Consider the following 144,179-nt stretch of genomic DNA (forward strand, 5'->3'; position numbering starts at 1 on the left):
CAGAAAAGTCAAAATGCGAAAAAATCAAAAGTCAACATTCAGTCAACTCACCTCGTCCAGTGGCTTGTCGTCGATCACGACCTGGCTCAGGATCTCAATCCTCGTGGGATGCTCCGGTCATCATGAAGGCATGATGATGGCTATGTGGGCTCCGCTGCACTAAATAGTATTCTGAAATCAACAAAGTGACAAATGTAAGTGTCACTTTCAAAGTATATACTTTCATTTGTTTATCTTCACTTTTGAAACCCTAATTTTCCTCTATCATTCATTTTATCATAACTTGGGTTTGAGAGATGCGATTTTTGAGCCGTTTGTTGCGTTGGAATTGTATTTTCCTTCTCTTACTCTCGGGATGTTCCAAAAAGTGCTCTGATGAAGCCTATTTAGTGAACACCCCCTCATCAATACTCTCTTACACAATTTGTCATAAGTAAACATGCTACCCTGTTTCACCTCCCTAATAAGCAAGTCGAAACAGGGGGGGGCATATAGCTTCTCACAGATTTCATCACTTTCCTTAGTAAGCATTAGGTGATTTTGTGATCTAACGTGTGTTTTGTAGGGTGTGGTTCCTAACTATGTACTGTAGATACTGCTGGGGGCTTCGTCCGACAACATATGGATATATCCTTTTTCAAATAATGTTTACTTTACTGTACTTTAGCTTGCATATGCACGTAGTACTCATATGACTGCTAAAGTGGGGGCTAAATGTAGCGTCGTAAATTGTACGCACTTGCTAGGGTGGTACAATTTCACACCTAGTTTAGCACCCGCCTTAGTGCATTTTACATTTTGCATTGCATTTCTCCTTTAGCACTTAATTAATCAAATTAATTAGGTCTAAGGTCCTATTTCATCATCCTTTGCATCATAAAGTTGGGCCCTTTTGCTAAAGCGTGCCCTTTGCATTTTATTCCTCCAATACATCACTCAATCAAAAACCCTAATTAAGTCCTATTTCGAACTTGGGGGCTTGGTTTCAGGGTCAAAACATCTCAAAACCACCTGTAACTTTAGGATTCTCTCTAAAATCATCATATCTGACAGCCCTAAAAATTTGGTAAAAAGTTGTCGAGACCGTGGCGCCCGGAGTGCACATGGTCCTGGACATTTTTCCCAAAATTTTGGGAGCACGATCCAATCATAAAATAAAGCTTAACCCCAAGAAATTGGCGGGATATTCAATCTCTAGGTCGGCCAAAAGATGAATTTACGATCTAGGGTTTCCTACATAAGAGCTCTCTTTCTTCATTTGAAGGGATCTGATTTTTGTTTTCAGGAACCTCATATGCAGCAAAAGAGTAGATCTTTGAAGACTTCAACAACATTCAACATCCTTCTATCAAGCATCTATCAATTTCATTCCTTCACTTAGGGCTTGGAAGACATTGAAGAACAATAGGAGATTACCGACTGAAGATTGGCTTGTACTCCTCCCTTGAGGGTTGGGTATGATTTCATGTTGTTTTCATGTCTTTGTATAAGCTTCAATATATCATTTATTCATGCTTTAGATCACTTTGTATCTTGATTTAGAGCATTTACATTGTCATTTACAAGCAATTAGGGTTTACTTTCTAGGTTGCTCTAGTTTGCTTTCTTGCATTTTAGGACCTTGCACACACACTAGGTCTGCACACACAATACATTTTACAAAACAACTTGGCTATTTGTGGAGGTGGAAATCACCGAAGCGGGGTTTTGACTAAGGCAAAACCCTATATAGCCGCCCATCCCATTTTTCAGATATAAGTGCAGGTTCAGGACTCGGACGACGTCGCAGGATACAGATCTGGAGAGAACAGGTCAAGACAGCACTCTGTATCAAATTGCAGAGCAGAAGACTGGGACAGGGGTGCTGGGCACCCTGGTCCCTGGGACAGAGGTGCTAGGTGCCCTGGTCCTCCGGACAGACAGCTTTCAGACAGCTTTTCGACAGTGTTTTAGAGTGCAGAACGACAGTTTCCGGTGCAGTTTTTAGGACAGTGGCGCCCGTGCTCCTGTCCCGAACATTTTCAGTCTGATTTTGACTCCGGGTACACATCTGCATTCTTATTTCATCCTTGTATTTACAACTGTTCATTGTTTAATCTCAATTCTGCAATCTTGTTAGTTCATACTTGCATTTTGGGATTAGGGTTTGAACTTGCATTACTTGATCTTACAATTTCAACAAGGGAATAGAAATCCTAATAGATATCCCGTGGCTCTTTCTTTCACAAAAAGAAGTAGCCAATTGTGCGATATCTCTAGGCTCTTTTGTATTCCGTAATGTGTGTCAAAAGGTAGGATTAGGGCATGTTAACCTAGTCTCGCTTTTTTCCCCTACACAATTTGATTGATTTTAAAATTCATAAGTTTCTAAAATTTTACACACTAAAATTATAGCACATTTGCCAATAATCTAAGAATAAAGAGTTTCCAACTCATAGGATGTAAAATAAGAACCCTTAGATAGAGTTCACAATAAAAAAAATTCAACCCATAGCTAGGATTTCTAGCACAATAACTAGGTGTTTTATTATTTAAGTTGAAATAAAATTGGAATGAAAATTCTTTATAACTACTTAATTTTAATCTATGCCACACCTTGTGCAAGACATAGGTGCATCATTTTCTAACTAAAAAAATCAATATGTGTCCCAAAACTTTCCACCAATAATATAGTTCTACATGGTGGAATTATTGTGAAGCTTCCAATGAAAATTTTTCCTCCATGTGGCCCTATTTTTGTGCAATGACGTTTTTATTTGATGTGGAGTTGGGATGTGAAAACCAAAGGATAGAACCTTGAGCTCACCTCCAAATCAATTCCTTTTGTCAAAACATGTGATTGTGATGCTATGTGCAATGAAATGCTTAGGAAATATTGAAAATCCTTTTCAAAATTCATTAACTTCACCACAATACTAGACTTCCATAGAAATTGAATCACAAATTTACACTGCTTCTAGAAACACCTTTTTTAAAGCATTAACAATTGCATTCATCTCTTCCAAAGTGGGGGTCTTACTGTATTTGACCTCAATAGCTTGAGACTCTCCCAACATTTCCAATTTATTTTTCCTTTCTTTGAGATGAGGGAGTTCTATTTGCATATTCATCAACTTGGCCTTTGTCAACATCATCTAATCAATGATTTCCTTTGTAAATTGCTAATGCAAATATGTCCTTGAATTCTTTAATAATGGCATTAGCTTCACGCATTTTGACCTTAATTTTCTAAAATGTACATGAGAGTGCTCCCACAAACTCTTCTATTCTTTATACAATTGTATTTGCAACTTCATAATTTTGTAATATCTTATCTTTTCAATTCTTAAACCCAACCACAATCACTATGATGACCTTTAGCCATTCATTTGGCATGTGTTTATTTGATCCATATAATACAACAGCTTGGAGTAACAAGCCTATATTAGTGGCCTTTATTAAACCTACGATAGGGATATAATATTTCCACATGAGAATACTCTCTTCTATACCTATCTCACCATCATATCTTGAACATATTTGATGCAAAATTTTTAGTCAGCTAGTGATTGAATGACATTCTAATTTTCTTACTTATTATTTCTTCTCCCAAAACTTCAATCCCATATATATATTGTAAGGAAACTATTAAAAAGTCATCTGAATCATGTAGTCATTTTTCCATAGTCAATGTAACTTGTAGGTTTGAGGTAGGAGTAGCAAAACCCAAGGGTCCCAAAAGGTGATTGAGATCCTCTCCTGAGCATTGAGCTCCTCTTTTGTTGTCTCATCCTTTTGCATTCTCCTAAATATAGCATCTATAACTTGTTGCAAAGAATTATTCTCACTTACTCTTGTTTCCACCCCAAGGTTAATTTATTGAGGCAAATCTAATTCTAATCTCTTCTCTTCCTCTTTAACATACATATGCTCCTTCGTATATTCTTATTCATCTTCTCTTTACTCTTCACCTTTGCCATCCACATACTTTTTGTGTTGTTCAATAGTCTCTACTTCCACATTCCCCTCATTATGCATTTACCCTACCTCGAGCTCATGTTGACTATCAATAGTCTTCTTTTACTCTACCTAGGTAGATGAAGGGGGTGCAACATCCTCAGGTGGAGATGGTGCCTTAGGAGGAGGTGGTGTTGGAACTCTAGGAGGTGAAGAAGGTATTTTGGGAGGAGGTGAAGGTTGTTTTCCTTGTTGATATGATGGTTATTTTTCAATAGAAGGGGAAGGAGAGAGAATAGTAGTTTCATATTCATATGGGACCATAGAACTTGTCCTATTTATCCATTATATTGGTACTTCTTGTTTTTCCTCCTCTAAATATTACTCAACTATTAACTTCTTATCAACTCTTACCCTCTTGTATATTCAAGGCTTTGTCTCCTATGACTTCTTACCTTTATACATTTCTTTAGAAGGCCTTTCTTCCACTACTAGTGTAGATGTAGTTGTTGGCTTAGGGTGGAAAATTTTGTAGCTTCTCGAGCTTTGAATTCCCTTTGTATTTTACTAGGGATCCTTGCTATAACTAGCCTTGCATAAGCAACTGACCTGGATCTTTTATAAGTTATTTTAGAAGAAGATAGTTTCTCCTTCTTAAAGCTTCTTTCTCCTTAAGAATCTGGATCTTTCTCTAGAAATTTCAGCATTGCATATGGTTGAGCTACCCATTCTTTGGTTCTTTGAACTAATTATTTTTCTCTTGTATCCATATCCTTAGGCTAATTTATGGTGGGATCAAAATTGAATTATAGACAAGTTGTAAGCCTTCATAGTATTCTAGGAAGGGCGAAGTCTTTTTTCTTCTTTTTTAGACATTTAGGGGTTCAAGCTCATGTAGCCAAGTTTGTTAAAATTAGGCCCATCCTACAATAATCTCTTATTTTGTTGTCATAATCCTACAATAATCTCTTATTCTGTTGTCATAGTCATCAACAAAATTTTCCCATTGATTTTCTATCTTTGTCTCATGTATGAATCTAGAATTTTACCTAAAGCAATTTTTTGGGTGAAGCAGTATTTTGGGTCTGAAAGCTATTTCCAAAATGTTTGTGTTTTTATCCAAAAGTGTTTTATGTTTTGATTACATCATCATATTTTTTCTGAAGGTTTTTCCATGTATGGGCCATCGATCTAGCTATTTACTTTTGGTCCAAATCTTTCTGAAATTGTATCAAGTGCAATGCGTTTCATAGTTTTGGCTCTGGTTGTATATTTTGGGTTAGAAGCATGAATACACATTATAATATTCTTATAGCCAACTTTGTGAAGATAATTGTTTCGGATTGGTATATATATGATGATTTTTTGAAAAGAATATAGATATGTATGTGAGATAGAGATATGATGAAAATGAGAATATGAATATCAGTATGACTTGATGAAAGGAAGTTTGTATAAAGGTATTTCAGAGAAAAAGTAAGAGTGAATATAGTTGCAGTGATCTAGAAATTTTGTGTCAGACAAATCTAATATCGGGAGTAAACTGAGAGAGGGGGGAGGGGTGAATCAGTTTACCATCATAAATCCAAGCTTAATGCATATCAAAACCATTAAACCAGAAGGAAGAAACACAATGAAGAATAGAACATGAAAGCTCGATACACACAACACCAATATTTTGATGTGGAAAACCTGATAAAGGAAAAAACCATGGTGGGAAATGTTGGCCATTTGGTGGAATTGATTATGTGTTACATTGATGTTTTGTCATTGATGCCAACACTAGTTGTTTGGATTATTTACTAGCACCCTTCTGGTCATGGTAGGTTGAGTGGTTTCTGGTTAACTTGGATTTGGCATGATCCGGTAGGCTCTGATATAGTTTGGTGATGGAATTACCTTGCTCATGATACTCATGCTCACATTTGGATAGTTGGTTTTGGTCTGGTGATCAGATGTTATCCTGCTTGCTTAGAAGCTTAGTTTCTAGTTCCGATGAGGATTTCATCGGAAGAGAATTTGGTCGAGGTCTTTGATTAATTGCATAAGTGGTGTTGGTGTAGCTTCTGGTGGAGTTTTAGGATTTTTTTGATGATCATGTTCGAGACTTGGCAGATGGAGATCATTGTTGTAGAGTGTGGACTTATACTGGGTTCTGGTTGATCTAGGTTATGGACCGAATTTAATGTAACGTGTGGATAGGACCTATTGATGTATTTCTGGGATGTCATGTGTTGATATTATTTGTTTGGTCTTAGGCCGACATGGTTTGTAATTATGTTATTGGTTTATTGTCTAGTGGCCGACCTGATTGTTTATGATCGAGGGTTTGTATATATAGATGTAAGATCTCATCGTAGATCATCCTGGTTAATGTTAGAGGTTATTGTCATAGAATCTAATGTTTGAATAATGTAATATCATTAGGAAGAGAAATTGGTCGATCATTGGAGATCAAATTGGGTATATTTAAGATAATTTAGTCCTCTGGTATTGAGCTTAACTGAAACTATACTCAAGCATAGGAGATGCTATCTTTTGCAGTTCAACACTTCTCCGAATTGTAGTCTAGATTTATATGTAGTTAGTGAGGTTCCTTTTGTGATGAGTAGTGCACTCTAGGCTATTGGCCTTCCTACAAGTGCAGGACCCTCAATTGTAATCCACATACTTACTACAAAAGTATTATCTAACTATGGGTAGGCTTCCCACTGGTGTTTTTCCCTTTACCGGGTTTTCCACGTACAAATATTGGTGTTATATGGATGGTATTTATTCTATGATTATTGTTTATGCTTAATTGGTTTAACTACTATTCCGGTATTAAAGTTTAAATTGCTAATGGTTCTGGTAATCTATGACAACTAATTCACCCCCCCTCTTAGTTGTCTTCTGGTTATTTGAACTGTCTAACAATTGGTATCAAAGCTTTGGTCCTCTTTGCAGAAAGATTAACTACTTAAGGAAGATCCTATGGCGACTAATAGTTCAAGTTCATCCAGTTCTTTTGGAGCTATCTTTCGAAGAGATATTCCAAGGCTTGATGGAACTAATTACATTGTATGGAAAATTTGGATGGAGACTCATCTGAGATGTCTTGGCAAGGAGAATTGTGAGATCACACAGAATGGTGTCACACCCTATAATCCAAGATTTGGCAATCATCCTTCGAAAAACCTAGACAAGGAGCTTGAGAATAGTTGTAGAGCAAGAGAAGCCCTCTTGTGTGCACTTTTTGATCACCAAATAATGGGATTAATTGAAAAATCATCTAGAAAAGATATATGGGATAATTTGGAGACTCTTAATGAAGGTGACCCTATAGTGAAGATTGCTAAACTTGATGGTTACCATGTGAGAAATGAAAACTAAAAATGGAAAAAGATGAAAGGATTACTGCATTCAAGGAAAGGGTAAATGAGATTGTTATGGGAATTCAATGGTGTGGTGGAACTCTGAGCGAAATGAAATTATTTCTAAAGTCCTGAGAGCCCTACCACCAGCTTGCAAAATGAAAGCTACTACTATTAATCAGTTGAGAACAATGGCTAATACAACTGTCAACAAAGATACTTTGGTTGGGAAGCTATCTGCTTTTGAGCTTGAAGAATTTGGACCTTCTGGAGGTGTGAAAACTGAACCTTCTTTTCATCCATCTACATCTACAACTGATAAGAAAGATTGGAAAGATTTGTATGCAAATAAATTGGAAGACATGAAGAAAGAAGATGATGAGTTTGAGAAACTTGAAGCACTATTTTCTAGAAGAGTACCTAAAGGACTGGTAGGAAGTAACTATGAAGGAAAAACACCTTTTAAATGTTTTGCATGTAATAAGATTGTCATTTTGCATCTAGATGTCCTGAAAGAAATTTAATATTTGAAGAAAGAGTTAGAAGATCATTTAAGCCTAACCCTGGATATCAGAACAAGTATAAATACAAGAAAAACAAAGACAAATCATGCTACATAGCGGATGATGAAGGCATTACTGATTTTGATGATGAATCGGCAAAAGACTCTACTAGTGGATCCAACAATGGGAAGGAATGGGTGCTCTTGTCTGTTCAAGGAAGATGATCTGGCACTGGAAGAGAATATACCTGAAGAGAAGCCAATTGCTGCTAAAATTGAAGACAAGGATGAATGGGTAATTGATAGTGGTTGTTCACATCATATGACTGGAGATAAAGGGAAGTTTTTGTCTTTGCAAGAATTTGATGGTGGTCTAGTTAGATCTGGAGATGACAAGGCATGTATGATCAAAGGAAAAGGAACTATATCACTGGATGGTAAGAACAATACTGACAATGTTTATTATGTTGAAGGTTTGAGGTATAATATTTTGAGTGTAGGAAAATTGGTAGATAAGGGATTTCAATTACAGTTCAAGGATGGAAAATGCAAAATCATTAATAGATCTGGATTAGAGATTGTAACTAGTACATAGACAAAAGGTAATATATTTCATTTGAACTCTGGTGAGAAGACATGTTTGATTACAAAGATTGATGGGAGTTGTCTATGGCATAAAAGGCCGTGTCATGTGAATTTTGATTGCATTGTAAAAATCAGTTCAACTAAGGCAGTTAGGGATATAGCTAAGATTATGAAGCCCTATAATCCGGTATGGAAAGAATGTCAAATGGGTAAATAGGTCAGAACCTCTTTTAGGAGTATACAAGATAAATCAAATGATGTTCTTGATCTTATTCATACTGATTTGTGTGGCCCTACTAGAGTTAAAAAAATTCAAGGTGATAGATATTTCATGCTAACCATTGATGATTATTCTACAATGATGTGGGTTACTTTTCTAAAAGAAAAATATGAAGCATTTGAAAAGTTTGAAATCTTTAAGGCTAAAGTAGAAACTGGGATAGGATTGAAGATTAAATGTTTGAGATCAGATCATGGTGGAGAATTCACATCCAGTGAGTTTGATAACTTTTGTGACAAGCATGTTATAAGAAGACAATTTTTTATTCCCTGAACACCTCAGCAAAATGGAGTTGTGGAAAGGAAGAATAGAACTATCTTGTATGTTTCTAGAACAATGATGATGGAAGCTAGTCTACCTCATATCTACTGGAGAGAAGCAGTAAGTACAACGGTTTATACATTCAACAAAGTACATATCAAAGGAGAAATCGGTAAGACACCTTAAGAATTATGGTTTGGCAATACACCTACAGTTAAGTAATTCAGAAATTTTAGTAGTAAATGTTATATTAGGAAAGATGATATCACTGGTAAATTTGATCCTAGATGTGATGAAGGCATATTTCTTGGTTATTCTAATGAAAGCAAAGCATATAGATGTTATAACAAGAGATTTCAGAGAATTGTGGAGAGTGCTAATGTCAAAGTAGATGAGCTAAACATAAGTCAAATAAGAGTTTATGAGAAGGAACCGACAATGGAAATGATTATATCTAAACCAGTAGCACCTTTACTGGAACACAGAGTTGAACCAATTACTCTGGCACTATCAAAGAATTCTACAGTAACTGAAGAATAGGGAAGAGGAATAGGAAGTCAAAAGACTCCTTGGTATGTGATTGAATCATTCAGAATATCAAATCATTGGGGATAAGAGAAATGGAGTAATGACAAGAAGAAGACTAGAAACTAATGAGGTATATTTAATTTTACAAGGTGAACCAGTATTAGTAATTGAGACATGTAAAGATGAATATTGGTTGAAAGATATGGAAGAAGAGTTAGATCAGATTGAGAAAAATAATGCATGGACTTTGGTTCGTAGACCTAAAAATAAAAATATTATTGGAACTAAATGGGTTTGGAATAAATTGAATGAGGATGTTCAATTTATAAGGAATAAGGCTAGATTGGTTTGTAAAGGATATTCTCAGAAGGAAGGAATTGATTATGGATACTTTTGCACATGTAGCTAGGATTGAAGCTGTAAGATTATTTCTTGCCTATGTTGCTTATAAAAACTACAAGGTTTATCAAATGGATGTTAAATGTACATTCTTGAATGGGGATCTTGATGAGGAAGTTTACATTGAGCAACCTAATGTTTTTTCACTATCAGATGATACAGATATGGTTTGCAGGTTAAGGAAAGCTTTATATGGATTGAAACAAGCATTGGTATGCAAGGTTGGATAAATATCTTTTGAAGCTTGATTTTACTAAGGGAAGTGTTGAGTGTAATTTATATTATAAGATCATTGTTGATGATATACTAATTATTGAAGTATTTATTGATGACATTATTTTTGGAGGTGAAGATAAGTTGTGCATAGAATTTTCTAAGAATATGGAGAAAGAATTTGAGATGTCTATGATTGGTGAGATGAAATTTATCTTAGGTTTGTAGATAACTCAGACTGACAAAAGTATTTTAATCTATCAAACTAAATATGCTAAGAAATTGTTGAAGAATTTTGGTATGGGATATTCTAAACCAGTAAGTACTCCTATGGTTGCAAGTGAGAAATTGACAAGAAAATATCTTTCTACACTGGTAAATCCTACAAGATACAAATCTATGATAGGAGGTCTTCTTTATTTGACTCAAACTAGGCCTAACATTATGAATGTTATTTGTATTGTTTCAACATTTCAGAGTGATCCTAGAGAAAATCATGAGATGGCAGTGAAAAGGATTTTTAGATACTTGCAAGGTACATCACAATATAGCTTGAAGTACCCTAAGGATGATAACTTTACTTTATCTGTATATATAGATGTTGATGACCAAAACATCACTTTTGGTGAAGCTTTCTTTCTTGGAAAGAAGTTGGTTTCGTGGATCAACAAGAAGCAGTCATGTACTTCTTTATCTACTGTTGAAGCTGAGTATGTTGTTGTTTCTACTAAATGTACACAAGTTTTATGGATGAAGAAAATGTTGAAGGATATAAAGGTGGATTGTGATGCACCAGTAGTTATTTAGTGTGATAACTGGTGTAGAAGCACCTAAGCACACGAGCATACCAAGAGGTCAAAAGTCATAATATGAGCAATTTTATTGTATTTGAGTCTATTGAATCATAATATGTAAGGATAAATAAATTTTTTTTTCCAAAGATATCATATTTGGTCCATCTTGAAGTATTAAAAAGTGTCCATGTAAGGGTTAGAGTCATTTATGCAAAAATGCAAAATTGTAAAAATTGCAAAGTTGCAACATTGTCAAAAAGTGCAACAAAAGTGTAAGAATGAAATCCATTGGTCATGCGATGGTTGGAGTATTTAGGAAGGAGTTTTAAATGGTTTATAAAACCATGTTTGTTCGAAATCAAGAGGGTAGATCATTTTGGAGGGGATTTGACAAAGATTATCCATCAAACCCTCAAACTGTCATAAGGTTTTAAGGAATCTATGACTGTCATAGATCCATGGAGGATCACATTTGTTGTATTTTTATATATAGATATTTTTTAATGATATATTAATGAAATATATTTTAGATTAATCCTTTCTTATGCATTTTTGTGGAGTATTTGATAAGATATGTTTGTTTTTGGAAAAATTGTCAAAACCTTGCCAAGGGTTACCCGTTTTGGAAAAAACCTCATATATTTTGATTTAACCATTGGATATGGCTATAAATTTGAGATAATTTTTGTAACTCAGTAATCTAAAGTCTGACTAGAGAGAGTTTATTTATGATTAATATTTAAAAAGTTATTAATGACTGTTTGTTACAGTTCATGGTGAAAAGCAGATTGGTGAAGGCAAAAACAACCTGGTTGCAACATTTGGTATGATCACATGAGGAATAATAATTAAGAAAGGATATATGTGTTGGAAAGTTATCTAAATTATCTTTCCAATTATTTTTGTCTTACTTAATTTGGTTAATAATTGAATAATTTGTGATTATTTTTGTGAAAACAGTTTTTAAATGATCAAACCTTGAACTAGGGTATTTCATGGCAATAAAGAATTTGTTCTCTCATGTTGTGGTGAATATTATGATCTAAAATATTTTGTGAAGGTATTTAGGGATGTAACTTAACCTTTGAAAATGTTTTGTAGTTTATAAGAGTGGTTGATCTTTTTATATGCCTCTTGATTCAATTTTAAAGTCTTGTATTAGTTTTGGGTCAGTAATACCCTTGAATGAAGGTTTTATGGTTTGTGATAGATTCTTTGCATCAAATTGGTATTGGAGCTATTAGAGCCCAAGAGTGTGAGGAGTGAAAACTCACACTAGGACCTAGCCAAGAAGGATTTGTTATTTGGTTTTTGCTGATGATTTTTTGGTTGCAAGGTGCTCATCCATCTAGCTGCAAGAAGGCAGACAAGGAAGGTTTGTCAAGGGCCATGGGATGGTCCATTGATTTCTAAAAGAATAGGGAGAGAGGCAAAGAGGAGAACTCCTAGGTGAGACATAGAGGTTTTTGGTGAGGTGATGTAGCATGGAGACATGGACTTATGGTTGGTAAAAGCACTTGGATGACAACCACTACAAACTCCATTGGTAGTGATAGTTCTGATACTTAATGTAAGTACATATCCAATAGCCAACAAGATGAGAGGGGGGGTGAATCATACAAACTTAATCTTCAATAAAAACATCAGATTCAACCTTAGTAACATATACTTTAGTAATATATCAAAAACTGTTAAACATGCAAACTCAAAAGCATATAAACATCATAAACCTCTAACACTAGATTTAACAAGGAAACCCAAATAGGGAAAAACCACTGTGGGATTTTGGACCCACTAGGAAATATACCCTTCTAGAGTATGCTCGGTTAAAAGAAAATCCTGTTAAAGATTACAAACACATTGCTAGATGTGACCCAGTTAAGGGATTTCCCTCAGATCTATTAGGATCTTCACCTTGTTAGAAGTGACCTTGTTAAAAGATTTCAAACACTCAATCAGAATGTCACCTTGCTAGAGGGTTTTACAAATAAGACTATTAAGTCCACTTAGTTAAGAGATTTTCTGTCACTTTCACAAAATAACAGTAATAAAAATCTATCTACAACTTCACATCTAAAATGCTAAAGCAGATTCTTATTTGTTCAATATAATCTACACATAGAACTAATCTTGTCCATCGATTGGGCTTCTATACTCTATTATTCAAACAAGTCTTCAAGCTTCTAAGCTCGATAATCACTATGTAGCATCCCTGTGCATACACTTTCCCACATACATTGTTTATCAACAGTTTCCTATTTATAAACAATTAGCTAACCACTTAATCTCCTTGATCACATTTCCCATGATCAATCATAGCCATCAAATCTTCAAACTTGTCTAGGTTCAATGCATCTTTCGATCTGAAAATGTTTTACCCCACCTAGGAACTTGCATATATTTCTTGGAACTTGTGCCAAGGTATTGCGGTTCAATCTGAACTATAGATCTTCATGCCGACTTTCCTTTGCCATAGATTCATTAACAAACTTCATGCATGACATACCAATCATTTAACCAGTTCCATCTCATTAGCTTCCTTCATTAAATAATGCATGTAACCATTTAATGCATTCTGTTATAGCTCGGTTACAACTCGGTTACAACTCAGTAAATACTAAACTTTACTCGGTAGACATTCTACCTTCATTAATTGATAGCGATAACCTTAGGGTTTACCAACTAGGTTCTTTGCTTGGTAACATAGTATAGTATTAACCTTACAATTTACAACATATGTATGATGTTAAAATAATCTAAACATCATGATCTCATCATTGTCTGACTCAGTAATAGTTGCCCACTAAATACCTTATTCATCATATTCTTTCTATGTCTTTTACCGAATTCTTTATATTCTTCAAATCAAACTTCTCAAGATATGGCAACATCATACTGAGTTAGAAAATCAATTTCTTGACATCAATGACAAAATAATAACATCAAGACACTAAACATCCTTAATCAGTTATATCCATAATCATCAACAATCTTTCATTGTCTGTTATAATGCTATATTGCCAACAATCTCCCCCTTTGGAATTGATGGCAAAACCAATTGATTTGACCTTAAAAGATTTGGATTGATGTGATTCTAAAATGCTGAAATGCTCTCCCCCATACATTAGACTTCTCCTCTTTTCTCAATTTTCTCAATCTGTCTTCTCAGTTTTCTCTCCCTTATATTAATCTTCTCCCCCTTTGACAACAATGCCAAAAAGTAAAGAACTAAAATATAATTTGTTCCTGTATGAAGTGATTTCCTATTGTAATGTGTTAATGTAGTCTCGGTCAGAGCATTTTGTCTTCAATTCCTATTCCCTGTATTGTTTCCTATAATATTTCCTATACACCTTTAGAAAACATCCTAAAGTGTGTAAATCAACATGAACTCCTAAAAGATATTCGATAGAGTCATCGGATTGATGCTTTCACCGAACTTGGTCAGTGAGTAGAAGATAGGGGTAGGACCCCTAACTTACTTCTGAGGTATTCAAAAGTGTCCCTTGGTAGTGGCTTGGTGAAGATATTTGCTATTTGTTCCTTTGTGCTAACATACTCCAAGACCACTTTCTTCTCTTGAGCTTCTTCTCTAAGATAATGATATTTGATAGAGATGTGCTTTGTCTTAGAGTGCATAACAGGATTCTTTGAAATGTTAATGGCACTAGTATTGTCACAAAATATAGTTACTAGCTTGGTAACTTTCTCATTTATACCTTCCAACAGTTGTTTGATCCATGCAATGTTGGTACAATTCAATGTTGCAGCAATGTATTCAGCTCCTGCTGTTGATTGTGAAACACATCCTTGTTTCTTGTTAAGCCAACTCACTAGTCTTTCTCCTAAAAAAAAAGCTCCTCCACTTGTTCTTTTTCTGTCATCAATGTTGCCTGCCCAATCAGCATCAGTATAAACTTTTAAATCAAAATCATTTCCTTTCTGATATACTAAGCCATAATCCTTAGTGCCTTTCAAGTATCTAAAAATTCTTTTGATTGCTGCCATGTGTGTTTCCTTAGGATCTGTAGAGAATCTTGCAACTATACCTACTGCGTGTGCTATGTCTAGTCTATTGTGAACAACATATTGTAGCTTTCCAATCATTGATCGGTAAAGTGTCTCATCAACAAATGCAGATTCATCATTCTTTGATAATTTACAGTTGGTAGTCATAGGAGTACTTACTGGTTTTGAATCCTCCATTCCAAATTTCTTCAAGATTTCCTTTATGTACTTGGATTGAGTAATGAAAATCTCATTTTTCATTTGTAGTATCTGTAAACCTATAAAATACTTTATGTCTCCGATTAATGACATCTCAAATTCTTTTCTCATTTCATTTCCAAAGTTTTTGCATAAAGAGTCATTTCCACAAAATATAATATCATCAACAAATATGGCTGAGATCAGTATTCCATTTTCATCATTCTTCATGTACATAGTGTTGTTCTCACTTGTCCTTATAAAACCAATCTTAATCAAATAAGAGTGCAATCTTTCATACCATGCTCTAAGTGCTTGTTTCAAACCATATAAAGCTTTGTTCAATTTACATACCTGATCTTTATTCTTGTCTTCAACAAATCCTTCAGGTTGTTCAATAAAAACTTCTTCTTCTAATATTCCATTCAGAAATGAAGATTTGACATCCATTTGATATACCTTGAAATTTTTGAAAGCAGCATAGGCCAACAATGTTCTTACTCCTTCAAGTCTAGCAACAGGTGCAAAAGTTTCACCATAATCAATTCCTTCTTCTTGAGCACAACCTTTGCAAACTAGTCTTGCTTTGTTTCAAATGACCTCTCCTTTTTCATTTAGCTTGTTTCTGAAAATCTACTTTGTACTGATTACATTTTTGTCCTTTGGTCTTGGGATTAGTGTCCATGTGTCATTCTTCTTGATTTGATCAATCTCTTCTGTAATAGCATTTATCCAATCTTCACTGTTAAATGCCTCTTTCACTATTCTCAGTTCAAATTCAGATATCAAACATGTGTTCATCCTTATCTCCTATAATCTAACTTGGTGCATGATGTCTACTAACATACTTGGCTAGTATAGGCTCAGTAGGCTCTATATGATCTTCTTCATCACTCAATAACTATATATTCTCTTCATTTTCCTCAACAATCTTCTCGGTAAGACTTCTCAGTTGAACATATACAAATTCATCATAGTCTTTTGTTTCCTTGGAATTTCCTTCATCATTTTTTTCTGCAAATTCATCAATTTTCACATTTACACTTTCTACTATTTTCTTAGATGATTTGATCAGACATTTAAATGCTTTTCTTCTAGAAGAATAACCTAGAAATGTTCCTACTTCACTTTTTTGATCAAACTTGTCATTTCTATCATCTTTGTGAACATAGCATCTACTTCCAAAGATTTTAAAATAACTTACATTAGGTTTCTTATCATACCAGATTTCATATGGTGTCTTCAAAGTACCTTTCTTCAATTGTACTTGGTTCAGGGTGTAAACTGTTGTGCTTATTGCTTCTCTCCAAAATGTTTGTGGCACCTTCTTTTCAATCATCAGTGTTCTAGCACAATCCACAATAGATCTATTTCTTCTCTCAGCTATTCCATTCTGTTGTGGAGTTCTTGGTGCAAAGACTTGTCTTTTAATACCATGATCATTGCAAAATAAGTTGAATTCATCAGATGTGAACTCTCTTCCTCTATCTAATCTAAGACATTTCAGTTGTCTTCCTATTTCATTTTCAACTCTTGCCTTGTACCATTTAAACATTTGAAAAGCTTTTGATTTATCTTTTCAAAACATTACTGATATCATCCTTGAATAGTCATCCACAAATAATATGAAATATTTATCACCATAATAACTTTGAACTTTCATAGGACCACAAAGATCAGTGTGCACTAGATCTAGAACTCCCTTAGAAGTGTAAGACTTACTTGTAAATATTGATCTTGTCATCTTACCCATCTGGCATCCTTGGCACATAGCATTATTAGGTTTTTCAAGACTCGTTAAACCTCTTACTCGATGCTTCTTGCTTATTTTGATCAAATTATCAAAATTTACATGACAAAACCTTTTATGCCATAACCAAGTATCATCTATCTTTGCATACAAACACTTGTTACAAGTTGAGTCAAGGTGAAATGTGTTACCTTTTGTTTGTGTCCCAATAGCAGCTAACTTTCCATTCTTGTCATGAACTTTGAAAATTCCTTTCTGAAATTCTATTCGGTAACCTGTGTTGTTTAGTTGTGCTACACTCAACAAATTGTATTTCAAACCTTCAACCCAGTAAACATCATTGCATCTTGCATTGTCAAGAAGTGTTATAGACCCTTTACCTTTCACTGGACATGGTGCATCATTACCAAATCTAACATAGCCTCCATCATAATCTTCTAATATAACAAACTTGTGTTTATCTCCTATCATATGATGTGAGCATCCACTATCTATGATCCAAGAATCATTAGTGTTTATGTGAGATATTAGGGCTTTTTCTTCATACCTTTCTTCATCTGATCCATCTTTGATAGCAACATAAACTACTTCCTCTGTATCAGTTTCATCTGATTTATCATCATTGGATTCCTCACCGACTATTAAACATGTCTTTCTATGTCTTCTTTTGAAGTCTCAGTGTCCTCTATAATGATTATCTTTTTGTCTCTCATCTCAGTAATCTCTCTTTTCAATAGAATCTTTGTCAAGACGGTTAGAAGCTTTATGTCCTATCTTATCACAATTGAAACATTTCAAAGGTAGTTTTTCTTTATACTTACCTTTGCCTCTTGGTAACCTTTTGGCTAATAGTGCTTCAAACTCTTCTTGCTTTCTAATTTCCTCATATAGTTTGTGTACTTCCATGTTCTTACAAAATCTTTCACTTGCTCCACTATGATCTCCTTCAGAGTACTTATACTTTCCTTCATTGAAATCATTAGATTCATCAAGATGAAAAGAACTAAATGCATATTCAACTTTATTTATCAAAGATCCACTGTTATCAAAGTTACTTAACTCAAATGCATGTAGCTTACCAATAGTAGTATCTAAAGAAACTGGCATATTAGGTACATACCTCAATTCATTGATTGCAAAGACTCAGATTGCATAAGCCGGTAGAAGGGTTCTTAACAACTTACTTGTTATATCCTTTTCTTCAATAGTTCCACCTGCTCCTTTGATTTGATTGACAATCTCCTTTAGTCTTGTACTGTACTGAGTTATGTTCTCACCTTCATTCATCCTCATAGATTCAAGTTGTCCTCTTAGACTATCTACTTTTTCTCTTTGAACATGTTCATCTCCTCCATACACTGATATGAGCTTATCCCACATTGCCTTTACATCATTGCAACCTTCTAGATCATTAAACTCTAAGTCGATCAATGCAAATGTCATTTCAATCATTGTTTGAATATGTTCTTGCTTTGCCTTTATCTCTTCCATAGTCAACGGATAGGTGCTCGGTGTAACAAAATCATTCTCCAGATAGTATACAACATATTCTCCAACTCCTAATAGATGCAGCTTCATCCTTTTCTATCATGTTGAGAAACTTGACTTGTTCAGCTTCGGTGCATCCCTCTTATACATCTTTGGATCTTTAACTCAAGTGCCTTTAAACTTTTCTTCCAGAGTCCAATGCTCTGATACCAATTGCTAGTTCTAATACTTAATGTAACTATAGATCCAATAGCCAACAAGATGAGAGGGGGAGGTGAATCATACAAACTTAATCTTCCATAAAAACATCAAATTCAACCTCGACAAACATATACTTTAGTAATATAACAAAAACTGTTAAACATGCAAACTCAAAAGTCTATAAACATCATAAACCTCTTAACACCATATTTAACATGGAAACCCAAATAGGGAAAAACCACTATGGGATTTTGGACCCACTAAGAAATATACCCTTCTAGAGTATGCTCGGTTAAAAGCAAATCATGTTAAAGATTGCAAACACATTGCTAGATGTGACCCGGTTAAGGGATTTCCCTCAGATTTGTTAGGATCTTCACCTTGTTAGAAGTGACCTTGTTAAAGGATTTCAAACACTCAATCAGAATGTCACCTTGCTAGAGGGTTTTACAAATAAGACTGTTAAGTCCACTTGGTTAAGAGATTTTCTGTCACTTTCACAAAATAACAGTAATAAAAATCTATCTGCAACTTCACATCTAAAATGCTAAAGCAGATTCTTATTTGTTCAATACAATCTAGACATAGAACTAATCTTGTCCATCTATTGGGCTTCTATACTCTATTATTCAAACAGGTCTTCAAGCTTCTAAGCTTGGTAATCACTATGTAGCATCCCTGTGCATACACTTGCCCACATACATTGTTTATCAACAATTTCCTATTTATAAACAATTAGCTAACCGCTTAATCTCCTTGATCACATTTCCCATGATCAATCATAGCCATCAGATCTTCAAACTTGTCTAGGTTCAATGCATCTTTCGATCTGAAAATGTTTTACCCCACCTAGGAACTTGCATATATTTTTTGGAACTTGTGCCAGGGTATTGTGGTTCAATTTGAACTATAGATCTTCATGTCGACTTTCCTTTGCCATAGATTCATTAACAAACTACATGCATGACATACCAATCATTTAATTAGTTCCAGCTCATCAACTTCCTTCATTAAATAATGCATGTAACCATTTAATGCATTCTGTTATAGCTTGGTTACAACTCAGTTACAACTCGGTAAATACTAAACTTTACTCGGTAGACATTCCGCCTTCATTAGCCGATAGCGATAACCTTAGGGTTTACCGGCTAGGTTCTTTGCTTGGTAACATAGTATAGTATTAACCTTACAGTTTACAACATATGTATGATGTTAAAACAATCTAAACATCATGATCTCATCATTGTCTGACTCGGTAATAGTTGCCCATTGAATACCTTATTCATCCCCTTATTCATCATATTCTTTTTGTGTCTTTTACCGACATCTTTATATTCTTCAAATCATACTTCTCAAGATTGGGACTTTGAAATTTTTCTTGTAGGTCATTGTACCCATGTTTCCAAGGGACTTGGAAACTTTTCAAGGTTGGGAGTATGGTGCAGAGACACCTAAACACACAAGCATACTAGGATGTCAAAAGTCATAATATGAGCAATTTTATTATATTTGAGTCATTAATAATGTATTAAGGTTATTTGAGTCCATTGAATCATAATATGTAATGCCATTCAAAGATGGCACATTTTTTGTCATGCAAGGTTACACATGATGCTTCTAATATTGTAGGTTTATTCTTCAAGGAAATTGTCAAATTTCATGGGTTACCCTTGAGCATTGTCTCAGACAGGGATCCTAATTTTTTAGGATAATTTTGAAGAACTTTGTGGCATAAGTTAGGGACTTACTTGTCTTTATCTTCTTCTTATCATCCTCAATCTGATGAGCAGACTGAGGTAATAAATAGGTCCCTTAGAAACTTGTTAAGGTGCTTGACCAAGGATCATGGAAGTACTTGGGATACCATTCTTCCACAGGCATAATTTTCCTATAATAAATCTATGAATAGAAGTACAGGGATAATTCCTTTTCAAATTTTATATGGCACACATCCCAGGGGTATTCTTGAACTTAGAGATGTGAAGAATCTTGATAGAAGAAGTTCTTAGGCAAATGACTTTGCTGAAGTCATGAAGGATATACACCAAGTCAGAGATAAGCTGATTCACACCTCTAAGAAATACAAATAAGCAACAGATCTAAAAAGAAGAGATGTTCAGTTTAAGGTGGGAGACATGTTGATGATTCACCTCAACAAAGCAAGACTCCCTAAGGAGAAATACACCAAGCTTCTCATGAAGAAGATAGGTCCTTTCAAGGTCCTCAAAAGATGTGGAAACAATGCATACAAAATAGATCTATCCCCAAATGTAGGACTGTCACCTATATTCAATGTTTCTAATGTATATGCATATAGGGGTACTTTTGATAATGTTTGTGATGCAAGGCAATCTGATTTATCTACTGCAGACATGATGGAAGGAAATCCCACACAAATCAAACCTAAGATTGAATGTGTTTTGGATCAAAGGGTCAGCAAGAAAACAAGGAGGAAGACTTATTGGGAATACTTAGTCAAATGGAGGAACCAACCGTTAGAAGATGCTACATGGATGATTGTTAAGGCCATTGAGAAGACATGAGTACAACTTGCAGACATTCCAACTCCAGGAACTTGAGTTTCTTTGGCCTGGGGAGTATGGTGTAGGGAACCTCTACTTTTCATAGTGTTTTCATGACTTAGGGGTGTCTAGTGATTATCTTGTGTTTACTTGTGTTACAATAATGGGTTGAATCTCAAAGATCACCCTGGATGTAATAAAATGCCTTTGTGTGGTCAATAACCTTTCAGGTGTACATATAAGCCTATAGGTCTATTAGGCCATGTGGGCTTGAATTATAAAATTTTGTGTTTTATGATCCTATAATGTTGTCTTGGGTATTCTAAAGGCTAATGATGATCTTAGATGTGTTTGACAAGGTTTAGGTGTTTAGGGATTAAAAGTTGCAAAAATTGTTGTCATTGTTGTCAAGCAACTTTTCAAAAGTTGTCGGTTGGAATGTAACTTCTCTCCAATGGTAATAACCATTTAAAAGTTGGTTGTGGTCATTGAGAGGAATATATACATGCTTGTACAACTAAAGAAAAAAGGTTGTTGATAGTGATTGAAGATTTGGAAAAGTTTGGTGGTGTTTGAAATAAACAAATTTGATTTTGCCAGAATTGTATTGCATTTTTGTATTGTCCGTACAAGAAATTGAATGGTTTTGTGAAATTTTGGCTTGGTAGGAAAGAGAACTAAGTTACCTTACAAATTAACCTGGTCTAACCTCTTGAAGTGGTGTTTGAAGGAAGATATTGACAATTTACCCTCTACATGTCTGAAACCCTCCATTTTCCTAGGGTGTTGTATAGATGATGCCCTAACTTGCAATCTAGCCATTTGTTTTCAATGGTCATTGGTAGAATGCAAGTTAGGATGGTTTATTATGAGATTCCAAAGGGGTGAGATCAAAGGAGTTTGTTTGGTATTTTTACCACCAAGCCCTAGTCAAAACTTTGTGAGGGTTTAGATTAGAACAGTCAAAGATTGGTTGATTGCAAGATGTATAATAGTGGAAAAAGGAGTTATATTATTGAGTTGATGTATTTAAACATTAGAAAATCCCTCTAAAGAGTTGTATCTTCCTTGTGATCCCATTCCCATACACTTCCTTTCCAACCCAGGCCTAATTTGATCAACTAGGTCTGTGACCTAAGTGAGTGCCTAGGAGTTCTGGAGTAGGTTGGAGGTCTGATTCTTTGGAGTTTGGAAGAGGTTCAAAAAGGGTATTTGAAACTAAAATTTATTTGCGGCCTTTGTTGGTACTTTTTGGAGTAAATACTAAAAAAGCAGAAAAATAAGGTTACTAGTTGGGTAGGTGTTACTAGGGGTAAAAGAGCAAAGTCATTACTCTTGTGAAGCAAGAAAGTTGTGAAATGTCTTGTTAGGACCTAAGAACATTGGAAAGGTGTGTTCCAAACCTTGTGAGGGGTAGAAGGTTAGATTTAGTTTTGGTTTGAGTTGAAGCCTTCAAAGGCTTGAGATTGAAAGAGTGAAAGGTGAGTGTGAGTGGGGGTTTACCATCCTACTACTGTTGTACTCTGCATCAATAACTCTATTGCTATTGATATATCAAATAATCCGGTATTTCATTCTAAAACAAAGCTCATATCTATCAAGTATAACTTTTTGAAGCAAAAGGTGGAAGAAAATTAAGTTAGACTAGTTTATGTGAACACTAAAGAGCAGATTGCAGATATTTTCACCAAACCTTTGCCCAAGGAATCCCTTGAGTACCTAAGAGATAGATTGGGAGTTTTTGCATCTCTGATAGAGACTTTATTGATTTGGTTTGGCATCAGTCTTACATGCATTATCAGAGATACTATTCATTTCGACACTGATGTGGGATACTACTACTCAGGGGGAGTAGTTAGCTTTGTGATTCAATGGTTTATGTTTTTGCTTTGATATTTCTGTCAGATTTTTGGCATTGATTTCAAAGGGGGAGTGATATTTATGTGAAAAAAAATAGAAAGCTAGAGCTTTACAAAGATATTATTCATAGGAGGAGAGATATTGATATTGAGAGTTGTAAGTGGGAGATTGTTGGTTGTAATCCATTAGGGGAGACTTGTTTGGCATTTCTTGGTACTTAGATGTTTTTCATATCTAGTGTTTCCATCAATGCCAAAGGGGGACATTGTTGGCCATTTGGTGGAATTTATTATGTGTTGCATTGATGTTTTGTCATTGATGCCAACATTAGTTGTTTGGATGCTTTACCATAACCCTTCTGGTCCCGGTAGGTTGAGTGGCTTCTGGTTAACTTGGATCTACCATGATCTGGTAGGCTCTAGTATAGTTTAGTGATGGAAGTAGCTTGTTCATGATACTCATGCTCATATTTGGATAGTTGTTTTTGGTCTAGTGATGGGAGGTTGTCTTGCTTGCTTAGAAGCTTAGTTTCTGGTTCCAACAAGGGTTTCACTAGGAGAGAATTTGGTGGAGATCTTTGATAAATTACATAAGTGGTGTTGGTGCAGCTTCTAGTGGAGCTTCACAATGTTGTTGATGATCATGTTTGAGACTTGGTGGATGGAGATCATTGTTGTAGTGTGTGGACCTATACTGGGTTCTTGTTGATCTAGATTATGGACCAACTTTAATGTAATGTGTGGATAGGACCTATTGATGTATTTTCGGGATGTCTTATGTGTTGATATTATTTGTTTGGTCTTAGGCCGACATGGTTTGTAATTATGTAATTGGTTTATTTTTATGTTGGTTGACTTGATTGTTTATGGTCGAGGGTTTGTATATATAGATGTGAGATTTTTTTGTAGATCATCATGGTTAATGTTAGAGGTCATGGTCAAGGAATGTAATGTGCGAATAATGTAATAGCATTTAGGTAGAGAATTTGGTCGATCATTGGAGATCGAATTGGGTATATGTAAGAGGATTTAGTCCTTTGTTATTGAGCTTAACTGAAACTGTACTTAGGCATAGGAGATGCTATCTTTTGTAGTTCAACACTTCTCCGAATCGTAGTCTAGATTTATATGTAGTCAGTGAGGCTCCTTTTTGTGATGAGCAGTGCACTCTAGGCTGTTAGCCTTCCTATAAGTACATGCCCCTCAATTGTAATTCACATACTTACTGCAGAAGTATTATCTAATTGTGGGTAAGCTTCCCATTATGGTTTTTCCCTTTACCAAATTTTCCACATACAAATCTTGGTGTTATGTGGATGGTATTTATTTTGTGATTACTATTTATGTTTAATTCGTTTAATTGTTATTCTGATAGTAATGTTTTGGGTTTTGGTATTAAATTTTAAATTGTTAATGGTTCCAATAATCTATGACAACTGATTCACCCTCCCCCCCTCTCAATTGTCTTCCAGTTATGTGAACTGTCTAACATGAAACCCTACCCACAATCAGATGAATACTCTATAGTGGTATTATGAATAATTACAATGGGGTAGAGAGGCCAACAACCTAGAGTGCACTTCTCATCACAAAATAAGTTTCACTAACTTACAAAAGCATCAAACTACAATCCAGAAAGAATGAACTATGAATGTAGCATCTCATAATGCTTGGTACAGTTCCGGTTAAGCACAAATGTCTACCCTACAATACAAAAACCTTCACTAAATGATATATCACTTGTTCGCACGTAAACCTTCCTCTGATAATTGAGACATAACCATCGATCCCATTGATATCCAAATTACATGAATAAGTCACCTATAAATACATATCATCAACCTTATTGACAAGGTTGGCTAAACCCTAAACCCATAAATCCATAATAATAAAAATTACATTACATGGTATCACCAGACCAATATTATCATTTATATTACATATAATGGACCTAAATAAAGTAACCAAATAATTCCATTCATCTAAAATTCTGCTAAGACCAAAATCCAACATGCTTCATTGCCAGTAGAAACCCTTAGTGAAGTAACACAAGAAGTCTAACCGGGTCCAAATAGGACCACCATAACAACACACCAACCAATGCAAAGTCACCAAACATTCAGAATATGATCAAGAAGCACCTTCAGCATGATAGAAAGCAATTCCATAAGGTGAACCAAGATCGTCAGACCAAAACACCAAATATCACTTACGAGTAAAGCTAACCGCGAAAGCTAGAAGCTAGTTGGTACTAGTAAATACCAAAAGGGATAACATCCAAAACACAAATCATGAACCAACAAAATATAGCAAACAAATAAGCATCCAAAGTAAAGATCCAAAACTGATTCCAAAGATCTGATCATATTGGATCAGAATCATAGCCAGAACCAAGATGATCACCAAGACTAACCAAGATAGGTCCAACAAAGATAGTCTCCAACTGGGATACATTGTTGATATCAATGACAACACTTAACCAAACCCAACATATTGCCAAAAATCTCCCCCTTTGGCATTGATGGCAACACTGAATGTGAAAAACATCCAAATGCCAAGGAATGCCAACAATCTCCCTCAAAGATATGACTGATTTTCACATGAATACCACCTCTCCCCCTTTAACATCAATGACAAAGGATGGATACTAGATCAAAAATATTGAACCAAATAGTTTACTACTCCCCTTGAGTAGTAGCATCATCTCATCAACCCAAATTAAAGAAAATATCTGATAAGCTTACCGAATTGATGCATTTTTGCATCTCTAAGTCTCTTCTAAAGGGTTGGTAACCCCCAAATGATCTCTGAGATATTCAAAAGTATCTTTAGGTAATGGTTTAGTTAGAATATCTACAATCTTCTCTTTAGTAGGCACACAAACCAATCTGACTTCTTTTGCTTCCACCTTTTCCTTCAAGAAATTGTACCTTATAGAAATGTATTTTGATTTGGAATGAAATACTAGATTCTTTGACATATCAATAACAATAGTATTATCAAATTGAATAACAATAGGCTCATCATAAATTACCCTTATATATTTTAACATTTGTTTCATCCATAAAATATGAGTACAGTTGGTAGCAACAACTACATATTTTGGTTCAATAGTAGATAATGAAGTACAATATTGTTTCTTGCTAAGCCATGAAACCAACTTCTTCCCAAGAAAGAATCAACCACCAATAGTGCTCTTCCAATCATCCACATCTCTTGCCCAATCAAAATGTGTATATGCACATAATCTGAAGTCATCATTCTTTGGATACCATAACCCAAGGTCTATTGTACCTGTCAAATACTTGAATATCCTCTTTACAATAATATCATGAGTTTCTCTAGGATCTGACTAAAACCTAGAGGCAATACAAACAACATTCATAATATCAGGTCTAGTCTGAGTTAAGTACAACAATCCACCAACCGGTGATTTGTATCTACTCGGATTCACTTTAGGGGATTCATCATCCTTTGACAATTTGCAACCAGTTATCATAGGAGTAACGACATGTTTGGAATTCTCAAGTCAAAATTTCTTAAGTACCTCCTTCACATGCTTAGTTTGACAAATGAAAATACCTTTATCAGTCTAAGTAATCTACAAACCTAAGAAAAATGTCATCTCACCAATCATAGACATTTCAAATTCATTCTTCATATCATCAACAAATTTCATGCGTAGACTATCTTCTCCTCCAAAAATGATATCATCCACAAAGACTTTAATGATCAGTATGTCATCATGCTTCATTTTATAATATAGGTTACTATTAGCATTACCTTTTCTAAAACTAATCTTAGAAATATTTATTGAAACAATGTACCACTGAGAGGGGGGTGAGTCAGTGGTTCCTAAATTCTTTTCCTTTTTAGTACAACCTTAGAATACTGGTTATTATCCTAAGCACTAAACAATCAAACTACTAAGACAAATGTGGATATCAAAAGAGGCAAATACACAAATGAAACCCACAACACTAGATATACAAGGAAAACCCAATATGGGGAAAACCTTGATAATAAATGTTGTTGGAGACTACGACTCCAATCCAGCCTCATAAGTGAAACACTGAATTACAAAGATTTAGGGCACCAACCCAAGGAGCACCAAACCCTATTGATTTAGGGCACCAACCCAAGGATCACCAACCCCTAAACCAAGATCCAACTTGGTGATGTATAATGAAATATAATTTTGTTATAGTTACAGCATCTAGTTACAAATAAGTTCTACAACACTTGATCAAATAGATTTCTGTCGGTTAATAGCATTCTCTTCTTTATTGGATCTCACACTGCCAGTTATTAGATTACTCTCTCTGATTCTTAGCCTCTCTTATTTCTCTCTTAGCCTCACAACACACTATGTCACACTTGGATGCCTTCTTTCTCAATCACACCTCACCAATTAGCTTAACTATTAGACCTACAACAGTTTACCAGTACTCTATCACTATTGGTTAAACCCTCTCACTGATTCACTTGCAAACTCACTCTGCACCTTTCTTAGAATAAATTCTAAGGAAGATGATCCTTTTATTTGCTCAAGCTCTCTTCACTCCTTCTTTACATCAAGATTTTTTTAATTTTTGTCTCGAGCTCACATATTTATAACCTAATGTTCTCATCAAAAACTACATTCAAACAATCAAGTTAGGTTTTACCTTCACCAACTCAATCCATATCTGATTTGATTTGATCCTGTTTTCTAGGGATATGATCTTCATGTCATCGATCAACACCACCAAGGTGTCACATTCCAATGTGCATTTTCTAAATCTGGAGGTCTACACCATGCTTTTCTGCTTTTCTTTGTCATACGCCATTAATGACTCAACTTTTTCCTTTAGCAAATGGGTAGGAAGATCAAATCTTCTTGCAGGATCAGTTCAGTTGCTTTCCAACTTGTCTTCCTTGAGTTGCAATCCTTTGACATCCTTCGTGACTTGCGGGTTCTTCATAAAAGCTAACCTTCTTGCTAACTTAATACATCGATGCATAGTTCACTGACCTATGCAATATCACCACCTGACATCTAGCTTACATGTTTGTTGACATCCGCCTCTTCTTGGTGTGCTATGTCAGTTTGACATTCTGCATTGACCAAGATTGACTACCGATTCAATTTACCTTACCAGTATAACCAACAAACATCCTCTTTACTGACAGCACATCCTCTTGACAATTCATCTTGCCTTTCAGTATGACTTCATGCCATCCTTTTTGTTCTTCTTACTGGGTGTTGTTGTGATTCATTTAATATTCTACCTGTTCATCACAAAAAAAAAACCAGCCTTGATACTAGTTTAAGCCTTATTGGTAAGCATGCCTTATCGGTAGATGACACAATTTGTGTGTACCAATAACCTTCCTTCTATCTTCTTACTCACATATCCATTGACATCACATGTCTTACTTTTCTTATACCGATCACCACTTCTTACTTACCGGTGACCTTGTTGACATCAATGACAACTTAATTCCGATAATGCAAACAATCTCCACCTTTGGCATTGATGTCAACTTACTGCAAGACTTCATACCGGTAGATTTATCCCCCTTTGACACAATGAAAAAGGGCACTATATACTCCCCCTTTGATTTATACCTATTTCCCCCTTAGGCTAATACCAAAGAGTACAATTGGTACTGAGATGTGGTTCAAGAGTTATAGATGTTTCTATGAACTCCCCTGAACCATATAAATCCTTACTATGTCAAGTGTATAAGGTAGGTGACACAACTCCCAAATTGTGTCTTAAGTACTCAAAAGTTCTTAACGATAATGGTTTGGTGAAAATTTCTGCTACTTGTTCTCCTATAGGGACATAGTCGATCTTTACTTCATGTCCTTAAGACTTCTCTCTGAGGAAATGATACTTGATGGCTATATGCTTTATCCTGGAATGCATCACCAAATTATTTGATATTTTGATGGCACTTAAATTATCACATGGGATGAGAATTGGATCAGTGATGTCCACCTGTATGTCCTTGAGGGTTTTCTTCATCCAAAGTACCTAAGAGAAACATGTAGAAGCAACGACGTATTCTACTTCAATAGTTGATAGAGAGACTGAGTCCTACTTCTTGCTATGACATGAGACCAACTGGTCACCTAGGAAGAATGCACCACCACTTGTGCTCTTTCGATCATCATTGCAACCTACCCAATTAGCATCTGTGTATGCTTCTAAGATGAATTCCCCTTGTTTAGGGTACCACAATCCATAACTGAGTGTTCCTTGTAGGTACCTAAAACTTTTACTTACGGTATTCATATGTGACTTCTTAGGTGTAGCTTCAAATCTAGCCACCACGCACACTTCCTGCACTATATCTGATCTAGAAGTAGTTAGATACAATAGGCTTCCTATCATGGATCTATAAAATGTCTAATCCACCATTGATGATTCATCAGTCTTTCTTAATTTTCTTCCAGTCACCATGGGGTACTTATCAATTTGGAGTTCTCCATTTGAAATTTCTTCAACATATCCTTTGCATACTTGGTTTGTGAGATAAGGCTTCCCTTATCTTTCTTTGATATCTTCAAACCAAGGAAGTATGTCAATTCTCCAAGTATTGACATCTCAAATTCTGACTGAATTTGATCAACAAATTATTTGCAAAGGGTGTCCTCATTGCCTCCAAAAATAATGTCATCTACATACACAACCACAATGATCATGTGGTTTCCATCTTTTTTTTTTATGTATAAATTGTTGTCAACACTCCCCTTTTGGAATCCTTGCTCCTTCAAGTACTAATCTAGCCTTTAATACCATGCTCTAGGAGCTTTCTTTAAACCATACAGGGATTTGTTCAACCAATACACAAAGGTTTCATCATCATGTAGTAGAAACCCATTTGGTTTCTCCATGTATACTTCTTCCAAATTTCCATTTAGGAAGGAATATTTTACACCCATTTGATATACTTTATAACCCTTGTAGGCAGAAAAGGCTAGAAACATTCTAATTGCTTCTAATCTAGCTACTAGTGCAATTTTTTCTTCAAAATCAATACCCTCTACTTGAGAGTAGCCTTTGCACACAAGTCTAGCTTTTATGCATAGCAATTTTACCTTCTTCATTCATCTTATTCTAGTAGGCCCATTTAGTGCCAATCATGTCCTTGTTCATCATATTGGTTCTAATTCCCAAGTCCTATTCTTCTCAATCTGTTGTAGTTCTTCTTCCATGGCATCCATCCATTCCTATCTTTTTCTAGCCTCATTGAATGTTGTAGGTTCTACTTCAGTCATGAGGCAGAAGTTCACTTGTTCATCATTATGGGAAGGTCTTCTCCTAGTCTGCACACCATCACTCTTATTACCTAGAATCTTCTCTTTCAGGTGGTTCATCTACACATACTGGTTAGGAGCCTTTTTGGATGCTTCTTCTAGTTCATTGTCTGACTAATCTTCCTCACCTTCATCATCAGAATCATAATACAGGTTTACCTGTGATTGACTTACTTTTTGCATATCCTCATCAAATCTTACATGCACACTCTCAATGACTCTTCTTAGTCTTTTATTGTAGCATTTATAGGCCTTATTGTTAGATGAGTAATCAAGGAAGATTCATTCATCACTCCTGCAATCAAAACTACCTAGATCATCCATATCTCTCTTGATTAAACACTTGCTTCCAAATACCTTGAAGTATTTGATTGATGGTTTCTAGTCATACCACAACTCATAAGGTATCATTCTGATGTTCGCTCTTAGTTGAACCCGGTTCAAGGTATATGCAGCAATATGAACCGCTTCCTTCCAATATGTGTCTGGCAGACTGGCCTCATTTAGCATGGTTCTGGCCATCTCCTTGATTGTCCCATTCTTGCTTTCTACCACACCATTTTTTTATGGACTCCTAGGGGCTAAGTATTGCCTTCTAATTCCATGTCTTTCACAATAATCTTCAAACTCATTTGATGTGAGCTCTCCACCCCGATCTAATCTTAGACATTTTATCTTGCACCTACTTTCCTTCTCCACCATCTTCCTAAAGATCTTGAATCTGTCAAAATATTGTGATTTATCTTGCAAGAAAGTGACCCATGTCATTCTTGAATAGTCATTAATGAAGAGCATAAAATATCTTTCATCGACAAGAGCTCTTGTCCTAGTTGGATGACACATATTTGTATGTACAATTTCAAGTGGTCTTGAGGTGTTGTGTTCTTTTGTTCTAAAACTCACCTTACTCTACTTCTCTTTCACATATTCATCACAAAATGTGCTTACCAGTTTGATGATAGGTAGAATATTTCTTACACACCCCTTTTTTTTTACTACAACTAAGTTATCAAAGTTTATATGGCCCAATCTTTGGTGCAACAAAAATCTTTCATCAACCTGTCCCATCATGCATTGGGACTCATAGAATTCTTTCATATTGTAAAAATTACCATTTGTCCTCTTTCCTTTTGCTACAGTTTGACCAGTATTCTCTTTCTTTATCTGATAGCTGGTAGAATCAAAGGTGAATTTATGACCTTTGTTACACATTTGACTCACACTCAACAAGTTGTGCTTTAGGCCTTCCACATAGTACACATCACATGCTTTCAATTTTCCATCAATGTTTTGTTAGGATTCCCACAGATACTGAGAGGGGGGGATGAATCAGTATCTAACCGGTTAAATAATTTTCTTAACTTAAAACATGTAAAGCATATCAATACTGTATACCGGTAAACAAGAAATAATGCAATAAATAGAGATAACAACAACCACATGAAAAACATACCATAACACAGTAGTTTAACGAGGAAACCCAATGTGGGAAAAACCTCGATGGGATTTGTGACCCAAAATATTCATTTATTGGCCAATAAGAGAATATTACTACTACAAGAGGGGCTTGTACATGCAGGAAGGCCAAGTGCCTATAGCTCACTACTCAATTACAAAATGGAAAGTCTCAGTGACTTACAAAATGAATTATATAAATCCAATGTCTTGTACTGCTTCAAAATAGCATCTACTATGCCAGATCCAGTACCGGTTTATAGCTCTGCTTCATACATAAACCCTTAACCTATAATTCTCATAATAGGTCCACCTTATTTCGCCTATATATTTCCTTCCATCTATTATAAAATTTTCTACAATGATCTCTTATATATATATGAGTCATTTTACAACTTGCCAAGTCAGCTTACAATGATTTTACAATAATTAACAAAATATATTATAAACAAAATTCCTATTGGCTTCTGTGTCGGTATGCTTCCTTTCACTACCGGTGCCGGTGGTTTATGTGCTGGTGTAGAGTCTGACCTTGCTAGTGCTGGTAAATTGCCTTGCTAGTGTCATAGGATTGTAAGGTTGCCATCAATGACAAAACCTTCAATCACCTACAATATCTCATTGGAGTGTGCATTTGCCAACATGTTTAGAGTACCTTTTCCCTTTATTTCGATGGATGATTTATCTCTGAATCTCACTGAACCACCATTCCAATCTTCAAGCTTGATAAATTTGTTTTTATCATCAGTCATTGATGAATACTAAGAGGGGGGGGTGAATTAGTATACCAAAAAATACTGAACTCAAACACTTAAACAGTTTAGCAGTAAACTGGTATAACTATTTTACTAACAAACCGGCTAACACAAATGCAAACCAAACATCAAATAAGGCATTCACCCATAGAAGCACAATCAACATAACACAATAGATTTTGACGTGGAAACCCAAATGGGAAAAACCACGGTGAGATGAAATTCACAAGTAACTATCTGCAGAATAGTAACCAGACCGGTTAAGGTCATACAATGTTCTTCACAAGAACAGATCCTATTACGAATCTCAATCTTTGTTAGGAGATAAGTCCAATTAAAGACTACCTTGTGAGAGGATTTTAGATCCACAATTGTGAACCGCCTTGTTAGAGGATTTACAATGGCTTTTCCAGGCTTACCCAGTTAAGGGTTTCAAACTTGTCGAAGATGTGAGTAATCAACAAGTGAGTGATCTAAATACTAGCACAATATGCTTGGTTAGATCCTTGGTATCTCATTGTTAATGCATTTCAGCATTACTTTAGTCTTCAAAATCTCCACACTCTTTTTCTTCACACAAACCTAATCTTCTTCTGTGATCGCACATACAAAAACCTCATCAAGCACCTAAAACCCTAGACATGATGTCCTTATAAAGGAATCTGATTTCATGTCAGTCCAATAGGATTACATTACAAGTTCCTAGGTTTATTGCATCTGGACACATTTGGTAACATGACACAAAATCACCATGAAAGGGTCGGTGGATGATAACTCATCACAAAAATAATACCGGTTGGTAACTCATCACAGAGTAATACCGATTCATACATTTACCTATTACCGGTTCACATATTTTACCAATTACCGGTTTGTCAAAATGAAGACTGGTAAAAATGATAACAACCGCTTTATTTCTTCGTACCACTTTGGGATCCTCGAATTGCTTGAGTCTTCATACCGCTTGAGATTGGTAAACACTTTTTGCAAAACACTGATAGTCTAAAGACTATAATACATAATACCAGTTGGAACAAGTACTGGTTGAGCATAACTCATACATACAAAAAGTGATCTCAAAGCAAGTGTGTGTCCATCAATGACAATCATAACATCATCATAAAAAATGCAAACAATCTCCCCCTTTGGCATTGATGGCAACACTTAGGAAATTTTTTGACATCTAAGTGTTTTACAACAAAAAAATATGCCATAACCAAAATTGCTCCCCCTAAGCATATACACTATCCCTTTTGCAGAGAACACAATGTATACTATTCCCTTAAAGAGATAACATGAAAGTATACACAACATTCACCAAAATTTTAAATACAAAATACTACTCCCCCTTTGCCAACAATGACAAAGTATTGCAGAATAACCCCTATTTCTCATTATCATTAATATAATAAATGATTATGACAATAATGAGTGAAACTTATCAAAAACCGATTTAAAATCTTGCATGAAGGTCTTCATGGATAAGGACCATGACTCAAGCAATGAGGTAGGAACCTCACTTTCCATTTGCATCTGGGATACCTGTTCCTCCATGGCGTCCAAGGTACTCATCTCTTGAGTGACCGTTAAGGCATCCAGATTGAGATCACATTTCTAAAGTATTTGCAGTCTTGGTAGTAGAACCAGCTGAAGTTCCTACAAATCGTGGGTCCAGTTGCTAATCTCTGACTCTATTCTGGTAGTATGGAGTTGAAACCGGTGAACAGTTTGCCCAAATGTGGTGAAGGAATCATAGGGCATCTTGAAGGTGCTTATATATGCCTGCAAATCATATTGTAGGTTGTCTTTCTAAGCAAGCACATCATCATAGAATAGATGGGGTTGGCTTATCTTATTGAGCAGTAATTTCCCCTCATCCATAGCATCTCTTATGTCTTTTTGCACTTTCTGAAGTTCAGACCAAAGCTCATTTAATTTCCTCACTAAGGCAGTGTTCAGTGCCTTTTGATGCTTCTTTTGTGCATTGGCTTCAACAACATCTTCCAGGCATTGCACCTGGTCCTCTACCACTGTGCATAAAAGTTTTAGTTGGGCTAGAGAGAAATCGGTACTAGGGAGGTTAGTACCAGGAATCAAACTAGTAAGAGTTTCCACCATAGTTTGAATAACATCTTTCTCCTTCTTCCTCCTTAGCACTTCCAGTCAGTCTTGGGAAATCTTAATGCTTTGGAGCAGCTCTGTTTCATTTGCAAATTGGAGGTCAATGGGATTGGTAATGTCAGCTAGTTTGGCTTGACTACCGGTTGCCTTTGGGGTCTCCACTTGTGTGCTCTTTGTCGCTTCCTCCTTCTCTTTGGTTCTTTGCTTTTCCTCTTCAGCCTTCTTTTGCTCCTCTGCTTCTTTCTTTCTCTTTTCTTCTTCCTTTCTGTCTTCTTCCTTCTGCTTCTCTTCTTCTTTCTTCTTCTCCTCTTCCTGTTTCCTTTTCTCTTCCTCTTTTCTCTTCTCTTCTTCCTGTTTCTTCTTCTCCTCTTCCTTTTTATTCTTCTCCTCTTCCTTTTTCTTCTCCTCCTCTTCCTATTTCTTTTTATCCTCTTCATTTTTCTTCTTCTCCTCTTCCTTTTTTTCTCCTCCTCTTTCTGTTTCTTTTTCTCCTCTTCCTTTTTCTTCTTCTCCTCTTCCTCTTTCTTCCTTTTCTCTTTCTCTAATTGCACTTTATCAGCCTTTACTTTGTCTTGTTTTTCTTTGTCCACTCTCTCTTTGTCAGCCTTTTCCTTTGCTACATCTAGAGTGACATTTTCACCATCCAAAGCATCAACATCAATAGGGTCCATTTGTTCAGTGACCGGTTCTCCTTCACTATCATACACCTCATCTGATTTTCTAGTTTCCACTTCTTGCTCAACCTTCTTGTTGGATTCAGACACTTGGTGCAACCTTAGAACAGCTTTGGCATGCGAGTGGGTATCTTTAACCACTTCAGGGACTTTCCCTTCCAATAACAGGAGTCTTCTTCTTCTCATGAAGAAGAGGCCTTTGTACTTTTCAATAACTTCATAAAGTTCTCAATTTGACACATCAGGAAAATATTGTGCAAATATTTCTTCTCTTATTTCCTGTTCCTTTTCTATGGCAATGCACCATTTGTTATCTAAAGAATTATATAAAGAATCCGGTGTCACATATCTAATTTATGATGGTGACTGGTCATTAATACATAAATATTGAATTACTTCTTGTTTTACTTCCTCCTTTTTATTGTCATTAAAATCATCAAAATGATCTATTAAATCACTTAGCACTTTTCTCCTAATATTCTTGATAGTTCTTTGACAATGTGTCAAAGGTTTGTAAGAGGAAATGTCTATATTTACCGATGCTGACGATGTTGATTCATTGCTGGTTGTCTTTGTCTTCTTCCTCGTTTGCCTAGTGTTTTTAGTTTGTACCTCAGGTTCTGTATCCTCATAATCTGGTGAGGTGTTCTTATTTTTCTGCTTCCTTTCAAAGACCTTCATAGGTGCAACTTCTAGTTTCTTCTTTGTTAGTGACCGCTTGGTCACTTTAGGACTTATTGAAGTAACCAGTGCCGATATCGATGGCATTGCTTTTCCCTTCTTTATTGAAGGTTCTTCAACCGGTGTTACCCTCTCCTAATAGGTGTCGGTTCTCTTCTTCTTTGGATCAAGAGGCGAGGCAAGTAGGGTAGAGGCATACCCCTCAATCATGTCATACATAACCTCATATCCCATAGGCTCCACTTCTTCCTTTCTAGGCTCAACCGCCTCCATTATGCACTCATCTACTCTGATGATAAAGAAGATGACCTCTTCATACTTCTTGAGAATATCACCAAATATTCTCATCCTCTAGCTCATCTTGCATCTAAACTCATCAAAGTATCTGTTCAAGACTTCAGGATAATCGGTTCCTACCGCTTGGAGGCTTTCTTTGATTTGCTTGGTAACCAATTGGTTAGTAGACCATTGTATATCACTGACTCCTAGTAAATAGCCTTGAAAGTAGAAAAACAATCCTACCAACAGTTGTCCAAATTTAAAACTTAAGGAATTGTCCTGTTTAATAGACTTCAGGTTCACCAGAAGTTCCCTTTGCATACAGGTGCATAAATCAAATGAGGCATCTTCCATGATCATCCTGTAGGCAGCATTTATTTTTGCAGTAGAGATAGAGTTAATTCTGCTAGTATAGAACGTCTGGTATCCTATCACCATACAAGCATACTTGATCAAATCATCCTTGATGGTATTGATGGTCATTCCCCGTTGGTCGCTCACAGAACCGGTGAGCTTGGTCATTTCGGTCTTGATGACTTTCCTTAGGGCTGGCACATCTCCAACGTTATAGGAATTGGTGACGGAATGAATCGCTTCTGGTGTGATGTCATGTGTCCACTCAAGATACATTTTGTCACCGTGCACTCTTCTTAGAATGATGTGGATGTGATCTTCTGTAAATTCTTCAAGGAAATAGACTACATTGTGAAGTTTCTTTCTTTCCAAGATGCTGTATTTCAGTTTGATCTTCTTGTCATTCCCACAGAATAAATGTCATGCTCAAACTTTTGGGCACGAATGGGATAAAAAATTTTTTAAATAACAACCTAATAACGTTAAATTTGCTAATATGAAATATGCTAACAAGTTTTGTCTTAACTATGTTTTGAGTTAACTCTAACCACTAACTCAAGTAAGCAAAAATAATTTAAATTAAATGCAGAATATTAATTCTCCAAGAGAATTTATTATTATCTCATCAATTAATAAATAATAAATTTATTTAAGCAAAAGCCCCTTAATTAATCACCAAGGGATATTATAAATCTCAATTAATGTTTTTAATCATTGTAGGAATTAATTAAATTAACCCTAGCAAATTGGATTTTTAAATCCCCTGATTCATTTTAAATCAATAATTATAATGTGTCTAAAATTTGACTAAAGGACTAAATAAATCCATAATAAATTTTGCCCTATAAAGTTTATTCTTGTCAAGCCTAAATTTAGGTGAACTAAAGTTAATCCCCTATGGCCAAAAATCATACAAAAGAAATCATTATAATTTTCTAAAATGCAACGCTTCAAAAGAATTAAAATTTAAAACATCATATTTAAATGTTTAAATAATCGTATATAAAATATGAATGTATAAATAAATTAATTAAACTATAATTAGATTTATACATTCATATCTTTGACTATATATATATATATATATATCCAATACACATCTTTTGTTTAAAGTTCTTAAACTTTAAAATAATCATGAACCCTAAAATTTTAATGTTATAAATAAAAGAAATTGTACTAACATTTTCTATTATTTCTTTTATATCATTTCGAAATACCCTAACCCAACTAGGTTAGGGTTTCATGTTCTTTTGTTGTAGGGAGGAGGGCCGAAGGCATGGTGGAGGTTTCACGTAGGTAGCGATGGAGGGTTTCGAGGCGGCTATAGGTTTGAAAGGGGTGCGACAGTGGTGACTGTGGGGGCTCCCCATAGGGACGGCCGTAGTCGTGCCTGCGGGTTGCGGCCGATAGTGGCAGTTGTGGCCATCGTTGGGGGTCACCGCCCACAGCGCAGGGGAGGGGGGGCCGAGGCTCCCCCATTTACTTATTATATTTTAAAAAAATAAAAATTTAAACCCTTTTTTTTGTTTTATTATATATATATATATATATTTTAGATGCATATGATATCTAGGGCTAACTTTACTATGCAAATATATATATATATTTTTGAACTTTAAATAGATTAATCAAAATTTTTAGAGTTAAAACAATATATTTCTTTTTTTTTAAATACCATATAGCTAAAATTAGAGATAGACTATTTGACTTTAGATTTATTTTCTGCAATTAAGTAAAATGATAGAATTAATTAAATTTAAGCAGCAACTATATTAGACTAGAAATCATTGAAATAAATCTTAGAGATATGCATGTTAAATTTATTAAACCATGATATTATTTGGAAATGAATAATTAGAACTAATTGCAAAATTTTCTTTTAGTAACATGCAAGCTTTCTACTTTACTCATTTCCCATTATTTCAATATGCATAAGGAGATAAAATGAACCTTTATTTTCAAAACTAACATGCATACTACAAATATTATTTCATTAACTATAGGGAACTTAATCCAAGATAAACATTTCTTTTTTTTTGCAACAAAATAATACTTAATAAAAATAATGCATTTCTTTAAAGTGTATTTAAAATACAATATAGCCAACAATACAAATGGGTGAGATACCCAACTAGTCTCTAATTTCTATTGAATGAGGCTTTTAAATAAAATAGATATATTTCCTCTTTTTTTTTAAGTAAATACAACATGAAAATATAGCATCCCTTTTCTTAATCTTTTTCTGCAAACCAAGTAAAAACAACAACTCCTAGCTTGACTTTTTCTTTCCTTTCCAAGCAACCTGCAAATAAATCATAAGGCTTGACCATGGAGTGCTCACCTCCCAGCCTAGGCTTACTAGAAGCCACCCCCGAGCTTAGAGAACCAAGCCCTAGAGAGGTTACACACATGCAAACACAACAAGCAAGGGAAAAACACACAACAACACTTTCCCAACCAAGGCTACACTTCATCACAAAATGTGATGATTTTACATGGGTGGTAGTGGACCAAATACCCTGAGGAGACTGCAAGAATGGTAGATCAAAAAGCCATATCATGGCAAACAAAGATATATCATAAGTTCATTAACCCCACATTCCTAAGTTCATTAACAAAGATATATCATAAGTTCATGCCATTCTTTCTCCCCTTATGACCCCCAAATGCACAAACCAGGCCATGCAGCAAGGGTCACATATACACCCCTTGAGTTCGCTCTCATAATGAGAGTCTCTCACTCAAGGGCTATCAAACTCCTACCACCCGCAAGAACATCCTACTCTCCCAAGAGTAGAAGGCCTTGGTTACTCCCAAATCACAGGAAATGCATAAAAGAATAAAAGAAATGTCGCATAATAATTTTTTACAAAAGAAAATACAAGACAACAACTTTTTCATTCAAACAATCTTTCCAACATAAACATGAAACTTAAAAAGAAACAAAAGAAGAAGGTGAACCAACCTTCAATTTGCCCAAAGGTTTGCTAGAACTAGCTTGAGGATGAGTATCCCAATTCCACAATTCTTCCTTCTACACTTAGCATGATCTCCAAAAATGGAGAGTGGGTGATTACCCACAAAATCTCTCATTCTTGCCTAAGAGACCTCAGTGAGAGTTCTCTCAAGTTTCTAAAACTGAAAAAGGAAAAAGTAAGAAAAAGTGGAAAAAGGATCTCACATCAAAAAGGAAGGTTATCTAACCTAAATGGCACCTTCTAATTTCAATTTTTGCTCACCTTAGGAAACCCACTTTTTGAGGTGACTAAACAGTTACATGGGAGTAAACACATGCCTAAAAATACTCCTAACCCATAGATATACCTTATGGACTTTAGGAAACACCTTTAAACTACCCCTAGGAGTCCACTTGACCCCTTATAAACCCATCTGAAGTTAACTTTCGGGTCAAACCTAAGTTGACCACTCCAAAGACTCTCTACCCAAGGAAAATTTAGAACCACATTCAAATGTTTGAAAAAGCTATGGTTGAAACAACTCCCTTCAAGAGACAAGTCAAAATTCAAGACATAAATCAACACGTGTCAAGTGACACAATAAAATACATTACAAAATTACACATGGAAATTGTCTCTTGTTGGATTTAAATAAATCAATAAATAAAATTTAACACACATGCATCATTTACTATTACAAATAAAATATGATACATACGGGGTGTTGTCTCTCCAAATAGACAACCCCTGGCTTTACGAACGTACATAGGTCTAGGTTTGGTTCTCCATAATATTTCCATGGTCACATGGATAATTTTCCTATGCATCTCAATTACACATTAGTACTTCCAAATAACCTCATATAATATTTAAACACATGAGTCAGAATACACATCAAACACTTTGCATACAATTTGACATTAAGCAAATCAATCTATCTTATATCCACATAAGTAATTATCATAATCCTCATAATTTTGATCCATACATAAGACATGCATCCTATTTCTATCATCATACTAAAGTCATACAAATTCAATAATGACATACATCATCACAAAGTTATCCTATTCTAGAATCATATAGAGTTCTATATCTATAATGCATAGAAATGAAGCATCAATATATATCAATGTTATCCAAATCATGGAATCATATAAGTTCTAAATCCATAATGCATAAAAATAAAGCATCCATAATAGTCTCAACATGAAAATCACTAAAATACTAGGATGAGTTGGGGTAGGGCCTCACAATAAACTTAACTAAGAATGGATCACTAGAGATCCCAGGTCTTCTATTTTGCAATCAATATAATCTAAAATACCTTCTTCAACTATAACACCAATGGGTATCTGGGATAGGGAATTGTATTTCATCTTTTGTTGCATGAAATCAACTGAATCATCAGGTGCACTAGAACTGGAGTGCGATGCAGAAGCCATGATAGACGGATAAACAAGAATTTTGATAAATACCTTCAAAAATACGCAATTTAGGGTTTGGAACTTCAGCTTCGCCACACACTACTTCAGTTGCTGGATTACCGCTTTGTGTTCTTCACTGGACTAATTGATATTATCTTTGGATTCATCTTTCAAAGTTTCTTGAATCTCTCTGAATCATAAAACAACTCACCTTTGGTCTCTCTGCACTTCAGAATTTCTTCACTCGCAAATTGATAAGTGAAAATGACTTGAAAATCCCTTTTAAAAGAATTCTTCTCCTACCATAATAAATTCTCCACCATTAAGGCGTAAACCCTAATTTTTCTTTTACCGTTTCTAGTATTCTACCAATTAATAGGTATCACATATCAGTTAAGGTCTTTTACTGGTGTAAACCGGGGATTCGAAACATTTCACTGATTTGTTCCCCTAATCTTTTCTGAAGCCTAGTTTGTCGGTTCAGCGACTTCCACACTAGGTACAGAAACTGGTTCTTCTTGTGATATTTCTTCAAGTTTCTTCTTCCATGTTGTCTTCATATCTACTTGAATAGTTTCAGCATCAATCTTTCCTTCCGGAGTGACCGGCATATCATCTAATATGTTCTTTCTCATTTTGTAGGTTCTGACAGGGTGTCTCGATTTGTTGCAATGATAGCATACCACTCCAAGTGTTCTCCATGGTCCATTGTTCATTCTACCAATCTTTCTCCTACATGTTGCAGTAGTGTGACTGCTACCATGACAAATCAAATAGGTTTCTCTCCAACTGGTTGTCGCTTGATAGCCACCACCACTTGATTGATGGTCATAGGCATTATACCGGTTTGGATTCCGGTTCACTGAGGATTCAGGAAAAAATCCTTGGCTCCTTTGAGGATATCTTCAGGTGTTTTGTATAACAGACCTGCATTCAAATGCTCTATGCCCAAACTTGTTGCATGTATAACAACTACCATTGAATCTATTAGATCTAGGCTTATTGTTTAGAAAGTAGGGAAAATTATTGTAAGCCTTACTTCTACTTACATTGGCAATGTGTCCTTCCTTGAGACAATTAAAGAAAATAGGTTTGAACTTTTACTTACCTTTATCCTTTGGCGTCTGTTGCTTCTTTGGTGCTCCATCTTTTGTTCCAGAGGTCTCACCTTCCTCATAACCAGAAAAACCAAGTCCAGTGGTATTCTTTACCAGTTTTGCTAATTCAAGCTTTTCTTCTAGCTTAACAATGCTCTTATTGAATTTGGCAAGTATTTCCTTTGACTTGATGAGTTCTTTGGAAATAGCAGCATTGGATTCCTTCAAGGTTGCATTCTCAGTAAAATAGCCATGTTTAGTTCACCTTGCATTTCTTCTTTTTCCACTTTACTCTCTTGGAGATGAGTAGTAAGTGCACTGATTTCTTTCTTTAGCTTGGAGATCTCATGATCTTTGTCTTTTACCAGATCTTCAGCTTTCCTCTTGTTCTCAAGCTCTTAACACATTCTAATAGTTAGTCCTTCCAGTTCCCTTCTTAGGTTAGAATTAGATTCATTCAGTTTTTCAACTTCTTCAACTAGGGCTTCCATGTCTGCTTCATCAGAAGAACTATTTTCAGTAAGCTCCATCAGTTTCTCAACATGCTCTCTTTTATCTACTAGAGAGGCTTTATATTTGACTTTGAGTTCATCAAAGGCTTTCTCAATCTGAGTGAGATGATGAGTAAGTTCCCTCACAGTGTATTCCCCATATCTCCTTCCAAGTGGTTAAACTTATAGAAAGGTTGGCTCTGATACCAATTGATGAATACTAAGAGGGGGCTGAATTAGTATACCAAAAAATACTGAACTCAAACACTTAAACAGTTTAGCAGTAAACCGATATAACTATTTTACTAACAAACCGGTTAACACAAATCCAAACCAAACAACAAATAAGGCATTCACCCACAGAAGCACAATCACCATTACACAAGAGATTTTGACATGGAAACCCAAATGGGAAAAACCACAGTGAGATGAAACTCACAAGTAACTATCTATAGAATAGTAACCAGACTGGTTAAGGTCATAAAATGTTCTTCACTAGAATAGATCCTATTAGGAATCTCAATCTCTGTTAGGAGATAAGTCTGATTAAAGACTACCTTGTGAGAGGATTTTAGATCCACAGTTGTGAACCACCTTGTTAGAGGATTTACAAAGGCTTTGCTGGGCCTACCCGGTTAAGGGTTTCAGACTTGTCGAAGATGTGAGTAATCAACAAGTGAGTGATCTAAATACTAGCACAGTATGCTTGGTTAGATCCTTGGTAGCTCATTGTTAATGCATTTCAGCATTACTTTAGTCTTCAAAATCTCCACACTCTATTTCTTCACATAGACCTAATCTTCTTATGTGATCGCACATACAAAAACCTCATCAACCACCTAAAACCCTAGACATGATGTCCTTATAAAGGAATCTGATTACATGTCAGTCCAATAGGATTACATTGCAAGTTCCTAGGTTTAGTGCATCTAGACACATTTGGTAACACAACACAGAATCACCATCAAAGTGTCAGTGGATAATAACTCATCACCAAAATAATATCGGTTGGTAACTCATCACAGAGTAATATCGGTTCATACATCTTCCTATTACCAGTTCACATATTTTACCGATTACTGGTTTGTCAAAATGAAGACTGGTAAAAATTATAACAATCGCTTTTTTCCTTCGTATCACTTTGGGATCCTCGAACTACTTGAGATCGGTAAACACTTTCTGCAAAACACTAATAGTATAAAGACTATAATACATAATACCGATTGGAATAAGTACCGGTTGAGCATAACTCATACATACAAAAAGTGATCTCAAAGCAAGTGTGTGTCCATCAATGACAATCACAACATCATCATCAAAAATGCCAACAGTCATGTGGTTGGAATATCCACTGTCTACAACCCATAGATTTTTCCTTTCAACATGTAAGGCAATCTACACTATCAGACTTGATTCTACATTGTCCTTTTCTTTCTCAATCCATACCGGTTTGGGTTTCTTCTTCTTGTCAGCAGTTATTTTGTGCTCTAGTTCAACTATCGGTTCTTGATCATGATCTGTGTTCTTTTGGTTGATCTTCCTATTTGTACAAAAAATTGCTATATGTCCAAACTCTTGACAATTATAACATTTCACATTTTCATTTAAAGATAAATCTTTGAAAATATTGTAGGACACCAGTTTATTCTTCCTACATTTAAAACTCCTATGACCAAATCCATTGCATTGATAATAGACAACATTCATATACCAGAGTGCATTAAATGGATTTCTACTTTCATAACTCATAGTGGGCTTACTAGTTAATCTACAGTTAGCTATTCTATGCCCAAATTTTTTACATCGGTAATAATAACCATGAAAGTTTGAAAGATGACAGTTAGGTTGCCTTGGTCCTACAAATGACTGCCTTACCAAGGGTCTCTCTTTCATGCTGCCGACTCTAGTGAATCCTTCACGGTCAACTCTTGTATTTATCCTTGGGTCTGCATGTCAGTACATTGAGTGTGGCGTCCAATTCATTGATTGTGTATACTGGGTTGTGTAGCGGTTTCTAACAACATCTATATAAGTCTTCTTACTGGTATCATTGCTTACCGTGAATGTCTTCTTCTCTTCACCTTCATTTGAAGAAGTGAATTGTATCTCCTTACCAAATGTGTCTTTTCTATTTGAACTTTGACCTTCTTTAAATCCTAAGCCATCGGTATCTTTGGGTTGCTTCTGTTTGCTCAACATCTTGTTTAAGGCTTTGGTGTTGCCTTCATATTTGCTTCTCACTTTTATTTCTTCCTTACTTTCTTCAAGCTCCTTCCTGAGCTTCACTATTTTTTCTTCTAGATCTTCATGCTACTTTTCCTTTTTCATCGGATCAGAGGATGTAACTTCACATATCCTCCTGTCTTCTTCCTACTGAAGTTTCAAGTCAGATATAACTTGATTGGACTCATCCAGGGATTGCTTCAAGAGACCTTGTTCATGTTAGGATAACTGGTGGACAACTGAGAGGGGGGAGGGGTGAATTAGTTGTCAACAAATTATCTTAGTCAAACCACTTTATAACCTTTAACCAAAGCACATAAACATTGAATAACAGAATAGTAGAAACAGATACTGGTAAGCAATACAAATTAAGAATGAAACAAAGAATTAACACAATGCAACCATACCATATAAAACCATGAATTATACATGGAAAATCTGATAAAGGGAAAAACCATGATGGGAAGCCTACCCACAGTTAGATGATACTTCTACAAAAAGTATGTGATATGATAAGGGGCCTGCACATGCAGGAAGGCACACTACCTAGAGCGTATTGCTCATTACAAAAGAGTCTCATTGACTACAGAGAGGTTATAACCACCTCAAGATAATTGGACAATAATCCAGAAGAATGAACTACCAGAGATAGCATCTACCATGCCTGATTACAGTCTGGTTAAGCTCAATATCAGAGGCATTTGACCTCTTACTTAAACCCAATTCGATCATCTATGATCGACTAGATCTCCTTTGCATTTGATATTTCATTCCATAACCATGAACATATATTTCATTTTCATACCCATGTCATGATCTACAATGAGATCTTACACCAATTTATACAAACCCTAAGGCCTAAACCAATTAGTTTGGCCACCTAAAAGATATTACAATAAGATCATTACATACATCCATATTACAATGATATGTCATGTCATCTTTAGACCAAAACAACAATAACCAATACATAAATCATCTCAGTAATGTGTAAAGAACACGTTGACATGATATCGGTCCATAAGCTAGATAGGTACCGGACCTAATCTGGGTCCACCATTTCAAAGCGATGTCTTGAATCAGTTGAGGCACGATCAAGGATCACCTTCTACATTCTTAATTCCATCAAGAATCCATACCAACACTACTTATGCATTTTGTCAAAGATTCTCATTAAACGCTCTACCGGTTAAACCTTAAACCCTTACCAGTAACACAAGATCTTCTATTGGTAACCAAAACCTGTCTGTCGGTAACCAACCATAATAGCTAGTGTTGACATCAATGACAAAACATTAATGCAACACATAATCAGTTCCTCCATATTGCCAACAATCTACCCCTTTGGCATTGATGGGAACACTAGATGTGAAAAAGAAACATCTAAGTGCCAAGAAGTGCCAAACATTTCTCATAGAAGATATAACAATGAAAAATTGAAAAATCCCAACAACTCTCCCTGAGGAGTGCAGTCCAATTTGACAATGATCAGAATTTCTCTCCCATAAACATTATTTTTCACATATAACTCTCCCCCTTTGAAATTAATGCCAAAGATATGACATAGATATCAAAATTATGTAAATATCAAAGCTGACTACTCCCCCTGAGTAGTAGCACCACTACATAAACCCAGAGAAAAGGATAAAGCTGATGATACATACCAGATTGATGGTCTACTCCATCAATTAAGTTTTTGTTGGAAGGGTAGGTACCCCTAACCTGTCTCTCAAATACTCAAATGATTCCTTAGACAGAGATTTAGTGAATATATCTACAATCTTCTCTTTAGTGTTCACATAAACCAATTTGACTTCCTTTTCTTCCACCTGGTCCTTCAGAAAGTTATATTTTATTGATATGTGCTTAGTCTTAGAGTGAAATACTAGATTTTTAGACATGTCAATAGCTGTAGAGTTATCACAGTAGATAACTACCAGTTCACTATAATTTACCTTGATATCCTTCAACATTTGTTTCATCCATAAGGCTTGAGTGCAATTAGTTGTTGCTGCAACATATTAAGCTTCTACAGTAGATAAAGAAATGCATGACTATTTTTTGTTGATCCATGAAACCAATTTATTTCCAAGAAAGAAGGATCCACCAGAAGTGCTCTTCCTTTCATCAGTATCCCTTGCCCAATCTGAGTCTGTATATGCACATAAAGTGAAGCTATCATCTCTAGAATACCATAGGCCATATTCTATTGTTCCTTGCAAATACCGAAATATCCTCTTTATTGCACATTCATGATTTTCTTTATGATTACTTTGATATCTTGAAACAATACTTATTGCATTCATAATATCTGGTCTAGTCTATGTTAGATATAATAAGCCACCAATCATAGACTTATACCTTGTTGGATTTACCAATGCAGATGTGTCTTTGATAGAAAATTTCTCACTTGTCACTATAGGAGTACTGACCAATTTGGAATTATCCATACCAAACTTCTTCAACAATTCCCTTAGATACTTAGTTTGATAGATAAAAATGCCTTTGTCAGTTTGAGTAATCTGTAAACCTAAGAAAAATGTTATCTCACCAATCATTGACATTTCAAATTCATTCTTCATATTATTAGAGAATTCCATACATAATTTGTTGGCAATTGACACTCATTGGATTCATATGTTGTGATTCATGGCAAAAGGATCCTGTATGACAACAAGATTCTATTGGAGACACACACTGGCATTGGAGTATTCAGGGTCATCACTAGCACTAGCATCGACACCGACATCCAGCACTTCAATGAAGCTGACATCAAGCTAGGATCCGAAGGAAGTTTTATTTGTAAAATCATTTTGTAATTATTGTATGAGGCTGATATTATATATCTTTTGTAATGTATTGTAAGCCGATATAAGGCATATTGTTTGTAAAGGGTATATAAGTCAATTTGTTAGATCATTTTGATAATAAGAGAGATATGAGAAGGTAGCAGAACTGTGTAATGTGAAGGACATGTATATATATCATTTTTATTTGAATGTAATGTCATGTTATGATTAGTAGATGGTTTGTAAAGCATTCTTGGAGGAAAGGAGATATCAGTAGAGGTGTTCAAGGTTTATGAACCAGTATAGAACAAAGCTATAACTGAAACTCTTTTTGCCATTGCAGATGCATTTTGTGAGTTCATCTTTACTGTTTTATCTCAAAAGAAGCTTGTAGTCAATGAGACTCTTTTGTGTTGAGCAGTGTGCCTTCTTGCATGTGCAGGCCCCCATGCTATGTAATATATTTCATATGGCTAGTGAATTGATATTGTGGGTCACAAATCCCACCGTGGTTTTTCCTCTTTGAGGTTTTCCACGTATTAATTTTTTGTGTTATGGTGTTCAATTATGTGGATGGTTTATTTGCTTCAAGTTATATGTTTCTTCATTTACCGGTTTATATGTGAGTGTTATAAAAGGGTAAAATATTATGATACTGATAGAACACTGATTCACCCCCCTCTCAGTGTTCTTGGATCCCAACATAATTTATCTTCACCTCAAAAAATGATATCATCAATAAATGCTTCAATAATTAGAATATCATCATCAATGATCTTATAATATAAATTACTATTAGCACTGCCTTCAGTAAAACCAAGCTTCAAAAGATATTTATCCAACCTTGCTTACCAAGCTCTAGGAGCTTGTTTCAATCCATATGAAGCTTTCTTTAACCTGCAAACCATATCTTTATCATTTGTCAGTGAAAATCCATCAGGATGCTCAATATATACCTCTTCCTCAAGTTAGCCATTCAAAAATGCACATTTAACATCCATTTGATATACCTTATAGTTCTTATATGCTGCATAGGTAAGAGATAGTCTAACAACTTCAATTCTAGCTACAGGTGCAAATGTCTCACCATAATCAATTCCTTCCATTTGAGAATATCCTTTACAAACCAATCTAGCCTTGTTTCTTACAACTTGACCACCTCATTTAGTTTACTTCTAAAAACCCATTTAGTTCCAATAACATTCTTATTTTTAGGTCGGGGAACTAAAGTCCAAGTCTCATTCTTCTCTATCTGATCTAATTCATCTTCCATAGCCTTTAACCAATGTTTATCTTTACAAGCTTCAATAATAGATGCCAGTTCAATTTGAGAAATAAGACATACCTCTTCATTTGACAGTCTTCTTCTTGTCATAACTCCCTTATTCCTATCTCCAATGATTTGATCTTCAAAATGATTTAACCTTACATACCTTGGTGTCTTCTGAATTTTAGGTTCACAGTTCTGATCATTAGTCACAGTTGAATTTTCTGATTGTACCAATGTAAATGTCTTAGTATCTTGTACCAGTTGAGTCATTGTCGGTTCAGTTATGATAATTTTGCATTGTCAATTCCCTGTCATATGATATAGATTAATTTATGTATTTCTCATCCACTTTCACATTTGCGCTCTCCATAATTTTCTATAATCTTTTGTTATAACATCTATATGCTTTTCTTTGAATTGAATATCCAAGAAATATCCCTTCATCACATCTAGGATCAGACTTCCCAATTGAATCATCCCTTTTGATATAATATTTACTTCCAAAAATTATAAAATATTTAAAGTAGGTCTATGTCCAAACCATAATTCATAAGAGGTCTTACCGGTTTCACCTTTGATGTGAACTCTGTTGAATGTGTAGACTATTGTACTCACTTCTCTCCAGTAGATATGAGGCAATTTGGCTTCCATCATCATAGTTTTTGCTACGTCCAAAATGGTTCTATTCTTCCTTTCCACTACTCCATTCTACTGAGGAGTCCGGGGTGCAAATAACAGTCTCCTAATTCCATTTGTCTCACAATAACTGTTAAATTCATGAGAAGTAAACTCACCACCTTGATCTAATCTCTGACATTTGATTTTTAATCCAGTTTCTATTTCTACTTTAGCTTTAAAGATCTTGAATTTCTCAAAGGCTTTAGACTTCTCCCTAAGAAAAGTCATCCACATCATTCTAGAATAGTCATCAATTATCAACATGAAATACCTATCACCTTGAAAGCTTCTAGTCCTTGTTGGACCACATAAGTTAGTGCAAATCAAATAAATCACATCATTAAATTTATCATGTATGCTCTTAAAATAAGTTCTAACTTGCTTTCCCAATTGACATTCCTTACATATCGGATTATGAGGCTTTATAAGCTTAGGTATATCTCTAACTACCTTTGTTGAATTGATCTTAATAATACAATCAAAATCAACATGACACAACCTCTTATGCCATAACCAACTCTCATCAATATGAGAAATCAAACATGTCTTATTACCAGTGTTCAAGTGAAAGATATTACCTCCAATCTGAGTACTAGTTGCAATCTCCAAACCAATTTTGTTAATGATTTTGTATTTTCTATCTTTAAACTGAAGTTGGAAACCCTTGTCCACCAATTGACCAACACTTAAAAGATTATGCTTTAAACCTTATACATAATATACATTATCAGTATTATGCTTGCCATCCAGAGAAATAATACCTCTACCTTTGATCATACATTCTTTGTCATCTCCAAATTTGACTTGACCGCCATTGTATTCTTGTAGGGACAAAAAAATTATTTTATCACCAGTCATATAATGTGAGCATCCACTATCAATTACCCATTCATCTTTGTCTTCAACTTTTTCTATTAGGGCCTTTTCTTCATTCTTGATAGATGATTCTGGTTTATCTTCCTTTAAATCATAGAACACCCATTCCTTTCCATTGTTGGATCCACTAGTAGAGTTTGCTACCAGTTCATCCTCAAAGTCATCACTTACTCCTTCCTCATCCGCTATGTAGCATTGTTTGCTTTTCTTGAATCTATATTTGTTCTAATTAGGCTTAAATGATTTCTTAACTCTTTCTTCAAATCTTGCATTCCTCTTAGGACATCTAGATGCAAAATGACCAATCTTATTACATGCAAAACATTTAAAAGGTGCTTTTCCTTCATACTTACTTCCTTCCGATCTTTTAGGTACTCTTCTAGAAAATAAGGCTTCAATTTGCTCAATTTATTCATCCTCTTTCCTCATATCTTCCAATTCTTTTGCATATAGGTCTTTCCAATCACTTTTGCCGGTAGATGATGATGCATGAAAAGAAAAGTCAGACTTTGCAGCTCCGGAAGGTCCAAATTCTGCAAGCTCAAAAGTAGATAATTGCTCAATCAGAATGTCTTTGCTAACTGAAGTGTTTTCCATTGTTCTCAATTCATTAAGTGCAGTTACCTTCATCTTGTAAGTCAGTGGAAGGGCTCTCAATACTTTGGAAACTATTTCATCTTCACTCAGAGATCCTCCACAACATTGAATTCCCATGACAATCTCATTTACTCTTTCCATAAATGTAGCAATTCTTTCATTATCTTCCATCTTCAAGTTCTCATACCTTACCCGAAAAACCATCAAGTTTAGAAATTTTAACAATAGGATCACCTTCATTCAAAGTTTGCAATTTATCCCACATAACCTTTGCAGATAATTTATCAGTTAATCCCATGATTTGTTGATCAGTAAGTGCATAAAAGAGGGCTTCTCTAGCTTTGCAATCATTTTCAACATCCTTGTCCAACTCTGCAGGAGCAGGATATCTAGATGTCAGATCATAAGGTGTATATCCTTGCTCAGTGATCTCCCAAATAGCTTAAGGATTTCTCATTTTAAAATAGTTGCCGGTGGATTTGAATTATTAGTTTCCATAGGATCTACCTCAAGCGGTTAATATTCTACAAAAGTGGACCAAAGCTTTGATACCAATTATTAGGATAACTAGTGGACAACTGAGAGGGGGGGTGAATCAGTTGTCAAAAAATTATACTAGTCAAACCACTTTATAACCTTTAATCGGAGCACATAAACATTGAATACCGGAATAGGAGAAACAAATACCAGTAAGCAATAAAACTTAAGAATGAAACAAAGAATTAACACAATGCAACCATACCACATAACAACATGAATTATACATGGAAAACCCAATAAAGGGAAAAACCATAGAGGGAAGCCTACCCACAGTCAGATGATACTTCTGCAGAAAGTATGTGATACAATAAGGGGCCCGCACATGCAGGAAGGAACACTACCTAGAGCGTATCGCTCATTCCAAAAGAGTCTCACTGGTTATAAAGGTTATAACCACCTCAAGATAATTGGACAATAATCCAGAAGAATGAATTGACAAAGATAGCATCTACCATGCTTGATTACAGTCTCGGTTAAGCTCAATACCAGAGGTCTTTGACCTCTTACTTAAACCCAATTTGATCACCTATGATCGACCAGATCTCCTTCGCATATGATATTTCATTCACATACCCATGCCATGATCTTCAATGAGATCTTACATCAATTTATACAAACCCTAAGGCCTAAACCAATTAGGTCAGCCACCTAAAAGATATTACAATAAGATCATTACATACATCCATATTACAATGATATGCCATGTCATCTTTAGACCAAAACAACAATACCCAATCCATAAATTTGTTGGCAAATACACACTCCAAGGAGAAATTGTAGGTGATTTAAGTTATTTTCATTGATGGAAACCTTACAATCATATGACATTGGCATTGACAGACTCTACACTGACATACATATCACTGGTACCAAAAGGAAGATTATGAGCACCCTCGCCGACATGAATTTTGTGTATATATATTTTTGTAATTAATTGTAAAATCTTTTGTAAGCCGACTTGGCGGATTGTAACATGACTCATATAAGTATGAGTTCATTGTAGATCATTTATAAGAGAGAGAGATGAAAAGATAATAGTAGACCTAATATGGGAATTATTGGGATAAGGGTTTATGTATATTGCAGAGCTTAAACCGGTATTGAATCTGGCATAGAAGATGCTAATCTAAAGCAGTACAAGATGTTGGATTTGTATAATCCAATTTTGTAAGTTAGTGTGACTTCTTTGTAACTGAGCAGTGAGCTCTAGGCACTTAGCCTTCTTGCATGTGCAGGCCCCTATTGTAAACAGTAATATTCCCTTATTGGCCAGTAAGCAAATATTGTGGGTCACAAATCCCACTGAGGTTTTTCCCACGCTGGGTTTCCTTGTTAAAATATTGTGTTATGGTGTGTCTCTTATGTTGTGGTTATTGTTCTTCTTTACTACATTAATTTTATTTTACAGGTACACAATTTTGAAGTGCTTTTCATGTTATAATTCAAGTAAATTCTTTTATCGGTTAGATACTAATTCACCCCCCCTCTTAGTATCTTTGGGAATCCTAACAAAATCATCTTGGTAATATGTAGAGAACACATTAACATGATACTGGTCCATAACCTAGATAGGTACCAGACCTAATCTGGGTCCACCATGCCAAAGTGATGTCTCTAATTAGTTGAGGCATGAGCAAGGATCACCTTCTGCATCCTGAATTCCATCAAGAAGCCATACCAACACTACTTATGCATTCTGTCAAATATTCTCAGTAAAAGCTCTATCGGTTAAACCTTAAACCCTTACCGGTAACACAAGATCTTCTACCAACAACCAAAACCTATCTCTCGGTAACCAACTATAATAGCTAGTGTTGACAATATTCATAAAACACCAATGCAACACAATCAATTCCTCCATATTGTCAACAGTTCATCTACTACAGCAAGCTTGAACTTCTTGAGTTCTCTTCTTGTTTTACTTAGCTCCTAAAGAGCACATATGAGCTCACCTTCTAGATCCACTTCAGCCTCAATGTATTCTTCTTCCTCATCTTCACCAATCAGTTCATCAAGTGCCATAAAGAGATTAACTTCTTTGGCATTCTCATGGTAGTCATATTCTGATGCACTTTCTTTGTCTATGGCATCATCCTCAATAGTGTATAGGTTGTTCTGCTTTCGGTAGCCTCTTCTTCCTTTCTGGTAGACATTTATTTCTTTGTCTTTACTAGTAGATCTACTAAAGCTTCTTGACTCATCTCCATCAGTTTCATTATAAGGACATTTTGCAGCAAAGTGTCCAACTTTACCATAATTGAAAAATTTGAGTGGTAACTTTCCTTTATACTTGTCAGATCCTCTTTTGAGCTTTTTGACAAATTTTACTACTTCTGCATCAGATTCATCACTAGATCCTTTATGAGAAACCACTTCCTTGCCCTTCTTGGTGGACTTGAACGCTGCCTCTTTCCTTGAGGATGCATCATCGATTGTCCTCATTTCATAGCCTGTTAGTCAGCCAAATAACTCATCCATAGTGAGGATCTTTAGATCCTTAGCTTCTTCTATGGCAGAAACCTTAGTATCATACTTAGGTGTGAGATATCTAAGTACCTTCTTGACAAGAATCTCATCTACAGTTTCTTCTCCAGGTCCTCTGATGGTGTTCACATTTTCATCAAATCTATGAAGGTAGTCTACAATTTTTTCTTCATCTTGATGGCTTCAAGTTGGCCCCTTAGTGTTTGCAGCTTGGCTTCTTTAACTTTTTCATTTCCTTCAAATAACCTTTGCATTTTATCCCATGTCTCCTTGGCAGATGCACAATGCATGACCTTGACAAACTCATTATCAGATAGCTTGCTTAAGATAGCATGTTTAGCCTTTGCATTATTCTCATACTCCTTCTTGGCATCCAGATCAGTGGGAGGAATACCAGGGACATTATAACCATTCTTGATAGATATCCACACATCAAAACCAAGGAAGGAAATATAGGTCTCCATTCTTCTGCTCCAGAAGGAATAGTTAGATCCATCAAACATGGGGGATTTTGAGGAGGTAGACGCATTTCTTTCCATTGTGTTGTAAGAAAAAAATCTACCCAAGCTTTAATCAATCAGGAACCTATGATTTGATACTAATTGTTGAACATAATATACTACTGAGAGGGGGGTGAATGAGTGGTTCCTAAATTCTTTTCCTTTTTACTACAACCTTAGAATACCGGTTATTGTCCTAAGTACTAAACAATCAAACCATTAAGAAAAATATGGATATCAAAAGAGGAAAACACACAAATGAAACCCACAACACCAGATGTACAAGGAAAATCCAATATGGGAAAAACCTCAGTGAGAAAAGTTGTTGGAGACTATTGCTCCAATCTAGTCTCACAAGTGAAACACTGAATTACAAAGATTTAGGGCACCAACCCAAGGAGCACCAACCTCTACTAATTTAGGGCACCAACCCAAGGAGCATCAACTGCTACACCAAGCTCCAGCTTGGTGATGTATATTGAAATATAATTTTGATATAGTTATAGCATCTGGTTGCAAATGAGTTCCACAACACTTGATCAAATAGATTTTTGCCAGTTAATTGCCTTCTCTTCTTCACTGGATCTCACACTGTTGGTTATCAAATTACTCTCTCTGATTCTTGGCCTCTCTTCTTTCTCTCTTAGCCTCATAACACACTATGTCACACTTGGATGTCTCCTTGCTCAATCACACCTCACCGGTTAGCTTAATTATTAGACTTGCAATAGTTTACTAGTACTATATTTCTGCCAGTTAAACCCTCTAACCAGTTTTCCTACAAACTCACTCTACAAATTTCTTAGAATAAATTCTAAGGAATATGATCCTTTTGTTTGCTCAATCTCTCTTCACTCTCCTTCTTTGCATCAAGCTTTTTTTAATTTTTTTCTGTCTCGAGCTCACATATATATAACCTAAGGTTCCTGCCAAAACTACATTCAAACAATGTCATGTTAGGTTTTTCCTTCATCAAATCAATCCATATTTGATTTGATTTGATATTCTTTTGCAAGGATATGATCTTCATGTCATCAATCAACACCAACAAAGCTTCACATTCCAATGTGCATTTTCTAAATTTGGAGGTCTGCGCCATGTTTTTCTGCTTTTCTATGTCATACACCATTAATGGCTTGATTGTTTCCTTTAGAAAATGGGTATGAAAATGAAATATTTTTTTGGATTAGTTCAGTCCCTTGCTAGCTTGTCTTCCTCAAGCTACAATCCTATGGCATCCTTCGTGACTTGTGGGCTGTTCATAAAAGTTGACCTGCTTGTTGACTTGATACATCGATGCATACTTTACCGACCTGTGCAATATCACCACTTGGCATCCAGTTGTCATGTTTGTTGACATCCACCTCTTCTTAGTGTGCTATGTTAGTTTGACATTCTGTGTTGACCAAGATTGACTACCAGTTTAATTTACCATATCGGTATAACCAACAAACATCCTCTTTACCGGTAGCACATCCTCCTGAAAATTCATCTTGCCTTCTGGTATTTCTTCATGCCATCCTTTCTATTCTTCTCATCGGGTGTTGTTGTGATTCATTTAATATTATACCTCTTCATCACAAACAAACAACCAGCCTTGATACTGATTTAAGCCTTACCGGTTAGTCTTCCTTACCGACAGATGACACAATTCATGTGTACCAATAACCTTCCTTTTGTCTACTTACTCCAATATGGATTGACATCATATGTCTTACTTTTCTTATACTGGTCACCACTTCTTACTTACCAGTGACCTTATTGACATCAATGACTGTTGGCAAATGCACACTCCAATGAGAAATTGTAGGTGATTGAAGGTATTTTCATTGATGGCAACCTTACAATCCTATGGCATTGACAGACACCGGCACAGGCACAAACACTGGCAATGGGAGTGGAAAAGATGTTTACCAGCACCCTGGCCGATAGGATTTTGTTTATTGTATTTTGTATTAATTATAAAATCTTTTAATAAGCCGACAAGGTGAATTGTATTAGGACTCATATAAGTATGAGATCTTTTAAATCATTTGTAAGAAGCAAAAAATACATGGAAGGAAGGTAATAGGCAGATGTGAATATTAAGGTATACCTTGGAATAGGGGTTTGGAAGTTGTATGAGCTTAAACCGATACTGAACCTCACATAGGCAATGTTGAACCGAAGCAGTACATGACAATGGATTTACATAATCCACTTTTGTAGGTCAGTGAGACTTTCCTTTTTGTATTTAAGCAGTGAGCTTTAGGCAATTGGCCTTCCTGCATGTGCAGACCCCTATTGTATCATTAATATTCACTTATTGACCAGTGAGAGAATATTGTGGGTCACAAATCCCACTGAGGTTTTTCCCAAACCAAATTTCCTTGTTAAAAATATTGTGTTATGGTTTGCTTTCTATGTTGTGTTTACTGATCTTATTTACTACATTATTTCTAGTTTATGGGTACACTATTTTGGCATGCAATTCATTTAATAAGTTTAGAAAATCCATTAACCGGTTAGATACTGATTCACCCCCCCTCTCAGTATCTTTGAGAATCCTAACAATGACAAATTAGTGCCCCTAAAGAAACAACTAAAGAAATATTTGGAAATGTGGAAACAATTGAAAGAAAAATTCAATCACATAAAAGAATAAAGAAAACTGAATAAATAGTTAGAAAAGGAACAAGGCAGGCTAAAGCAATCAAGGAAGACATATTGAATAAAACTGGTATTAAGGAGAGTGACTTGGAAGGATTACAACTGGAAACACATCTTTCACCGGTTGCTACCTCCTCTAATAGTAAAATATCGACATAGTTTAAAAGGGTAATAAGGAAAAGGAAACCTTCATCGGTACCCACTCCTACACCTAAGAGAACAAGATAGAAACAACAGGCAGTTAGGCCTCCAACAAAGAAGTTAACACCAAAGAAAAGGAAAGAAAAACAAGTTGTTCCTCCACTTGACAACCTTTTGAATGAGATAACTGAAAATGGTAATTTATCAAACATTAGCAAGATGTATGATACTTTTAACAGTGTTATCCTACACTTGGATATCTACAAGAATTTTTTGATTGAGGTTGTAGATGATTTACCCAATGAGTTGTATAGAAGGTTAGAAGTAAGGAAAGTAACAATTGTTGAATTGGATAAAAAGATGAAGGTAAAGAAACTACTTGTAGTTCACCCAGTAAATTCAACAGAAGAGATTGATGAATTGATAAGTGAGGCTAACCAGACATTATTTTCAACCGGTCACCGACATGTAGCACTAATGGCTGGCAAAGTTAATGAGATATCAAAAGAAACTATAGACAAGTGGGATATATTCTTTGTTGAGAAAGAGAAACAAGAAGAGCTTAAGAGACCAAAGACTTTTAAAGTCTGCCAAAAGGAAAACGATAAGGGTAAAGGTAAGGTAGGTTGTCCTCTGAGTATAAAAGTGATAGATAACTTACCCCCACCTCCTTCTGATACTCCACTGACACAAAATGTTGATACACCACCAACAATAGAGAGTATGAAGACAACACATGAGGACACAAATCCTGATTCTGAGGTGTTGTATACAATGAATATTGACACATAGGAAGTCAACGTTATGGTTGATAAGGAATCAAGTGAGAAGAGAGATGTGGCAACTGAGCCAACAGTAGAAGACATTACAGTTGAGACAAATATTGAGGATACAGTTGGAAACATTGAAATTGGGACTGAACAACAAACTAAACAGACAACTGATTCCCCAAATACAGGAAAGGCAGATACCACTAGTGTACATACTGATGTATCTACTAAGAAACCAAAAACTGATAGCAATGACAAATCTATTGAGATACCGACTGTAGACATTTTAGAGGTTAACATAGAGAAACAAGTCAAAAACACAGAGTCACAATCAGAAAAACCGTTAGTGGAAAGCTCTGAGAAATAGACTAAGGTACATACTGAGAAATCAGATGAGAACAAGGATGAGGTAAAGGTTAATGTAGAGACTATGCCACCAACAATAGCTAAGAAACCTAAACCCTTGCTTGTAGAAATGAAGACTCAAATTGATCTACCAGAGGTCACCATAAGAAAAGAGGTTCCTCACACCGACAAATTACAAATTGTTAAGACAGTTGGTCAATCATCTGATTCTTCATTGACATAATTCCAGCCAATCAATGTAATAGAGGTATTGCTTGATTCAATTAAGAAAATAATTGATTGCAATGCACTTGCATATAAGGCAATTGATGACACCATACCAATTTTATAGATGATTGCACCCAAGTGTAACATAGAGAATAATGATTCTTTAGGCCAATTAGACACGTTGTCTAAGTACATAACCAGCAATCTTCTAACAATTGATCAAATAAATGAGGAGGCTTTCAGAGAGAAAATGAATAAAGAGAAGGAAAAATTCTTTAAGGAGACAGTAAAGAAGAGTAAGGAACATATTGATACATTATTATCGGCACTAGGAAAGACAATTTTGGACTTCAAAAAATTGTACAGAGATACATGTAAGACAAACATTTTGACAGTGGATATAGATAAAGAGATCAACAAAGCTCAAAAGGAAATCAATGGCATTGCTAATAATTTAATAGGTTCATCAGACTCCATATTGGTAGCAGAACAGGAAATTATAGCCTTTGAAGAGAAAATTGAAAAAATTGAAAAATATAAAGAGAGATTAAAGTTTAAGGCAAAGGAATTGAAATGTAGACTAGGTCCTAAACTAGATATCCTTAACTCTTTGAGAAAAGAGATTTCTGAGGCTCTTGTTCTAGGACTTAAGACACCGGAAGAGAAAATGCACATACTCATCGGTACAATCTAGAGGATAGAAGCAACACTAAAGGACAATGAGAGATTTTATAACAACCTAAATTTTGCATTAGCGGAGTTATATTATATTGTAACCAACTGGCTACAGAAGACTGGAACTACACTCAATTGACATTGAATGATAGCCTTTGTCATTTATGCCAAAGGGGGAGTAGTAGAGGATGAGAAAAAGGAGTAAGATAGAAGAGATCATTTGCTCAGGGGGAGCACATAGTTTTGGTAAGATTTTTGGACAACACTTTTTGGATAAAATTTTGGCTTTTTCTCATGAGTGTTGCCATCAATGCCAAAGGGGGAGATTGTTGGAAAATGCACACTCCAATGATAAATTGTAGGTGATTGAAGGTATTTTAATTGATAGAAACCTTACAATCCTATGGCACCGACAGACACCGGCACAGGCACAAACACCGACACCAGCAACGGCAAAGATGTTTACCGACACCCTGGTCGATAGGATTTTGTTTATTATATTTTGTATTTAATTGTAAAATATTTTTGTAAGTTGACAAGGTGAGTTATATTAGGACTCATATAAGTATGAGATCTTGCAAATCATTTGTAAGAAGCAAAAAATACATGGAAGGAATGTAATAGGAAGATGCGAATATTAAGGCAGACCTTGGAATAGGGTTTTGGAAGTTTTATGAGCTTAAACCGGTACTAAACCTAGCATAGAAGATGTTGAACCGAAGCAGTACATGACATTGGATTTACATAATCCACTTTTGTAAGTCAATGAGACTTCCCTTTTTGTATTTAAGCAGTGAGCTTTAGGTAGTTGGCCTTCCTGCATGTGCATACCCCTATTATATCAGTAATAATCACTTATTGGCTAATGAGAAAATATTGTGGGTCACAAATCCCACTGAAGTTTTTCCCACATCGGGTTTCCTTATTAAAAATATTGTGTTATGGTTTTCTTTCTATGTTGTGTTTACTGATCATATTTACTGCATTATTTCTAGTTTACTAGTACACTATTTTGGCATGCAATTCATTTAATAAGTTTAGAAAATCCATTAACCAGTTAGATATTGATTCACCCCCCCTCTCAGTATCTTTGGGAATCCTAACAATGACAACTTAATGCCAATAATGCCAACAAGATATTTGTTCAATATAGCATACAATGCCCTAGGGGCTTGTTTCAGTCCATATAAAGCTTTCTTCAATCTACAAACCATGTCCTTGTCTTTTGATAAAGAACATCCATCAGGTTTCTCAATGTAGACTTCCTCTTCAATATATCCATTCAAAAATGTGCATTTGACATCCACCTGATATACCTTATAGTTCTGATGTGCAACATAACCAATAAAAAGTCTTACTACTTCAATTCTTGCAATCGAGGCATGTCTCACCATAATAAACTCCTTCCTATGAATAACCTTTGCAAACCAATCTAGCCTTATTCCTCACAATTTGACCTTCCTCATTCAATTTATTCTTGTAAATGTTGGCATTTGATCATTTGATCTTAACTAGTAATTGTTTGTTTGCTTGATGCGGCCGATACATGTTTGATTATATTTATGTATGATGACTATTTTTATGTTGTCATTGATGGAAACTATGTTTTTATAGTTATCTAAGTCCTATAGGTCAACCAACAAGACTTAACTGGCAAGAAAAGATAGTTTTATGAGAATTAGTAATTAGGACTTTAACTAGTAAAAGATAGACAGTCTTATATTCCAACAACTGGTATAGGAAATCTATGAAGAATGAGATGATGTGGTTTTACAAAAACAATGAAGGATGGTAGATGAAGTTATGTTCGTGAGCACATGTGCTGATTTTACTAGATGAATGAGATTTGATTGATAGAGCAACTCTTCTGATGAAGCAAATAGAGATGCATTGGTTGAGGAAGTGGAGAAACGAAATGGTGAGAAACTTAACCAAAGGGGAGAACTTGAAGCCCTTACAATCCATATGAGTCAAGAACTTGAATTTAGGAGGGTAGTTGAAGACAAGATAAAAAAGAAAGATCATGATATCTTTAAGATAAAATAGGAGAATTCTTGATATGGCAATGTCTCTTAGAGAGACTCTTATGAAGCAAAATGAAGATCTTACTAAATATCTTATAGAAGCTAATGAGAGGCTTGCAAAATTCAACAAGAGTTCTACCATACTAGATGAACAGATCCAATCTCAGAGGATGAAAGGTGATACATCTAGGTTAGGATACAATACATTTGAGAAGGGTGAACCTTCTGGTACCATAAGAAACATGCATAAATGTAAAACAACTCCTAAGGCTTAGAATCCTACCAGTAAGAAATATTACAAACCTATTTGTTTTAATTGTCATAAACCAGGACATACTACTAATGTTTGTAGAAGTAGATCTGATGCTAATACTAGTTAAAGACCTAATACTAGATATGTGCCTAGAAAATTTGAAGGTTATTGTTATACATGCAACATGTATGGGCATAGATCTATTGAATTTAGGTATGGAGCTAATTATCCAACCCCTCATATAAATGCAAGAACTAATGGTGATTGGAGAAGGAATTTCATTGACCGAATAAGCACTAATTGGCAAAGACCCCATGTTAGCTGGTCTAGTCCTTATGAGATGGAGAAAAGAATTAATGTGATTTATGCAATTTACAACAACTTTGTACATGTAATAATAAACTGTAAAAGAAGGATAGGTAGAGGCAATGCAGGACTATGGAAAGCATCTGGAATGACATGTTATCATTGTAACAAACCAAGACACATTTCTAAGTTTTGCAAAACACAGAAGAACCAACAGGTGAATCATCTTGCAGACCAAAAAGGAAAGCAGAAAGTTGATATTGAAGAAACCATAGTCGATATGAATAGATCCTAGAAGAAGAAGAGTGATGACAAACTAGTTGAGGAATCAATTTCTTCACCTAGTGTGGAGAACCCATCACCGACAAACTAAGTTGTTTCTACAACTTGGGGTGAGCTTATTGTCAAATCTTGAGATGAACTTGAAGATGAAGTACTATAAGATAAATCTACATATTCTAATACATTTTAATGTTTATAAGTCTTTTTGAATCATAATTGGTAAATGTCATTGAGTTTTTTCTACCGGTAATATGCTTAAGAGTGTTTTAAGGTATATTAGGGTTTTGTTGGTTAAAGCATTTAATGCAGTAGTTTGAAAGAAAATAAAAGGAACATTTTAAATTTCATTTGACATATTATGATCTTGAGATCATTTGGCGAGTGAGAAGAGCAGATGAAAGTTTGTGATTGCAACATTCAGCATGTCTAGCATGATGGGATGATGAAAGAATAAGTATTCAATAGATTACTGAGAGGGAGGGGGGTGAATCAGTAAATAGAAAAACTGATACAAACTTTCCCAACCTCAATCTCAATCACACAAAGTAAACTTATCAATGAAATAATCATAAGAAAACCAATTGACTATTACAACAAATTAACAGTAAACAATATTAAACTTGTAAACATCCAAATGCTTTATCATATGTCAACATACTTAATTTCTCAATGCTTCTAGTTATCATGCCTTATCAAAATATTTAAGTGGTTAATCAAATCATCCATAAGATCATAACCACAAAAACATTCACCACATGACACAAGTATTTTTTACGTGGAAACCCAAATAGGCAAAAACCATGGTGAGATGAGACTCACAAGATAACTATCTTGAACTCTTCTAAAGTTTGCCCTATTAGGAACCAAGCCTGTTAAAGCTTTTACAAAAGTCCTATTAAGAACTGATCATGTTAAGAATCACCCAGTAAATGGATTGACTACAAATGCCTTGTTAGAAGCAAGTACCCTGTTAGGAGTAACCTCGGTAGAGGATTTGAAACTCCAGGCTAATGGATCACCTTGTTAGAGGATTTGAGAAGTAACCAATCTTGTTAGAGCTTACCCAGTTAGGGGATTTCAGTTTTTTTATAATTGTTAGAAAAAAATAGGGGTTTGCTTGATCTATCTGAATAGCACTACACTTGCTTCATCAAATCCTTTTAAGCTCCTATCTTCCTTTACTCAAACTGGAGACTCGTAATCTGGTTTGAAAACCACACACTTAACTGAACTCTGCCAACACCTTCAACTAGATGGCTTCATCGATCTTATTAACAAATCAATTAGGGCGATAACACAACAAAAACCTAATTCTCTCATAGAGATTACAAACAAATTTGGTTCAAGTATGACTGTTGGATTACATAGCAATCTCTACACATAAATCTAGAAAACTTCAACCGCTCCTTGATTAGCTTCATCGAGCTTAGTAACTCATCACATGCTTTGCATTAGATGCAATACACTTTGCTCATTCCCTAGACAAAAAAACAATGCGCCAGAACATTTTGAACTTGTCTTCATACAATGACCATACATGTCACCATCATTACCACATCAGATCATAAACCAACATAACCAATTCAACAACCTCAATCGATTAGGGTTTAACAAAAACAATTGGTAGGGTTTACCAGTTACGTTACATAGATAGGGTTTAACCTGTTACATCAGTTACTAGTTTAACTCACAAACTTACATACCGATTTACAATGCCTTTCACAAAGCTCTTCCTACCAGTTACAAGACAATATCAACAATAACAACAATATCAGCAATATCATTACCCGTTAATTGAAATCAATGACAATATAACATATGATTAATGCAATCTTCATGCAAATGCCAACAACATCCCCCTTTTGCATTGATGGCAATACAAATATCAACACCATTGATTGTTGTTGTGATTTTGAATAGGGATCCTGGTTTACATTACCAAGTATTCACCATGCACTCCATGTCTTCAGCTTGTCATTGGTTCTCCTCCTCATAATCACACAATTCTTCTCCCCCTTTGACAACAATGCTAAATTGAAAGTAAAATATGTAATATCAAATTTTACTGTACAACAACAATAATGTGCAACTTAGTGCTCCCCCTATGGAATGGCTTCCACTACTACACCAATCCTTGTAAAATTCTACAAATAGTTCAGGGAATGATGCAATCAACATCATGCTGAACTAACCTCTGAAGGGGTACAACCCCTAGTTGACTTCTAAGATACTCAAATGTAGCCTTAGGTAGAGGTTTGGTAAAAATATCTGCAAGCTGCTCCTTGGTAGAAACATGCTCTAAGATAAAATCTTTTCTCTTCACTTTTTCCCTCAAGAAATGATATTTTATTTGAATGTGCTTGGTTCATGCATGCAAAATAGGATTCTTATAAATATTTATGGCACTTATATTATCATATAAAATCTTTATAGGTTCTAAAATATTCATCTTAAAACCTTCCAAAATGTGCCTCATCCAAATAGCCTCTGTGCAATTCATGTAAGTTGCAACATACTTATCTTCAGCAATAGATTATGAAGTGCAACTCTGCTTCTTACTACTCCATGAAACAAGGCTTCCTCCAAGAAAGAATGCTCCACCGGTTGTGCTTTCCTAGTCATCAACATTTCCTGCCCAATCAATATGTGTGTACACCTTCAAATCAAAGTTTCCTCCATATGGATACCATAATCCATAGTCAATAGTAAATTTTAGGTATCTAAAAATTCTTTTGGTTGCTATTAGATGTGTTTCCTTAGGATTCTTCTAGAATCTAGCAACTATGCCAACTGATTGAGCTATGTTCGATCTGTTGTGAACAACATAGTGCAATTTGCCAATCATTGACCTGTATTCCTTCTCATCAATAGACTTGGATTCATCTTCCTTAGACAACTTGTAACCTATCACCATTGGTGTCCCAACTGGTTTATAGTCACTCATGTAAAATGTCTTCAAGACCTCTTTCACATACTTAGACCGTGTAATGAAAATATCATTCTTCATTTGTTGTATCTGTAAGCCTATGAAATTTTTTTATTTCCCCTATTAAAGACATTTCAAACTCATTTTTCATTTCATCTGCGAAACTATTACTCATGACATCATTACCTCCAAATATGATATCATCAACAAATACTTCATTTACTAGTATTTCATCTCCTTCAGACTTAAGATAAATTTTACTATCATCACTAGTTCTCAAAAAGCCTATCTTCATTAGATGTCTATGAAGCCTTTCATACCATGCTCTGGGTGCCTACTTTAAGCCATATAAAGCCTTATGCAATCTGTATACCATGTCTTTCTTATCACTCAAAGCATAACCATTTGGCTGCTCTATGTATACTTCTTCTTCCAATATCCCATTCAAAAATGTAGACTTAACATCCATCTAGTATACCTTGAAATTCTTGTGCGCTACAAATGCAAGTAAAGTTCTAACACCTTCCAGTCTTGCCACTAGTACAAAAGTTTCACCATAATCTTCTCCTTCTTCTTGTGCATAACTCTTGCAAACCAAGCTTGCCTTGTTGCGAACTACAACACCATGTTCATTCAACTTGTTCCTAAATACCCATTTAGTACCTATAACATTCTTACTTATCGGTCAGGGTACTAGGGTCCAAGTGTTCTTCTCAATTTGATCTAATTCCTCCTCTATGGATTTAACCCAATTATAATCACCAAATACCTCCTTAGCAGTTCTTGGTTCAATGGTGGAGATCATGCAAGAGTTCTCTCTTATTCTCCTTCTAGTTAGTACCCCAACATTCTTATCCCCAATAATTTGTTCAGGATTGTGATTCAGTCTCACATATCTAGGAATAACATGATCATTATCTTTAGGTTCAGATTCTTCGTTATCATCATCTTCTTCTAAATTTATCTGCTCTGGTTGAACAAGTGCATCAGAATTTGCTTTGCTAGTTTCAGATTTCACAATTTTTGGTTCTAAAAACAAAATGCAAGGATCTTCATCCTTCTTTTCCAAACTGGTTTCCTTTGAGACTTCAGGATATTCATCCACTTGAACATCAGTACTCTCAACAATTCTTTGTGTCCGACTATTAAAACATTTGTAGCGAGCTGATACCTTCATCACTTTTAGCTTCAAATTTTCTAATGTAATCACCTCTCTTAATAAAACATTTGCTTCCAAATATCTTAAAATAGCTAACATCAGGTGATCTTCCATACCGGTATTCATAAGGAGTCTTGTCCTTACCTCTTTTCACCAGAACTCGGTTCATAATGTAGATAGTTGTGCTGATAGCTTCTCTCCAAAAAATTTTCGCTACACCTCCTTATATCAACATTGTCCTAACAACTTCAACAACTAGCTGATTGTTCCTCTCTATGATACCATTTTGCTATGGTGTCCTTGGCGCAGAAAGATGTCATTTGATATCATTCTCTTCACAATACCTAGTGAATTCATCAGAAGTAAATTCACCACCTTGATCTATTCTTATACATTTTATCTTATTACCGCTCTCTTTCTTAGCTAAGGCCCTGGATGCCTTGAACTTTAGTCTTATCTTTCAAGAATGTGGCCCACATCATCCTTGAGAAATCATCAGTGAGGATCAAGAAATATCTGTCACCTTGAATGCTTTTTTTTCTTATTGGTCCACAAAGATCTATATGAACCAAATCTAACAAGTGCTCTACTGAAAAGGATTTACTCTTGAAGTTGAAGAAGTCATCTTTCCTAACTAACATTCTTTGCAAAGAGCATTAACCAATTTGTCTAATTGAGACAAACCTCTCACTGTCTTGGACTTACTCACTTTAACAATGTTATCAAAGTTTATATGATAAAATCTCCTATTCCAAATCCATCTATCATCTATTTTTGCAATTAAACAGTTGCTAACTTTAGGATTAAGGTGAAATAGGCTACCTTTAGTTTGCTTCCCAGTTGCAATCAATTCACCTTTGTTGTCAAAGATTTTGCACATACCATTTTTAAACTCTAGTGGGTATCCTTTGTCATTGAGTTATGCCACACTCAAAAGATTGTGCTTTAGACCTTCAACCCAGTAGACATCATTTTCACTTCTCTTCCCATTAAGATAAATAACTCCCTTACCTTTAACCATGCAGGGTGAGTCATTGCCAAATCTAACAACACTGCCATCAAATTTCTTCAAGGAAATAAATTGTCTCTAATCACCAATCATATGATGTGAACAACCACTATCAATGATCCAATCATTAGAGTTATCCATCCTAGACACTAATGCCTTCTCATCTGATATCTCTTCCTTAATAGCTACAAACACAATATCTTCACTAGCATCACCATTAGATTCTTCATCAGTGATACCACTATCAACAACAATAAGACAATCTCTCTTTCCTTTACCCTTATACTTCTTGAATTTCTTTCTCTTGTGTTCATTTTCACCATTAGGACAATTAGCAGCTATGTGGCCAATCTTGTTGCATGCAAAACATTTTAAAGGTAATTTACCTCTATATTTACTAGTGCCTCTAGGCAACCACTTTGCCAACAATGCTTCAAGCTCCACTAAATTGTCTTCATCATCAACATCTATGCTGGATCTAAATTCATAACCATGACTAGTATCTCTACTTTTTCTCATAGATGGGTTAAAAACATAAGCTGTAAATGTAGACTCGGATTTTTGTACACTACCATCATAGCCATTTAATTCAGAAGCAGTAAGTTTTTTAATGATGGAGTCAAGAGTTACCTTAGTTTTGTCTATGGACTTCAGCTCCTGAATAGCTACAACTTGGATAGCATAGACCAGTAGGAGGGTTCTCAATACATTATTGATCACTATGGCATCTTCCACTTTCCCTCCTACACTCTTAATTTCACTGGCTATCACTTTTATCCTTTGACTGTACTATTGGATATTCTCATCTTTAGCCATCCTCATGTCATCAAACTTTCCTCTTAGACTCTCCTCTTTAGCAATCTTAACATGTTAATCACCTCTATAAATCTTTTCAATTTTTTGCCATACCTCTTGTGCAGTCTCTAGACCGTTAACATCTACATATTCAACATTAGATAGGGAACTGATAATGACCTCTAATGCTTGATGATTTTCTTGTTTTTCTTTCTTCTGATCATCAGTCAGAATCCCAGTGGGTGCAACATATTTATTATTGACATGTTCCCAATATCGACTTCCTAGACTCTTGATGTAAATTTTTATTTTGTCACTCCATAACCTATAGTTTTCTCTGTTAAACTTTGGACCTTCCTTCTTCATCATGATCTGCAAGATCTTTTCCTCAAGCTAGTAGAATAGATCTTAGAGGACCTGAGATGCTCTAATACCAATTGATGGTATGATGAAAGAATAAGTATCCGATATATTATGGAGAGGGGGGGGGTGAATCAATAAATAGAAAAACTGATACAAACTTTCCAAACCTCAATCTCAATCACACAAAGTAAACTTATCAATGAAATACTCATAAGAAAACTGGTTGACTATTACATCAACTTAATAGTAAACAAAATTAAACTTGTAAACATCCAAATGCTTTATTATATGTCAAACATACTTCATTTCTCAATGGTTCCAGTTATCATACCTTATCAAAATAGTTAAGTAGTTAATCAAATCAACCATAAGATAATAACCACAAAAACATTCACCACATGAAACAAGAGTTTTTTATGTGGAAACCCAAATAGGTAAAAACCATAGTGAGATGGGACTCACATGATAAATATCTTGAACTCTTATGAAGTTCACCCTATTAGGAGCCAAGCCTGTTAAAGTTATACAAAAGTCCTGTTAAGAATCACTTGGTTAAGGGATTGAATACAAATTCCTTGTTAGAAGCAAGTACCCTTTTAGGAGTAACCTTGATAGAGGAATTGAAAACCCAAGATAATGAATCACCTTGTTAGAGGATTTGAGAAGTAACCAAGCTTGTTAGAGATTACCTGGTTAGGGGATTTTAGTTTTGCTGTAATTGTTAGAAAACAACAGGGGTGTGCTTCATCTATCTGAATAGAACTACACTTGCTTGATCATATCCTTTTAAGCTCCTATTTGCCTTTACTCAAATAGAAGACTCATTATTTGGTTTGACAACCACACACTCAACTGATCTCTACCAACACCTTCAACTAGATAGCTTCATCGACCTTATAAACAAATCAATTAGGTCGGTAACACAAAAAAAACCTAATTCTCTCATCGAGATTACAAATAAATTTGCTTCAAGTATGACTATTGGATTACATAACAATCTCTACACATCAATCAAGAAAAATTTATATGCTCCTTGATTACCGCTTCATCAAGCTCAGTAACTTATCACGCGCTTTACATTAGATGCAATACACTTTTCTCATTCCCTAGAAAAAAAACAATGCGCCAAAACATTTTGAACTTGTCTTTATACAATGACCATACATGTCACCATAATTACTACTCAACATGAGATCATAAACCAACATAACCAATTCAACAACCTTAATCAGATAGGGTTTAACAAAAACAACTAGTAGGGTTTGCCGGTTACATTACATAGATATGGTTTAACCTTTTACACCAGTTACTAGTTTAACTCACAAACTTACATACTAGTTTACAATGTCTTTCACAAAGCTCTTCCTACCGGTTACAAGACAATATCAATAATAACAACAATATCAGCAATATCATTACTAGTTAATTGACATCAATGACAAAATAACATATCATTAATGCAATCTTCATGCAAATGCCAACATAGCAGAGATTAGAGGTGATTGGAAGTGCATTGTGAATCGGTGAAGGGTGTTGAAGGTTTTGATGGTGTGTAACCCTAGTTCAGAAGCAAGAAAGGTATTTATTATTGAATCTTACTCTTTGCTTCAAATTTTTGCATAGTGTAGCATGGATAATTTGCATCTAGTCGATGTGACCGAGAGGCCAGAACCAAATTTTAAATGACATCCTTACAAATCAAAGGAAATAGACCCTATTGGTACCCTATCTAGTGTACTATATGGAGTTTTGCATGTCAAGGATGTTAGACCTTTTTATCACTGCAAATTGGAGGATATGGGTATTTCAGTCATTCATGAATAGTATAGATCATTGTATGATGATAAGGGCATATTGAAAGAACTATTTAAAAGTGTCACCGAGAAAGGGTTCCATCATGCAGTCAAATTCATTAATGACTTTGATAATGAGTTTGTTAGATTTGTTTTGAGTCTCATTCATGATCAATTTATGTGGTTGGATCAACCACATAAAATACCTAAGGAGGTCATTCATGCAATAACCAGATTTTGCTCAACCAGTGAAGTACCCTTTACTTAGATCAGTACCCAAGAATGATGTTGAGAAGCTGACGGGATCAAGTTGGGATGGTAGAGCCATGATAGTAAATAACATCAATGATCTAGCTGTGAAATATGCCTCCATGGTGATCATATATAGAATCTACTATTCTAGTAGAATGAATAGCATACCGGCAACAACTATTCATACTGTCTACCAGATGGTAAAGGAGAATGCTGAATGTGACTTGGTAGAGGCACTAAGAAGTCAACTAATGGTGAATCTAGAAGTTGTAAAGAAAGATAATAGGTTGAGATTCAGATTTGGACAATTGATTTTGGGATTTTTCTTCTATTTCCAAAACCATTTCCCCAGCATTAGAGATGTTTAATGGATTGAAGGTACCCTTGCACTACTTTAGATGAAGAACAATATTAGGATACTAAAGGATAAGTTCAATAATATTTCATGGGGTTACTTCAAGGAATTTCAAAAGAAAATGCATACTAGAGAGCATATACTGGTAAAAGTAGTCAACCAGGATGAGAAGACAATTTGTTTTATGGTGGATACTGACACTTGTATGATGGAAGAAGTTATCCCTAGAACCTCATGGGTATTACCTATGGGATATGAGGTAGACATGGATCTACTCATTTCTTATGCTAATCATTTGTTAGATTTCTTATGCTAATCATTTGTTAGAGAAACTGACAAATACCACTGCAGAGAGATTTGGGACATACAAAGAAAAATATCTACAAGTCCACTCTGAGCTATAGAAATTGGTGATTGCTAAGACGATAAGGAAGGAGGTTCAAGCATTTGCTGAGCAGATAGGTTTTACAAATGAGTAGATAGTAGCAGCAAGGGACAAGTATGCAATAGAGCAAGGTGAAACATCAAGTGTACCTACCAGTTCCCCTACCAATAAGACTAGAGTTTCAAAAGCCAAAGCAACAAAGAAGATGGAAGAAGACAAACTGACAGAATCACAAATAGGGAAACCATCTAAAATTTAGTTTTGAAGGAAGTACAAAATTGTTGATCCAGCTTATGAACCAGTTCAAACCAAAAAGAGGAAGAAACAACAAGCCCACAAACTGGAAAATGATGAAGAGGCCACTGAATCAGAGGAGGATAAAAGAGCACTTAGAGAAAGTGTTAAGAAGCCTAAGACAGAAGGTAAGGGAAATTCACCTAAGTAACCATTTACATTAGAAGATTCTTTCAATAGAATGGTTCAAATAATCAAGGATTATGGGATATACAAAGGTTTGAATACATTGTTTGTTCATTTATCGAAAGTCAACAAAGGGAGATTGAAGATGCAGTCATCTTTAGTATGAATAAATATAGAAGAGCCCTTATTGAGTTGCAAGGGCATATTCCTGATTCTTTGTATAATCTTATTGATGCAAGGTGGCAGGAAGCTATTAGCCAAGACAAATAATTTATTTATTATATCTTTAAGCACCTACAACCGAAAGCAAGTGAAGAAGAAATTGAACAAATAAAGGTTGAAGAAAAGGCATCATTTAGATCAAAGAAGAGATTAACAAGAATGTTAATAAGAGAGACCAAATCAGTTCAGAAGGAGACTAAGATTTTGATCAATAAGGCTTTAGGTCTCATCCTAGATGAAGATGAAGAAACATATGAACAAGTTAAGGAGGATAGTTCTCAAAAGCCAAAGTAAGAAGAACTTCCTAAAGGTGTTAAGATCACAGATTTTGAACTGGATAACAAGTATATGTATGATGATCTGATTGATACAAAACCGATATTTATTCTTGATGATAACATCAGAGATAATGTTGATAATATTGTTGATCATATAGATGTACTAGATGTTGATGATTAAATCTTTGAAAAAAATGAGCAACAAGAGGAACAAAGTGAGAAGAAAATTGAAGAAAAGAGCTCTAATGAGCCACCGGTGAACACACAACTTACTAATAATCAAATTCCATTGGTAAGTGTAAATGTTGATGACAGTCAAAAGGAAAAGACTACTAAAAGGACTGATGAAGAAGTACCGGTGAATGAACACAATGTGGAGATACAAACACCACTGGTCAAGGACACCACAAAGGGAGAGAAGTTAGAAGTAGATAAGACTGAGAAGGAGAAAATACAGAAAGAAAAGGTAGAGAAAAAGGATTCAAAGGAGAAGAAAATAATTGATGATGATGATGATGACTTGGTGAGAATTAAAGGACCTATTGATATGGACAATCTGAGTTCTTAATTGATGGAGATTGCGACAACAATGTGGTCTAGAGCTCAAAAGAAAAGAATTAAGGAACAACAAAGAGAGACAAAGACAATCAAGATAGCAATTTATATTTTGTCTAGTCTCCTACCAAAGACTAATACTGGAAGTTTTGTCACTCCCATTGACAAACCTGGATAGTTGGTTACCGATATTGGAGATCAACTCAAAGCTTTTGAAGATGCAACATATATATCAGGTGAAAAGGATTACAAGAAGAAAAGGACAATATTATTGATGTTTTAGATTGACAAAGGTAAGGTAGCACTCACGGTTAATGAAGACCCATTGAAGAATGCACTAGTAACCGAAGGAAAGATTTTGGCTGCTATTTCTAAGTTTTCACTGTATTGTGCTGACTTGAAGGAGAAAAGGGAAGATGCTGAGAAATAACATGAAATATTGAGTGAGACATTTAGGCCACTAAATGACTCAGTTATTATTTTGGTAGATTAGTTGTAGACTTACATCACAAACTTAAGATGTATGGACATGAGTAGGTTAAAAGGTTTAGATCATTAAAGGAGCTCTAGACACAATTGATTTCTAAAGTTGAAATTTTATAGTGAGCATAAAAGGAATCGAAAGCTATTTTGGCTACACATCAGATGAGCATAGTTAATGAAATGGAGGAATTAGCCAAGCAGAAAAAGACACATGTTGAGATTACCGACACACTATTAGAGACATGGGATAATGATCTCAAACAATTGAAGTTTCATTTTAGTGACACTTTTTCTAAAGTTTCTCTGTAAAAAATTTATGGCTTATATTTATATATGCTCTGATGCAAATTTTGATGTAAAATGTATATATCTTTCATGTATTTTACTTTTTTGTTTGGTATTGTTGTCAAAGGGGGAGTAATAGTCAAGAGTCGGTCAAAATTTTGTATGTAATGTAAAGAGGGAGTAATAGGAGTAATTGCTAAGGGGGAGTATATGTTGCCATTTGGTTGACAAAATTTTCCTATGTTGCCATCAATGCCAAAGGGGGAGATTGTTGGCATTTGATCATTTGATCTTAACCAATAATTGTTTGTTTACTTGATGCAACCGGTACATGTTTGATTATATTTATGTATGATGACTATTTTGTATGTTGTCATTGATGGCAACTATGTTTTTACAGTCATCTAAGTCCTATAGGTCATCCGACAAGGCTTAACCGGCAAGCAAAGACAATTTTATCAGAACTAGTAATTAGGACTTTAACCAGTAAAAGACAGACAATCTTATATTCCGACAACTGGTACAATAAATCTATGAAGAATGAGATGATGCAGTTTTACAACAGCAATGAAGGATGGTAGATGAAGTTATGTTCATGACCACACATGCCGATTTGATCAGATGAATGAGATTTGATTGATAGAGAAGGTATTCTGAATGAGAATTAATTGATAGTGATGAAAATCACTCAGATCGGTAAGATGACACAAAATTGGATTTGTTATATCAGTGGATGACATAGCTAAAGCGTACAATGTAAGATTGTCTAGATGCATTGAACATAGGGAATTGTAACAAGGTTGTATCCAACTTTATGATGATTTTAAATGTGTGATGAGGTATGAAAGGATGTATGTGGATGAGCTTGATAGTGTGAAAGATCATTAGCGAATTTTGTATTTTTGATAGTGTGATGATCAAAGGAGTTGCGAGATAAAGTCTATGTGATGTTGTAATGTTCTAAAATGAATATTATTAGACACTGAAGTATTATACTAAGATAATTTGTACTTGTTGTCTCCCTAACAGTTGCAACAAGAAAATCTTCTTACAAGGTCACTCCTAATAGGGTGCAGTCAGACCCTAACAGTTCTGAACATTAAATCTTCTAAATAGGTGACACAATAAATTGTGTTGCAAATCCCAATAACTTGGGTAGCTCCTAATAGGGCTGATCTTCACAGGCCTTTTGTAAAGCTCTTAATTGAGCTTAGACACTTCTAACAGGGTGTGCCCCTAATCGGGTGTTGTAGACCTTAACTAGTCAGATCTTTATACTGCAGATAGTGGATCTTGTGGGTAATAACTCCCACCGTGGTTTTTCCCATTTGGGTTTTCCACGTATAATCTATTGTGTCATGTGGTTTATGATTTATGTGGTTATTGTATACTTGGTGTTATTTCTTATATGCCTATTAAGTTTTAAGTTGGTGAAATTGATAATCAGATTTGTATTGTTTTTGTATACACCTAAAAATGGTCTAAAGATAGTTAATTAAATACGCAGTTATTTGATTAATTCCCCTTCCCAATTAATTGAATTCACAAGCAATTTAATTAATTTCTCTATTCATCTACTAGTAAATAAATCTAAATGATTTATTTATATAGCTCATCTCACATCCCCCTTTGACTAACTAATTCTAAATTAATTAATGTCTCCCCATAATAATCAATTCTTCTAATCCCTAATTAATATTAACAAACTCAAGTTTGTTGAGATTAATTACCATTTCCCAATTATTTGAATTTCTAAATTCAAATGAGCACATGGCTCCTAACTTTAACCACCCAACCTAACCATCCCCTAACTTAACCCACTCAATCTAATCTTGGGTCTAACTAACCCTATCCAATCTTGCACATCCTAACCTCCTTATCCTAACCTCCCATGGTGTGGATATTCTCTTCTCGAGACACATGGCACTTTTCCACATGTCTCATCCCTTGGACACTTGCCCTCTCATGACCAAAGCTCCTTGACACTTGTCACCACAGAGATGACAAGTGTCTCTTCCACCATCCTCTTCTCCAACTTCCTCAATCTTGGCCCCTGATATCTTCAAATCAATTCTAGACCATCGATTCCTGCCACCTTAGCTTTGGCCTTGGAATTCCTATAAATATACCCCATTTTGGAGCAATAAGGATCCCATCTAATATCAATTTAGGCATCATTCCTATAGGCAATTTGCATTTCAATTATCTAGCATTTAGCTTTTAGATTTACCATAGCATGGTAATCTAGTTTCTTAAATCATGCATTTCATATCATCTCCATGGTTAATCATGATCAAATAGCTACTCAACTCTTGAGTTGTCACTTTGGAGGTCATTGCTCCACTAAGAGTCCATCAATCCAACACCTGCAAGGTCCTCAAGAATAGAGGAAAATGGGACATTTCAAGGAAGGCTTATGGTTTGCCTCTTTGATTTAGTTTTGAAATTAAGCTTTTCATTTATATTATATTGTCTCATTATATCTGTATGCCTCTTATACTAACAACATTTTTAGCATCACATTAATTGGTGCCCATTGTGGGGCCTAGCCCCTTTGATCTTTAACAAGTTTGCTTGCAGGAAATTTCATTGATAGGTTGATTAGCTCTTTCAGAGTGTAGATTATCTCTCTTGGGCTCTTGAATCATGTTCTTGGTCTCTATTGTGGCATTTTGACACCTCAAATGGCATTTATGGGAGATTTCTCTACTCTATTTTTATGCTTTTCTATACTTTAGTGCTTTCAATCTGCACTTTAGCATTTTTGGTATGCATTGTGGCATTTTTGGTATGTTCGTCAGCGTTTTCAATCTATTTTACAACATTTTTGGTGTGTAGAGCAGCATTTCTAGTGTGCAGATCAGCTTTTCTGGTGTGCAAAGCAGCTTTCTTGGCATATATGATGGCGTTCTTGGTCAATTTGATGGCGTTTTTAGTTTTTTATTAATTTTGCAAATATTGTATGTTGCATTCCTCATTTCTGCTTTTGGACTGTCATTTTCCCAAACCTAATTTGCAGATTGTTGGTTTTGCAGGTACATATTTCACTGTGAAAAACCAGAGTCAAACTATTTCGCTACCAAAGAATGCAATATAAACTACTAACTTTGTTTGCAGCCATGGGATTTTGCACTTATATTTGTTAAATTAGGCACATAGACTAATTACAATGGAAATGAACAAACATATCCTATGTGTTTTGATGATAGGCGAGTATGCTCTCACCTTTCTTAGGTGATCAGAAAGCTAGACTCATCCTTTGCTTTCATTAGTGCATTTCTTTAGCAAGCCTACCCTCCCGAGGAGTTATTAACTCTTAGCCCTTAAGGTCGGTGAGAGGGGAATGACTTAAGTGGGAACAACTAACGCCAAGTACTCCAACCCACTATAAAATAAATGTGTATTTGATTAAAATCAAAGCAACAACAGTGCTTGGGAATAGCTCTCCTCCGTACCTTCAGGTATATCAAACCTTGATTTTCAAGGCTGGGAGACCTCTTAATTGAGTTTATACCCCTACGTGTCGAACAGACCCCTTACTAGTTCCAAGTAAATTAGAAGCTACCTGATTCACCTCCGAAAGGGTGATAATCTTTGTGCAAGAGAGATAGTAACTCTCCCAAGACACTTGCCATATCGTGCACCCATTAGCGTTTGGAGTCAGATAATATGGCATTGAGAATCGATTGCGTGAGACTCAGTGGCCGTATTCTGATTAGCTATTGGGTGTGTACCTAAGTCAGTAAGAAAAGGTTTTCATTCTCAGCCAATCTCCTTAGGATAGACTGATTGATGTGTTTTTAATTGTTCAAAACCTTTGGGACAAAAATACAATCTAATTTCTGTGTTTATAAGTCAAGTCAAGATCTCCTCCATTGAAATACAACAAACAATGAAAACTCAAACTTCAAACTATCAAATTCACAAGTGTTGGAGCAGATTTGCTCTTTCAGTCCAAACAATCGCATCTACAGTCCAAACAGTCGCATCTATGGTCCAAACAGTCGCATTTACAATCCAAATATTAGCTTTTTCAGTTCAAACAGTTGCTCTTTTAGTCCAAACATTAGCTTTTACAGCTCGAACATTAGCTCTTTTAGTCCAAACAGTCGCACCTTCGGTCCAAACAGTCGCATTTTCAATCCAAATGTCAGCTCTCTTGGTGTTAATGTCAAATTTCTCATTATTTCAATATTAACTCTCAAAGGTCAAGCATATTAGAGTTTTTGGTTTGTCTGTTAGAGTTTTTGTTCTAAATAGCAGTGTTCCTAGTCACATCTACAGTCCAAACAGTCGCATCTACGGTCCAAACAGTCGCATTTACAATCCAAATATTAGCTTTTTCAGTCCAAACAGTTGCTCTTTTAGTCCAAACATTAGCTTTTACAGCTCAAACATTAGCTCTTTTAGTCCAAACAGTCGCACCTTCGGTCCAAAAAGTCGCATTTTCAATCCAAATGTCAGCTCTCTTGGTGTTAATGTCAAATTTATCATTATTTCAATATTAACTCTCAAAGGTCAAGCATATTAGAGTTTTTGTTCTAAATAGCAGTGTTCTTGGTCACATCTACAGTCCAAACAGTCGCATCTATGGTCCAAATAGTCACATTTACAATCCAAATATTAGCTTTTTCAGTCCAAACAGTTGCTCTTTTAGTCCAAACATTAGCTTTTACAGCTCAAACATTAGCTCTTTTAGTCCAAACAGTCGCACCTTCGGTCCAAACAGTCGCATTTTCAATCCAAATGTCAGCTCTCTTGGTGTTAATGTCAAATTTCTCATTATTTCAATATTAACTCTCAAAGGTCAAGCATATTAGAGTTTTTGGTTTGTTTGTTAGAGTTTTTGTTCTAAATAGCAGTGTTCCTGGTCGCATCTACAGTCCAAACAGTCGCATCTACGGTCCAAACAGTCGCATTTAAAATCCAAATATTAGCTTTTTCAGTCCAAACAGTTGCTCTTTTAGTCCAAACATTAGCTTTTACAGCTCAAACATTAGCTCTTTTAGTCCAAACAGTCGCACCTTCGGTCCAAACAGTTGTTCCTGGTGTAGCTCTTTTGGTCTAAAGGTCAGCTCCCTTGGTTTAATCAACAAATCTTGTAAGTTGCACGTCAAATAACTCATGTTGCGGCATTAGATCTCCCAATTGGTACTTATTAGGTCTAAACATCCATTTCTTAAGTCTGAAATTCATAGAGTTGGGTCAAAATTGTAATCTCCTAAGTTCAAACACTCAATTTGCTAAACCTACATATCATTATTTGAACTTTAGAGTCACTGTATTGCAGAATAGAGTTCCTGGTTTGTCAGTCAGTGTTTCTGGTCTGTATGTCAGCATTTCTGGTCAATATAGTAGTGTTTCTGATAAGTTTGTCAGAGTTTCTGGTCCAAACAGCAGAGTTCCTGGTCTAAACAACAGCGTTTTTGGTCAGTACAATAGAGTTTCTGGTCATTTTGTCAGCGTTTCTAGTAAAATACATCAAAATCAGAAAACAAAAACAACCCATTTCTCAAATAGTCAAACATAGAGAGTAGGTCATCTTGTTGGGTCATTCAATTAGGTTATCTTCTGTCAAAAACAAATTCAAGAACAAGACACACAAAAGTCTCAAGTATTCACCTCAAACAAGTTAAAGATCAAACACCTTAAAGTGCAACACCACATTGTCTTTGATAAACTGATTGTTCAAACATAGTTTCTCATTGGGATATATCATCCTTTAATCATGAAACTACAATGCTTGATCAAAATAACCTCGTTCTCTATCATAGGATATATCGTTCCTATTGAACTTGGTCATATCAAAAATCACAAAATCTGCACTCCAAAACTAAGATCAAAAAACTTGCAAACAAACAAATACTTGAAAAGATCATTTCATGTCTATACATCCACAACTTTCACCTCAACAATTGATCACTTATAATGACACATTTCTCAAGATTTAAACCTTGAAAAACATTCAAAACACGTGTATGCCTATTCTAAACAAGGCTCAGAGATGAAAGATTGTAAAAATAGAAATCAAAACATTTGAAATAACTAAAGACTATAGAAACATGGAACATGAAGATGAAATACAAGTTGAAGAGGAAATAACAAAAAAAAATGTTAGAGACATCAAAAAAGATCCTCAATTTGAAAAATTTATGCAGAAAATATTGGAGGGAGAAAAAGAAAAATATTTCCTAATGTTAGCCAAATCTGGTGCTACACTCCCCCAAGATTTTGATGTAAACAAATTGACACAAAAGAAAAGTGATCCTCCTCCTAATAACGAACAATATAAGGACATCTTTGGTCTCAAAATGATTAACACGTCAATTCCTAATAACACCAGAAATAATGAGGAAACTAACATTCCCACAAGGGATGAAGTAGAAATTCTAAATAACGCTCAATCCAATGAGGATACAAGAAGGACCAGGGATGAACCAAGAAGAGATCAAGATCCTCCTAGAATGCAAAATTAGGGTTATGCTAGAACAAATCATGTTGATAATCCTATCATGACTCTCACACAACAACTACAAACATTACAAACACAAATTCAAGATATGCAAAGAGGAAATGTTAGATGATACTCGCTTCAAGAAATATGTCCTTATCCGTTTGACATAAACCTTAACATGATACCATTTCCTATATGTTTTGATACTCCTAGGTATGAAAAATATGACGAAAGCACTGACCCTCAAGATCATATAAGAGAATTTTGCATAATGAGCATGGAGTTTGCACATGAGGATACATACTTAATTAGACTATTTCTGAAAAGCTTAACTGGACTAGCTATGGAATGGTTCTCCAAACTTCCACCAGGAATCAGATCATTTTTAGAGTTGATGGATAAGTTTGTATCCCAATATTCCTACAACATACAACATGAAGTCATCATGCTAGACCTGTGTAACACAAAACAAAAGAGTGGAGAACCCTTCATGACATTCTTACAATGATGGAGGCGGTTAGCTTTGAGGTATCCTCGTACAGTGTCGGAGTATGAAAAAATGGACATATTTATTGACAACTTAAATGATCAAATGAGTTATTACTTAAAAATGCAAGGAAATCAAAGTTTTGCAAAAATGATTGATAATGGAATCAGAATGGAAGAAGCCATGATAAAGAAAGGTGAGTTGAAAATTTTCAAAGGAGTTCACCCTCCTAACAACACTAACAACAATAATCACAATGATAAACCAAAATTTTGGAATAGAAATCGTAATGTCGTCAATGATGGGATAGTGGATAAAAACAATGTAAAACCAAAGCAACTGGTTTTTAATTTATCCAATCACTTAGTAATAGCTCAACAAAACAACAATCACCAAAAAGAAACTATCAAAAACTTCTTTCGAAGACAATTTACAAACATTGGTGAACCCCTTGGGTCTGCATTAAAAACACTCATCGCAAACAAATTGATTACATTACTAGAATAATGAAACTTTGAACCCAAGGTAAAACCTGCTTGGTGGAATACAACCATTATTGTGATTTCCATCGAAACAAAGGACACTAAATAGATGCTTGTCAATGATTAAAACATGTCATCCAAGATTTGATTGATAATGGAATAATAACCGTGGATGGACATACAACAAACGAATCTCACACAGCTTTCAAAACTCCACTTCCTAATTATGAGAAGGGTGAATCATCAATAGGGCAGAACGGTAAAGGTAAATAAAAGGTAAACTATGCTCATGCATATGACAATGTGGTAAATGTAATCATGATTAAAGAGCAACAACATCACGAACCTACTCATGTTATCACATGAAGAAAAGCCAAAGTGGTTTTGCCGGGTCCTACAACAAACACGTCATCCACTACCAAACAATACAATCTAGTGGATCAATTACAGAAAATACCTGCAAAAATATCCATCTTAGAACTTTTAAAGTTGTCACCTGGACACAAAGAGATTCTTGAACGAGCATTAGTAGATACCACAATGTCCAAAGATCATGATATAGATCAATTCCAGACCATGGTGGGACACCTCACAACTCCTCACTGCTTATCATTTACCGAAGAAGATGACATGTCCTTGCAACATCCCCACAACGCTCCTTTGCATATTGAAGTCCTCGTTCACAAAACATGAGTTAAACGTGTTCTAATAGATGGTGGAGCTGGCCTAAATATTTGTTCATTGAGTCTTGTTCATGCCTTAGGATATTTAGAAGATGCAGTTGATCCCTGCAAAAAGATCACCATAAAAGCCTATGATGAAGAAGAATGTTCCTCTAAGGGAATTGTGATACTACCCATCAAAGTGGGACCTTTACAGAAAAATACAGCATGCCAAGTTCTGGACTTGGACTCATCATATAATATACTCCTGGGGAGACCATGGATACATGAATTGCAAGCTATCCCATCAACCTATCATCAGTGTGTCAAATTTCCCTATAATGGACAAGAAATCACAATATCTGCAGATTCAAATCCATTCCAATATTGTAGCAATCTAAAAATGGCTCAAGAAGTCATTGTTCCTCTTAATAGGGAGGCGTCATCTTCAAACACACAATCCAAAGAACAATCATTTGCCTCTATTTTATCAAGTATGGAAAAACAAATGTAGCTAAGAGATCGAGGAAATGGAGAATACTCAATATCACAATTACCACTCTCTCCTAAATCCTTTGGAAAACCATCAAACTCTAAACAACAACCAAATGTGAAACATCTTACGATATTTTATGGAGCATTCATTAGTGTTGGAACCTTATTAGAGGAGACAGAAGACAAAGATGTGCTACAATGGCTATACAAAGATGAAGAAGTTCAACAAAAGGTCAACAATGTCAGAATACCTACAGAAAGATATGGAAAAGGATTCAACATTCTTCAAAAGATGGGATACACTGAAACAGGTCCTATAGGAAAAAGAAAAGAAGGTATCTTAGAACCTATCCAACCTCATACTCAACAAGCTATAGGCAAAGAAGGCTTAGGGTATGGACAAGTTACTTTACCAAAAGACATATTCTCTAATCAGCACCAAGAGGAATATGAAAATAGACAAGAACAACTTGCAATTGAAAAGAAAGAAGCATCTACAAAGCAACAAGCACAACCAAAAATGAAATGGCAAAAGAAACAATCCTCAAATCAACAAGAGAAACAAACCAATAGTACCTCCCAAGCAGCATTAACTCTTAATCAAAACAAGCATGAACCTAGTACTAATCAAGGAGAGTTCATAGCAAAGTTGACATAACTCAATCTCAGTTCAGAAGAAGTTGAATATGAAAGAAGGAAAGATATAGCAAGACAAACAGAAGAAACACATCAAAAGCTATATGAACAAATTTATAGATTGCAAGTTGCAAGTGAGATAGATTCTGACGAACGGGAATGGGATTCCTATCATTCTGAAGAATCAGCTGAAGAGAATTGCTTTAAAGAAGATGTAGGAGTCGATGTAGTTCACACGTATGCAGGACAAACATTAGGAACTAGTTCACTTGAATTAGAATCACATTCGGCTGACTTGGACTTAATTGAGGAGGATCAAGAGCTTCTTGGGCGAGGTCATTCTGATGAGGGTACCATTCTAGACATTGACATACATATCAAAAACTTTGATAACTCAATCATGACCCTAAATACTCTCAAAAAAATCAACTAGATGATCCTTTACCTCTACTCCACCCCAAACTTATTGAATGGGAAAATGAAGGACATACTACCATTGATACCTTTCCAAATGACTATGCCATATCCGTATATCTTAATACAATCAAACCCGCAACAACTTCCACCAGGAATTTCAGCAAAGCATCTTCCAGTCAAGTGGGTGCCAAATCTCCTACTTGCAAAAGCAAAAATAAAGAAAACAATATCAGGTCTAATGTTGAAAACCATTTCTTGGCAACATTAGATCAGAAAAAAGTAAAAAGAAAGGATGCATCTAATGGTGAAAACCTCTTCGAGGCACTAAAAGATGGGAGATTTGACACTTTACCTGAGTACTATCAAGAAAGGTCATCAATTTTGATTGAACTAATAGAAGCAGTTAATATTGAGACATCGGAGCAACCAAAGATCATACATCCAACAACTTCTCTGTTAGAAAAATAAAGAAAAGAATATATGGAATTATTTAAACGATGATAAATCAATTTCACCTGGTCATATGCAGACATGCCAAGATTAGATCCAGAGCTTATTATGTATCACTTAAATGTCAATCCAGGAGCCAAACTAGTCAAACAGAAATTAAGAAAGATGCATCCATATATTGCTCTCTTGGTCAAAGCAAAAATAAAAAAATTACTAGATGCAAGATTGATCAGACCTATAGCATATCCTGAATGGGTATCAAACATCATTCCTATTTCAAAGCCAGATAAAAGTATCAGAGTATGCATAGACTTTAGAGATCTTAATAATGCATGTCCAAAGGATGACTTTCCTTTGCCTAACATTGACATCATTGTAGATTTAACAGCTGGACACTCCATGTTTTCTCTAATGGATGGTTTCTTTGGATACAATCATATTAGAATAGCACCTGAAGATCAAGAAAAGACAGCTTTCACATGTCCGTGGGGTACTTTATACTAGAATGTCATGCCTTTTGGACTAAAGAACGCAGGTGCCACATATCAAAGAGCTATGACAATGATATTCCATGACATGATGCATACATTCATGGAAGACTATGTGGATGACATCCTGGTAAAATCATACAATAGAGAAGAACATATCGAAATAGTGGAAAAGATCTTTGATCGATTAGAACAATATAAGCTATGGCTGAATCGTAAGAAATGTGCCTTTGGTATCATTTCAGGAAAGCTATTGGGATACATTGTTTTAGCTAGAGGTATTGAAGTAGATCCAGCTACGATCAAAGCAATCATGGAAATGGCATCTCCCAAGAATATAAGTCAACTCAGATCACTACAAGGAAGACTGCAGTCAATCAAAAGATTTGTGTCTCAACTAGCAGATAAATGTCAACCATTTACCCATCTATTACATAAAAATGAATATTTTAAGTGGGGCCATCAATGTGAGGATGCATTCAACAAGATCAAGGCATATCTCATGCAACCACCCGTTATTGCTCTATGTATCGACCACTGCAGTATCATTAAGAGTTTTGCTCGCACAACAGGATAATGAAGGAAAAGAGAGAGCCATCTACTACATCAATAGAACACTAGTGGGATACGAGCTCAACTATTCCCCAATAGAAAAAGAATGCTTGGTGGTAGTTTTTGCTTCTCAAAAATTAAGACACTATCTATTATCTCACTCCATCAAGTTGATAGCTAAAATCAATCCATTGAAATATTTTCTCATCAAGGCAACATTGATAGGATGACTAGCAAAATGGATCATGATCCTAAGTGAGTTTGATATTGAGTATGTAGATAGAAAATCTATTAAGGGACAAGTCATTGCAAATCAACTAGCGGAGGCACCACTTCAAGATGATCATCCTCTACAGATTGAGTTTCCTGACGCTGATATCCTAATAGTTACAACAAAATCATGGCAACTATACTTTGATGGTTCATATACGCAGCATGGATCAGGAGTAGGAATTCTATTTATCACACCACAAGGTCATACAATTCTGAAAGTATACAAATTAAGCTTCCCATGCACCAACAACACTGCAGAGTATGAATCTTTGGTTACAGGTATCAAAATGGCTGTAGAATGGAACATTACACAACTTCAGGTCTTTGGAGACTCTCAGCTTGTCATCAATCAAATCAATGATGACTATCAAACAAAAGATGACAAACTCATGCCTTACAAAAAGATAGTGGATGACTTCAGGAAATATTTTTTTGAAATCACTTTTGAACAAATTCCAAGAAATGATAACAAAGCAGAAGATACCATGGCAACAATTGCTTCTCTATTACAAACATAGGAAAATCAAGAGCTTTATGAATTCTTGGTTGAAGAGTTATTTTACCCATCTCATAATTGTCCTAATTCCCAAACCATTTGTCAAATTATAGGACATGATTCCTCTCGCTATGGCCAAACTTACACATACCTAAAAGATAACATCTTACCTCCTGAATTATCAAAAAATCAAAAGAGAAACTTTATTTGCCAATCCTCCCATTATACTCTTGTCGCGGATACCTTATTTAAACGAGGTTTAGATGGTACTCTTTTAAGATGTCTCAAAGAAGAAGAATCTGAGAAGGCCTTAAATGAAGTCCATAACAACATCTGTGGCACTCATTCAAGTGCTCTTACCCTTTTGAAAAAACTCATACGCTTGGGCTATTATTGGTCGACTATGGAATGGGATTCTTTTCAGATAGCTAGAACGTCCAAACAATGTCAGATCCATGGGAACTTGATTCATGCACCAGCACAAGAGCTTCATGCTTTGGCAACATCTTAGCCTTTCTGCCAATGGGGTCTTGATCTAGTAGGAAAAATAAATCCTTTTTCATCTAATGGTCACAAATTCATCCTTGTCGCTACATAATATTTTACAAAATGGATCGAGGCAATACCTCTCACAAATATCATAGGAAAACAAATTGCTGCATTTATCTTGAATTACATCATCTATCATTATGGAATACCAATGACCATTATCACTGATAATGGGTGACCATTCAAGAATCAGGATGTACAAGAGCTATGTGAGAAGTTTAAGATCCAACACAGATTCTCCACACCCTATTATCCACAAAGGAATGGGCAAGTAGAAGCATCTAACAAAACTATTCTACAATCCTCAAAAAGACAGTGAACGATGTTGGGAAAGATTGGCATATTCAATTAAACCCTACTCTCTGGGCCTACCACACTAGTATCCGCACACCAATAGGTGCCACACCTTTCTCTCTTGTATATGGATCAGAAGCCATATTGCCAATCGAAGTAGAGATGCCCTCTCTATGTGTATCACTAAAAGTACTTATCCTAGATGAAGAACAATGAGTATCGAGACTGCAAGAGTTAGAAATGATCCATGAAAGAAGATAAAATGCCTTTAATCCTCTAAAGGTATATCAAAAAAGAATGTGTCAAAGTTATAATCACAAGGTCAAACCATGAATCTTTCAAGTGGGAGAACTAGTACTAAAGGAAAATCCACGAAATTAGTCAGATCGAGAAAAGAAGGGAAAATTTGAACCAAACTGGTTAGGTCCATTTGTAGTCACAACAGTATTTGGGCCAGGGGCATATCAGCTATCAACACAAGATGGAGATCATCTCGAGGAACCAATCAATAGCATGCATTTGAAGAATTTTTATGTCTAAAAAATCTAAAAATAGTGGAAAAGCAGAAAAATCCAAAAACAGTGAAAAAGCAAAAAAAAATCCAAAAATAGTAAAAAATCAAAAATGAGAAAAAGTGCAATAAAAATAGATGGTGAAAACCTGGTAAACAAGCGCTATCTGTCGGCTAGCTCTACCATCTATTGGTTCACGCTTTTTTCCCCTTGCATTCTTTTCCATCGGCATTGTTCATATTCATCATAAAGCCTTTGTACATATGCAGGCATCCCAGGTAATTTCTCATCATGGTTTGGATCATTGACTATATCATATTAAGGCTTGTTTCTAGGCTGGGGGCAAAATCCTAAACGTGGTTGGGGGGCAAAAAGTTGCAATCATTTTGAGCTTAATCAAAGCAGGTAGAACAACAGTCAAACAATGCTTGTCAAACAAAAAACTAAGATACATCCAACATTGAACATAAGATCACATTGTCAACCATTAACTATCACATATCAATTGATGATATATCTTGACTCATGATTTTAACACTTTGGCAATAATGGTTCAACTATTTTATTTTGATTTTCGCTATCATGATTTTTGAGTAACTCCAAGATGTCTTTGACTAGAGGAAGGAGGAAGGAACATGATATTTTTCTTGTCTACTGTCTGTAAATTAATCATTAATATGTGCAAAGTTGTCTAAGGAAATGATCATCAGAGTATCATCAAAGACATTTCGGACTTGCATATAGAAATGGTTAATACTGCCTGTTTTACGCAAGCAACACTCTGGTCATCTTGGTTCAATTATACCTTGATGCTTGTGCTAACTTGAAATATCAAAACCCAGGAAAGTGGTGCTTAGGTCATCATGGTTCAATTATACCATTGATGTTTTCACTCACTTCCCACATTTTAAAGGCTCAATGATGAAACAAAGCAATGACTCCATGATCGGTTTGATCACTACATTGCATTGCATTTTAAGATAGATTTGCATTTCATTCTGCATGGGATCACAATACTCATCTTTTCCAAGGCCAAAGCTAATATGGTGTTATCTCTCTTATTACGTGATTGAGTACATTGGACAATAGCAAAAATAATCAATTCATTCATCTTGCATGATAAGTTAGTTCATCTCAAGTAACCATTGCATACCAAGACATCATTCATATAAAGCATAAACTCATTCATTCATTTAGTAAGATCATTGCATGACATTCCTCTAATCTCAAATCATATAAGGTATCACCATTGCATTGCATTGCATCCATCTCATATTAACATGCATGAGAAAATCATAAAAATGTCATAAACATAGAAAGCATTGCATCACACAAACATCACATAGAAATTATAAGCATCACCATGCATATTTGCATACATCATGTAAATACTGCATCATCACTTAGAATTCATAAGAATATAAAAAATTAAAGAATACACCAAGCATACATCATGAAAGTAACTACACATCATAATAATATACCAAATAGAATGCATCCATCATCTCATAGGTCATATAGAACGAATAGGATCGACTGCATATCATATCATCAAAACAAGATCAATGTCCATGGTACAATGATATCACAAAACATATGAGATACATCACAAATATACTTTGTAGGAATCATCAATATCTCATCACAAAAAGGTGCGTACATAAATAGATCAATGTCCCATATCAGTGTGACCACTCAGACGTTGAGTAAAACTCTATCCCGGTGTGGTAGGTAGAGTAGCACCAGCTATTACCCCTGTACCTGAGTCCCCACCTGGGGGAGCTCTCTGAAGTGGCCCTGTCACTCCTCGACTCTCAGTCTGGCTATCCTGATCTCCTGCTCAACTGTGAAAATCCTGGAGCCCTCCGCTCAGGAGGAACAATAGTAAAGTATAATGTCCTATAATACTCAGCCTCTCGAATCCCCTGGCGCATCATCTTCAAGGCACTCTTCCCTGAAGTAGACCCTCCTGACAATTGTACCAGTGTCTCAACCTGTCGACACCTATCCATAGTGACGTCTCTCTCAACTAGGATAGAAGCCATTTGAGTCTCTAGCTGGGCCATCTGAGAGTCCCTCTCTTCTAGTCGACTCTCTAGCTATTGAACCTAAGCCTGTAGGTCTATAATCTGAGCCTGCTGCTGATGCGATGACATCCTAATAATGATCCATTGAGGTGCCTCTGCCTATGGCTGCTCAGCCCATGATACTGTCATAGATACCTACTCAACTGGGGGTCCCTCTTGCTCTAGGACCTGATGCCCTTGATCCCCAGGACCTGATCTCTGGCATCTGACCACCCAGGCCATCCAATCTGTATATACATCTCTGGTAGATCTAGAACTGCTAGCTCCTGGTGTGCCTATCGCTGCCACTGCCACTGCTCGACCATCTCCCCCATCATCATCTCCTCCACCACCATGATCTCCTACATCTCCTCCATATCCATCCCCATCTCCACTATCATCTCTCCCCTCACCATCCCTATGTCATCTAGGAGCTCTGCGTCGTAGCCTCTCATCATCCTCATCAAAAAATGGCTCTGGCTCATCCAAACATGTCAGCCTCAAAAATCTATGTACAGTACAGTGCATAGCATGCTCATGTGTCATCCTGCTATCTATCACGCCTAGAAGATGATTTCAATCAACTGGCTCCAATGATCGATACTATGCACAGGCCTGGTCATATGAAATAGAAACCCAACTAGCCACATCCAATCTCCAATGAGGAGAATGAGTTGTACCCTATGGCATCCCTTGTATCCTACCATATTATCTCAACACCCTCATACAAAGGAATTACTCAATGACATAGGGTGTTGACCCAATCAGATTTCACGTCATGAATACATATGGCATCTCCACTACATCCTTAGGCTAAATCTCACAATCCCTATATGGTCTCCATATCATAGTATCCAGATCATCCAAGGCCCGTCGCCAATACTCTAATTTGCCCAGCTTTCGCTGGACAATAATACCTAGATACCCCTCAACATAAGGTCTTCCTATAGGTCTATCTCTATCAGCCAATGGTCATGATAGGTAGATGCTCCCAGGCCCATATCTGAAGCATGGTCACCCCTGTTGATAACGCATTCGATCCCTAATACACAACTCAGTGCAAGTCATGATACAAATGCGCCAACATACATGACCCCCATGCAAAGTGGGTCCCCTCTGTCACCATCTGCTCAAGCAGATGACCCCATCCAATAGATAATCCCTTTGACCTGTGATCTGGACAAAGAAAGCCTCCAATAAATCCGGCAAGCATAATCGGTAATGTGGCATATCCTAACTCTAGCATCTCCTGCCACGCAATATCATACCCACCTATCTCATCATCCTCAAACACACGGAAAAGTGCCTTTGTCCCACCCCGTTCACTAAGATCATAATATGCTAGGTCACCCATCATAGGGATGCATAGAATCTGATAGACATCCTCCAGTGTCACTATAATATCTTCCGTCGGCAAATGAAACATGTTATGCTCACTATGCCAGCGCTCTGCTAAAGCTGTCAGTAATCCCCAGTTTATCAAAGGTTAGGGCATGTCAAGAAGGGATGATAAACCACACTTTCCAATGTGGTCTCGCTCCCCCTGGCTAAGTCAGGGTATCAACATCCATGTCTTCGGGAAACGCTCCTGAGACTAAATAACGGTAAAGTGCTCCTACAATCAAATCATCTCATTATATCAGTTTCTTGATTTATCTATCTATCAAATCAATCTATCAGTCTATTATGCTCAATTGCAACTTTTATCAAATCTCATTGGGCCTCTATCAATGACGCTCATCTATCATGAGGTCATTATCAATCTTATCTCATGTTGCACGTGCATCGAGATAATTAGAACTGATCATCAAATTTATCAATCAGGAGTGTCTAATTTTATCAATTAGATAGCTAATCAAACCTTACCTTATCAAAAATAAAAAAAATCAAATCAAATCATTAGGACCCCATCACCAAATCATTTTCCAAAAATCAAGTAAAAAAAACCGTCAAAAATCATCAAAAAAAAGTCAAAAAACATCAAAAACTGTCAAAACGCCAAAAATGCAAAAATCGAAAAAATCATCAAAAATCATCAAAATTGACAAAAAATAAAAATAAAAAAAATTCCCCCTCCCCCCCGGTTGGTGCCGCCTGTGGCGCCCTAGGCACCACTGCAGGTGCCCGCAACGCCTCTCGCAGCGTCGATGGCACCTGCGGTGGCGCCCGCGATGCCTCTCGTAGCGTCGATGGCACCTGTGGTGGCGCCCGCGGCGCCAGTGGCAGCTGCTAGTGGGGCTCTGCCTCTCCACCTCTGCTCCGCCTTTCCCTCTCCCGCCAAAAATTCAAAAATTTCAAAAGCAAAAAAATAATTGTTTTTTTTAATGTATTTTTTTTTAACAAAAAAAAAATGCATGAGATAATTAAATTTTTTTTGGGTTCAAATGAAATTTTTAAAAAAATTCGAAAAACCCATTTCAGAAATCAAAAAAACCCATCTCAAAAATGCAATTTTCTACCCAACCCATCTAGTGAAAAAGCTAAAAAATAATTTTTTATGCAAGTAGCTAAAATTTTCAAAAATTAACAAAGCTAAGTTTTCTCAAAGTACGTACCAGTGAACCGTATGCTGGAGGACGCTCATATCATCGAACTCGCTCGAACCTATGCTGATGGTACGGGATCGCCATTTCTATCTTCCAGAGCAAATTTTCTCCAAAAACTGTAGTGCACAAATGAGGAGTGGTAAAAGGAATTCACCTTTTTAAACTCATAATGGGGCATTTAAGTGAGATTTTTATTCCATTGATGTTTAAACATTTAATCAACTAATCAGCCTGGCAGAACAATGATTTCAAAATTATTATCAAGAAATGAATCGGATTGACTCTGAAAATCATTAAAAATTCAAAAAATTCAAAAAATAAAAAATAAAATCGCGAAAAATTCAAAACATTCAAAAATTATCCAATTCATCTCCCAAGGGGGCATCCTTGCATCAATCAACGTCTAGGGCATCATATCAAGATTTATCATCTCCAAGATCGAAACCGCATCATATCAAGGTCTATCATCTCCAAAATTGAAACCGCATCATATCAAGATTTATCATCTCCAAGATCGAAACCGCATTATATCAAGATTTATCATCTCCAAATCAAATCAATATCACATCGAAACCAAATCTGCATCAAATCAAGATCAAATCCACATACTATCGAAGCAACAACATCATCAATCAAGTTTTCTTTGAACCAATGCGTCCTCACACATCGCTTCAAAGAGGGGCAAAATGTATACACCTAAAAATGGTCTGAAGATAGTTAATTAAATACGCAGTTATTTAATTAATTCCCCTTCCCAATTAATTGAATTCACAAGCAATTTAATTAATTTCTCTATTAATCTACTAGTAAATAAATCTAAATGATTTATTTATATAGTTCATCTCATATCCCCCTTTGATTAATTAATTATGAATTAATTAATGTCTCCCCATATTAATCAATTCTTCTAATCCCTAACTAAGATTAACAAACTCAAGTTTGTTGAGATTAATTACCATTTCCCAATTATTTGAATTTCTAAATTCAAATGAGCACATGGCTCCTAACTTTAACCACCCAACCTAACCATCCCCTAACTTAACCCATTCAATCTAATCTTGGGTCTAACTAACCCTATCCAATATTGCACATCCTAACCTCCTTATCCTAACCTCCCATGGTGTGGATATTCTCTTCTTAAGACACATGGCACTTTTGCCACATGTCTCCTCCCTTGGACACTTGCCCTCTCATGAGAAAAGCTCCTTGACACTTGTCACCACAGAGATGACAAGTGTCTCTTCCTCCATCCTCTTCTCCAACTTCCTCAATCTTGGCCCTTGATATCTTCAAATCAAATCTAGACCATCGATTCCTGCCACCTCAGCTTTGGCCTTGGAATTCCTATAAATATCCCTCATTTTGGAGCAATAAGGATCCCATTTCATATCAATTTAGGCATCATTACTATAGGAAATTTGCATTTCAATTATCTAGCATTTAGCTTTTAGATTTATCATAGCATGGTAATCTAGTTTCTTAAATCATGCATTTCATATCATCTCCATAGTTAATCATGATCAAATAGCTACTAAACTCTTGAGTTGTCACTTTGGAGGTCATTGCTCCACTGAAAGTCCATCAATCCAACACCTTCAAGGTCCTCAAGTATAGAGGAAAATGGGACATTTCAAAGAAGGCTTATGTTTTGCATCTTTGATTTAGTTTTGAAATTAAGCTTTTCAATTATTATATTGTCTCATTATATGTGTATGCCTCTTATGCTAACAACATTTTTAGCATCACAAGTAGTAGTGAGAAGAAGAGAGTAGTGAGTGAAAGAGAAGATCCAGCAAGATAGTGACTGAGTTGGTGAAGATTCAGTTAGAGTGAGTAGAGAACTGGTAAGGTAGAGGAGATACCTTACAAGAAGGGAAGTTTGTATTGAGATGTTACAAGATTCACTTGTAACTAGATTACTACCTTTGTATTTTTTAGTATAATATATTGTGATCACTGAGTTCCAGCTCGATGCAAGGGTTGTAGCTCCTTTGGGTTGTAGCCCATAAACAAGTTAGGGGTTGGTGCTCCTTGGGTTGGTGCCCTAAATATTTTAACAATTTTTTTTATTGTGAGGTTGGATTGGAGCAGTAGTCTTCAGCAGCATTGCTCACCGAGGTTTTTCCCATCTTGGATTTCCTCGTACATCCTATTGTTATGTGATGTCCCCTTGTATGAATGCATTTGTGTTTAGTCTCCTCTCTGACTAGTAAGTCTGCATTCAGCTAGATGTGTTAATTAGTATGCTCACATAGGATAGTTAATGGGAAAAGTTTGAGAGCCACAGATTCACCCCCCTCTCAGTGGTGCATTGTGTCTAACACAACACTCTAGAAAAATATAGATTTTGGAGAAGAAACAAAAATTTTGTTAGTGATGGGGTAGTTGATGCTAATGATGTGAAGTCCAAAGAACTAGTGTTAGCTTTATCAGGTAACCCACCATCTAACAAAAATATTAAAAAGTGTTAATCAAGGCACTAACACTTATCCACAAAATACCAATTAAGGACCTTCAATTTAAAATAACACTAATAACCAAGGCAACAACACCAACAACACTAGCCGAGTGAATAATGCAAACCAAAGAGGTAATACCAACACTTTCTCGTATAGACACGTCTACACACCATTAGGGCAAACCTTAGAATCCATGTTTTGAGAACTCTTGGTGAATAAGATCATCACATTGCCAGCTATAAACAATTTTGAACCCCAGGTCAAACCACCTTGGTGGAATGATGCGCATTTTTGTGATTTTCATAGAAACAAAGGACATCACACAAATGATTGCATGAGGCTTAAGAACATCATTCAGGACATGATTGATAGAGGTGATTTAATAGTTGATGGTCTCAAAACAAATGGTGACCATGACACCTTTAAAAATTCCCTTTCAAACTACAACAAGGGAGGAGCTTCAACATCAAACAATACCGGCGGAGCTTGTATAAATCACCTCTACAATAACACCATCAATCACATATTGACAGATGACAACCAGATAAATGTCATAAAAACTAAGGACAAACAAGAACATGCATCGATCAATGTGACAACCAAAGCACACAAATACATCTTGAAAGGGAATACATCTACATCCACAACTCTCCCCAAGACTCAATATTATTTGGTTGATCAACTGCGGAGAACTCCCACTCAATATCCATACTCGAGTTACTAAAACTCTCACCAAAACATAAGGACATCTTAAAGAAAGCACTTGTCGAAATAAACGTTCATAAAGATCTGGACATTGATAGATTCCAAGCCATGGTGGCTCATATGATAGGGCCTCATAACCTTACATTTTCTAAACATGATGATGTCTCCTTGAATCATCCGCATAACACTCCTCTCCACATTGAAGTCTTAGTCTATAAACATCAAGTTAAAAGAGTGTTAATAGATGGAGGAGCTGGTCTCAATATCTGTACTTTAAAGCTTATCTGTGCATTGGGCTTCTCTGCGTAGTCTATTGATCCAAACAAGAAGATCACCATCAAGGCCTATGATGATGAAGAAAGGTCATCCAAAGGAACAAGGATAATACCTATTCAGGTAGGACCAATACAAAAGGACAATATGTGCCATGTATTAGACATAGACTTAACATACAATATTCTATTAGGTCATCCTTGGATACATGAAATGAAAGCAATGCCTTTGACAGATCATCAATGTATCAAGTTCCCATACAATGGATAGGAAATTTCTATATCTATCAATAATAACCCATTTCAGCATTGGAATGCTATGGGGGTAGGTCAAGACAACCTAGTTCCACACAATAGGGAAGCCCAAGCTTTCTCAACATTCGATCATCATCAAGAAAAACTCAAGTCTTTATCCATAGACTTCAAACAAAAGATGAAAATAAAAGATCAAGGCATCGGGGAATACTCTTTTGAACCCATGTGTCTATCAAAATTGGTAACATCACTAAAATCTTATGGACAACTTTCTAGATCAACACACCAAGCAACATAGCCCATCACCAAATTTGATGGCAAATTTATTCAATTGGGCACACTGGCCAATGAATTAGAAGAGAAGGACATCCTTAGTTGGCTATACAAGGATGAAGAAGAAGTCAGAGATGCTACCCTAGAGGTGGCCATACCAACACAACAATATGGAAAAGGATTCTAGATCATGCAACACATGGGATACAATGACAAAGGACCTATTGGAAAGTGTCAAGAAGGCATTACAAAACCTCTACAACCTCCATCACAATTTTCATGAGACAAAACAGGATTGGGATATGGACACAATATACCACCTAGGCAAAAACAAAATAAGTATCAGAAACCTCAATGGAAAGAAAACAAGAAATATAATGAAAATTCATTGAAAGAGGAACTACACCAAGCAACATAAACAACAAAGATAGAGCAAGAACACCAGGAAAAAGAGAAATGACAAGAGGAACGGGCCATTCAAAAGGAAGAAGCCTCTTATAAGAAAGTACATCATGTGCGAGAACCTGATCAAACCAAGGCAGAGCCCCCACCTAAAGAAATTCCTACTGCCCAAGGAGAAATGGTCTATGAACATATGCAAAGGGTACAAGAAGGCTCTTATTCCAAATCAGAAAAAAATACAAGACTAGTATCAATTGTCAGAGATCTTTTCTCACCCTACAACATACATGTTAGAAGTAGTGAAAGACTTTGGGATAGTACTTCTGAAAGTGATTCTAATGAATATGAATGGGGTAGTTGTTCAGATATTATTGAGGATATTGAGGAAGGTACTATCCATTCACTCATACCCCTTTCTCAGGAGGGACTAGGCGTAGAGTTTCAATCACTTGAATTTTGACCATGACATATCTATGAGGCTAAGAAGAATGAGTAGCAACAATACAAACAAGTCTACATAGAAAATGATACCATCAAAGAATTTGACAATATCATAGACCTACCCAATATCCCAAACAACTATAACGCTACCTCTATCATGAAACTTACCGCAACCAATCTCAACCCCCCAACTGACTTTATACCGCTCGTATTTCCTGATTTGATAGACTGGGAAGAACCTGAACACCACGATATATCCATTTTCCCAGATGATGAATCCACTATCCAGTATCTATGTACATTCAATATAGAAATGTGCTCTACTAGCAAACAAAATAATGATATCTGCAATCAGGGGAGTGCCAAGTCTCTCAATTGCAAAATGAAAGAAACAAAGGATCTAATATTGAAAAAGTAAAAATAAAGGATGCATCTATAGGTGAAAACCTTTTTAAGGCACCTAAGGATGGGAGAATTGACACTCTTCCTGAACACTACCAAGAGAGGTCACCCATATTTATCAAGCCCACTCAATCACTAAACATTAGTATAGAAACATTGGTCAGAGCCATACACCTAGCAAAATCACTGACAGAAGAAGAGAAACCATATTTTATCAAATTATTCAAAGAAAAGTAAATCAATTTTGCTTGGTCCTATGCCGATATGCCCAGAATAGATTTGAACCTGATCATGCATCATTTATCCATTGCTCCAAGACCTAAGCCAATCAAACAAAAATTAAGAAAGATGAATCCACATCTGGCATTATTGGTCAAAGATGAACTAAAGAAGTTATTACACGTAAGATTCATTCAACCTATAGACTATGCTGAATGGATTTCAAACACTGCACCAGTTTCAAAACCTGATGGAAGCATCAAAATATGCACAAATTTTAGAGATGTCAAAAAAGCCTATCCAAAGGATGACTTTCCTTTGCCCAGCATCAACATAATTATGTATCTAACAGTAGGCCATGCAATGTTATCATTAATGGATGGTTTCTCTTGTTATAATCAAATCAAGATCACCCTAGAGGATCAAGATAAAACTATGTTCACCTATCCATGGGGAATGTATTATTGGAACGTCATGCCTTTCGGCTTGAAGAATGTTGGGGCAACTTATCAAAGAGTCATGATGACAATCTTCCATGATATGATGCATACCTTCATGGAGGACTCTATGGATTATTTACTGGCTAAATCATTCACCTGAGCAGAACATCTAGGCATATTAGATAATATCTTTCAAAGATTGGAATAGTTCAAGGTCAAACTAAACCCTAAGAAGTGTGTCTTCGGGGTCACATAAGGCAAACTATTAAGCTATATTGTGTCAAAAAAGGCATTGAAGTAGATCCAATGAAGGTATAGGCCATCATGGAGATGCCACTTCCCAAGAACATTAGCCAACTCAGATCTCTACAAGGACGGCTACAATCCATCAGGTGATTCATAGCCCAGCTAGCAGATAAATGTCTCCCTTTTAATCATCTTCTCCACAAAAATATACCTTTCATATGGGAAGACAAGTGCGCGGAATCATTTTACCAAATCAAGCAACATCTAATGAATCTACTAGTTTTGGTACCACCAATAGCAAGCAAGTTGCTCATTCTCTACATATCAACAACTGAAGTATCATTGGGGGCATTGCTAGCACAAGAAGATCCAGAAGGCAAGGAATGAGCTATATAATACACTGGCATAACTTTAAATGGCTATGAGCTAAATTATACATTCATTGAAAATGCTTTCTTAGTTGTGGTATTCATCTCTCAAAAGTTTCACCACTACATATTGCCTCACGCAACCAAGTTGGTAGAAAAAATTGATCCTCTCAAGTATTTACTCAGCAAAGTAGCTCTTACAAGATGATTGGCTAAATGGGTCATGATTCTCAGTGAGTTTTATATCTAGTACATAGAACGTTGGGCTATCAAAGGATAGGTAATTGCATATCAGCTAGCTGAAGCACCGCTACCAGATAAACAACCAATGCAGGTGGAATTTTTGGACATGGATGTCCTCACTGTTACACCTAAACAATAGACCCTATACTTTGATGGATCTTATACACAACATGGATCAGGTGTTGGCATCTTGTTAGTCACTTCAGAAGGGCACACCATTCCATGATCTTATAGACTAATGTTTCCATGCACCAACAACATAGCTGAATATGAAGCCCTAGTAATAGGAATCAAAATGGATGTGGAATGGAGAATCATAGAATTGAGAGTCTACAAAGATTCTCAATTAGTCATCAATCAAATCAATAATGAATATCAGATAAAGGATGATAAAATAATGCCTTATAAAAGAATGGTGGATGATTTCAAACAATACTTTGTACACATCACCTTCAAGCAAATACCAAGGTTGGACAATAGAGCTGCTGATGCAATGACCACTATTGCTTCACTACTGTGAATTCCAGAGAAATAGAGTCGTTACGAGTTCCTGGTAGAGCAATTTTTTTCCCTAGCCTATGACAATTTTGCATCCCAATTCATCTATGCCCTAACCGGTTCAGACTCCCCTTTATATGGGACAATCTATGAATATCTTAAGAACAATACCCTACCACTCAACCTATCTCGTAACCAAAAATCTAGCTTCATTCGGCAAGTTGCCCATTATACCTTAACCACTAACACCCTTTACCATCGAGGTCTAGATGGTACTCTTCTTCATTGCCTCGATCATAATGAATCTGACTCTACCTTACACGAGCTTCACGAGGGTATCTATGGTACGCATACAAGTGGTCCTATTCTCACCAATAAACTTTTGAGAATGGGATATTACTAGCCGATAATGGAGAAAGAATCTTATCAATTTGCAAAGAATGTCCTAAGTGCCAAATTCATGGCAATATTATCCATGCACCAGCACAAGAACTGCAGTTGTTTACCACATATTGGCCTTTCTGTCAGTGGGGACTCAATTTGGTAGGGAAAATCCATCCTTCTTCTTCAAATGGACACAAGTTCATTATCACTGCAAACATAATATTTCACAAAGTGGATTGAAGCAGTCCTGATGACCATTGTACCTAGAAAATAGATCACCTCATTTATTCTCAATTATCTCATTTGCAGATATGGCATTCCTGGTGGCATTCCTGGTTCCATCATTACTGACAACGAGCATCCTTTCAAAAATCAAGGTGTACAAGAGCTATGTGAAAGATTCAAAATCCAACATCACTTCTTTGCACCTTACTACCCACAGGGAAATGGTCAAGCAGAAGCATCCAATAAAACAATCCTAAAAATCCTCAAGAAAATAGTAAATGATGCGGGCAAGGATTGGCATGTACAACTCAATCTGACACTTTGGGCATACAGGACAAGTATTCAGACACCTATAGGGGCTACACCATATTCATTGGTGTATGGATCAGAAGAAATTATACCTCTTGAGGTAGAAATCCCATCTCTTCGAGTATCTTTAAAGGGCCTCATACCAGATGAGGAATATCAGATAAATAGGTTGCATGAACTAGAGCTTCTAGATGAAAAATGAGAACATGCCTATGACCATCTCAAGGCATACCGATAATGTATGTGCAAGAGCTATAATCACAGAGTCATCCCTAGGGATTTCAAAGTTGGTGATCTTGTCCTAAAGGAATATCCCATAAATCAACAGGATCAAGAAAAGAAGGGGAACTTTGAACCTAACTGGTTGGGTCATTTTGTCATCCTATCAGCCTATGGATCAAGGGAATATTAATTAACAACTTTAGAAGGAGACGTGCTCGATGAACCAACCAACAACATCCATCTGAATAAATTCTACACTTGAGTCATCCAATACACAAAAAAAGCAAGAAAGAGCAAAAAAAAAAAAAATCAGAAAAATACAAAAAAAACCAAAAAAAAAAAAAAAGTGCAATAAAAACAAGTAGTGAAAACCTGGCAACAGGAAGCTATTTGTGAGTGACCGGAACCTCTAGATATCACTACTCATATCTTTGCACCATCCAAGTCAAAGCTAATGGCCATCGCCCAACACTTATTCACGCAACATTATCTCAAACATACTTAACGTAGTCACTATCCTTGATAATCCAAAAATGCTTATCCATACCATATCCCACCATGGCTTGGTGATCAATGTATATATCCACATAAATAGATATTTGTGACTAGTGGAGACATTCCTTTCACTTTACACATTTCCGATAGAAAACAACAAGGATCATAACATGATAAGGAAATAATGTCAACAACTGCTCATCAAAAAGACCTTTATCCAACTACAACTTTAACACACACATGATGGATAATTTTCTAAATTATAATTTGTTTACATCTGGCATAAAGTTTTGATTATTTTTTATCTTAAATTTTGAATCATTAGATCTCTTGAGTTTCTCAAGAATGCATCAAGCTAGAGAAAGCAATGACAGAATTTGATATTTTTTTTTTTTTTGTCTGTGAGGTGATCATTCGTATGGTGCAAATTTATCTTGAGACATGATTGGAAACATATCATTCAAGACATTTTTTTCCACTTTGCACATACAAATGGTTAACTCTTGTCTGTTTTACGCAAGCAACACTCAGGTCATCTTGGATCAATTATACCCTGATGCTTGTGTCGTCTTGCAATATCAAACATCCATGTAAGTTTTACTCAGGTCATTATGGTTCAATTATACCATTATGCTTGTATAAACTTTCAACATATCAAAAGCTTAATGATGACAAACAAAAATAGAGCACAAACAAGTGACTAACAAGAATGATAATGACATAATTAAAGTGACCATTTAGCTGCATCCATTCTTAATCTTGCATTTGGTTGCATCCATTCTTAATCTTGCATTTAGTTGCACATCATTTTAATATTTGCATTAGTATCACATCATTATCATTATCATACATCTCATTTTGAAGATACATCTCATAAATCAAAGAAATCAATATAAATACTTCTCACATCATTATCATTATCATTATCATACATCTCATTTTCAAGATACATGTCATAAATCAAAGCAATCAATGCAAATATGTCATCACATTCTCATCAAAATCAAGAGCATTATTATTTAAGCATCACATCATCATCATAGAATCATCATATCAATGCATCTCATCAATCACCATCAATAACACATGTGGATGAGATAAAATTAGTGCCATATATATTATATATCTAAAAAATGGTTGAAATGTATAGGGGATACCATGTCTGTCAAAATACAACAAAATGATCGAAATACAACAGAGACAGGTCTCTTAGGTATGACAATCTCATGAGGCTAATGGTCTCACAGTAGATGTCCCAACCCCTGGATCTCTACCAGGTGGATCATATTGGTTTGACCCTGTAACACCTCTACTCTTTGTCCTCATATGACTATGAGAAGATCAACTGGCTGCATAGCTAGGAGTTCTATGATCTCTAGGGACCACCTCCTCATTTAAACACCTATAGTACTTGACCTCCTTGGTCGTATATCATATCTCCCTAAGCGTGTCTCACATTAGGGAACCAACTGTCACTCTCTCTAATCTCTCAACAAGATCCTCTGCCCAACCCCGACACTCTCTCTTTGTATCTCGCTCTACCATAATCTATGTAATCTAGCATTGTTGTGCTAGCACCTGTGCCTGCAACTCCTGCATTGAGACTTGTAGTGCTATAATCTTTGGATCTTATCGATGGGTGGATACCCTAATCAGAATGGGTACCTATATCATGGTCCCCCCCCCACCTATCCCTATCTGAGGTGTCGATGGAGGTAAAACATTAGATCTCCTCCTTTGGGAAGTCCCCTAACATCCTCTATACCACCCACCATCGCTAGCACTACACCTACCCCACCAATACCAAGAAAGATCCCTCCTCCTCTCCATCCATCTCCCCCTCATCCTTTATCTCCTCCTCTCCCTCTATCTCCTCCTCTCCCTCCTCCTCTCCCACCTCCTCTATCACCTCCTCCACCACCTCCTCAACCACCTCCTCCACTACCTCCTCCATCATCTCCACCTCCATCTCCTACCTCCTCTCCCTCCTCATCTCTATGTCTGAGCCCCCCTTGCCTTTGTGGCTTCTCATCCTCATCATCATCAAAGGCAGGTAGCATCTCTATCAGATCAAATATCCATGCCACTGTATGTGCCACAAAGTACACTATGAACTCCTCTATCATCCCTACATCAATGACCCAAACTCCATGATCCTAGATCTTTCTTGCCAGTGTCATATACTCCTCTACTGTCGCTACACTATCTATATTAGGTCCCCACTCTGGCACATCCTATCTTTGGCGAGCATATAAACACACTCCCTATGGCATCCCCTGATGTCTCCCATGTTGCCGCTAAACATAGTCGTTCAAGAATCACTTGATAATAAAGACATCCGCCTGATCAGGTATCTCAACATATAAGAATAGGGCATCTCTAGCCCATCCTCAGCCCACACCTCACAATCCATATACAGTCTCCAAATTACTTTATCGATGACATCCAGTATCCTCTGCCAATGCTCTAATTTTCCCAGCTTGGTTGGACAACTATACCTATATATCCATAAGAATATGCTCTCCCAAATGGCCTATCCATGTCTGCAAGTGGCCTCACTGCAGGAATGTGCTCCCAACCCCACACCTGTAGTAATGTCACCCTTGTTGATAAACTATTGTATCCTAGATACACCACCTGGTGAAGCTCTCTATAAAGGTGGACTAACATACAAGACCCCCACGTGAACTTGTGTGACCATATCCTCCAACACCAATCCCCATCCCACAGCTAGTCCCTTGGACATATGGTTGAGACACAAAAATCCACCAATGAAACCTGCTAGTACCGAGGGCAACAGAGCATAATCAAAATCCATGAACTCCTGCCAGGGGATCTCATATCCATTGATCTGATCATCCTAGAAGATGCGATAGAGAGTCTCTATCCCACCCTCCTCAGTATACTCATATGGTAACAAGGCCCCAACTATAGGAATCTGCAGAATGCGATAACAGTCCTCTGGTGTAACTATTATCTCACTCATAGCAAAGTGGAAGGTGTTCATGTCATTGTGCCACCTCTCTGCTAAAGCTGTCAGCAAACCCCAGTTAATGATATACTGAGGCATGTCTAGTAAGGATGATAAACTGCATCTCTCAATCACATCTCTATCAGCCTATGATAAATGTGGAATCAATGACCACGGTCTCGGAAATCACTCTCGGGACTGAAGCACGCCAAGCTCTTCCTATAAAAACAACAATTGTCCCTCATTAGTTTCCAAATTTATTTGATCTAATCCAACCAAAGCACAATCAACTTGAAATAATGAAGCATCAAATCAAACATTATATCAAAAGAAAAATCAATCTAACCCAGATCGAGAATCAAGACCCATATCAAAAATCAAAGAACCATATCAAAAATCAAGACCCATAATGCAAGCAATTCAAGATTCATAATGCAAGCATCAAATTAGGACCCATATCGAAAGAAACATCAAAAGCATCATATCAAAAGCAAAATCAATCTGACCCATATTGAGAATCAAGACCCATATCGAAAATCAAAGAACCATATCGAAAATCAAGATGCATAATGCAAGAAATTCAAGATCCATAACAAAACCATTAAATCAGGACTCTTATCGAAAGCAACATCAAGGACCCATATTGACAATCAAAGACCCATATCGCAAGTATCAAATCAAAAATCATATTGGAAATCAATAATTGGAACTCATATCGGACATCAAATTCATGTCACAAAGAAAACATTAAAGATCCACATCAAACTCAAAATCAGGATCCACATCAAAATAATCAATCATCTTGGCACTCCATATCGAAAGTAATTTCAATAGCAGACTCCAAAGTCATCATATCAAAATAAGACATCATCACAGTAGGAAAACATTGGCTCAAGACCCATCTCAGAACACTCGGCAAACACCTATCAACCTCTAAGCCATCTACCTAATCTATTCGATCCGTGATGCATTCTTCTAAAGCCTTTTTCACCCATTTTTGGACCCTACATGCTAAAACAGGGTTCCTATATGCTAACTAGTTCTGCCACTATGCTACCATGCTAATCTTATGCGCTAATATTTTCGACATGCTACTCTATCTACCCCATGTGCCTTTCTTCTAACCCTATGCGCTAAAACAATCTACGCACTAACCTAATCTACTGACATGCTACAAAAGGCTACTCAGACACTAACCTAGCTAGGTTTACCCTACATGCTAACTTATCTATCGTATACACTATGGACAGAAATATATGCGCTAAAACGGTAAATTTTAAACCAAAATATAAAAAACATGATCAAAATAGGAAAAATCAATGAAAAACATGGAAAGATTTGGACCACTTATAGGTGGGCCATATGTGGCAAGCCTCTGGTATTGACGGAGCCACTCAAATCGATGCGAAGCATATGGAATCGACATCTTCATCAGAGCTCAAATGTCACAATAACAAGGAGACAAATGTGCAAATGATAAGATTCAAATCACTTTTTACCTTTTTATAGGGTAAATTCAAAAAGTTAATAAGTGGGGCATATATTTTCCTCACTTTTTCATTTTTATCTTATCAACATCATTTTTCGGGAGATGAATCAATTCAAATGCATTCAACACAGTCAAAATATTTAAAATGCAATTAATTCAAAAATGCTCATCAAATCAACAATTTTTTCAAATCCTTGATTCATCTCCTGAGGGGGCATCATCAATATCGTTCATAAAATTTGGGGCATCATATCAACATCTCGACACACAGTATCATATCAATCAAATTTTGGCAACATATCCAACAATTTTTCTTTCAATCAACATGTGCACACACACCACTTCAAAGAGGGGCAAAATGTAGATGTATAAATTCAACCACTTTCCTAAGTGAATATTTAATATTCATTTTAACCTCATTCCTCTATTTAATTAAATTCTTCATATTCATCTATTTAATTAAATGAATTATTCAATTTATTTAATTAAGTTCACCTAACCCTTTTCTAACCTTTAATTAAATAAATCACTCTATTTAATCAGTTCCCCTTTCTCCCTTTTTAATTAAATATACATTTAATTAAATTGATCTTTGCAAATAAATAAAGCTAATTTATTTATTAAAATCTCCCACTTGTATTTATGCAAGTTGCATCTATGTAATTGAAATAAAGTAATCTATTTTAATTAAAATTCCCTCCATCCACTTGCCTCTTTAATCCCTTCTAGATTCTTTTAATCAATTCATATTTAGCCTAATCTATATCCTAAATATTGTCACAATCCTAAGCAAAGAGAAGTCACTTCTCAAATCCTCCAAAGTCTTTGAAAACTATTAAATGCTTTATGTCCTCAACAAGTTAACCCTCAAAGTCTTCTAAACCATTTAAGGTTATTACATAATCATTAATGGTTAACTCAACCTTCTTGCATGATTAGAGACTTTCTCTCTAACTCAACCCTCATCTAACCCAAAGGTCTCATCAAGCATTCATGGCTTTAACCTTGGTTATTTCTTTAACCCTTGCACAAGAGTTTACCCCTTGGGTAAAATATTAATCCAATGGATAACCCTAGTCTAACCTTAACCCTTACCTCCTAAGGTAACCATCATGTCTTCTCAAGCATTTAATGCTTCTTTCATCTCCTCTCACACAACCTCCAGTTGACAATTGTCACCATTTCATTGGTAAGAATTATGAACATTGATTGATTAAATTTCAATCCTGGCCCTTGTTAAGATTATTCAATATTGACCATCCATTGCCCTATTTTTCCTATAAATAGAGATCTCATTCTTCATTTTAACAATCCAAGTTTAATGCATCTAACTTATAGTCATTATAATAAGCATCTAGCCTCTCTTTGTTAAAACACATTAAGTGTTGGCAATTGACACTCATTGGATTCATATGATGTCATCGATGGCAACAAGATTCTATATGGCAAAAAGATTCCATAGAAGTCATATACCGGCATTAGGAGGCATTCACCGATAGACAGCATTGGAGTAATCAAGGTCACCACTGACACTGACATCCAACACTTCAAGGAAGCTGACATCAAGGAAGTTTTATCATTTTGTAATTATTGTATAAGGCTGACATTATATATCTTTTGTAATGTAAGCCAAAATAAGGCATATTATTTGTAAATGGTATATAGGTCAGTTTGTTAGGTCATTATGATATGATAGAGATGAGATAAGAAATAATAGAATAGGATTATGGGTATATGTGAAGTATATGTATGTAGATCATTTGTATGTGAATGTTATATCATATAATGATCTGTAGACGTTTTGTAAGGCAATCTTGGAGGGAAGGAGATACCAGTAGAAGGTTCAGGGTTTATGAACCAGTACAAAACAAAGCTTTAACTGAAACTATTTTTGGCATTGCAGATGCATTTTGTGAGTTCACCAGTATTGTTTTATTTCAGCAGAAGCTTGTAGTTAGTGAGACTCTTTTGTGTTGAGTAGTGTGCTCTAGGCAGTATGCCTTCCTGCATGTGCAGGCCCCCATGCTATGTAATATCTTTCATATGGCCAGTGAATTGATATTATGGGTCACAAATCCCACCGTGGTTTTTCCTCTTTGAGGTTTTCCACGTATAAATTATGTGTGTTATGGTGTTCATTCATGTGGCTAGTTTATTTGGTTCATGTTATATGTTTCTTCATTTACTGGTTTATATGTGTATATTATAAAAGGTTAAAATATTTTGTTACTTGTATAACATTGATTCACCCCCCCCCCCTCTCAGTGTTCTTAGGTTCATTGTATTCCAACAAGTGGTATTAAAGCTTTGTACCTTAGAAGAAGAAGATCATCTTGAGGAAGATCCTGACACCAAAATAATTGAACATGGCTATGGAGAAGCAACTTGAGATGGCACTTGAGGACTATGATGTTGAAAGGATTAAGAACTTGAAACTACAAGATGAATTGAATTCTTCTAATGAATTCATTCTTATTCTGCAAGAAAGGTTATCATCAGCTCAAGCTAAGAGAAAGAAACTTTTGTAAAACCAGGATGATGAAGAGAAAAATGTACTTAAGGAACAATGTCATAAACTGAGTCAAGCAAACATGTTCATGAAGAATGAAATGCAAGACCTGACTATGAGGTTATCAAAAGATATTGAGGATATAAAGAAAAAGGAAGGAAATCTTGTTATATCTTTGAAGAACAAATTTGATGAATGTGGCAGATTGACTCATTAAAATAGTCTATGAAGAACTGATTTGGCACACTCTCGGAATAATGAACAAGAGCTTGAAAGAAAAATAAATACTCTGAGATATTATTTGACTACTGCAAGTGAGTATAAAGAAAAATTCAGGATTAGTGTTGCACAGTTGGATGATTTATTGAAAAGAAAAAGGTAGAGTGAAGATTCTAGAGGACTTGGATTTTTACAAGGTGAAAGCTTCGGTACTACAAATGAAGATCAAAAAACCAGTATGTAGAACTCATCAGACCAGAGGAAACCGATAAGGCAATCTAATTCTTACAAATTCAATGGTAGATATGTTTTTGTAATAAATTTGGGCATATGGCTAGACAATGTAGAAATAGAGAAAATCAAAACTATAATTCAGTTCCCGATCAATGCACAAACTACAAGAAATATGGTCATAAGTCAGAAGACTGCGGAATGAATGTTAAATGTCATGCATGTGGAAAATTTGGACATTTGGCTAATCATTGTAGGTCAAGGAATGACATCGGATATGTCAAAGCAATTCACAAGAACAATGTTACATGTTATGCATGCAACAAAATAGGTCATATTGCTAAGTACTGTAGAAGACTCAGCCGGTTAGCAATGATAAAGAAAATGAGAAAGGAAAATAGAAGATAGATGAAATACAACAAGATCACACCAAGAGATGGGTTAGAAAATCTGAAGGACCATGTGGAGATGCAACTACACTGGTAACTCCACTGGTAGAATAAAGCATTTCTCCATCAACAGGAAATTCTACCAGTAACTGAGGCATAAGCCTTAGGGGTTGGAAAACTCATTACAAAACTTGTGAGGAGATCTGGAGGAGATTTGGGAACTTGTGTTAATCATTGATGAAGATTTACCAGGGATAAGACTATGAAACTGACATCTGATAGGTTACACTGTGAATCATTTATGACAAAATAATTAGGGTTTATTCACTGATAAAAAGGGGAAAGTGGATTCATTTTCCCTCACCCAACATTCAAGCATCTAGAGTGAAGCAAAGGTGAATCTTAGCTGATTAAGAGTGAGCAAAAGAATTTTGTAAGGATTTCCAACAATTATTTAAGAAGCACTCAATCTTCCAACCGACGATCACTTTCAGGTATTTCTTCGCAATGGCATCTGGATCATCTGCTCCTACTTGATAACTAAATGATGAACCACTAGTACCAAACTAGTACCGAGAGGGGGGGGTGAATCAGTACAGACACAAATATAGTCTAAAACTGGTTTGACAACAAACACTCACAATGACAGATAAATAGAGATACTAGTAAAACAGAGTGCAACCGGTAACATCTAGTATAGCTCAGTCAGTCATGAACGGGTCACTCACTAAGCTTTTCTCTTAGTTCAATAACACATTATCATAATATTCACATGCATGAACTAGTTGACTTAACCATCAAATCTTCACAATAGTGAGTTCAATATGTTTTATAGACAAGTATAGAACATAGAACCTTCATGTGCATAACAGATAAAACAAAGCATCACAAGACAAAAGCATTTCACATGACACACATATTTTTCATGTGGAAACCCAACTGGGAAAAACCACGGTGGGGATGAATACCCACAAGTTGCTTTTTGAAGTCTTAAGAAGTCCACTCTGTTAGGAGCCTTGTCCGGTTAAGAACATTACAATAGGTTCTGGTAGGAACCGATCCTGTTAGGGATCACCCGGTTAAGGGTTAAACCTGGTAGGGTCACCTTGTTAGAGGATTTTAAGAACTAAATAGCTGAAAGGATCTCCTAAGCTTCTCTAGATTCTTAGAACTCATTAGCTTCAAGTTACCCGGTTAAGGGATTTACAGCAAGCTGGTTAAGACCACCCTATTTAAGGGATTTTGAATCATGCCAGTTAAGGCTACCCTGTTAGGGGATTTTACAACTATTGAAGTGGTTAGAGATCAATAGGTATTACAATGATCTGTTAATAGCACTTAATACTAATACAAATCTATTTAGGCTCCTCTTTTCCTTCTGCACATTCACTTTGCAGGTATCTCTTCTCTCTTATGGTCTGGCAAGAATCTTGTATCACTTTCATTGTATACACACTCACAACTTTTGCCAACAACTTCAGACAGAAACCTAACATCGACCTTACAGGGAACATATAGGTCGGTAGCAAAAACCTAAAACCCTAAACTTGTTAGGTTGAGCAATTCAAATGGTTTGATCCTAACCATTGAAACATACTACATTAAATGCACCAGTCTTGAATCAAACTCAAGACATTCTCCATTGTCCATTATCAACTATTTTCATGGCGGCTGATAACCCATCATGTGTTATCACTATTTGACAGACTTCCCACATTCCCGAGGTAGATAGGAATAGTCTTCTTCATGCAAGATCCTTCACGCACACAGAGCTTACGTGGCAACACGATCTGTCCTCCATCATACTGCTAACTCATCACACAAAGATCACCGATTGAGTCACATATACTTGAGATACTCCAACTGGAAACCCCAAAGTGGAAGCTGCCTTACCAACCGGTAGTCATACAGTGCTTCCATGTGCCAGTTCCCATAACCGCATGTCGGTTCACTTTGAACAAATGTGCCACTTCACTTTGGCATATACTGGTTCACACATATGTCGGTACCTCTTTCTTCACTTATCTCATGTGTCAGTTCACACTATGTCTCATATTGACATCAATGACAACATACAATATCATTATGTCTTCATGCCAGTTTACATCAGGCTCATGCTAGTTCACATAATGCCAACAATCTCCCCCTTTGGCATTGATGGGAATATACAAAAGATATCTTCTTTGCTTCACATCTTCTCCCCATTTGCTGCAGATATTTTTTCGCTTCACTTCTTCTCCCCCTTTGACAACAATGCCAAAGTGGAGGTACAATCATCACTGTTTCCTCATGCTGCTCCCCCTGAGGAGTAGCATCCTTAAACACACCAATCAACCAAAGATTTGTTTATCTAGTACTTGACTAATGTGGAACAACCACTTTTAGTTCACCTCCTGAAGGGGCAATACCCCTAATTCACCTCTCAAATGCACAAATGTTGTCTTTGGGAGAGGCTTTGTGAATATGTCTGCTAACTGCTCCTTACTGGACACATGTTCTAGTGCAATCTCTTTATTCTGAACCTTTTCCCTCAAGAAATGATACTTAAGCTCGAAATGCTTGGTTCTAGAATGTAAAACCGGATTCTTTGATATATTGATAGCACCTGCAACATACTCCACTTCTGTTGTAGACTAGGAGATGCAACTCTACTTTTTACTCATCCATGAGACCAATCTGCCACCAAGAAAGAATGCACCACCGGTTGTGCTCTTCTAGTCATCCACATTACCGGCCCAATCAGCATCTATGAATACTTTCAGATTGAAATTATTGTTGTATGGGTACCACAATCCATAGTCAATTGCTCCCTTCAGATACCTAAGAATCTGCTTGACTGCACTCAAGTGAGATTCTCTTGGACTCTTCTGGAACCTTGCAGTGATGCCAACTGCATGTGTAATATCCGGTTTGCTATGCACTACATAATGCAACTTACTAATCATTGATCGGTATTCCTTCTCATCAACTAGTGCAGAATCATCCTCCTTTGTCAATTTGCAACCAGGGGCCATTGGTGTACCAACCGGTTTGCTATCTTCCATGCCAAAAGTCTTCAAAACCTCTTTGACATATTTGGACTAAGTGATGAAGATTCCATCTTTCATCTGCTGGATCTGCAGTCCAATGAAGAACTTAATCTCCCCTGAGTGACATTTCAAACTCTTTCTTCATCTCATCAGCAAACTCATGACTCATCTTGTCATCTCCACCAAAGATGATGTCATCAACAAAAACTTCATAGATCAGGATCTGATCTTCTTCAGACTTTAAGTAGATATTGCTATCTTCACTTGTTCTCTCAAATCCAATCTTCACAAGATGGGAATGTAGGCACTCATACCATGCCCTAGGTGCTTACTTTAGACCATATAATGTTTTGTGTAGCCTACATACCATGTCACTCTCTTTAGATAGGTTAAACCCATCTGGTTGCTCAATATATACCTCCTCTTCAAGTACACCATTTAGGAATGCAGATTTTACATCCATTTGATATACCTTGAATCTCTTAAAAGCTGCATATGCAAGAAGCATACGAACTCCTTCCAATCTGGCTATAGGAGCAAAGGTTTCCCCATAGTCTTCACCTTCTTCTTGAGCATATCCTTTGCATACCAGTCTAGCTTTATTCCTAATCACTGTGCCATCCTCATTCAACTTATTTCTAAACACCCATTTGGTGCCAATGACATTTTTATGCTCTGGTCTGGGTACCAAGGACCATGTACCATTTTTCTCTATCTGGTCAAGTTCTTCTCCCATTGCCTTGATCCAATCTTCATCATTATGAGCCTCTTTGAATAATTTAGGCTCAAATTCAGAGATCATATATAAGTTTTCTTTGATCTTTCTTCTTATAAAGATTCTTGCATCCTTATCACCTATGATCTACTTGGGATCATGATTCAACTTGACATACCAAGGAATGGTCTTAATTGGTTCTTCTTGCTTTTCTTCTTCATCCTTATCTTCATCAATATCAACATTCACCGGTTCAAAAACACTATTATTGGTGCTCGGTTGACTGACAACTGGTTCCCAAAAGGTTGCAACCAGTTCATTTACAACTTGCTCACTACTGGTTTTCTCAGTCTTCTTAGAGGATTCATCAACTCTTACATTGATGTCTTCCATAATTCTCTGAGTCCTATTGTTGTAGCACTTGAAAGCTTTACTCTTGGTGGAATATCCTAGAAATATTCCTTCATCACATTTAGCTTCAAATTTGCCCTGATGTTCACTCCTCTTGATGTAACATTTGCTACCAAAGACCTTAAAATAGTTTACCATAGGGATCTTACCAGTCCAATACTCATAGGGAGTTTTGTCCTTGCCCTTTTTGATGAGTACCCGGTTCATAGTGTAAACTGCAGTGCTCACCACTTCTCTCTAAAAGGTGTGAGCAACCTTTCCTTGGATCAACATAGTTCTAGCTGCTTCAACCATAGTCTGGTTATTCCTCTTTGCTAGGCCATTCTGCTATGGAGTTTGGGGGGCAGACAGTTGTCTCTTGATGCCAAATTCTTCACAGTACTTGTTGAATTCACTGGAAGTAAATTCCCCTCCTTGATCAGTTCTGAGACACTTGATCCTTTTATGGCTTTCCTTTTCCAATAATGCTTTGAAAGCTTTGAATTTCCCAAAAGCTTCAGACTTGTCTTTCAAGAATGTGACCCACATCATTCTTGAGTAGTCATCAGTGAGAATCATGAAGTACCTATCACCCTACACACTTCTAGTTTTCATAGGACCACATAAATTAGTATGCACAAGATCAAGCAAGTTGTTAGCAGTGAAAGATTTACCTTTAAAAGTTGAGGAAGACATTTTCCCCAATTGAAATTCTCTACATAAGGTATTATCCATTTTGCTCAACACCGACAACCCTCTAACTGCCTTGATCTTACTAGCCTTCACAATGTTGTCAAAGTTCACATGGCAGAATCTCCTATGCCATATCCAGCTATCATCAAGCTTAGCCATAAGACATGTACTTATATTAGCATTTAGATGAAATAGGTTACCTTTAGTCTACATGTTAGTGGCTACCAATTTACCATCTTTACCTTTGATTCTGTAAACTCCATTCTTGAATTGCAGAGTGAGTCCACTGTCATTTGACTGGGCAACACTTAGAAGGTTGTGTCTGCGATCGTCAACCCAATACACATTGTTAGCACTACTCTTTCCATTCAAGGAGATGGACCCTCTACCTTTGACCATGCATGGTGCATCATTGCCAAAGCAAACCACACCACCATCATACTCTTCTAATGATAGAAACTTGCTCCGGTCACCAGTCATATGGTGAGAGTAGCCACTATCAATGATCCACTCATTGGAATCATCAAACCAGGAGACAAGAGCCTTCTTGTCTGTCACATCTTCCTTTACAGCAACGAACACAATGTCTTCATTCTCTTCATCTTCTGATTCCTCATCTGTGACACCTTCATCAATTGCCACAAAACAATTTCTCCAGTTTCCTCCTTTGAATTTCTTGAACCTTTCCGGTTTGTCCTTATTGTCACTATTAGGACAGTTCATAGCAATATGTCCTATCCGGTTGCAAGAGAAACATTTCAAAGGTAGCTTACCTTTGTATTTACCAGTTCCTTTTGGGAATCTCTTGGCTAAAAGAGCTTCAAATTCCATCAAGAACTCTTCATCCTTCATTTCTCTATTCTGACTAGGTTCCCCACTAGTGCTAGCCTCTTTTCCTTTTCTGGATGGTATAGCAGAAGCTTTAAAAGTTGATTCTAACTTTTGAACACTACCATCAAAGCTATTTAGCTCATAGGCTATCAACTTGGCTATGACAGAGTCCAAGGATGCCATAGACTTGTCTATTGATCTCAGCTCCTGAATAGCAGCAACCCTTATTGCATAGACCGGCAACAAGGATCTCAGGACTTTACTTACCACAATGGAATCTTCTATTTTGCCACTTGCACTCTTTATTTCTCTGACAACTATTATGATTCCATACTGCTGAATGGTCTCTCCTTCAACCATTGTCATGTCTTCAAACTTTCCTCTCAAGCTCTCTTCCTTAGCCTATTTTACATGCTCATCACCACCATAGATATTTTCAAGAGCATCCCATACTTCTTTGGGATTTGCCTTGTCTTGAACATCAATAAACTCAATGTCAGATAGACTACTGATGAGGGCTTCCATGACTTGCCCATTTTCTTGTATCTCTCTCTTTTGGTCATCGGTGAGAGTACCGGTAGGAACAACATATATATTTTTGACATAACTCCAGTGTTGAACACCCATGCTTTTGATGAATATCTTCATCCTGTCTTTCCATATGCCAAAGTTTTCCCTATTGAACTTTGGACCTTCCCTCTTCATCATTTGGCTAGGATCTTTTCCTCAAGTGGTTAAGCTTACAACTCAGAGTTCCAAGAGTGCTCTGATACCAATTGATAACTCAATGATGAACCACTAGTACCAAACTGGTACTGAGAGGGGGGGGTGAATCAGTACAGACACAAATATAGTCCAAAACTGGTTTGACAGCAAATACTCACAATGACTGATAAACAGAGATACTGGTAAAACAGAGTGTAACCGGTAACATCTAGTATAGCTCAGTCAGTCATGAACCGGTCACTCACTAAGCTTTTCTCTTAGCTCAATACCACATTATCATAATATTCACATGCATGAACTAGTTGACTTAACCATCAAATCTTCACAATAGTGAGTTCAATATGTTTTATAGATAGTCATAGAACATAGAACCTTCATGTGCATAACAAATAAAACAAAGCATCACAAGACAAAAGCATTTCACATGACACACATATTTTTCACGTGGAAACCTAACTGGGAAAAACCACGGTGGGGATGAATACCCACAAGCTGCTTTTTGAACTCTTAAGAAGTCCACTCTGTTAGGAGCCTTGTCCGGTTAAGAACATTACAATAGGTTCTGGTAGGAACTGATCTTGTTAGGGATCACCGGGTTAAGGGATACCCGATTAAGGGTTAAACCCGATAGGGTCACCCTGTTAGAGGATTTTAAGAACTGAATAGTTGAAAGGATCTCCTAAGCTTCTCTAGCTTCTCAGAACTCATTAGCTTTGAGTTACTCAGTTAAGGGATTTACAACAAGCCGGTTAAGACCACCCAATTTAAGGGAATTTGAATCAAGCTAGTTAAGGCTACCCTGTTAGGGGATTTTACAACTGTTGAAGTGGTTAGAGATCAACAGGTATTACAATGATCTGTTAACAACACTTAATACTAATACAGATCCATTTAGGCTCCTCTTTTCCTTCTGCACATTCACTTTGCAGATATCTCTTCTCTCCTATGGTCTGGCAAGAATCTTGTATCGCTTTCATTGTATACACACTCACAACTTTTGCCAACAACTTTAGACAGAAACCTAACATTGACCATATAGCAAACATACAAGTCAATAGAAAAAACCTAAAACCCTAAACTTGTTAGGTTGAGCAATTCAAACGGTTTGATCCTGACCGTTGAAACATGCTACATTAAATGCACCAGTCTTGAATCAAACTCAAGACATTCTCCATTGTCCATTATCCACCGTTTTCATGGCGGTTGATAACCCATCACGTGTTATCACTATTTGATAGACTTCGCACATTCTCGAGGTAGATAGGAATAGTCTTCTTCATGCAGGATCCTTCACGTGCACAGAGCTTACGTGGCAACATGATCTATCCTCCATCATACTGCTAACTCATCACACAAAGATCACCGGTTGAGTCACACACACTTGAGATACTCCAACCAGAAACCCCGAAGTGGAAGCTACCTTACCAATCAGTAGTCATATAGTGCTTCCATGTACTGGTTCCCATAACTGCATGCCGGTTCAGTTTGAACAAATGTGCCACTTCACTTTGGCATATACCAGTTCACACATATGTCGGTACCTCTTTCTTCACTTATCTCATGTGCTGGTTCACACTATGTCTCATATTGACATCAATGACAACATATAATATCATTATGTCTTCATGCCAATTTACATAAGGCTCATGCCGGTTCACATAATGCCAACACTACTTTCATTGCAAATCCCACCATTGTTGAAGTCAAGGATAGGATGAGACCCATTTTCAAGGAAGTTCCCCTAATAGCCAAGAAGGAAGACTCTGTGGGAGAATTCTCTAGGGTTCCTGATAGTATGATGTATGTTGAAGATGTAAGGGCATACATTCACTGCACCTTGGAGGATCTAGGCGCAGAGGAAATAAAAGGCATGTATTAATCTATGATATAGGTAGCTCTAGAACAATCAAGTCGGAATACAAATCCATTGAGGATCTAGGATTAACCGGTATCCCATACATACCAGAATTCAAAGATGAGGTGATCAGATATGTTCTAAGAAAGGTTCACAATGAATTCATCTGGCTTGATTAGCCCTACATGATCACAAAGGAGGATATTCAAGCAGATGGCAGCTTACCCAAAGTTGGACAAGAACTTGGCAGGAATATCTCCAACACTGAGGTTGAGAAGCTCAGCGATGAAACCCATGATGGAATATCAATAAAGATCAGCACAATCAAGGGATGAATACTAAGAGGGGGGGTAAATTAGTATGCCAAAAATCTTTGCACTTAAACACTTTGCAAGACTAATAGTAAACCGGTAAAACAGTTTAGCAGACAAACCGATTAACACACATGCAAACCAAATAGCTAATAATGCATTCACCCACAGAAGCAAAAACACCATAACACAAGAGATTTTGACGTGGAAACCTAAATGGGAAAAACCACGGTGAGATGGAACTCACAAGTAACTATATGCACAATAGGAACCATACCAGTTAAGGTCAGACCGGCTAAGGTCTTACAATGTTCTTTACTAGAACAGATCCTGTTAGGAATCTCAATCTCTATTAGGAGATAAGTTCGATTAAAGACTACATTGCTAGACAATTTTAGATCCACATATGTGAACCACCTTGTTAGAGGATTTACAAAAGGCTTTTAGGCCTACCCGGTTAAGGGCTACAAACTTGTCAAAGATGTGAGTAATCAAGAAGTGTTTGATCTAGCTAATAGTACAGATTGCTTGGTTAGATCCTTGATAGCTCATTCCTAATGCATTCCAACATTACTTTAGTCTTCTAAACATTCATATTCTCTCTAACTCCTCAATCACCTTGAACCCTAGCAACAACATAAACTTTTGCTATATCCACATCAACAACCTAAAACCCTAGACATGATATCCTTATAAAGGAATCTAATTTAATGTCGGTCCAATATGGCTACATAACAATTTCCTAGGTTCAATGAACCTCGACATAATTGGTACCATGACACAAAAAGAATCATTTAGGTGTCGACACCATCAAACAATCGGTGGATGGTAACTCATCACAAAATGTCGGTTGGTAACTCATCACAGAGTATTACCGGTTCATACAAAATGCCGGTTGCCGGTTTGACAAAAATGAAGACTGGTAAAAATGTGTTGTGCCGCTTTAATCCCTCATACCGCTTGGGGGTCTACGAACCGCTTGGGGTCAACATGCCACTTTAGACCAGGAAACACATTCTGCAAAACATCAATAGTCTAAAGACTATAATACAACATACTAGTTGGAAGAAATACCGATTGCGCTCTAAGTCATACATATAAAGGAGATCTCAATGCAAGTGTGTCCATCAATGACAATCACAACATAAACATAAAAAATGCCAACAATCTCCCCCTTTGACATTGATGGCAACACTTAAGAAAATAAAATTTTGACATCTAAGTGTTTTACAACAAAATCATGCCATTAGCAAAATTGCTCCCCCTAAGCATATACACTATCCCTTTAACAATACAATGTATAACACTTTTGCATATAGAGCATAAACATTGAGATATTCAGAGCATATATCAAAATTTTGATTAGCAAATACTTCTCCCAAATAGAATTCTTCTCCCCCTTTGCCAACAATGACAAAGTACAACCCTATTTCCATTTGATATTAAAATAATAAAAGTTTATGACAATAAGGAATGATACTTGTCAAAAACAGATTTAAAGTCTTGCAAGAATTGTTTCATCAACAAAGACTAGGACTCAAGTAGGGAGGTGGCTACTTCTTTTTCTGTCTACATCTGGGAGACCTGTTCTTCCATGGCATCAATTGTGCTCATCCCCTATGTAACGATCAAGGCATCCAAGTTTAGATAGCACTTCTGAAGAATTTGCAATCGTGGGACTAGAACCAGTTGTAGCTCCTACAAATCTCTAAACTGGATGCTGATCTATTGCTCTATTTTTGCTGACTGGATATGAAACCAGTGAACACTTTGCCCATAAGTTGTAAAGGAATCATAGGGTGGCTTGAATGTGCTCATGTAGGACTGCAAGTCCATTTGAAGCTTTTGCTTCTGAGCTAGCACAACATCATAGATTAGATGGGGTTGGCAGATCTTGCTAAGTAGCAGATTCCCCTCATCTAGAGCATCCCTTATATCATTTTGTTCTTTCTTCAGTTCAGACCGGAGCTCATTCAACTTCTTCACTAGAGCTACATTGAGAGATTTTTGATGCTCCTTCTTGACATTTGCCTCTGCTGCCTCTTCTAGGCTTTGCACCTGATCATCCACTATTGTGCATAGGAGCTTAAATTTTGCTAGTGATGAATCGGTGTTGGGAAGATTTGTACCGGGTATCAAACTGGTAAGAGTTTCCACAGCCGCTTGAATTACATCCTGCTCCTTTTTCCTTTGAATAATTTCACACTAGTACATTCGGAGCTGATTTCCAATGGCCGTTTGTCAAATTTTTGACAAATTTTCGTTGGAGTGTCGACAAAATCCACCATCGAAAACTTGGCGTCGGATTGGTCAACGATGCCATGCCCGTCAGAAATTTGACAATCCAATGGACTCTGCCGACGGTCAAAGAAGTCGTCGGTCGAAAGCTTGGTATTCATCATAATTCTGATGATGATCATTTTTATAAAAAAAAATAATAATTATCATTGATATAAAAAAAAATAATACCTGAGAAAAGCCCTTTTGGTTTCTAATTTGGCGTTACTTTATTCACTTAAGCGATGGGTCCATTTATCATAAAAGTGTTCTCCCCTTGTCATTTACCTAGGCAGTCCCTTTAAATATTTTATTCTTGTTAACTTTTAATCTGCCTTTTCTAATGTCTGTTTGGCCTTATAAGTATCATGCGATTTTCTGTTGATCTAACGGCTCGCATTGATTCGCGACCAAAAAGTGCTCAAAACTTAGTTTCTGTGAAGTTGCGAAAGGTGAAGGTGGACCCGACATATAGGTTTGGACCAAAGCTAAACACTGATCAAGTTTCATCTGATCGGACAGACAGCATGGTTTCACGAGATCAAGTTGAACATGTTTTAACCTTCACAAAGTGGTGAAAGGGTTTGGCGGGTCTCAGAGATAAGCAGTCTTCTTTGGTTAAAGAATGATCAGGTTGGAAAAAGATCAATGGCTTCTCATTGTTTCATGGCTGAGAGATGCATAAGCTATACCTTCAGTGAAATACCGAAAAGGTGGAGGGTCCCGCTAAGAGCGGTAGTAAATGTGGTAACCCCAGTTGGCAATGACATGGTGGTGACAAGGCACTTAGTTGGCAGTATGTAGTGGGTCTAGGAAAGGTTGTCATAAAAAGAGTAAACAACGAGCAAGTTATTGAGATCTAACGGCTCGTGTGAATTCACAAAGATAAGATGCTAGCAAGTTAGTCATTGTGAAGTAGCAAAAAGGCCGATGGGCCCAAGGGATAGGCATGGCATGAAGTTAAAAGCAAATCAGGTCTGTTTTGATCTAACGGTTCTCGTGGTTTCATGGCTACAAGCCAAATGAAGAATAATGTTTGCAAAGTCGCGAAAGAAAGGTGGAAATCACATGGAGTGATGTGGCATAACAGTTGCTTCTTTTTGTAGAGCTTGATAGTAATGTGTTGAGTGACACGTGGTTTAAAAAAGTGTTGAGGGCCCACCTAGGTGTAACCGATAGTTCTGTGGGAATAGTAAAATGGAACACGTGGCAGATTAAGGGTGGAACCAAAAGGAGTTTCCAGGGCTAATGGCCGACTGCCATGTGGCGTTAAAGGCCCACTTAAAAGGAATTCATCTCAAGATTGATCCAATGCTTCTCATTGTTTTGTGACCCGAAGATGCCCGTAGCTTAACCTTAGGGAAATGGCGAAAACTGTTAGCCATCAAGATGAGGCACAGTTAGTTAAAAGGATTGACGGTCTCAATTGGAGTTAAAGACCGAGTGATTTGAGTTTAATCTAACGCTTGGTGCGGCCTTGTGAAGGAAAAGTGTACCACTATTAAACTTCGTGAAGTGGCAAAAAGGAGGTAGTGCCTGACACTAAAGCAAAGAGATTAAATGGAGATAAAGGTGATGTAAGTTCTCGAGATCCAACGGCCAGTGTTGTTTCACAAAAGAAAAGAGCACGGGTTTTATGTTCTATGAAGTAGCGAAAGAGCGAAACAGAGGAAAGACTTAGAGAAATTATGACCAGTTGGAGCCAGTTTTGAATACGATTTGGTGAATTCAATTCTGAAAAGAAAGCCTAAGCATGCGGAGTTAATTTCTAAAAACTTAAATGCCAACTTGCCCTTTTGAGTCCGCATCAACTTGATTGCTAAGTATTGTTTCATCAAAGTTTGTTGTAGAGCGAATTGTTGCAGAGCGATTTTCTTCAGGTGAATAATCAAGTTTCTTGTGCTTTTCTTGATAACTCTTGGTTTGTTCTCAAATACTGATGTGTGAATTACTTCATTAGAGGTCTGTGCTAGCTTCTAGTGGTATAATTGTTTGACCAAAATGGCACCCAGAAGAGAATTTATAGGGAAAGTGAATTACTAGGACCAAAATATCTGTGATGATTTTTTAGAGCAATTAACCATGTCCACCAATGCTGGGGCTAAGGCCAAAGAGCTAGTACCTAAGAACCCTCGTCTAAAAATTGGAGATGGCCTTTATGATAAGGGTAATTGGTTGAGGGACCCTGAAATAGGATTGTCAAGCTTAGGACTCTTCAAAGTCAGTTTTGTGCAGAGGAACTCCCCAGCTCCTTTGAATGGCATATGGGAGCAGGATGTAGGAAAGCTTGTGGTCCTAGGTGTTTTTATGGATGTAGATCTGCTAGCCTTGATTGCACAGAATTATGACTCTATGGCAAGATGCATCAGGAACATAAAGGGATCAGTCTTGATTGAGATAAATGAAGATGAATTCAGGAAAGTGTTTAAACTCAGTGAGTCCTCCAATTTGTTAGAACCTATTGACTTTGAGTCGTTAGCCCAGGTTTACAACACACAAAGGGATCATCTTAGAAGTGGCCAATTGAAAGAATTCTTTGTAAAGATAATGGGGTTAACAGTTGTAGGCCCCAACACAATGGAACCATTCTCTCTCAACCTATTCACTCTGAGAGCTAAGGGTATGTATTGGGCATTATGCCAGATTTTTGGAGAAGATGCTGAAAAGAATATGCCAACCCATTATATGTTAATGACTGTACAAATTCTAAACCCCTCCCTAGCAATAACATTTGATTATGCCTCATACCTTGCTGATGTAATTCATAAAGGGCTAGTAGGAATAAAAAATGGTAAGGTGGATAGGCCATTTGGATGGTACTCCATGTTAATGCATATGTTTCTATTCAAAGGGGCTATTATTTTGGAAAGGAGATGGACTTGATTAAGGTCAAGGATAAAGAGGAGATTCTAGTGCAATTGTGGAGTACTTTTCTATCTTGGGATAGAGAAGATGCAAGTTATTTAAAGTTTGATAGATGCTTTGCATCTAAAATTAGGATTCTTCTATGTAGAGAAAACCCTAGAATTCCTAAAGCTCTTTTGGAGTTTCTTAAACCAAAGGAGTTTCCAGAGGATATCAAGATTGTTCACAATTGGGGAGACATATATTTGTACCCTATGTCTACTTTTTTTAGAGTGTTTGGATTTAGAGGCACCCCCTTTTTACTACCCTATTAGGTCCCAATAAAGATAGGGATTGCAGAAGTCCTGAGACAAATTGGGGGAGTACAGCAAGCAGAGCTAACCAATAGAGGTAAAGGGACTATTTTCCCAACTATTACCATGGCTCACCATTTTGTGATCACTAAGGGTGGATGGAGATTTTTTGAATAATTCTTTAAGCCATATAGGTTGTCTACTATAGTGTCAAGATGTGCAGACCCCGAGGATTTTTTCAATGGCATGTTCAGAAAAAGAGCAGTGTGCATAGGTAGGCCACATTAATTTTAGTTCCCAGAAGATCTGATTAGAAATGAATTCACCTTAGATGAGAAAGAACTGAGGAAGGAGAAGTGGGTGGCATATAAGAAAGCCCTTGATTTTATCCATCAATTTGACACTGGCTATGACCCCCTTTCTATCTTCAATCCATTTGAGGAGAAAATAAAATTCCTGATTCTTTATTTTGAAGATCTCATGCAGACCTTAAAAGAAAAGAGGGAGGCCATAATGCAAAATGAGTCTGATAAGACTAAGATGGTATTGGCTAAGCCTTCCTTTGCTAGAGATATCCCACATGGTGACTATGTAATGCACAAAAGTTCAAAGTACACTATGATAATGCCAGTGATAGGTGAGCCTTCCACTTCAAAAGGGAAGAGGAAAATTGAAGATGTCATTGACATCCAGGATTCCCCTAAGAAGCAGAGAGTGGGAAAGGAAATTGAAACTGATGAGCCTCAATATTCTCCATCTTAGTCTCCTATCCACATTGGAGATGAACAAGTTGTGGCTGAATAATTATTGCAGTTAGGGAGTCTCAGTGAGATTGCCTATACCTATGAGGAGACCCAAGAGGGGATGCCTGAAGAGCCACCTAATGCTGAAATGGATTTGACTGATGGTGAGTTAAAGGGCCAAGAAATGGACCTTACTATTAAGCAAGCTAGTGAAGAATTCCTAGCTGACAATAATTTGTCACATCAAGAGTTTTATACAGTTTCTATGGAAGCAAAATATTGATCAATTCAAGACTAGATGTGAACAGAGGAAAAGTGAATAGCCTCTTAAAAATACAACTTGGGTAGAAGAAGAGGTTAAGCAAGAAATGATGGAGGATTTCAAAGCAATCACCCCTGAGAAAGGAAGAGAAATGGTAGCAAAGGCTGGTGTGTTGATTCTCCCTGAATGGGATATAGTTGATGCCTTAGTGCTTGATGCAGTGAGGAAAGAAACAAAGCCTATGGAAGGAGTGACATTCAACAAAGACAATGTTGCTCTTGTCATGTGGTCTTTAAAGAAGGATGAAAACAAAAGAAGGAAGGATGCATTAGATTCTAGCCTCTTAGGAGGCATGATAGTTAAAAGAGTCCAAGACACAAGGGTAGTGGAAGCTGCAAGCATAGTCCTAGAGACTACAAAATTCAGTGTTGCAGTGGCAGAGAAAGAGGCACAAGAAAAGGCTAACCTCCAATTGAAGTTGGAGACTATTTTAAAACCTTAAAATTATGCTAAAGAAGGAATAGCCAACAGAGACAACATAATTTCTAGACTCCAAAGTCAACTGGCAGGTCAATATCATCCCAGTGAATCTTCTACACTCATGATAGCCTCCTCTCCAGCAAGACCCCCTCCTACTAGTCCCATCATTGAATATCCCCCTTCTCCTATGCCTTCTAGTTCCCAATTACCTGAAAATGTCCAACATGAGTTGGAAAAATTGAAACAAGCTCAGACATTTTATGCAAACAAATATGAGAAGGAGAAAGCCACCATCTTGAAGTTTGCTGACTCAGTCAAAACCTCTCATGTATACATAAATATGAAGAGGATTCTTGAGATTTTGATCAAATTGAGAGAAGAAGAAGCCACTTTGGAACCAATCCTGAATAAGTGGGTGCCTAGAGGTAAAGAGTTAGAGCTCATGTGTTCTTCCCATGCAAATGTAGAAGAGAATGACAATCTAAGGTCCACATGTGAGTTTATAAAAGAGATGAATATTCTTTCAGTGGAAAGAGCGGGTATAAAAAGAAAAGCCCAACTTTATAGGAAAGAATATTCAAATCATAAATTTGAAATGTTTCCAGGAGGTTTCATTGGTCCTGTCCAGCTAAAGGAAGAGAAGACTTGGTTAAAGGAGGTGGACCACAATTTGTCCCTAAGGATCAATCAGATTATTAGTACTGATGACACATTCTTATTTGTCCAAACAATTGAGGAAATTGAAAAAGTGAAATCTCATTATGGTTTAATAGAAATAGAGATTGGGCATGTACGAGTCACTTGGAAGTGGCTAGAAGATATGAAACAAAAGATTGCTAGTTTTACTTGGCCTAGTGATGATGTGTATCAGGAGTGGAAAGATAATTATATGAGACAGAAAGAAGATGCTTGGGAGAAGTTATAGGAGGTTGCAATAGAACAACAAGCAGAGGAAGCCGCAGATGCTAAAAAGGACTTATAACCGCTTCTTGAAAATGACTGGTTGTTTGTAACAAAATTTCTTTTAAAGGGTCTAAAGCTTGTATGCATCCATACTATTATAAATGGATACCAGGACTCCTAAAAAAATGATCGCAAGTAATTGTAAGAAAACACTACAGAAATTTATCTGAGCTTTTTTCTAGTCTTATGGAGAATACTCTGAGTGTTGTAATATTTTCTCAAAATTAATATCAATATACAGACTAGAAATAGTGTATATACATAAATGTGCATAGCAATCATAGGGCAACTCATGTCAAATGTGCAACTCAATACAATAAATAATCTCAGTTTGTATCCTATAGCATCATAATGCAGTCCTTGACCAAGTATGCATACAAGAAACATCTAGTTCTATTAAGCCACAAGCATCAAAGTCAGAGGTTATGATAACTAGTGAAAAACATCAAGAACAAAAAGTTTAGTCTCAAGAATTAGGAGTTGTAATAAAAAAACTTACAAGGATGAGGCATATTCATAACTTTTCCAGTCCCACCTTGGATATCAACACTAGAACCAACTCATATTGTTCATGTATAGACAAGACAATATGGGAGTTCATTATACCCAACAACTCGTGGTGTTGTTGTTTGTGTTGGCTCTGTTGGACCCTGCAATTAAGATTCAATATACATTATTCAATAAGATTAACCGTGTAACATAATGAAATATTGAAAAGTGTGTTACCTTGTTGAGCTTTGCTTGGTTTCGAGAATAGTTTAATATTCTCTACTTAACAGGGCCAACCACATGAAGGTGGAAGCTCATTTCCCCCCCCCCCCTAACATTACTCTAAATTCCCCATTAACATCTTATAACATTCATTCATTAATTCTTTCTACCATTAATAAAATATAGCATTCATTCATTAATATCACATAATGTTCATTAACACATAACATTGATTAATATTAATTAACACGCAACATTCATCAATATTAATTAACACATATCATCCATAACTATTAATTAGCACATAATTACATTCACTAACACATAAAAATCAGTCATTATCAAATAAGTTAGATTACAATCATTTCTTTCTTTGTTTTTTCTTTGAAGCTATGAAAAGACTAAGTGGAACATCTTTGTCTTCATCATTTCCCCCCTCTACAGATGTTCTACCAACTGCTCGTGATCTTAATGTATGCCTAGTCCTATACTGAGGACGAGGACACTGAAGTGAAGGGGGGTCCTCTGCAATAACAAAGAAATGGGTTAAATTCAAAAAAAAATATTTATTATTGTTACAAGTATTTCATTAATTTAGAGAACATAATTGTTGTGCTCTTTACATGATGGGGCCACATCATTTTGTGTAGCCTCAACCTCAACATGCTGAACACCACAGTCCTCTTTACCTAAGTGGGGAACATCACGTTCTTGATGTTGTGTACCCAGATCATGCTCCACTTTCTCACCACCGACTACATGCTCTAAAATATTAACAAGAAAGGTTACATTAATTACTACTCTAATTACAAATTAAGATGTTTAATTGTATTAATAGCTAAATAAATAAATTTGAATAGCAAATGAATACCTCCACTACTGGGATGCACATCTAGACCTTCATGTGCAGGTGGTGTTTCACAATTAGCAGGCTGCATTCCAATGACATGCACATTGTTATCATTGCTTTCTTATTTAAAACAAATATAGTCACTTTATGTTGGAACTCAACATCAATTAGATTATTGGTAAAGTATTCAATTTGAAACAACTTCCATTTAGCATATTTACTTGTGTGATGGATGCACTCGAATGTTGTGTATTCCCACTCAATTCTCATAGTCAATCAGCCATGGCTGAATAGCCTTGCTGGTAGGCAATTCTCTTGTCATCTTCTATGGGCATTCTATTGAATTCAGAGCCCTGCATTTTTGCTTGGTATCGTGAATTTTGCTTGCATTGTTTGATAAAAAAAAAACATTTGCAATTTATTAATATTTTGAGACAATATGAGAGTTTACATGAGATACTTACAATTTGTGCAGCAAGTTTCATGTAACCACCAGAGCCGAGTTTGTGTTACTTGTGCTTTTCTTGCCTTGCCTTGGTTGCCTTTGACGTGTCACTTAGTCTATAAAAAGTTTGAAATGTGTTAGATTATATAAATATAAAGAGTGATTAATTAGTACATAATTACATTCTTAATAGTATCTCGTACCTTCTTTTGGTGTCTACTGGTGTATTTCCTTTTTTCCTTTCAATTCTCTCCTTGGCATCCAAAATCAGGTCCTTCCACTCCCTCTCTAGAATCATGGGGGGACGCTCATACTTTAGGTTCCTCTCCAAATGGGTCCTGTATTGGTCCTTCACATACTTTAGATATGTGCCAGCTTTTTCAAGGAGCTTGGCTTTGTCAAAGGTATCATTTCCAAACCACTCGACCATTTGGTTTGTCAATTCATCTTTTAACCTTTTTTCTTGGTCATTCCACCTTTTAAAGCAAAAACAAACCTGTTAGATTCAGAAATGAACTGAAGCTACATTTATTACACTTCAAGAAATGGATCAAAGGAAAAGTATTCTAGCAATGATATGAAATCAAAAGTGGATTAGAGTTAGTTCACATATGATGTACCACCTTTTACATATGGTGGGCCCAAATATCTACAATGCAATGTCACTAAGATGTTATAGAAAATATCATTGCTTGCAAAAAATTCATGGGATCAATATTAGTCCAAAACAAGTGATCATAAAGTAAATTACAATTAGAGTATATTTAATAATAATTTTAAAGTACCTGGAACCTTATGTATCTTTAAGGGAAACATTTCTTCATCGCTCACCACAAATGTGGCCTGCAATGTTCCCGTACTAGAAATACGATGTGATTAATAAATTTATACGTACCTGTTTATCTCTTAAACCATATGCTAAATCAATTTCCCTTTGCGTAAAATTGGAATCTCCATTACGATGTGCTTCTTTAACCAATGAAGCCACACCTTCCCATGTTAACGTGCATCCAAAATGTTGACAACATTCAATCCATACCGTCATCCAATCAAGATTGTTTGCAATATACAAATGTAGTACATCCCACTCTCAACCAACTATACAAAAAATAAATAGACATCTTACAATCAATTTATTTTGAAGATTAAGAATTAATTAACTATAATAACATCTTATAATTACCTCTCACTTTCCTCAATCTACTTTTCCAAGTCAAGTACTCCCCTTCGAATTTGTTAATGGTGTTGGGATCCCAAATGCAATCCACGTGGATCTTTGCTACAAACTTATGAAGATATTCAGAAATGTACACCGTAGTCTGGTATACCATATATCCCTCCACCATAGAACCCTTAGGATGTGCTCTTTGTTGAACCAAATCCTTCAAAAATTTCAAGTGCCTCTCAACCATCCACATTGACCTAGTGTGTACAGGTCCACACAATTCAATCTCCTCAACTTGGTGTATGAGGTAGTGTTCTTATGCATTGAAAAAAGCTGGAGGTAGACACTTTTGTATTTCACACATTAAATGAGGATTTTTTCTCTTCCAATATTTTATATTATCTTTATGGATTTCTTTACATGACAACCACCTACAAGGTATTCAAGATGCAAAAAAATATATTACATAAGAAGTAAAACAAATTGCAAATATAATATCTATACAACGAACTAAACAAATATCACTACTTACCTCATGTATTTTCCAAGATCATATATGACTTGCTTGACATTATTGTCGAAGTCATCTGGGAGAGATAGAGGTAGAACGTACTACAACAATTGTAAAATTATCTTTTCATTTTTTTGTAACATAATGAAAAGTACACATACGCGCAATACTTAAATACATACTAAAAACACAAGAACATGAATTACCTTAATGAAGGTATGCCAATCATGCGTTTTCATCCCTAGCCCAAATTCACTTTTCTTTGATATGAGATTGTTTATGTTCGCAGCAAATCCTGTGGGAAATCGAATTTTTTCTATGGCTTATTTTATAGCATTGCTTTGCTGGTCCGTTAATAACCAAGGAAGCTCACTTATATTAATCTAGTCTCCATGGCTATTTTATTGAATGAAATTTATCATTGTATGATTGGAATCCTAAATGTCACTACATATTTTGAGAATTTTTTCTTTGTCACGCCTTCCATCCAATATTTCCCATAATGTCTCTATTATATTCTTTCCAATATGCATACTATCAAACAAATGAACAATTTGTAACTGCTCGTAGTAGGGCAACCTACTAAATTTTTGGGGATAACTTTTTATTCCCTTAGGAAGGTGGTCATTTATGCCTTCACGACCTTCATGATCATCAATCACATCATCAGTAAACAAAACAAAATAGAAAAGATGTTTTATGACAAACCAATAGATGGAATGGCATTACCTTGATGATTAATTATATTATATTCCAACTTCCATAGGTGAGGTGTCATTCTTTGTGGCTTTGATGTATTCTCTTCTTTCCCATTGAAAAGATGTTTTTCAGTATTTCGATACTTACGATTTTTGTGGATAAAGTGCCTATACTCATCAAACACCTACTTTCCTAAACTTTTGAATGATGAGATTTCATCTTTGGACCACAAACAGGACATGCAAATTTTCCCTTTGTTTGAAGACCTACAAGATAATGTATAATTGGATTAAATATGATAATTTTTTGAATTATAATGTTCATGCACAACTTAAACACTATAACATACCACAAAAATGTGTTAGCCCCGAGGCATTGTATATTGTCCATAGAAGCATCACATGGAATTGAAATTGTCTTTGTCCTATTGGTCTAGAGATGTCAAACATAGTGACACCATTCCATAACTCCAGCAACTCATCGATAAGAGGCTCGATATATACATTCATATATTTAACTTGGTACTTACCTAATCGAATGAACAAAAACATTACATAATTATTATGACCATTTTACTACAATATTTATAATTAAATTTAGATGACTATATTTAAATGATAATATACCTAGAACAATCATTGCCAACATTATGTGCTCCCTCTTTATTGACATCCATGGAGGAATGTTATTGTTGATAACAAAAACAGGCCACCCTGAGTAAACAGATCTCATCTCTCCAAATGGATTGACACCGTCCACTGCCAATGAAAGCCTGCGATTACGAGGTTCTTCTTTAAAGTGTGGCCACTTTTCCTCTATGTCCATAGATTCTGAACCATCCACAGGCATTCAAATAATGTCATCTTGACTTCTATTGTGTGCATGGTAATCCATAAATTGTGCCAAGCTAGTGCACTTGAATAATCGTTGCATACATGGAATAATGGGAATATAGCGAAGAACCTTGCAAGGAACTCTTTTTGTTATTTGATCTATTCGATATCTACTGATATGACATTCAGGGTATTCAGTTTGAAATTCATGTTGTTTGTGATATATAATATGATCATTGGGACAAGCATCTATTGCTTGATACTCCATTCCAATATCTTTCATAACGGCAGATAATTCTCGGTATGAGTGAGGTAGAATATTTGATGGCGGTAACAAAAACTCACCTATCAATCTACAGCAACAAAATATAATTTGTTATAATAAAGAATATTAATGGTACAACATGATTCACAGTTTATTATGACATATATGACATGCCTTAACATACGTGACATTGTTATGTTGGATAAACCATTCATAACCTTCAAGTTCACCAACAACAATACAATGAAGAGAAGAGTTGCCTGCGAGCCTTCATAAAGGGCCTTAGATGCCTTCTCAAGTAGAGGGACATCATGAACAACATCAAGGTCATCTTCATCATCATGATCAACTGCGCGAGTACTAAATGAGTCATGGATCAATGCATTTTTACCATCATCTTCAATTGTGTTTTCTGGCTCATGATCGTCATCTTCCATGGGATCATTATCTTTAGCTTTGATATTCGCACCTCCATGTTCATCCACTTCAAAAATCATATTCTCGAGGTTGTGTTGATCCATACCATGTGCTCTGAGGTGCTTGACCTATATGAAATTGATACACATAAATAAACCATGATCACGATCTCATCATCACGTGATTTATTATGTATATAAATTGTCAAAACGATATAATGAAAAACTTACCAATGGATGATAATCATGTCCACCTTCAATGTGACCATGCAGCCTACAATGTTTCTTCATTGTTTTGATTAGAAGTCTTCTAGTCTTTAACCCCTTACAATTTTTGCACGGACAATAACATTTTCCATCACCTTTTCTTTTCAAGTTAGACCACAACCTAGCAATTGTCTCCTTATTTTGTTGTTCATTGATATTGTCTGACATGGTCTTTCTTCACAGGCAAGAAAATAGAAATTATTAAAATACATAAGACAACATGCCCTTTTCTTCTTGTTTTTTCATACTCATTCTCATGCTTTGAATTATTTTTCTTTCTTGGTGACTCCTTACTTCTCTCACTATCAGTTTAACTCTCAGAATCTGAGTCTGATGTATCAGAATCTAACAAACTTGACGAACTAGATGAATCGTCATTAGAGGTAGATTCATCTGACTCAGGAATAGACTTTTGCTGCTGCATTACAAGCCTTGGCATATTCTTCAAATACTCATGTAAACTCTCAATGATACCACCAAGACCAATAGAAGTAAAGAAATTGATAGAAAACCATGAATTTTTGGGATTGTCCTTTGGAGAAATTGAATCAAAAAACTCCTGCATTGTTGGATCGTTCAACCTTTCATTAAGCAACAATATACCAAGCTGCTCTGCCAGCTCCTACAAGAGAATATTTATAAAAATATGGGAAGAGGAAGTAGTATCTTCCTCTGTCTCATGTATATAAGCAAGACAATGCCATGGAAGAGAATCTGTGCCAAGTAAGTGGGCAAAAAACTTTGCAACATTACTCAGTTTATTTGTTTCTAGTCTGTGTATCATAGAATATTGTTGTACAAAACACTTATCAAAAAATTCCTCATATATTTTATTGATCCTACACAATCTTTTCCCAAGAATACCATAATAACGAAGGTATGTTCTCTCTTGACTAGGTTCAAGATTGATCTTTAGTAGCTTATGACCAGCTTCCTCAAAATCAACACTTGACATGATTGTCAAATAAATTTCACGTCTTAAATTGACCAATTTTGTCTCTATCTCATCCTATATTCTTCGTGCTTCCTCACCTTCCTCTTCATCATCATCATCATCATCTGAATCATCACGTGAATCATTCTCCCCTTCTGCTTCATTTGAAGAAGCATCTCCAAGGATATCTTTCTTCAGTTTTTCATAGGTTGCCTCATGCTCTAAGAAATCAGGACCTGGCTTGAAAACATCCAAACCAGCCTCTTGATCAAGTTCATCTTCTAGGAAAACTTCATGTGTTAACTGATCTGGACGCATAGCTAGATGACCCTCGAACTTAGCTTTGTGAAATACAAAAAGGCCTTTGATTGAAAACTGTACTCGTTTGTCAATTTCCCCCTAACGGAGAATACCTCTAAATCTTTCAAAAATCCCATAGAGACCTTTGGGTGAAAGGTCTTGCAACAAAGAACCACATTCTTTCACGAACCCAATAGCAACCTCTACACTATCATCTGTGGGGTTCTCTAGTAAAAGGGTGAGAAGTTCCAAAGCAATGATCTCATGTGCAACTTGTTGATTCACTAAATGAGCTATGAATTTTGTTTCTACTATCAACATGTGCTTGTGATTGCGTTTGTATGCCCTCTTAAGCTGCAAAATAATTCTTCACAAAAGCAAATTGCCAACTTCAGGAAATTTTGTATTTACCACAACAACCAACGTAGTAAAAACATCTATAAATCCAGGGGATGCCATTTGGGATTTCATACAAGACCTACAAAATAGACCCCTCTCATGAATGAGATTCTCTAGAAACAACTCTAGAATGATGTTCTTGATGTTAGATGCATTTACCTTGTTTACTAACCCATTGATACTCTTCCGAAGGGCATCCCATGTCATGCGCTGGTATTCCACACTACTCTTGTCTTCCACATCTTTCATCATTTGAGCCAGCTTAAATGGGGGAATGTAAACACCCCCACTTCTTCCAACACCCTTCTTAGCTCCTCTTACAGCACCTTCACCATTCCCATTCTGAGATGGAGCAAACACAACACCAGAAGTTTTCACTTCCACTGCCTCTCTATCCATCTTGTTTCTAGAAGCCCCTTTACCACTTAATTCATGCCTATTTCTATACATAAACCCATCAGGAAGCATGAGTTTTTGCATATAAGCTCGCCCAAATATTTTACAGTTATTTTTCATCAAGATTCTCTCAAGAGCTGGCAGATCCTACTTCCATACTTTAATCTTGTTTTCTCAAAGGACAATCCTAAAAATCCATGCATTGCAAACAACTTTTTACACCTTTGTTGGTTGTGGTGGCATCACAGAGAGTTTACATCAATAAATGAAGAATGTGCCAATGCTTTTAATGCAGTAGTAGAAGTCTATCTCTTATTCAATATCTCTAGTGAAACCCCCATGATCTTTTGTTGGAGTAGAATTTATTATATTCTAGAAAGGGTCTTGTCCTTTGTTGATGGGATATTCATCTACCTCAAGAAATAACTGTTCTTTTCTCCAACAAGAAGTGGAACTAAATGAAGATCTAGCACCATGAAATGAATCCTCAAAAGGATTACTATAGTTAGTTTTGGTAGATAATGATCTGAGTAAAATACTAATGTGGCTTTAGGAAACATTATGTACTAGCTTAGCATACTCTAACAACTTTGGTGTGACATGCTACATCCAATTAAGTCTCCATCGGTATCTCTATTGTGTTTATGGATTGGGATTCAATGTACTCTTTTTATACATAGATTTTACTTTCAACTAAGGAGGTTTGTATGTACTTACTTGTCTTTCGATTGTATCCCTATTTCAAGAATTTCTTCTTTCAACAAATCATTTGTTGTAAGTTGTACAAGTGGAAGCTTGAACATGCCTTCCATGCTAGCCTTGTTGATATGTTCAATACCATCTTGTGCAACAAATCTTTAGAACTCCACTATTTCATTGAAGAGTGAGTAGTAGGGACAATCTAGGACACTTACAGAGGTTTTGCAAGAGAGATAAATAGACCTAAATATTATGGCTTAATAATGATCAATAGGTAAACAGATAAGAAACTCTCAATATCAAAATGACTTTTTCAATTGTCTTTACTAGAAATGGATAGATCGGCTAATAATGGCTTTATGACTGTATGTCCATTGTCAACTTTAGACTAAATCCAAGAAGAGCTAGAACTAATATGCGATATCTAGATTTATGATCTCTATAATATAACAATCCCATAATTATGTTTCCATGCATCTATACCACAACACAAACAACATGTAGTGTTCAGCCATAGCAATTGATATCCTAATTATAGAATGTGAAATATGCACATAACTATGAATAAAGATTAAGAAAAATAAAGAAAGATGCTTATTGCAAACATAAATGATTAATGGACAAGAATTGAATTCATTGTAGATAGTTTTGAATATCAAATTCACTTATTTGTATGCCTCAAAGAAATGTGGTTTCCTAGACTGCAATGATTGTCGGATATGCACAAAATGGATTTGTTGAGAAGGCTTTAGAAACTTTCAAGCAAATGCAATCGGCAGGTGTAAAGACAAATTCCATGACCTTTTCTACAATCCTCCCTGCCTGTGCTAAAAATGGGAGATTTGGAACAGGGTATAGACATTCATCGAAGCATAAAGGATAGAGGAATTTTGTTAGATGTTGTAGTTGCAACTACCCTGGTAGACATGTATGCAAAATGTGGAAGCATAGACAAGGCACGTGAACTATTTGATAGAATGCCTAAAAGAAATGATGTCTCATGGACTGCAACGATTGCTGGATATGCACAAAATGGTTTTGTCGAAAATGCTTTAGACACTTTCAAGAAAATGAAATTGGAAGGCATAAAGCCAAATTCCACAACCTTTGCTAGCATCCTCCCTACGTGTGCAAAAATGGGAGCTTTGGAATAGGGTATGGACATCCATCAAAGCATAACAGATAGAGAAATTTTGTTAGGTGTTGTACTTGCAAATGCCCTCCTTGACATGAATGCAAAATATGGAAACATGGACAAGGCTCATGAATTGTTTGATACGATGCCGCAAAGAGATGTTATCTCATGTGAACAATCAACATGCGTGTATACAGGAGGAAGGGATTGCTGCTACAAAATTGAATGCTCACTCCTTAATCATAGTTCTATGGTTTTACAAGATTAAACTAGGACAATTAACCACCACATGTATATTTTTTGCAACATGAAATTAAAAAATTGGGCAATTTGAATCTACCTCCTGCATAGGATTGTAAGTAATGCCACAAATGCCTTTGATGTGGGTTTGATGTTCTTGGGGGTTGAAGTCACCACGGATACCTATGCAGGAAATTTGCCATACAAATGAATTCCCCTCTTCTTCTTTTTTAAACTTATAATGGCCATTGTCATTGGAATTATGATGAACTCGAGTACTTTTTTGGAAAAAAGAAAATTCTCATTGCTAATGCCTTCTTCATCGAAACTAAATGGGAAATTTTCATCGGAATTATGACGAATGCGGGTATTTTTTCAAAAAAAAATCAAATTTGGCCACAATATACCTTCTCCGTCGGAAATCTAGTCCAAATGTATTAGTGTCAAGGCGCTCTTGAGCAACCTTGATGCTTTGCATTAGCTCTGTTTCACTTGCAGACTAGAGATCGATAAGATTGGTGAGATCAGCCGATTTGGCTTGACTCCCAGTTGCTTCGGAGTCTCCATCTGGGTGCTCTTCTCTGCTTCTCCTTCTTTCTTCTTGTCTACTTCTCTCCTCTTCTCCACTTCCTTATCCTCCTCTACTTTGTTCTTCTCTGCTTCTTTCCTTTTCTCCTCTTCTTTGTCCTCCTCTTCCTTCTTCCTTTTCTCTGCTTCTCTCCTCTTCTCTTCTTTTTCTTCCTCTTCCTTCTTCTTCTTCTCTTCTTCCTTCTTCTTCTCCTCTTCCTTGTCTTCCTCTTCTTTCTTTTTCTTTTCATCTTCTTGCTTCTTTTTCTCTTCTTTATCTTTCTTCTTCTTCTCTTCTTCATCTTTCTTCCTCTGCTCAGCCTCTTCCTTTGCTGCTTCCTATCTGTCCTCGGCTTGCTTATCAACCTATTCAGCCTATTGCTCCTGTCCTGTTGCCTTAGATGGTTTTTCCTGAGCAACATCTTCTACGTCTAGGGCATCAACATCAATAGTGTTGACTGATTCGTCAACCGGGTTTCCTTCATCATCAAATGCTTCATTCGGTTTTGTTATAACTGGTTCTTTTTCAACTTGCCGGTTGGCTTTAGCCACTCAATGCATCTTCAGAGCTTGTAGAGCACAAGTCTGTGTATCCTTGAGCACTTCCTTATCCTTCCCTTCCAGTAACAGGAGTCTTCTTCTTCTCATGAAGAAAAGACTTTTGTATTTGTTCAATACATCGAATAATTCTGAATTTGATACATCAGGAAAATGTTCAGCAAAATTTTTTTCTCTCATTTGCTATTCCTGCTCTATGGCAATGCACCATTTATTGTCTAAGGACTTACACAAAGAATCCGGTGTTTCAGATCTAATTTCTGAAGGTGACCAGTCATTAACACATAAATACTAAATTACTTCCTTTTCAACCGCCTCCTTTTTATCATCATTAAAGTCATCAAAATATTCAACTAAATCATGAAGCAATTTTCTCCTAATATTATTTATTTTTCTTTGACAATGTGTCAAAGGTTTATAAGAGGAGATATCAATATTTACCAGTGCATATGATGTCGGTTCATTCTTTGTCTTCTTTCTTGTCTGTCTTGCCTTCTTGGGCTACTCCTCAGACATAGTTTCCTCTAAGTCTGGTGTAGTGCTTTTTGTCTTCCTTTTCCTCTCAAAGACTTTAGCCAGTGTTGCTTCTAGTTTCTTCTTGGCCGGTGACTGTTTGGTCACTTTTGGACTTGTTGTAACCGGTGCTGATGCTGCAGGCACTGCCTTTGCCTTCTTCACTGCAGGTTCTTTTCCTTTCTTTGCAGTGGGTTCCTCAACCGGTGTAACCCTTTCTAGATAGGTTTTATTCCTCTTTTCCTTAGGATCAAGTGGTGAGGCAATAAGGGTAGAGGCATACCCTTCTAGCATATCATTCATCACCTCATAGCCCATTGGCTCCACTTCTTCCATTCTAGGCTCAATAGCCTCCATTATGCATTGATCCACCTTGATGGTGAAACAGATATCGTCCTCATATTTTTTGATGATGTCACCTGATATTCTCATTCTTTGGCTCATTTTCCATCTGAACTCATCAAAATACTTATTCAAAACATTCGAGTAACTAGTTCCAATTGCTTGAATGCTTTCCTTAATTTTCTTAGTCACCGGTTGGTCAGCAGACCACTAGACATCTCCTACTCCTGGAAAGTAGCCTTGGAAATAGAAGAACAACCCAACTAGTAGTTGTCCAAACTTGAACCTTAGTGCATTATCCTGTTTGATTGACTTCAGATTCAACGAGAGTTTTCTCTACATACAGGTGTACAGGTCAAATGATGCATCCTCCATTATCATTCGGTAAGAGGCATTTACTGTTGTAGCAGATACAGAGTTAATTCTGCTGGCAGAGAATGTCCGATAGCCTATCACCATGCAGGCATACTTAACTAGATCATCCTTGACATAATTGACTGTCATGCCTCATGAATCGCTCACTGAACCGGTGAGCTTGGATATTTCAGTTTTTCTTATTGTCCTTAGGGCTAGCACTTCCCCTATGTTGTAGAATCTAGTGACTGCATGAATTGCCTATGGTGTGATATCATGTGTTCTCTCTAGGTACATCTTTTCACCATGGACTCTTCTTAGAATGATCCTCTGCGAAATCCTCTAGAAAGTAAATAGCATTGTGGAGCTTCTTCTTCTCCAAAATATCATACTCTGGTTTGATCTTCTTATCCTTTCCACAAAATAAACCTAACTGGGAGTGGATGGCTAGAGACCCTAGGTCTTCAATCTTGCAATCTATGGAGTCAGAAATTCCCTCTTCTACTATCACACCAGTCGAAACTTGTGATAGGGCATTATACTTAAACTTTCATTGAATAAAACTTGCAAACTCGACAGATGCACTAGAACTGGTATGAGATGCAGAAGCCATGATAGAAATTTCAAGAACTCAAGAAATACCTTTTGAAACACGTGGATTTAGGGCTTGCAGATTCTCCTTCACTTCACACTCCATCGGTTGATGAATCACCGCTTTGTGTTCTCCACTTGACCATTTGTAGTTTGAATTTGAATCTCCTTCACGGTTTCTCAATTTCTCAAAATCTCAGCTCAAATTGCCTTTTCATCGCTCTGCTCTTTGAAAAACTTTTCTTCGCTTGAAAACTAATAGTGAGAAATGATTTGAAAAATACTTTTAAGTATATTTCTCACCTACCGCAATTAATGCTCCTCCATTAGGGCATAAACCCTAATTTGCCTTTTTACTATTTCCAGTCTTCTACCAAATGATAGGTATCACATACCGATTAAGGTCTTTTACCGGTGTAAATCGGGGGTTCAAAAAATTTTGCCATTTGCTCCCCCTAAGCTTTTTTGAAGCTTAGTTTGTCGGTTCCATGATTTTCACACTAGGTGTAGAAACTAGTTCCTCTTGTAACATCGTTGGTTTCTTCTTCCAAGTTTTGTTCATGTCCACTTGAACAGTGTCAACATCAATGTCTCCTTTTGGAGTGACTGGTATATCATCAGATATGTTCTTTCTTGATCTACAGAATCTGGCAATGTGACCCAGTTTGTTGTAGTGATAGCAGACCAATCCAGGTGCTCTCTAAGGTCCATTGTTCATGCTTCAATTCTTCCTTTTGCATGTTGCAGCAGTGTGACCATGACCATGATAGACCATATAGTTTTCTCTTGATCCAGTTGCTGCTTGATAGCCACCGCTTCTTTGCTAATGATTGAAGTCATTAAACCGGTTGTGATTCCGGTTCACAAAAGGTTCAGGACCAGCTCCTTGGGTCCTCTGAGGATATCTATCAATGTTGTTCATAACTGACCTGCATTCAGATGCTCTATGCCCATACTTGTTGCATGCATAATAGTTACCATTGAATCTATAGGATCTAGGCTTATCATTTAGGAAATAAGGAAAATTGCTGTAAGCCTTACTCCTACACACATTTGCAGTATGTCCTTCTTTAAGACAGTAAAGCAAATAGGTTTAAACTTTTGCTTACCTTTATCTTTTGATGCCGATTGTTTCTTTGACGTTCCAGCATTTGTACCAGAGGTCTCACCTTCCTCATGACCGAAATAACCAAGTCCATTGGTATTCTTGACTAATCTGGTAGATTCAAGCTTTTGCTCTAGCTTGACAGTACTCTTGTTGAACTTAGCAAGTATTTCCTTTGACTCAGAGAGTTCTTTGGAAATAGCAGCATTTGTTTCCAATAGGTTTTCATTCTTAGAGATGGCAATGTTTAGTTCTCCTTGCATGTCTTCCTTTTCCACTTTGCTTGCATAAAGTTGAGCAGTTAGGGCACTGATCTATTGTTTTAGCTTGGAGATCTCATGATCTCTTTCTTTCACCAAATCTCCAGCTTTCCTCCATTTCTCAAGCTCTTGACACATCCGGATAGTCAGTCCTTCCAATTCCTTTCTCAGGTTGGGGTTTGATTCATTCAACTTATTTACTTCTGCAATTAGGGCTTCCATGTTTGCTTCATCTGAAGAACTATTTTCAAATAGCTCCATCAGCTTTTCAGCATGTTCTCTCCTTTTTTCTTGAGATGCCTTGTATTTGACCATAAGATCATCATAGGCTTGCTCAGACTGATGAGTAAGTTCTCTTATAGAGTATTCCCCCATATCTCTTTCCAAATGGTTAAACTTATAGAAAGGTTGGCTCTGATACCAATTGATGAATACTAAGAGGGGGGGTGAATTAGTATTCCAAAAATCTTTGCACTTAAACACTTTGCAAGACTAATAGTAAACCAGCAAAATAGTTTAGCACACATGCAAACCAAATAGATAATAATGCATTCACCCATAGAAGCAAAAACACCATAACACAAGATATTTTGATGTGGAAACCCAAATGGGAAAAACCACCGTGAGATGGAACTCACGAGTAACTATCTACAGAATAGGAACCAGACCGATTAAGGTCTTATAATGTTCTTTACTAGAACAGATCCTGTTAGGAATCTCAATCTCTGTTAGGAGATAAGTCTAATTAAAGACTACCTTCCTAGAGGATTTTAGATCCACAAATGTGAACCACCTTGTTAGAGGATTTACAAAAGGCTTTTGAGCCTACCCAGTTAAGGGCTACAGACTTGTGAAAGATGTGAGTAATCAACAAGTGTTTGATCTAGCTAATAACACAGACTACCTGGTTAGATCCTTGATAGCTCATTCCTAATGCATTCCAGCATTACTTCAGTCTTCTACACATTCATATTCTCTCTAACTCCTCAATCACCTTGAACCCTAGCAACAACATAAACTTTCTCTATATCCACATCAACAACCTAAAACCCTAGACATGATGTCCTTATAAAAGAATCTGATTTCATGTTGTTCCAATAAGATTACATAACAATTTCCTAGGTTCAATGAACCTGGACATACTTGGTACCACGACACAAAAAGCACTGTTTAGGTGTCAGCACTGTCAAACAATTGGTGGATGGTAACTCATCACAGAGTATTATCAGTTCATACAAAATGCTGGTTGTCGGTTTGACAAAAATGAAGACTGGTAAAAATGTGTTATGCCGCTTTAATCCCTCATACCACTTGGGGTCTATGAACCCCTTGGGGTCAACATGTCGCTTTAGACCGGGAAACACATTCTGCAAAACATCAATAGTCTAAAGACTATAATACAACATACCGGTTGGAACAAATACCAGTTGTGCTCTAACTCATACATATAAAGGAGATCTCAATGCAAGTGTGTGTCCATCAATGACAATCACAACATAAACATCAAAAATTCCAACATCAAGGACACAGATGTTAAGTTTTCAAGAATGATAATGAGTTACAAGGTAACTCAATCTAGTCAATTGAACTCTGTTTCTAGTTATTGCATCCATGTTGTACATTAGATGCTGAGGAATGATGGCAAATATGACTTGTGTGAATGGCTGAGAAATAAACTAATGTTGAATCTTAGAAAGATTAAGGGTGTTAAGAAAGGAACCTTTAGGTTTGTAAATCTCATTGTTTGTTTAATGCTTTACTTCATAAATGAGCTACTTGGTCTAGGGAAGAAGAATTGGTCTCATGACATACTAGTAGGTATGAAAATCAAGGAAGCAATCATTAGTCTTGGTACTGGAAGAGATGAAAATATTTGGGTCTATTTCAAAACATTTCAGGAAAATATGAGATAGAGGGAGAGGATATCAATGCACATTGTGGAGAATTACACCACTGATATTTGTTTTATGGTGAAGACCAATGAAACCCTCATGGAGGTAGTGGAACCAAGTGTAGGTCCCGGAGACAACTGAGAGGGGGGGGGTGAATCAGTTGTCAAATAAATTCAAACCAAAAACTTATTAACCAACTTAATGCTTAATATAGGTAAATTAGTTAAGTATGCTGGTAGACAGTGTTAACAGAAAATTGTTGTACTGGTAAGAATTAATGCATGAAACATAAGCACAAAGTCATCCACGACACATGACACCAATATTTGTACGTGGAAACCCTGTAAGGGGAAAAACCATGATGGGAAACCTTACCTACAATCAGATGATACTACTGCAGATAGTAAGTGTACAAAGAGGGGTCTGCACATGCAGAAAGGCCAACAGCCTAGAGCTCACTGCTCAATCACAAATGGGAGTCACACTGACTACAGTTGGATGGTTAGATCTAATGAGAATGTACTGCACAAAATAGCATCTTCATATGCTGGATTTAGTACCAGTGTAATGTTGATATGCTTCTACAAAAACCTAACTTCACCTTCAAATGATGTCTTTGTGTATATCCCTGCTTGATCTTGCATATACCCTTCCTTAAATCTTTTTCGCATTCCACACTTGATCTTACAAATAAGATCTTACATTTATAGCATACCCTAAGACCAATTTTAGTAGGTCGGCTCTACAAGATATTACAATAAAAACATTTTACAAACAATACAATATTTGATGCAATAATTTATTGAACATGTCGGCTTAATGCATTTACAACAATAATAAATCATCTCCATAGCATGCCATGCTGATCTAGAAAAGATAAACCTGTCGGTGTAACCCTAGATAACCTAGACCTATTTGCTGGTAAAAGCAAATATGCAAATAAGAATATACCAATGATTATTACTTCAAAATAAAGTGTCCACATGATGTCTTCGACATTACCAAGTGTCTTCCATGTCATTGTAGGTACCGGTGAACATTATATCCTATCGGTTAACCATATACCGATAACTATTTACATAGTTTACTGTTTGCCTGTGAATGTTGTTGGATCTCCAAAGTAGGTGTATTTAGTAGGTGTTGACATCAATGAAAAAACCATACCAAAATACCAACAATCTCCCCCTTTGGCATTGATGGCAACACAAGATGGAAAAACCATCAAAGTGCCAAAACAGAAATGCCAAGTACAAAAACCAACAATCTCCATTTCTCCCCCTGGGAGTAACATGTGTTTATCCAAAGATTTATTTTCAATACATACCAATCTCTCCTCAAAAAGATAATGCATTTTTCCATATATCTCTCCCCCTTTGACATCAAATGCCAAAGTCACAAAAAGTCAAGTTCATGCAAAACACCAACCAATTCAATATACCAACTACTCCCCTTGAGAAGTAGCTTCCTCATCAAATACTGGAATAAAAGATTTGTCCATTTAATTCTACTAGTTGATGACAATCATCAACTGTCTAAGTCTCTACCGATGGAGGTAAGACTCCGAGCTAATCTCTGAGATACTCAAAAGTTTCCTTAGGAAAAGGTTTTGTGAAAATATCTGCAAGTTGTTCTTTAGTATTCACATAAACCAGTTTTATCTCCTTTTCTTCAACTTTTTCCCTTAGAAAATTCAGTTTGATAGAAACATGATTTGTTTTAGAATGTAATACTGGATTCTTAGATATATCAATTGTTGCAGTGTTATCACAATATATAGTAATAGGTTCCTTGCATTTTACCTTTATGTCTTTCAACATTTGCTTAAGCCAAAGTACCTGTGTACAGTTTGTTGCTGCTGCAACATATTCTAATTCTGCTGTTGATAAAGATGTACAACTCTATTTCTTACTTAACCAAGAAACTAATCTCTTTCCAAGAAAGAATGCTCCTCCAGTGGTGCTTTTTCTATCATCCACATCTCCTGCCCAATTTGCATCTGTGTATGCATATAGATCAAAATTTTCATCTTTAGGATACCATAATCCAAGATTTGCTATGCCTTGTAAGTACCGGAAAATCCTTTTTACTGTTGATTCATGATTTTCCCTAGGATTACTCTAAAATCTAGAAACTATACATACTGCATTCATAACATCAGGTCTGGTTTGTGTCAAATACAGTAAACCTCCTATCATAGATTTGTATCTAGTTGGATTAACAGGTGTAGATTCATCCCTTTGAGATAATTTGTCATTTGTAGTCATAGGTGTGCTTACCGGTTTAGAGTTCTCCATCCCAAATTTCTTAAGTAGTTCTTTCAAGTACTTAGATTGACTCAAAAATATGCCTTTATCAGTCTGTAAAATCTGCAATCTTAAAAAGAATTTTATTTCTCCGATCATAGACATTTCAAATTCATGTTGCATTTCAAGAGAAAATTCTTTGCATAATCCATCTTCTCCTCCAAAGATTATATCATCAACAAATACTTCCATAATCATTATGTCATGATTAGTTACTTTGTAATATAAATTGTTATCCGCATTTCCTTTAGTAAAACCAATCTTTAAAAGATACTTATCCAATCTTGCATACCGAGCTCTTGGAGCTTGTTTTAATCCATACGGAGCTTTTCTTAATCTGCAAACCATATCATTGTCATCTGTCAAGGAAAATCCATCAGGTTGTTCAATATAGACTTCCTCTTCAATATCTCCATTCAAAAATGCACATTTAATATCCATTTGATAAACTTTGTAATCCTTGTGAGCTGCAAAGGCCAAGAATAATCTAACTACCTCAATTCTGGCTACCAGTGCAAAGGTTTCATTGTGATCAACTCCTTCTTTCTGAGAATATCCCTTACACACTAGTCTTTCTTTATTTTTGACAACCTTACCATCTTCATTGAGTTTATTTCTAAATACCCATTTGGTTCCAATTACATTTTTATTTTTAGGCTGGGGAACTAATGTCCAAGTATTATTTTTCTCAATTTGTCCTAATTCTTCTTCCATAGCTTTAATCCAAATTTTATCTTCACATGCCTCATTGATAGATAATGGTTCAATTTGAGAAATAAGACATACCTCTTCATTTTCCAATCTTCCTCTTGTCATGACTCCTTTAAATTTGCTTCCAGTTATTTGATCTTCAGAATGATTCAGTCTTACATACTGGGGTGTCTTAGTCTATTGTTGTTCTTCAATTACTGTGGAATCCTTTGACGATACTGGAGTAACTGGATCATCATTTTGTACCGGTGGATTTACTGTAGGTTCATTTGTCATAATTTATGTTACCGTTTTAGAGTTTATATACCTTGAAGCTCCTCTAAATTGTTCATCAATCTTTACATTTGTACTCTCAACAATTTTCTGTAATCTT

The sequence above is a fragment of the Cryptomeria japonica genome, chromosome 3 (genome assembly GCF_030272615.1).
Source record: "Cryptomeria japonica chromosome 3, Sugi_1.0, whole genome shotgun sequence".
In the NCBI taxonomy this organism is placed as follows: Eukaryota; Viridiplantae; Streptophyta; class Pinopsida; order Cupressales; family Cupressaceae; genus Cryptomeria; species Cryptomeria japonica.